Source organism: Myxocyprinus asiaticus, chromosome 18, assembly GCF_019703515.2.
Source record: "Myxocyprinus asiaticus isolate MX2 ecotype Aquarium Trade chromosome 18, UBuf_Myxa_2, whole genome shotgun sequence".
Lineage (NCBI taxonomy): Eukaryota > Metazoa > Chordata > Actinopteri > Cypriniformes > Catostomidae > Myxocyprinus > Myxocyprinus asiaticus.
The window spans coordinates 36,609,593-36,753,771 of NC_059361.1; positions in this window are offsets into that span (position 1 = coordinate 36,609,593).

Here is a 144,179-nt window from a genome sequence, read left to right on the forward strand (position 1 = left end):
AGTAAACACTCAACGCGTTAACTAATTCCACTGCTGTTGCAATGGCTGTACTTTAGAGCTCCATTAATGGAGAGTGTGATTGCAGCAAGCAGTGAGTCACTGCAAAAGTGTGTCTTATTTTTCCATCTTAATTTCAGCCTACAGAAAGACAGGCTAAATGAAGGGATGAGAAAAGCACTACAAACTGCATTTTTAATGATTTGTTTAATGTTGTTGATCTTGATTTTCAGTATGAATATGGACCTAGATAGCGGGGCCTCACGATCCTTCTGGCTTTTTGGGTTTTAAGCAGGAGGTGTCAAAAAAGTTACCACAGGGATAATTAGCTTGTGGCAGCTAAGCGTTCATAGCGATGCTGCTTTTTGATCCTTCGATATCGGCTCTTCCTCTCATTGTGAAGCAGAATTCACGAAGTGTTGGATTGTTCACCCACTAATAGGGAACGTGAGCTGGGATTAGACCGTCATGAGGCAGGTTAGTTTTACCCTACTGATGATGTGGTGTTGCAATAGTAATCCTGCTCAGTACGAGAGGAACCATAGGCTCAGACATTTGGTGCGTGTGCTTGGCTGAGGAGCCAGTGGTGCGAAGCTACCATCTGTGGGATTATGACTGAACACATTTAAGTCAGAATCCCCCCTAAATGTAAAGATACCGCAGCGCCGTAGGACTCCGATTGGCCTGGGATTGCCGGCCCGTGAGGGCCCGGTGAGGAGAGTCGTTCGAGACGGATGAGTGCCGCCCCTCTCCCATCACGCACCACACGTTTGTGGAGAACCTGTTGCTAAATGACTTGTATGTATACTGTATATATCTCGATTTAGGGTATGGTGTTGATTTAAATTATATATGTATATATTACATACAAATTAAACATATTTCTATTAAAATATGGATTGCTACAGAAAGGATGCATGAATCTGCAAATCTGAAGAAAATAAATGCAGCTTCAAACAGTCTTCTACATCCTCACCAGCCATATTTGCCACATGTGTGTAAAACATGAGTTTCATCAGCGAGATTCAACATTAGTATTCTCCAACCTGCCATTATCAAAATATATTAAACTTTCAGCTATTTTGGAATTCTTGAATGGCTGTGTACAAATATTGCTTTGTGTGCTCTGATTAAAATCTTTTATACATTTTCAGTTTAGAGTATTCTGCTCAGCAGTCGTTTAATTTTAAACTCTAAGACTAATTCCCCTGTCTGTGTCCCTAATGTCCTCAAAGCCACAGGTTGTGCTCTTTGCAATGACTACCTTCTTTTCCCACATTCTGCTTTGTCTTGCCTGTTGAAAAAGCAGCATTTTGATGGTTTATGAATACACTGATTTCATGCTGTGCATGTTAATGCTGTACATTGTCTCTCTTTCTCTGTCAAACACACACATATAAGGACACATTTAGAATTTTCCAGGGTATTTACAACTGAAAGCCTGCAGACTGCATTTGAGGCAAGTTATTGTCAATAACTTCAGCTCATCCCTCAGTTTGTAAATGAAAGGAAAATGCGTTTAAAGAAATCCGCTTACAATTGCAACCTGGTTTGTTATCGGTAAAGTTGTATAAATCTGTGGTTCTCAACTGGTTTTGCTCCAGGAACTTGTCTTTACATTGGTGGCGACCCAACACAGCACCACCATTTTTTATAAAAATGGGTAACACTTTACATTAATGTTTCCCTTGTTAAGGGTTTATAAAGATTTTTATTATTATTATTATTATTATTATTATTATTATGTTCCCCTTGTTACAAAGAGGTTAGTTAATGACTAATAATTAATTTACAAATGCAGTATAAATCATGCATAAAAAGGCAGACTTTTTTATGCAATACCTGCCAAATAGTAAATAATTTTACCTAACATGATATAAATGCTTAATAACACTTATTCAACATGAGTAACCTTTAAAAATGTACCTTAATGTAAAGTGAACAACATATGAAGTATTTATTAAGGAGTTGCCAACATTTGAAAATACAGTATCTACATAAAGGTTAGTAAAGTTTAGGTTTGAAGGTCATCAGGCTTTCTTATATGATATATATTTACTCGTACTAAGCTCACTGGTCATATCATGCCCTCCCTTATTCAGCTTCATTGGTTCCCTGTTCATCAACGGATACATTATAGAATTTTACCGCTCAGCTTCAAAGGTACTCATAATTTGGCCCCCTCATATCTTTCAGATGTTCTCCATTCATACACATTCTTTACGATCGTCCTCAGCTGCTTTATGTATTATTTCAGCGTTCAAACTCAGTTCTATGGGTGCTAGAGCTTTTAGCTGCTCTGCACCCAGACTCTAGAACTCTTGACACGTTACTTAATAAACTCTTGCAAACTCTTGCTACTTCACAGCCATCAGCTGGATTCCATTTCACTGTTCAAATCCCAGATCAAAACACATCTGTTAAAATAAATGTATGCTACAATACATACTGTATACAATTAACATTTACAGTGCAGTATATGTTCTTTTATAATATATCATTTTCTTTTGTGATTATTATTATTTATATTATTTAATTTATGGTTAAATTGTATGCTTTGTTGATTTGTGTGGATTTTAACTTGTTTATTGGTTAAATTATTGCTATTCACTTCTTGCTATGCTGTAAGGTAGTGGTTCCCAACTTTTGTCTGCCACGGCACACTTTTTATGACTAAAAAATTCTACGGCACACCACTGTCCCACATAGGCTAACCATCATCAGTATTTTTCCTTTTCAAGAACTTATCCATGTTTTCTGTCCGTCTTAGTAGCATGTTTACTTGTAATGTTTGAAATTCGGCAATGCAAAAAAAACACACACAAAAAAAAACAAGTCACATAGGTAGGCTTTGCTGTGTGAGGTCACAGGTGGCAAGAGCCCTAAATGGGTAATGAAAAAACAACAAATTTGCTTCTTTTCTAATTTGTAGATTAGTTCTTGCAATGCCACAACAATATACAGGGATGCAAACTATTTTTTTTTATTTTTTAAATAAGCTAAAAGCACCAATTCCAGCTATTTTAGTGATTCAAGTTTATTCAAGAGTACAATTGTACAGAATTAGCTGCAAAATAAAGAGTATTTTGGTGAGGCTTGTTTCTGTTTCACAAATTTGTTCAATTTTATTAACTGATTAGTTCAGTGACCCCTTCTGGAAATGTCACTAGTGGCGACAAATGAGTGTCTTATGTGCTATGAGTGAGTCATTGAATCATTTTGAGGCATTCATGACCGAAATCTACCAAGAGACTTTTATAGTGTTTAAGCATTAAAAGAACAAAGCAGATCTATAGTCTTCCTTCAGTCTGAGCATTATTTTTCATCCAAAAAGACAACAATAATAGTCTAATAATAGTGAGTTTCAATAACGTCCTTACCTTCTCCTTTATTAAAACTTGCATGGCTACAAATCTACTGACTTCAGTATAAGAATTTTAAACACAGAGAAAATCTATGGTATCATTTTCCTACAGCAGCATATTTAAACTGCTGAGCATGGCTTATATCAGAAAAGACCACAATAATAGACAAATAATAATAATTTTCAGTAATGTTCTTTTTTCATTGTAAAGTGCATTTCACATGAGTTGAGTCGAGGCTTCAACGCTCCGTTCAACGCCAGCGTCAAGCGCCGCATTGCCACGTAAAAAAGTGGGAGGTGTGCACAATAAATATTGAAAACATATATTTGGAAGAAAGAAAAAAAGCTTGCAGTTGCTTTGAAAGCAGAAAGTAATAAAAGGACTCGTTTATGTTTAGGTTTAAGCGTTTTCTTGGTGAATTTAAATTAATTCAATAACTGGGGCCTCTGATATTCGTAAACGATAAGGTAATATTTAATTAAAAGAAATTATGAGACATTCAATGTCTCTTCACAAATTTTGACAGTTTTTAAATATTTCTTGTTTCTTAGTACTCTCAAAGACATTATTGGTGAAGCAAAAACGTGTGTGTGAAAAACACTTTGGTGTAAAGTGCCGTCACTTCATAGATTTCAATGTATTCTGCAGCGCTGCTGCGAGTCATGTGAAAGACCCTTAACGCGTATAAATATCAGTCACATTTTCACATTAATCATTGCTCTTCACAATCACAAAAGTGACCGATTATGGTTTCAAAGCGGCAAATTTCTCTGAAAGGTGAAGAGTTTGGATCCCTGAAATTATTATTATTATTTTTTTCGTGCATTTATTTATTTTGTGGAATTTGATAATTTTCCACGGCACACCTGACAATCTTTCAGGCAAACTAATCTCAAGGAAAACATATTTTGCATCATGTCCATTCTTGGTATCTCACTTGCATATCAAGCAAGAGTAACCGGCTTTACTTTTTTAACTGCCCATGATATGAATTGAAAGATTCAACTTTCTTACTTCCATGTAACACAAAGAGAGATGTTATCAGTCCCTAACATTCTGCCTCACATTTCCTTTTTGCTCCATGGAAGAAATAAAGTTATTGATGTTTGGAACAACATGAGTGTTAAAAATTTTGAAAGTTTTGAAAATTATGACAGAAATTTAATTTTTTCCCATTTCAATAGCAAATGACTTGGAATTCTCCTTTAATATTGATATCCATTTGTATTGCTTATAGGATTATCAAAGTGCACATTGTTGTTGCATGCTGAGTTGCATTTCCCCCATTTTTACAATGCAACATTTAATTTTGTAACTCTTCTCCTTTCATTTCCTCTCTCTCTCTCTTTATTTTTTTCTTTTCTTTGGGTCATACTATGTGTATCTAAGCTAAACTGATTGCTTCCTGTTTTTGCAATAAGCTGTGGTGGCCTTTTTCACCTTGGTAATGAAATACAAGTGTGAGCGGGGTAACAGAATTAATCACGCTCCCAGCTCTCCTCTCTTCTTATCACACTTCCCATCTAAATGAATATTGGCCTTGGTTCAAATAGTCCTGAGAGTGTTTCATCTTGAGCATGAAATCAAATTGAATCAAAGTGGTGACAGAAGGACAGGTAATATTACCATGCTCATTTCTGCTCCTAGACACATTCACAACACAGTGGAGAGACATGGCTGGTCCTGTTCTCTGTCTGTTTCTTCTTTTTCTTGTCTTAAGAGATATAAAACACTTTCTATGGAGATTTTGCCAATTCTTTGCATGCACTGGCTACGTTGTTTTGGTGTTTGAGTCACTAAAGGAATAATGCACATCAAGCAACCTTAAAACATGCCTACATGCAAGGTGCAATTTCCGATCGTGCAGGTCGATTCTGAGTGCTAGGTTGTGGAGGATGCAACAGACTACAGTCTAGTCATTTCATTTGTTTAGTGCTTGTCACAAAACACAAGCAGCTTTACAGACTACAGAGATCCGGTACAGATACTCTGCCATGACTGTACAGCTTCACTTTTCCATTGTGATCCAGATGCTCACTTTAAAATGCTGAAAGTGCACTTGACTACTAGGGATTCTGGATATATGCCCGGTTATAACACTTTTCTCCATCATTTGATGGTTTACTGCTGCCATGATCAATAGAAAATGTACACAAACATCTCTTTTGAAATGAAATTCAGTTTGCCGTGAGACACTTTAACACAACGTTAATTGCGCTGGGCAAATAGAGCAGATTTTTGTGAATGAAGGGCAACCTTTACTTAGAAATTAGGCGTGGAGGTTGAAAGGGGATGACGATGACTTAATTTAAATACATATGGTGCAGCTCTATTTCAGCCTAGTTAAATGCCATACACAGAAATGGCACAACCTTTAGTGAATTAGTTGGTTCTTTTGTTCTGATCCCCTCTATAGTTCAATTTTATTTTTAATGGTTCTTTGCCACTGAAGCTTGTTATCTCTCCTCCATGGAAGAGATTTGGGTGAGAATTTGAAGGTGCTTTTAAGTGGACAAGCATGATTAAAAAGATGCATATCTTTCAGCCTGATTATGAGCTGAGATATGTTCAATTAAAACTGGAACAAATCATGTGGGACTCTTACGTTGTTCCGCTGAACATTAATTAGGCCAATTAACTGAGATAAATTGTAATTTAAAATGTAAGTGGTTGTTAGATGACACTGATTGGAGGTTCACACAGGACTCTATGGATATCAGTCAGTTCACCCTTTACACTAATAAATTATTTGAAATCTTGGTCTTCTTTTGATGCTATGGTTTCCTCTTTAAACACGTTTTTTAAATTTGCTTGGTTAAAATTTATGCTTCTTTCTTTTTAACCTGAAGGGTGTTTAAAATAGATGATGTAAAACCAGGCTATGAATTATTGGGGTTTTGTTGGAATCTGACCCCCCTAATTAAGAAACAGTTCACCAAAAAAGTTTAAAATAGTCTTTTTTTTTTTTTTTCTTTTTTTCTTCTGTGGAACACAAAAGGAGATCTTAGGCAGAATGTCTGCTACTGTTTTATATACAAGGAAGTAGATGCTGAAGCTCCAAAAAGCACAAAAAAAGCACCATTAAGAACCATGAAATTAGTCTTAAGCCCTGAATGTTTTATCATCTTGTAGTGATGTCAAAAGTACTAATGCTTTGGTATCAAACTGATACCAAATATGAATATAAATATTTAATAATAATAATAATAATAATAATAATAAATTATATATATATATATATATATATATATATATATATATATATATATATATATATACACACACACACATACATACACACACACACACACACACATACATACACCATAGCTAAATACATTTAAACTCAGTTTTTCACAATTCCTGACATTTAATCGTAGAAAACCTTTCCTGTCTTAGGTCAGTTAGGATCACTACTTTATTTTAAGAATGTGAAATGTCAGAATAATGGTAGAGAGAATGATTTATTTCAGCTTTTATTTCTTTCATCACATTCCCAGTGGGTCAGAATTGTACATACACTTTGTTAGTATTTGGTAGCATTGCCTTTATCTTGGGTCAAACGTTTTGAGTAGCCTTCCACAAGCATCTCACGATAAGTTGCTGCAATTTTGTCCCATTTCTCCAGACAGAACTGGTGTAACTGAGTAAGGTTTGTAGGCCTCCTTGCTCATACATGCTTTTTCAGTTCTGCCCACAAATTTTCTATTGGATTGAGGTCAGGGCTTTGTGATGGTCACTCCAATAACTTTAGAGGTATGCTTGGGGTCATTGTCCATTTGGAATACACATTTGCGACAGAGCTTTAACTTCCTCCAGACATAACAATGTTCATTATGGCCAAATAGTTCAATTCTTTTTTTTTCATTAGACCAAAGGAAATTTCTCCAAAAAGTAAGATCTTTGTCCCCATGTGCACTTGCAAACTGTAGTCTGGCGGTTTTGGAGTAGTGGCTTCTTCCTTGCTGAGCAGCCTTCCATGTTATGTCGATATAGGACTTGTTTTAATGTGGATATAGATACTTGTCTACCTGTTTCCTCCAGCATCTTCACAAGGTCCTTTGCTGTTGTTCTGGGATTGATTTGCACTTTTCTTACCAAACTACGTTCATCTATAGAAGACAGAATGCATCTCCTTCCCGAGTGGCATGATGGCTGCTTTGTCCCATGGTGTTTATACTTGCTTACTATTTTTTTGTACAGATGAACGTGGTACCTTCAGGCGTTTAGTAATTGCTCCCAAGGATGAACCAGACTTCTGAAGGTCCACAATTTTTTTTCTGAGGTCTTGGCTGAATTCTTTTGATTTTCTCATGATGTCAAGCAAAGAGGCACTGAGTTTAAAGGTGGGCTTTAAAATGCATCCACAGGTACACCTCCAATTCAGTGCACCTCCTATCAGAAGCTAATTGTCTAAAGTCTTGACATCATTTTCCGGAATTTTCCAAGCTGCTTCAAGGCACAGTTAACTTAGTGTATGTAAACTTCTGACCCACTGGAATTGTGATATAATTAATTAAAAGTGAAAAAATCTGTCTGTAAACAATTGTTGGAAAAATTACTTGTGTCATGCATAAAGTTGCCAAACTATAGTTTGCTTATATTAAATCTGTGGAGTGGTTAAAAAAAAAAAAAAAATAGTTTTAATGACTTCAACCTAAGTGTATTTAAACTTCTGACTTCAACTGTATATATCTATATTATATATATATATATCTATATATTATATATATATATATATATATATACACTTTATAAATAAGTGAATTATACTGGTCTTTCTACATAACACCAAATATAGAAGCAATTCAGTAAGCTACTTTCAAGTATGTGCAGGCATTCAAGAGTAGCGCTAGAGACTCATGATTGCGGCTGTGTGTGAAAGTTCAAAATGCCTGTCTTGGTGAGATATTGGAAACTGTGTTGAGCTGGTCCATCCAGATGTAGTAAGTACCAAATATTTAGATATATAGCACTAAAATAAAAAGTAATATGCTGTATACAGATGTGATCGAGGAATTTGTAAACTTTAAGTTACGAGCCAGGACATGTGCAAAACACTTTTATTAAAAAAACAATGCCATGAACCTTGCAAACTTTGCAAATCTAGCAACTATTTCTTCTCATAATCACTGATTTTAGCAACCTGGTCTCATAGTAAAAATGTTACAATAACTACATTTTTGAAAAATTACTTTTTTGTGCCTCGTTCTACGTATCACTGCAGTTTTCAGGTGAAATGTTCACTGGAGGTGCAACAACAGCAATGAGTTTTATTCACTTTTACTCAAATCCCGAGTAAAACAGCATATTAACAATTCATAAATACTTATTTTTCCACTCTGTTCCCCCCACAATATTTTATCAAAACAATTTTACTATAATGCATGATTTGAAAGACAATGCTTCTCTATCTGTCACTCACTCGACTTTGTGTCGATGTAGTGACACTAGGGGTCACTCTTGGGAGCCCGAGACACCTCTGGTCTTTGATAAAAGGCCAATGAAAATTGGCGAGTGGTATTTGCATGCCACTCCCCCGGAAATATGGGTATAAAAGGAGCTGGTATGCAACCACTCATTCGGATTTTCTCTTCGGAGCCGAACGGTCATGCTCACTGAGCTGAATTACCACGACTGTTCATTCACCTCTGCTGGATCTGACGGCGCATTTCAGCGGCTTCTCCACCCTCTGCACTGGTGCAATGCAGAGAACGCCCCTGGGCGCTTCGGCAGAAATAAAAGTATATTTATCTAAAAGAGCGGCACACACAGAGAGTCTTTTTAAAGATGCGTCTTTTTAAAGATGCTTTTCCGATTTTGTGTTATTCCTGGTTGCGCTCATTATCTCTCGCCTTCTGTCGGTCACGATCACTGTCTTTCGTGTCTGGGCACTGCTCACACGGAGACAGCATTCGTGGATGGTCATGTTCTCATTGCGAGGACATGTCCATGGCAATGATGCGGTCGCGGCTCGCCTCCGTAAGAAAGCAAGCCACCCCAGAGGCTCCCCGCCTCGGTCATTTTACCCACGGGTATAAGGCCAGCGCGGCTAGCACTGGGGGCGATTTGGGGACCCCAAGGGGGTACCTTGAAGACTCTCTACATGGTCGGAAAGACCATGTGATGTATTTTCCACTTAAGTATCCCCCCCTCTCTTTTGGCGAGGTGTGGTCTCCGCGGTGTCTTCCCCTTGGGAGGGACACCCCCCGACTAGACCTGGCAGCCCAATCGGATAATCCCCCTTATTTTTTAGGGAGTGGAAAAAAAGAAGGGGAAAAGAGGCCATGACTGGCTTAGCCTGTCTCTATCTTTTGGGTAGTCGACTTGTCCCCAAAGGGTTGTTCGACACTCATAACTATGTTGGGGGAGGTTATGTGTCGACCTGGTGTGCTGGCTATGAGGCACACAGTAGTCTGCCCACCACACACCGCCAGTTCACGTAACACAGTTCAGCCAATTGTGGCGTTTCGTATAGGGACCCTTAGTGTCACTACATCGACACAACGTCGTGTGAGTGACAGATAGGGAACGTCATGGTTACTTGTGTAACCTCCGTTTCCTGATGGAGGGAATGAGACATTGTGTCCCTCCTGCCACAACGCTGAACTACCCGCTGAAATGGCCGGACCTTATATCGGCTCCTCAGCATAAAACCTGAATGAGTGGTTGCATACCAGCTCCTTTTATACCTGTATGTCCGGGGGAGTGGCTTGCAAATACCACTCGCCAATTTTCATTGGCCTTTTATCAAAGACCAGCGGTGTCGGGCTCCCAAGAGTGACCCCTAGTGTCACTACATCGACACAACGTCTCGTTCCCTCCATCAGGGAATGGAGGTTACACAAGTAACCATGATGATTTTAACGCTTTCATTACATTAGCAACTACATGTACAAGCTTACTTAAGTGTGACTAGCTTGCATGGTGGCGCAACTGATAGCATGCCAGACTTTACGAAAAACAAAACCATAGCGAAAACAAAGTGTAAACAAAACAAGATACAAACAAAATGATTCAAACACAAAACAGACTATAAACAAAAAAAACAAAAACAAAAACAAAAAAAAGACCAAAACAAAACAGCAGCTAGGTGGCAAATACAGACCTTTTTATGCACCATGGGCGAAAGCTGATAGGCTAGAAGTCAACAATGACAGTTACTAGGGGAGGTAACCACCTACCCCACTTCATCAACCAACGAAAAGACACCAGAAAAACGTACTTCTTTTTTATTGTATTGCAATAACAGACAAGACTTTTCAAGAACAGATAAACAAAAAGATAAATTAAATTCAGCGATTAAACAAAAGTGACAAAATAGTTAACATTAAGCTACAGATAAAAATAGACATAAGAGAAAAGGGATATGGAGGGAGTAATTAACATAAATGAACAACAATAAATCATAACAAGTGTACAGAGACAGATAAATTATAGAGCTATGGGGTCATATTATATCAAAAGTTATAAAGACAGCGATATTCATTCACATATTCCAATGACTGCAGGTAACGCTGGCTGTTGCATATGGACTAATTCAATGTTTCTCCAGCATTTCATACTATCGTGTTTATTTACTAATGTAAAAGTGAGAGAAACGTGATTTCTTTGGGTTGGAAAAAAACTGAAAAGTAGCCTACACAAGTACAAAGTTGTGTGATTTGACCAGAGTGAAGAGGGGTGTTGAAGTTTTTGTGTTGTTCTGACACTGCAGCTCTGTGTTTCACAACATATTTTCCGGAGGAACAAATAAAATTATATAATGTGAATGGACTGTCAATATTTTTAATTCTAGTGTGTAATATAGGATTACAGGCTCACTAATGCCACATGTTCTATTGTTGTAACGTTTAGAAGGGAATCACAAGAGCAGGATCTAGGTGCGGCTTAAAAAGTTTAATAAAGAAACAAAGTGTGGTACAAATTAACATAGAAAACTCTGGAACACAGCAGAACTAAAAACTAGGGAATAAAACAAACAAAACATCCACGATGGGAACTCGGTACATATGAACGAGAGAGAAACACATAACAACTGACAATGACTAGGTAGAAATCAAGGCACTATATACACAGGGGTTAATGAGTGAATGAAACACAGGTGAGAACAATAGGGAACAGCTGGCAGTGATGAGGGCAGGGAATTATGGGAAGTGTAGTCTGGGGGAAACAGATGACGGGGCAAAACACAAGGCAAAACAAAAGTGAATCATGACAATTGTATTTTGGCAGGTAATACAATCATTTACTTCTAATAATTCAATATACAGACAAGCATACTTATCCATTTTGACATAGTCTTCTGATGTTTCTTACAATTGCAATTATGTGAAATTAAAGTAAGCTGGCCAATTTCAATAAATTACCTCAATAGTCTCTCAGTTTTACACATGTGGGGACATCTGGGACATGAAATGTACACAATTTGCAATATACTCAAAATTCTGTATGTAAATGGCTAAAAGCTGATTTCTTCGAACAAAATTAAAATTAAAAGTGTTTTTTTTTAAGAATGATGTCATCACGCAAACCATTTTATCAGTAAAAGGCCATTTTAATGGAAACAAGCATGAGACAGCAAATTTTGCTAACATTTATTTTACGCATTTCACCTTTGTCGATAACAGAACAGCACAAAAAGTAGATGGAAACTTAGTTAATGGCTGTTTGTATCTTTTGTGAAGTTTTGAATCCCTGCTTTGTCCTGAGCAGTGAAATTGCCACTGTTTCAAGAAATATCCTCCAGGTATTGCATGTTCTTGGGTTTCTCAGCATCTTCTGCACATTTGACTCCTTCCGAACAGTGGCTATGTGATGCTGAGATCCAGTTTTGGATACTTAGAACAACTGAAGTATCAAAACACAATTATTACAAAAGGCACATACATTCATTGATGCTCAAGAAGGAAACACACCATATTAAGAGCCAAGGGGATGTAAACTTTTGTACAGAATCATTTGTACAAATTCAGTTATTATTTTGTCTTTTTATTTTTATTTATTTATTTTTTTCCATTATTATTTTTAGTTAGTACTGCCCTTTCAGAAGCTGATGAACATCTTGCAGATTCTGCAACAGGGGTGCACTTAACTGTATGTGTGGAAATTAATTAATATGAGTTAATAATGACAAAATATTCATTTTTCAGTGAACTCATAAGCCCCCCCTTAAAGACACCAAGACAAAGAGTTTGGAGGCTACACATACTAACATACTAAGAAGTTTTAATTCTAAACATTAAGATTTGTTCTGTTGCTTTGTTTTAATTGGTATTTAAGCAATATCACACGAGCAAGAGTGCGATATGGCCCTACATCAGCACTGCTGTGATTTGGCCGCAGGCCGAGTGCCGTAGGTAATCACAGCAGTGCTGATTTAGGGCCATATAGCACGATTGCGAGTGTGATATTGCTTATATACAACAGTTCAATGAACAAGTACATTTTACAAAATTAGGAAAAACTGAGTACGGTCATAAAAACGCATTTGTGCAAGGAACTACTTTCTTACGCGACGGATCAGAATCTGCTGTTGCTGGTTCAAACCAAATGATGCGTCCAAGCCTCCATTAGTAATTCAAAAATTTCACTTCAGGAATAGTATCACGGCTTGTGATGTTTCTAACAAGTTATTGGATAAACAAGGATGGATGGATGGATGGATGTGTGTGTGTGTGTGTGTGTGTGTGTGAGGAGAGAGAGAGAGAGAGAGAGAGAGAGAGAGAGAGAGAGAGAGAGAGAGAGACGGAGTGTGTGATCACCTGTTGCCACTCGCAAGCAGAGATGCTGTCAGCTTTCTGAAGATCAGCTTTCTCAGCTGTAAAATAACCATCCAAGTGGGGGTATTCCTCTCTATTTCACGGTAGCTGGTGTGCTAGAGTCATTCACTATAGCAACCGCAATGTCCTCTGCCATTTTAAACAGTATGTATCCAATGTGGAACTCCAGTAAGAGGTAAGCGCCTTGAGTTCAATAAGTCTGTTGTGTCTCTCAGCTGTGATGAGCCGTACTGCTGAAGTTGTTCGTTTAAAGCCGTTTGAAGCTATTTCCTAGCTTTAGTAGTGTAGTAGCGATCACGGAGCACTGTTGTATGTAAACAGTGGCTGATGCGGATTCACTTCACGCCACCAACTGGCTCATATTACAGACAAAAATGATCTTTTGCCACCACCTGCTGGCTAACATATGTAATGTAAAAAAAAAAGACAAACAGTAGCTCTTAACACATCTGCACTGCTCTTACACTTTAGTTTGATATTATACTAAACACATTTTTATTTAATATTAACTTATATGAAGCAAGCTTTTTATACATTGAATTATACATTTAGTAATCGTGTTCATGTGCGCAGATATCCTTTAGGAAAGCACTGTGCAATAAGCATGCCAACAATTTGCCTTGAACACACAGTATTTTAACAGAATGCAAGACTAATTCCGGGACATTCTCTCATGTGACACCCCGTAAACAGTGCAAGGCCCGGTTCAGAACTCACAGGTCCAAGATTGGCCGCAGCCCACCGCCTTTCTTCAGTACGATGAAGTAAGGGCTGTGAAACCCTTTCTTCATCTCGGCTGGAGGGACAGGCTCTATTGCGCCCTTGCACAGAAGGGTCACGATCTCTGCACGCAAAGGTGTTGGCGTTCTCAGCCTTCACCGAATTGAAGTGGACGCCGCTGAACCAGGGCGGGCGCCTGGCGAACTGAATCATGTAGCCGAGTTGGATGGTCCTGGCCAACCACCGTTACGGGTTGGAAAGCGCTAGCCATGCATCCAAGCTCCGGGCGAGGGGCACTAAGGGGACGATCAAGTTTAACGTACCTGTGGGTGGGGCCTCGCGGCGGGAGGGAGTAGGGGATGCCACGTCGAGGAGCCTCGCTTCGTCTCGAACTCGTGGCTGTGCTGAGGGGATCCTCGAAGCACTTACCTTGCTCCATGTACCCGGCGTCGGGGGGTCGGCAACAGGGGAGGAGGGACTTTTTGAATGTCCTCGTAGTCCTTGTAGTTTTTTCTTTTTTTTCTCTTTTGCTTGTCCGCGTCCCTCATCTCGACCAGATTCAGCCACAGGTGGCATTCCTGTACCACGAGGGTGGACATCGCCTGCCCGAGTGCTCGTGCTGTGACTTTCGTCGGTCGGATGGCAAGGTCAGTCGCCGAGTGCAGCTCCTGCATCACATCAGGATCAAGACTACCCACGTGCAGTTCTTTAGTGCCTTGGCCTGGTGTACTTGCAGGAGGGCCATGGCATGCAGAGGGCAGAGGCGGCCTGACCAGCACTGCTGTAGGCTTTGTCCGTCAGAGACGATGTCGTCCTACATGCCTTGGAAGGGAGTGCCGGGCGATCCCGCCAGGTGGCTGTGCTTTGCACACCTTATCCACCTGAGGGACCTCCATATACCCGTGGGCCACCCCACCATCGAGGGTAGTTAGAGCGGACAAGCTGGGAGGTCGGTTTCCGGCATAAAAAGGTGCCCTCCATGACCTCGTCAGCTTGTCGTGCGCTTCCGGGAAGAAAGGGGGAGGGGTGTGCGGCTGTGAGCGGCGCCCTGAACCCAGGAACCAATCATCTAGCCGCGAGGGCTCAGGGGAGGGTGAAAGTTTCCACTCCAACCCGACACACGTGGCGGCCCGGGCAAGCATGGCGGTCATCTTGCCATCAGCCTCAGACTGGGTGGGCCAACCTGAAGGTGGCAGCCCAGTCGAGTCCTCAGCATCTGACATCGCCAATACACTCTGCAATGCAGCAATCGAGCACTCATCCCGCTCCGGAGCTCCGAAAGGGACACTAAGCTGGCCCTGGGGCGAGCTGGTCTCCTCTCGGAACTCGCCAGGGGCAAACGAGTGTGTTGGGGAATGGGAGGTCTGTGGGGATTTACCCGGTGGAGCCACGCCCACTGAAGCCCCCAAATCGCCTCCAGCACCAGCCGGGCCAGCCTCGTACCCGGAGGTAGAAGGCACGGCATGGGGGGTGGCTAGAGTGGCTTTCCCCCGGAAGAAGGAAAGCTGTGACCGCAATGTTGCCATGGTCATATTCTCGCAATGAGAACATGAACCATCCACGAATGCTGCCTCAGTGCGATTATGACCCAGACACGTGAGGCAGTGCATGTGGCCATCGGAAGCGGAGAGATAGCGATCGCATCCAGGAAAGGCATCTTGAAAAAGATGTTCACGTCAATGTGTTTGCTCTAATAGAGAAAATATACTCTTTGCAGGAATATAAAATCTCTTAGCGCTGTCGAAGCGCCCAGGGGCGTAATCTGCACAGATCTTTGCAGAAGGAGAGAAAAGCCACTGGAATGCGCCGTATATCCAACAGCAAACACTTCTTGGGAGGTGAATGGACCAGTAGTGGAAGACAGCTTGCTGACACACAACCGCTCGGCTCCGAAGAAAAAATCTGAATGAGTGGTTGCGAGCCAGCTCCTTTTATACCCGTATGTCCGGGGGAGTGGCATGCAAATTCCACTCGCCAGTTCTTATTGGACTTTTCTCAAAGATCTGAGGTGTTTTGGGCTCCCAAGGACGACCCCTAGTGTCACTACATCGACACAACGTCGAGTGAGTGACAGAAGGGGAACATGCCTTTTAGGAATCAGTCATTTGTGACACACTATACAGGTTTCCTTTAGCTAAACTGGTAGAGCATGGCACTAGCAACACTAAGGTCATGGTTTTGATTCGCAGGGAATGCATGGATTGTTAAAATGTATAGCTTCGTATAGTAAGTTGCTTCTGATAAAAGCATCCTGGATTTTACTTTCTTTAACTAAACAATACCTTGTAATTGGACACTTTTTACTTGCGGAATACATTTATAAATAATGGATGACTCACAATAAAGCATTTTTACCATAACATCAGTAACAGAGAATTTCTTTTTTTTTTCTTCTTCTTCTTTTTTTTTGTAAAGCAGCAAGGTGCATATATATATATATATATATATATATATATATATATATATATATATGTGCATCCGGAAAATATTCACAGCGCTTCACTTTTTCCACATTTTGTTATGTTACAGCCTTATTCCAAAATTAAATTAAATTTATTATTCATTATTTTCCTCAAAATTCTACAAACAATAGCCCATAATGACAACATGAAAGAAGTTTGTTTGAAATCTTTGCAAATTTATTAAAAATAAAAAAATGAAAAAAATCACATGTACATAAGTATTCACAGCCTTTGCTCAATACATTGTTGAAGCACCTTTGGCACCAATTACAGCCTCAAGTCTTTTTGAGTATGATGCTACAAGCTTGGCACACCTATTTTTGGGCAGTTTCTCCCATTCTTCTTTGCAGGACCTCTCAAGCTCCATCAAGTTGGATGGGGAGCGTCGGTGCACAGCCATTTCCAGATCTCTCCAGAGATGTTCAATCGGGTTCAAGTCTGGGCTCTGGCTGGGCCACTCAAGGACATTCACAGAGTTGTCCCGGAGCCACTCCTTTGTTAACTTGGCTGTGTGCTTAGGGTTGTTGTCCTGTTGGAAGATGAACCTTCGCCCCAGTCTGAGGTCCAGAGCGCTCTGGAGCAGGTTTTCATCAAGGATGTCTCTTCATCTTTCCCTTGATCCTGACTAGTCTCCCAGTTCCTGTCGCTGAAAAACATCCCCACAGCATGATGCTGCCACCACCATGCTTCACTGTAGGGATGATATTGGCCAGGTAATGAGCGGTGCCTGGTTTCCTCCAGACATGATGCTTGCCATTCAGGCCAAAGAGTTCAATCTTTGTTTCTCATGGTCTGAGAGTCCTTCAGGTGCCTTTTGGCAAACTCCAGGCAGGCTGTCATGTGCCTTTTACTGAGGAGTGGCTTCCGTCTGGCCACTCTACCATACAGGCCTGATTGGTGGAGTGCTGCAGAGATGGTTGTTCTTCTGGAAGGTACTCCTCTCTCCACAGAGAAACGCTGGAGCTCTGTCAGAGTGACCATCGGGTTCTTGGTCACCTCCGTGACTAAGGCCCTTCTCCCCCGATCGCTCAGTTTGGCCGGGCGGCCAGCTCTAGGAAGAGTCCTGGTGGTTCCAAACTTCTTCCATTTACAGATGATGGAGGCCACTGTGCTCATTGGGACCTTCAATGCTGCAGAAATTTTTCTGTACCCTTCCCCAGATCTGTGCCTCGATACAATCCTGTCTCGGAGGTCTACAGACAATTCCTTGGACTTCATGGCTTGGTTTGTGCTCTGACATGCACTGTTAACTGTGGGACCTTATATAGACAGGTGTGTGCCTTTCCAAATCATGTCCAATCAACTGAATTTACCACAGGTCAAGTTGTAGAAACATCTCAAGGATGATCAGTGGAAACAGGATGCACCTGAGCTCAATTTTGAGTGTCATGGCAAAGGCTGTGAATACATATGTACATGTGATTTTTTTTTGTTTGCTTTTTATTTTTAATAAATTTGCAAAGATTTCAAACAAACTTCTTTCATGTTGTCATTATGGGGTGTTGTTTGTAGAATTTTGAGGAAAATAATGAATTTAATCCATTTTGGAATAAGGCTGTAACATAACAAAATGTGGAAAAAGTGAAGTGCTGTGAATACTTTCCGGATGCACTGTATATATAATTGACTGATTGCACCTTTAACTTTTACATTGGTTATAAAGTGGTGACCCAGCACAGTAGTAAAAAAAGTTGTACAAAAATGTCTTTAAAATAAAACATTGACATTTATTATACCATGATTATAACTAGGAATTAGTAGGCAGTAAGTGCATAGCAGTAGAAATGTAATTTACCAGCCTAATACTGCAAAATTGTCAAAATTTCCAAATCCCTACTTGGAAAAGTGCAATAGAATGCCACTTGAAGATGGATTTCCATCTTTTAAACACATGCGGAAAACTCTGATTTCGCCAAGATGCAGTTGGATGAAGTCATGCAAACATGTCACCACCCAGATTTAAACAGTTAATGATAAACATTCACTTTTATTAAATAATATCCATCAAAGGGTCAAAGTTCTAATATTACATGATAATAAAACTTCTTTAGCTAATTTTTGCAGAGAAAGGTGTCTAAAATATCCCACATATGACACTGAATAGAATGCAGCATAACTTAAAGAAAACCATCAAACATGCAAAATCATTGGGCATGGTAAAATAAGTTTAGTATATTTGTGCAAGCACATGCTGAGCCTTAGGCGTAAGTGGGTTGGAAAAATTGTGTGTGCAAAGCATGGATGGGTTTGGGTCAAATGCAATGTAATTGTCAAGCTATAGCAACAAAAAAATAAGACTTTTTAAGAATTTGGTAGTGCAAATGGGCTTATTAGAAGACAATAGACATATAGATCATTTGTGTCTTACGATATTAAGTTGCTCAGTAATTTTGTCCTTCTTGAATATCAGGCATGCTCATTCTTGAAGGTCAATGTCATGCTCTTTATATAGGCACAGAGAAGGTGGTGCTCATGAGGACTAACTGGATGTAGGCACTGTTGAATTATAGATAATTTAAGTATAATTAATCATATTGACCTACTGATGCACAATATAATAGCTGGTGTTAATTGTAATTGTCAGGGACATATTGTAATTGTAAAGAGAATACATGTGGTTTTCAGACATCTTAATTAGGGGTTGCAATGAATAGTCAACTACTTAGTTAGATGGTTAGATTTGTCACTAGTCGTTGGATCTGTGCCAAGTATGCGTTGATCACATGATTTCAGTTGCGCTTGTTCCATATGGTGATAGCAGGAGGAAATTTCCAGATCACAAACTGCATCCTGTGTTTTTGCATACAAATATGCTTTCAAATACATGCAAATTATGGTTTAAATGAAAATCAATGTGATTTTATCTGTCAAAGTGATGAACATCATTTGGAATTATTCATCAATGTTTTTAAAATCTGAAAAATGGTAGAACAATTTAGGTTAACACAACCTCTAAGTCATTTACATGAGGTTAACAATCAACAGAGTCCACGGTTACCTTTCTGGGATGCGTTTCCCGTACAACTATGTAACACACTGCTTAACCACTATAGTATGTTTGTTCAATACCCCTGCAAAGATAAATCATGTTTTGCCATGTGCAGGGAGAATAAATGCTTTATTTAACAACCACATTTGCGATGTCATGGGACACTTGGAAGCACGACCCAAAAGACATGCCGCAGTTGCAGAACCTAGACAATACATTTGCACTGCTTAGGAGATGGATTAAGCCACTAGCAGAAAACATGCCACAGTTGCGGCACCTGGACAGTACATTTGCACTGCTTATGAGATAGACTGAACCAATAGCAGGAGCACCACGGTTGCGGTGAAGCATAGACAAAAAGCTTCATGATTGTGTTGCAGATGGCCCTTGCGAAAAGGCCGTGCATGGATGCACTTACCAGAGAAACACAGGGAAAATGACATGTGAAGTGTAATATGGAGTGGTGATCCAGAAGAAGGGGAAAAAATAAAATAATAATTATTAAATTACAGGCAATTACTACGATATACAGTATTATGAAAAGTAAACAATAGGCCAATGCATGTCAAAAATTAATGAAGTTAAGGAATGGAAAATGTCTTTAAATGTTTCTTATTATTTGAAATCTTCTTACTCTTAGAAATCTTAGACGACTGAATGGTCAAAGGACTGGTGAATGCCATAAGATAATGTAATTGTGAATAATGATGTGATATTAGACACTAAGGTTTCTGTTGAAGCCTGAATCAACCAAAAACACCTGTGCATAATCCATGACGTGTGAAGGTACAATCGATTGAATATCCGGTAAATGCTTTAAAATAAGTGTTAATCCATCACGGGTTTTATCTTAATAAGTAATGCAAATACTTATCAGCTACTAAATGTTACTGCCCCGAACACAAGCACATATATATCCAGGGTTGGGAGGGTTACTTTTGAAATGTATTCCACTACAGATTACAGATTACATGCTGTAAAATGTAATTTGTAACATATTCCGTTAGATTACTCAAGGTTAGTAATGTATTCTAAATACTTTGGATTACTTCTTCAGCACTGGTAATTTTTTTCATTTGTTTTGACTATAAAAACTCTGCCAGTACAGTAAGACAAAATACACATGTAAAAAATACATTCTCTGAAAAACCTAAATATCTTATGCAGTGTTGTTTCTAAAACAAGATAAATCAAATTGATCTTGTTTTAAGGATTTTTAGATATTTTTACAGAAAAACAATAAAAAAAAAATATTATCAAGAATACAATCTTTGCCCTAATATCAAAGGTCTTACTAGAAAAAAGAAATTATGATCCAACGTGAATTTTCTTGATAAAAACATATGATTGTGCCTGGTAACGTGCATGTAAAATGGCTAGAAATAGCATTTTAGCATAGCGTAAAGCTGACAATTTACAGAAGGTTTATTTCTATTACTTCTGCTCCAAACTTACTTCAAACTTACTTCTCTGTCTGCTCTTATGAATGTAACACATCATAAGAAAGTGTTTCACTGCTGTTCAAATGCACTTTGGATCGCATCATTTATATGTATAAATGTTTTCCATCTGAAAAGACGAAATATTAAATGAAACAAATGACAATAAAATGCAAAGTAATCTCTTCAGTAATCAAAATACTTTTTGAATGTAATTGTATTCAAATTACCAATTATTTAAATTGTAACTGTAGTGGAATACAGTTACTTATATTTTGTATTTTAAATACGTAATCCCTTTACATGTATTCCATTACTCCCCAACCCTGTATATATTGAACGGAGCAAAATGACCAAATTGCAAATGTAACTTAAATTATAATATAATGTTGTTAGCTAAAGCAGTGGAGCATTAACGATGAGTTTAAGTTGACCAGCAGATGCAGAAAATTTAACTATATGTGGAAACTTGAGTAAAGACACCTTGGAATTTCAAACGTTTGTGATAAAGCCCCATTGTTAGAAAGCTTCATGTCCTATCACTAATTAAAAGAATTAAAAGGTTACAGTAACCCATAATATTTCAAATATCTACACTGTAAGATGCCATAATGACTCTAATAAAACAGAACATGTAACATAACTGTAAATAGGAATTAGTACCTCTGTTAGAGCAGCAAATGCATTGTGCTGTTAATGAAATAGGAATGTAATGAGAAATGCCTACCACTAGGTGTCAGTGGGCCTACAGCTACGGATGATACTTCCTCTTTAAGAGAAACAGAGATGTAGACATAGAAGTCAAGAAAACACTTTGTGATTTAATGTGCGATAGGAGCACTGACAGAACGCGAGAAGCATCGTCTTAACTGATGTAATCTGACTCCATACATTGAAGTACTTATGCATGGTGACGTGCATGAATATTGGAGCCTGATTCCCCAATGGGAGAACACCCAGGGCTTGGTTACCCATGTGCGTGGTCACCCAATTGGTGGAACACACAATCACCCAACATGATCAGTGAGAACCAAGTACTGTAGTAAAATGAAATATTGCTACTTGAAAAGTGATATTTATGCAGTATAAGGTAAATGATGCACATATAATCGAGAAAATGTATAACAGAAAGCTTAGAACCCCATCGACCACCAGCTATTTGCATTGATGATTGTTCCTCCAAAGAAGAATAGATGGAGAACTTAATGTATTTCCTGATGGAGACCAGCTGCGCTGAGGAGCGTGAACATCACGGTGGGTAGACCATGATATATAATCCGACATGAATCGACTGTTGCTTGGAGAAGCGAGGCATAGCATGTGACCTGAAAACAACAGAACTAGGCAACAATGAGAAACACCTGAGCGGCCTTATAAAGCAGAGGCTGTGTTGTGATTTGATGAGATGCCTGATAGAATGAATCCCGATACCTTCCTGCCAGAACTACGCTTACATTTCCAGCGAATACATTTTCATGAGTTTGCATAACCACCTAGCCCCTGAAGTAGAAATGGTAAACATATTTTTTAGGGTAAACAAATTTGGCTTGCTGTCCAAAAGGTTCGAGCATGAGGGGCTTGAGCATGCGGCTCGGCTCGAGCTCTAAGTTCCCCCTCTTCAGGACTACTTAAAGTTAGTTAAGGTTAATAATCAAGGAGGAGTAGGGGTGGTGGAGGGATGCCGGAAGTGAGGTAAGCAGCTGCTTATAAATGTTTGCATTTTGATTGACAGGACTAGCTTGACAAGCTCTTCCCGAACCTTTGTTTTGAACTCCATTTATGTTATTTTCACATACTGTACAATATGAATATATGAGACTATTGTATGGATTAAGTAAGCTGCACACTGCTTTGACACTTGGACATGGACACCACTGTCCATCAGTCCATCATGTCCTGTGTCTTTAATGAGCCTGTACATCTGTTTCTTTATTCATCCTTCACTGACTGAAATAAACCCATTCATTTACAAATGGGCTCAATGGTGACGGTAAAACCACAGCACCCATGGCTTGTGAAATGTACCGAGTAGAATATACATCTAAATTTGGGAGCATCAGAGATCAGAGCAGACATTCACAGTTGGCCAGAAAGGTTTAATGAGGCAGTTAATGACAGCAGAGCCACTGATATTCCACAGTCAGTACCTACTGATTAGACTTATGATTTTGCCTTCCGAAAACGTGAAAGTCTCCCGGGGGGTTGAACCAAATGACTTTATGGCCTTTGAATACACGTAAAGCCCTTGTTAAGGCTTTTCAGCAGGGAAACAAACTGTTCATTTTTCAGAGTGGAGGGTAAAGAAAGGCTGAGGTAAGAGGGTCATTTTTGGTTAATTTCACAAAGTTTCCTAACAAGACATGATGTAAGATGTAAGATTTCAGCAACAAATGATATGGTGTCCATGGTTTACTAATCTATTTCGTACAAACCCGCCTTTAAACAGTCCTAGGCCAGAATAAGCTGCAATGTGTACCAGATCTTTTACCATGTAGTCAAAGGTCTGGCTAAGCGAAACTAGGGTTATTCAGGGTCTGCCAAACCAGAGAAAATTTTTCCCATCATATAGCATTTACTTGACCTGCTGCTTCTACCCCGATGCTGAATCACCATCAGAACTGCTTTTGTCAGAGCCCCTTACAATTACTAAATGTAAAAAATGATTGGAGGCTTTCAAAAATACAGTATATATGGGCTAAAGTAATACCATCATTTTGTAACAAGTCTGAATGTGCTTATTTGTTTATGCCTGAGGCCCAGTAGGCATACAGTCCTCTAACAGAAGTAGGAATTATTTAAAAGGTGAAATCTACAGGGTGCAATTTTATTTCTTCATCCAGTACCTTGCTTCTAAAGACATGGTAACGACTGCATGCTAAACAGCCTGCTAACATAATGCAATACCCACAATCAGACAGGCAAAGAAAAATTAAAGCAAAGTTGATTTATTTCTGCAGAACATAGAACAAGAGATTGAGAGTGAGTGAGAGAGAAAGAGAGAGAGAGAGAGAGAGAGAGAGAGAGAGAGAGAGAGAGAGCAGCAGCAACACACTACAGGAACAGTCATCAGCAGGCCCAGACGGAATTTGCTAGATTTTTTTTTTCCTCAGGATTTTCTGCACTGATTTTGGGGAAAATCTGTGGAATAGATTTTAATAATTCTAAGTTCAGTCATGAAACTCTGCATGGTGCAGACTGATAGTTCCTTTGACATGGGGAGCGGGTGGAGCCTCAGGAGGAATAGTCTCTGGGGGAGGGGGCGGAGCCACTGGAGGAATAGCCTCTGGGGGCGGAGCCGCTGGGGAAATAGTCTCTGGGGGCGAAGACACTGGGGAAATAGTCTCTGGGGGTGAAGACACTGGGGAAATAGTCTCTGGGGGCAGAGCCGCTGGGGAAATAGTCTCTGAGGGCGGAGCCGCTGGGAAAATAATCTCTGGGGGCGGAGCCGTGGAAGGCTCGAGGGGCCAAACCGTGGAAGGCGGAGCTGTGGGAGGCTCGAGACAAAGAGCCCTGGATGAATGGGAAATGACCTCCATGGCCGCGAACATGGGAAGGGACTCGGGAACAACCTCTGTGGTCGCGAACATGGGCAGAGACTCGGAAACAACCTCCGTGGCCGTGAACATGGGATGAGACTCGGGAACGACCTCCGTGGTCATGAACATGGGTTGAGACTCAGAAATTACCTCCGTGGTCGTGAACATGGGAGGAGACTCGGAAACGACCTCCATGGTCGTGAACATGGGAGGAGACTCGGGAATGACCTCTGTGGTCGTGGGCATGGGAGGAGACTTGGGAATGACCTCTGTGGTCGTGGGCATGGGAGGAGACTTGGAAACGACCTCCATGGTCGTGTACATGGGATGAGACTTCAGAAAGACCTCTGTGGTCGTGGGCATGGGAGGAGACTTGGAAACGACCTCCGTGGTCGTGAACATGGGATGAGACTTGGGAATGACCTCTGTGGTCGTGGGCATGGGAGGAGACTCAGAAATGACTTCCATGGTCGTGAACATGGGATGAGACTCGGGAACGACCTCCGTAGTCGTGGGCATGGACAGAGACTTGGAAACTACCTCCATGATCGCGTACATGGGAAGAGACTCGGGAACAACCTCTGTAGTCGTGGGCATGGGCAGAGACTCGGGAACGACCTCCGTAGTCGTGGGCATGGGCAGAGATTCGGGAATGACCTCTGTGGTCGTGTACATGAGACTTGGGAATCCTGTGTATCGAGATCTCAGCATTCCGCTCCATTCTGTTTTGCTCCATCTAGCTATTTTTGAAAGGATGAAAGAATGCTGTTGTAGCCCGGTACTGAAAGTCACCATGAACTTGGTTGACGCAAATTGTTGTCTGACAAATCGGATTGCAAGATAATGCAAAAAATTTATGTTGCTTCTTGTTCTGACTTAAACCCAGGAGATTATATTTGGTTTTATTGAAGGCTCTGCCTTCAATAGAACTTGAGATGGACAATCACAGATTAAAATTTTATTGCAGCATCTGGGGTGACCAATCAAATTTTAAGTGGTGGGGAGGGTCACTCCAAGCCACCCATCTGGACACGCCCCTGCTCTACTTAGTAGCTGAAAGCATACTAAACATAGCCAAAATGTTTACTTATATATTTATTTGTCTGTTCATCTGTCTATTTAAACATGTTCCTTGAACTTTTTGCAGTATTGGCAGGAGAGACAATTTAGGATTTCACCACCATTAAGGTACATTTAGGGCTACATGAATATTTGGGATCCACCCCATCCCAATATAATAATAATAATAATAATAATAATAATAATAATAAATAAAATATACATAAATAATAAGTTAACATTGTCATTATTCTCATTAATGACAATAATTGCTTATAAATTCATTATAAATTAATAATTCATTAATTATATCTAATTATATACATTAATTCTAAAACAAATATAAAAAAATAAAAGTCCAACATAATCTCATGACAACTCATACAAGATATTTGTATGAAATGGTGCAATTTTGATTCCCTTAGAAACCAACCAATGAACAAACAGCATTTTAGATTTGCTTTATTTTAAGGTAAGAAACATGGTGAACAAATATGTTTACTCATTCCGTAATTATTTATCCCTTGTCTTGTTCCAAACCCCAAAGTTTTTCTTTATTTTGTGGTATACAAAAATTATTTTCCTAATAAAATCATTGTTAGGTTAAGGGTTTGAGTAAAGAATTCAACTTTATGGTTAGATTTAGGTTTGGGTTAGGGGTTAAACTTAAGAAAAATGTAATAACAGGAACATTGGTTCCTTTATTTCGCTATCTGAGGAAAATTTGTCTGTATTTGTTTGAGCCAAATTTTTCTTCGTAAGACATGGTTCCTTAAGCCATCTTGTACTATTAATAGGACTTGTCATGAAACCGAGTTGCAAAGTTCCACTAGAGAAATTTCTGCAAGCACTGATTCCATGTGGGCCTGGTCATCAATGAAGTTCAAATGCTGTGATGGGCACCAGCATCTGAGTCACATGCTCGATCACCTCCCCTAACAACCAATTTTCATGTCAGCACCACTCCAAGAGTTGCAGTAATTGGCTGCAGGTCCCAGTGAGCCTTTAATGGTCGATCATTGCTGCAACAGCTGTCATTGACCCTGGCTAAACTATGATGACATTGATCTGTGAGGCGCCGAGTCAACAGGGGACATTGGTATGGTTGGAGAGGTGAGCCATCACACGCAATAATAACTGAAGTGAGCTGATTACAGATGGAGTCCGGGAGGTTACAAACTGCTGTGTTGTAGTGTATTTGCATCAGTGAGAGACTGCCCCCTCAATGTGGTGATCCAGCTGTTTCTGTAAGAGCACTGCTGTTCCAAAACACCCTCTACTTACTGTGAGATGCAGTCAGGAGAGCTCCAACCATCAGTCAATGCAACGGAGGGAGAGAGAGGTTACACCCCACTCCACATCCAACCGTGTATCTATATATCATGTGTAAAGGTTAAATGGTGAAATTTGCTAGTGTAATATTATAACACAATCTTTTTGAGTGTTTTAGTATACATAATTGGTCTTTGTGTGTGAGACTCAAGGTCACGATATTACAGTTTTAGCAAGCCTTTTGAGCATCCTTTGCCACATATTCTAATGCTAACAACTAAAGTAACAAGAAGTACCATAGTATTACTATGTATTTTTATGTATTTATTTTTAATATTCTTATTACATTTTCTTTTTTTCCTTTTCTATTTTTTATACAGTGGTTATATCATGTGATTTTTGGACATATACAATGACAGTACACTTTATTTTTTTGTTTATTTTTATTTTTATTTTTATTTTATTTTTTGCCATTGTATATTCTTTAATGTTCCTTTGAGTACCAATTAAATATCATGGTATGTGAATATGCTAATCATTCAGTACCATGATATACATTAATATGTGTAATGCTTTTGTAATTACATTGCTTTAAGATTTATTTAAAGAGCTCCATAAGCAGTGGCTATTTTGAATGATCTGGGACAGCATTCAGGGCACCAGGATCACTAACAGATCTTTAGGGATCCCATACTTCTAAAATTCCAATTTAACTCCTGTCCATTTGGGACATAATGAAGCTACACTGTAAAAAAAAAAAAAAAAAAAAAAAAAAAAAAAAAAAAATCATAATTTTAATGGTAAAAGACTGTAAAAATGCTAAAGTAAAACAATGTTAATTGGTTAATAGGTAGTTACCTTAAAATATACGGTAAAAAATTGAAATATATTTAAAGACACTACATGTAGTTTTATGGTAAAATGTTATAAAAATATATATATTTTTTTATGTACAAAATATGATTTTCTGTATAATTAACAGTAAAAATATATATTATGTTTAACAAGAGAGTCTATGTACTTTTTACGGTAAAGTATTGTCAAAATGATGGTAAAAAAAACAATAATCGGGCGTTCCCAGAATTCCTTGCGTGACCCAGTTCATTTCATTATATTTTATGGGAATAGTTATGTTTCTTCTTAATTTTAATATCAGTTATGTACATTGGGGTGTTCTGTGTTATATTTGATGTAGTTTAGTTAATGCTTATTACATTATTTAAATTTCACATGTGTTACCCTGATGATATAAAGTGTTTGTGTGAGTGACACTGAGCACTGTCTCTACATGTTTATTGGTCATTGCATCTGGAAGAGACTCTACTGATGAACTTCATGTCATCATGTGCCCTTCTGTAATTACTATGGTGATTAACAATACATTATAAAGTGAAAAGCGGATTTTTACAGATTGAGAAGTTTAATATATCAAGTTTATTATTTAATAATATAAACAATTGTAATGCACTGTAAAATATACAGGTATCAATATTACATCCCGTAAAGCCTGACAGTGGTTACCGTATTTTTTACAATGAATTTAACAGGATTTCTTTTTTTTTTTTTTCTTTTTTTTTTTGTCGAGTCAGTCTGGTAATACACACCCTTGTTTTTGGTATATTATATGGAGAGAACATGTCAAATACTGTGGATGAACTAATAAGAATATACAATACAAAGCTATGGCTGAAACATTTTACAGACAAATTCATTGTATAGTTACAACACATGATTAAAAATGTCCTTGCCATGAAAAATCACTTTGTTCTGTGGATAAAATCTGATCTTTAAGTCATATTATTCATTTAATTCTATCACATAGCTAAATTATTCAAATAATAAATAAATAAAATCACTTCCACAAAACAAACTGAAATTAGTTATACAGGCCTATAAAGACATATTGATTTTGTCAACACACATGACCATCTCATTAGTTTATACCAGTCCACCCTCAATACTTTTGAAGATGATATAATAATGATGAATGCAAACAATGGATGGTTATTTAATATAACACTAATGGCATTCACTTTACCCAAATTGTGTTATAATAATCATCCTGTTTCAATAGGTCCAATTTCAGACTATTTAAATTATGCATTGCATTCACAGATTGTAACAGATGGCTTGACATTACAAGTCCTGTTACTCAAGGAACCTTTGGGATACATAACCTTTGTATTTCAACCCAACCGATTCCCAAGCAATTTATTTTGAATATTTTAAATAAGCACAATCTCAAGCAAAACATTTGACTGTCCTTGAAAATAACTAATGGTGAATTTAGACAGAAGGTTTCAAACAATAAAACCAACATTTTGTAAGGATAAAGGCAAAGTAAAGTTCATCATTTAAATAGACTGCAGACGCTAATTGATTTCTAATCTAAAGTGTGACTTTTGTAAATTAAATTACACCATGGCATCAGAAGAATATATCTACAGTACAGGTTGAAGATAATTTGAGACAAAGACATACATGTGTGAGGACACATTTATTTTGATTCATCATACAACATTGCAGTCAGATCTTGAGACGCTTTCTGCCTCTGTGCCCTTGGGCAGCCTGCCATCAGAGAGCAAGAGATTTCCAACATTAAAGGAATATACTGGGTTAAATAAAAGTTAAGCTCATTCAACAACATTTGTGACATAATGTTGATTACAGCGTTTATAGTGATGCACTTACAATGGAAGTGAATAGAGCCAGTCCATAAACATTAAAATTAAACACTGTTTCAAAGGTATAGCAAGAACACATACACATTATACATGTTAATATGTCTCTAGTGTGATAAAATTTATATTCTATGATCTTAGTGTGATAAAATTGCTTGTGTTGCATTATCATGGTAATGAAGTTGCAATTGTGTATATAACTGTACACAGATAAATTAGTAAGCGATTTTAGCACACTAAAAATAATGTTAAGACATATAATGTATACATCTTGCGGCTATACTTTTGAAACAATGTGTATTTGAATGTTTATGGACTGGCCCCATTCACTTCCATTGTAAGTGCCTTACTGTAAACGTTATTTTTGCATTTTTATTTTTAATAAACAAGGGACGAGTGGAATATATTTGAACTGGTTATCAATATTATGCCGCAAATGCTGTACGATTTGAAATTAAATGACTGAAGTTCAATGTAGAACAGGTTATGTAACTCTTATGTGGCGTAAGCTGATAGGTTCTTTGAACTTGTTATCTGTTAGCCAACTGGCTAGCTCACATGTGACATGCTAAAGGATTATTTCACCCAAAAATGTAAATTTCTATGCCCAGCTTTATTTCTTTTAACAAAGTACTTGGAAATCAAACAGAAACAGAGGAGGCTACAGGCAGCCACAGTCACACTGTGTCCTAATCTGACGGCAAACGGCACACGATAAAAGGTATATTTTCTATTGTAATCAGAGTTTTTGTCCTAACCAGCAGTGTCGAGAGATGGTACATTCTATCGATTGCTTGTTTTCTAGTTTTGGCATTGCGTGTGTAACTCCATCCAATGTGAACTGGCACTGGTCTAAAAACTTAAAAAAAAAATAAAAAATAAGGCTGGGCATAGAAATGCATAAATTCTTCAACTACAAACTCTTCAGACATGTATAATAAGTTCTGTTCTCTGTTTTGTGTGCAGCTGTGTTGTGTTCTGTTGTTGCTATCACTGTGGAGGACCTGTTTTTAGATAAACAAAAGAGGTTTTTACTTGAACGCCCCATTGTTGTGACAGGTCTGTGTGAACTGTTGCTCTCATGCCCTATCATGAACGTGAACAGGAGATCAGCGGTCAGTGAACATTTTCACTAATTAATATATTTTTTTCGGTTTGTTTCTCACCAAACCATACTGTATGCTTTTATAATGGAATAATTTATTAGACTTAAAGCTTGAAGAGGTGGTCACCATAAACTGCCATTTTATGACATCACAGAGCACAATTTTATTTTTATTTTTTTCACAATTTCTCCCTATAAGAAAAATAATGAAAGTCAAATAGGGTTATAACAACACAGGGGTGAGTAAACAATGACTGAATTTTAATTTGTAATTTGTCAGGTGTAACCTGATTGGTCTTTTTACATGTAATCAGGTAGCCAACCAACTTGTCTCTCTCTCTATCTTTGACTAACATTTAAATAGCTCAGTTTTGCAGACCCAGTTTCACTGCAGTGCTCTGCAAGAGCTTTTCTATGAAACCCACTTCCACCCCAGCTTTATTTGTCTAAATCTGCTATATGGGGATTGTATGAATGTCTGTTTGTGCAGCAGCAGCATGTGCACATGCTTAAATCAGTATGATTGTGTATGTTCTAGCTGTACACTGTAAAATAAATCCTGTTGTTTTTACATAAAAAAAACTGGCAGCTGTGGTTGCCAGAATAATTATGTAAAAAATACAGTAAAAATGTAAACAACTTTAGAGAACAACCTGTACATTTTACAGTTTAAAACTGTGCATTGACCACGCTGGCATTATAAAAAAATAAAAAAATAAAAATAAATAAATAAATATATCTGTTACATTTACAGTAAAAAAAAATAAATAAAAAAATAAATAAAAAAAACTTGATACTTCTGAAACTGTAAAAATCTGCATTTTACTGTATAAGGTATTGTTAATCACCGTAAAAATTACAGACGAGCACATGATGACATGAAGTTGACCAACAGTGGTTCTTCAAGGAGCAATGACAAATAAACATGTAGAGACAGTGCTCAGCGTCACTCACACAAACACTAAACACTATCAGGGTAACACATGTGAAATTTAAATAATGCAGTAAAAAAAAATAAAAAAATAAACTACATCAAATATAACACAGAACACCCCAATATACGTAACTGATTTTAAAAATAAGAAGAAACATAACTATTCCCATAAAATATAATTAAATATGATGGGTCATGCAGGGAATTGTGGGAATGCCTGATTATTGTTTTTTTTTTACTATTATTTTAACAATAATTTACTGTAAAAAGTACATGTACTTTTTACCATTAATTATACAGGAAAATCATACTTTTTACCTCTAAAAATTTTATTTTTACAACATTTTAGAGTAAAAACTACTGTATTGTCTTTTAAAATATATATAAAAAATACTGTATATTTTACAGTTAATACTCATTAATCAATTAACTTTATTTTCTGTAGCATTTTTTACAGTCATTTACCGTTAAAATTACAAACATTTTTCACAGTGTAGCAAGTCTCGTGATTAATTTGCAGCTATGCATTTCCTATTAAAATGTCATACCAACATTAACATGCTAAATCTTTCTGTGAGTTGACATGACTGAACTTGTATTGAACTCGGAATATTCCTTTAATATAATATTTGTGTTACCACTGCTATTTGTATGTACATCCTTTAATAAATGTTTCTTGATGGCAAGGATACTAAAAAAGCTTTCTTGCCTTTGCAAATCAAGCAATTTTATGGCAATTTTCTTTTGGCATTATTGGAGGAAATTCTGACAGGAAATACAGTTTAGTGCTCTGAAAATGGAAGCTTGGACTAAAGAGGTTACCTTTTATTGTAATGGCTGTCAACGGGGCAACAGGGTCACTAGTATGCCTCACTTAAATTCATTATCCATAGTCTCATATAAAGAGAGTAATTATTAGAAGTCCTGCTCCTCCATCCTGTTAGCATATGAAGCAATTATAATGAACAACGGAATGTTAACAAGCTCATTAGTGGCCGACTATACAAATGCCTCATTTCCATATGGGGCCTTTAACGTGGTCTGAAAACAGACAGGGCTGGCAGGAAGTCACAGCCAACTGGAAGAGGTACTTTAGCCTTTGTGACATGCCCTCTCAAAAATTAAGCTGTTTAATTAAACCTTCTTCATTTAATACAAATGACTTCATTCCTGAGGGACACAGGCCCTACTCCCAGCAGTCCATTAATGTTGAACTACTGCAGGTCACTGTGTATATAAACTTGCCATTATGCACCTGTGACATCACTGGCGATCAGTCACCATATGCCTGTCTGCGGCACTCTTCCAATTCGTTAATTGTGAAGTTCAGCAGTGAGTCATCAAGATGAGATCTATCTTTGTAAATCCACATTTTACCACAGAAGAAACAAATGTTCTATTGATTTGAAATTACAATTTTCAGTGCAATGGCATGTTGTTTTGCTGCCTTTAACTTAATTCTACCTTATATAAAAGAGACCTTGTTTTTCTGTCAATGTCAAGGAAGCTGTGAATTGATGCTGACTATAAAAATTCCTCTGACAGCTAAATAAATAAACTAGATTTGGATTTCCTGAAGGAAGACAGCAAAAGATTAATGTTAGTGTAGGTAGGTTTTAGTCTTTGAATCTGTATAAATAAAATGTTGCATTAGAGCCACTTTTCTGCTGTCATTATCCTTAGCATATGTCTTGTTTTCTGTCGGCTGTACATAAGAATCAACACTATAGTCAATGTGCAATGTAAAGGTTAATGGTTAAATAAGAAAAGACCAAATTTAGTAGGCAAAGATTAAAATGATGTCATAAATGTTGGTTATATTTTGAAAATTTAACATTCTATCAATTTTTGAATGAATGCTGTACATTAAACATTTGAGTTTAATACTTAGAGTTAGGGGTTAAGAAAACTGCTATCCAGAATGTTTAAGGAATATAAATACAGCTCTGCCTCGCAAGCATTGTAATAAATAAATAAAATCAGCTTGTGCCTTGACTCTTCTCTACCTTGATGAGTTCATAACATATGCAAATTAGAGAGCTCTTGGTGCTGATTTGTAAAAACATTGTGTTGTTCGCCAGTTTCTGGTTGAAATGTCCACAGGGTGGCACCAAAAGCGAGTCATGTTTTTAGTTGTAAATGATAGCTAAAATGAAATGAAATTAAAAATGTAGTAAAATTTTAATTTTAAAGCAAAAATGCAACCTCAGAATCACACTAACATGATTACTTAATGGTTTCCACAGGACCTGAACCCGTGTCCTAAAGTGAATGTGATTACTTCTTGGTTTCCAGGGGACCAGAAGCTGTGTGTCAGAGATTGATGGCACGATGCTTTATCACTTGTGTTTTTAGATATATTTACTGGAAATCAAGGCAAAAATCATTAAGAATATGATTGATTTATTTTTATATGTTTTTTTTTATTTTATTTTTTTAATTAGCAGTATGCCTATACAAGTACCACCAATTACTTTAAGCAAACAATGGAAATGTGCAGTTTAGTTTAAAACGGCAGTGTACAGTGAGGTTTAGGATTAGAGGATGATATAACATCTCTGTGTGCTTTCCGAAGTGAGAAGCGTTTGGGATTTTCCAAAATGTGCGCTTGGTAAACGGACTGTAAAATCTCTCATGGGCAAACTCAATCTGAGCAACATGCACTGACACTGTAGCAAAGATCTTAATAATATAAGCCATGTGAGACACAGACTTTTCTCGTAGCACGGGAAGGATTTGTGTATAGCGCTGCAGAACCCGAAGTCAAACCAAGTATGCATCAGAAGTCTTGCATCAGATTCATTTGTAAATGCATCAGATATTATGGTGTGGACTGGAATTTTAAACACATTGGCTTTTAATGAGCTCAACACAGACTCTTTCATGGCAACAGCATTTATAATCCCCAACGAATTGAGTTGATATTCACTATTAACCTTCTTATTCAGATGGACAAACACATGCACACACAAGCCAGCGCATCAACACTTGTGCTGACATATCAATACATACAGTACAGCCATATTCAAGTGCATACACATATGTTTAGGTTTAGTTTAGTTTTATACACACTGGCTCATTTCAAAACTTAGTGAGCAATCTTGATGTCTACAGCCCATCAAGTTATTTTGTTGGGGAGCAGTTAAATAAAAGTTGCGGTGCTGCTAACTTAAAGGGGTCATGTCATGAGGAATCCAGTTTTCCCTTATATTTTGACATATATGAGGCCGTTCTATAAGAACATACTGTAAATTTCAGAACTCAAAACATAATCCCTAATGCAATAAAGCATTTATTGAAACCAAGCTGCAATAACGCATCGTTCTCTACTTCCGCGACTACCCAAAGTAACTTTGGGTACATTCATTCATGACCGCCTCTACTATTTAAAATCAATGCAACCTTGGCCCCGCCCACTGGTGCTTCAGTTCATAAACTGAGAGAGAAGGACAAACAAGGGCTACTGAGGCCTAACTATTCCTGAACACCAAAGGGTTCCCATCTGGACTATTTTAAATTATTTTTGTATTTAAACATGCACAGACAGATGTCTTTGACTGCTTGATACATATCTCGGGCCACTTTTAAAAGACGTGCTGTCAAGGTACAGCTCTGAAGAGGAGAGGCTATTCTCTGTCATTCAGCTGCTGCCTCTTGCTGTATAAGCACAAATACATCATGGATGTGCTATTTCGCTCATCTGCACTATTTTAAATTGTCGGTGTATGAAATCATGCACTGGATGGACATCTTTGACTGTTTAGATGCGTTTCCGGCAATATGCATTTCAGTGCAGGATGATACTGGAAACTGGATGTGGATGTGACTTCAGTGTATTTCAGCATGGATTGCATGTTTTATTTTGGCTCATATCAGTGTGGATTGCTTGTGAACCAGTCATAAAATGATTCAAGCTTTGCAAAGGAACAGTTATTGAAGGATGGGGTAGTTAAAAATACTTGGACCCAATGCAAAACAGCAAGTAAACTGTTCCATTCTTGATTATTTGAAATATCATGACTGTTTGATAGGTTATGGTGCTGACATCCTGTTTACACAGGGCGCGTCCGTTGATGCAATGAGACACAACGCAACGGCTTGTGGCTATATACACCAGGCGTGTCGACACAAACTTTCTAAACTATTTATTTGTGTTGTTGGCAGTAGTAGCGCCAGCGCGTGCAGCGCAAAATGAAATGGGACATGTGCTTACTGTCGGCGCGGTGCGCCGCAACAGACACTTCCATGGTAGACAGCATCATTGATAATAATGGGTTCTATTGCTTTTGATGTGACGCGACTCTCATGTCCAGTGTAAACAGTTGTGCTTGAGATGAACAGTTTAATATATTCAGATGCAGTGTGCTGGATGTGCGTTGTGTATGTGTAACGTCTGAACTTAGCTTTATAATTTTTTGGAGCTTGTTCATTCTCTTCAAATTGAGTTTCAAAAATGGCTGAATTTGTGGATGTAACACTTCTCAGTGGAAGGAGGAGGTGAGAAGCAGATTTCCTGGTTCAGGTAAGCGTTTTATTTTCCTCACTGCAACAACTACACTCTTTCAGGGCTTTCACGGTGTTCAATAATTCAGTCTAAAAAATAAACAAACTATTTCACAAAAATAAACTCTCAGCTTCACAACAGGGTCTCTGGTGCCCAGGCTCTCTCTCTCGTCTACCTGCGGTGTGGCTCTATTTATGCCACTCTCCCCGTGCTCACTGAAATTAGAGACAGGTGTTAGACATAATTTAACTCAGGTGTAAGCGCCCTTACCGCTTTCTCTCTCTCCGGAGAGATGTTTGACCACGCCCCCGCTGCCACAGTGGGGCTGCACTATGTTAGCCAATCAGAACAGTGCTTATGCCAAAACAAAGTGTTTCAGACAGAGGGCCAGAGACAGGGTGGAAAATGATCATAAATTACTAAATTATGAATGTTTGAATGCAAAAAACAAAACAAACAAAAAAAAAAAAAAAAAAAAAACGTTACTAACTTTATTAGTGGACCTCAGGGAAGATAATAAAACTATTAAAAATAAAATAAAAAAATAAATAAATAAAAGAGCATTTAATGACACCTTTTATTAGATTTTTCAGTAGTGTGACAGTAATTAAGCTATTTTCACAATGGTGTAGCTTTTCCAGTACAGAGTAACATTTTCCAAAAAGTAGTGCTATAGTGTCACAAAACATATACAGTATATTAGTCATATTGTATTGTGAAAGCAGCAATGGATTCGAGGGAGTAAACAAACATGCTCACCTAAACCGTCAAAACTTTCTCATGTTGCGCTGGGAAAACCAAATCAGCAGTGAATAAAAAAATAAAAAATGTCCTTAAGTTTAGCACTGGGAACTCTGATTCACTTAAGTGAGTTGGATTCTTTTGGACGATTCCTGTAAATGAACTAGTTCACAAAAATAGAACTTTGTATTAAAAGGACTTTTTTTTTTTTTTTGTGCCTTGTTTTTAAAGCAAAATATTTAATGTGTATTGCTGCTGTTTATCACTATATTTCATATCATTTATATAAAATAGGGTGGTTTCTAGTTTATTTATTTATTACCCTTACAAACTTAACCATAATATTCCCAGATAGCACATGTACATCTCCGAGATGTCCGTTTTCTATATTTTCATGTGGAAAGCATAATAATCTAATTAACATCTGCTAAACATCTTAAAAAGATCAGATGTACTAACATTCTAAATCATAAATCTTATTAAAAAAATTGCAAAATTTGTTTCTGGGTCAAAGTAACTCAAAATGATGTATTAGTCTTCGATGGATTTTTTTCACTGGAATCTCATAAGGCCACGTAATCATGCTGAATACAATTTGCAACAGCCTTTGCTTCGGTGGCTTACAATGCTGCCTACATAGACAGATCACTAGGTTTTGGAAAAGAGCCACTTCCTTAGTACAAACATGCACACAAACACACCCACACAGAAGCATAAAGAAAAGAGTTTGAAGCTATATCCTCGGTGACAGCTCTAATAAACGAACTGGGGATGCCAATAAAATGCAGGCAATCAGTGGAAACAACACTAGATGACAGTGGAATTGCACTTTCTTTCTGTGTGCTGAAGCAACTGACACCTCGACCTCGTAATCTCGCTCTGGGATCTGGAGGAAGTTGAGAGAAAGACCTCTGTTGCATTCATCTTATCCACACTGACTTAAGCTACATATATTGCAAACCTCTGGGAGTCAGAGCAGAATAAATAACAGGCACAAAAACAGCATTCCTCTTGTATGGCCACCAGATCTCAGCACAGCCAACCTAATGCAGTGGCCTGATTTTAGGACATTTCTGAACTGGACCTGTGGCACATTTATTGGGTCACTCAAACTGGCTACTGTCTGGAAAACATAATAAAAATAACATGAAGTGGTCATTTATCAGATTGCTTATCCAAAGCAATACTGTCCAAAGGTGATGGGTTTCAGTGTGCTCTTTGCTGGGATCGAACCAGTAACCTTCCAATTACATGCCCTGATCTTTATCTGCTGTGCAATATCGTGTTTATAAGTAAATGAGTCTTAATAGAGAATGGTTTCAATTCATCGACCTCTGGGTTAAGGGCCCAGCAAGCTTCCAATGTACCAAGCTGAAATCCAGATGGGATTCGAAGCCACAACCCCTTGCTTAAAACCCTATAAGAGGGAATTAATGAATAAATAAATAAATCTTAACCAACCAAACCAGATAATCGAAACCATAACCCTGTATAAGTGTGCCAACCAAAACACTAAAAGAGAGAAATTATAGATAAATAACCTAACCAACCAAAACCTCATATAACCTGATAAGAGATAAATTATCAATCAATAAATAAATAAACCTAACCGAACGAAACTGTATACATATAATTAAATACAATGTTTACAATATAATTAAATAAATAAATAAAACCCAACCAACCATATACCTGTAAGAGTGAAATTATAGATAAATAAACCAAACTGACCAAATTTGAAAATAAATAAATACATAAAACCTAACCAACCATAACCCTATTAGAGAGAAATTATGAATAAATAAACCTAACTGACTAAAAGTGAACTGAAATCTAACCAACAGAAACCAAAAAACCCTATGAGAGAAATGATGAATAAATAAATAAATAAAACCTAACTGACCAAAACCCTATAATCCAATAAAAATACACATAAAAATAATTAAATAAAAATAAGACTGTCAATTGATTAAAACAATACATAATTTCCAATGCATCTATTAACACATTTAGTGCCTTATTAAAGAAAACAAACAAAATAATATGTCTCGGGTCCTGCGACTCACCTGTACTACACCCATATTAAAATATATGTGCATAAAGACCGGTCAGAGGTAACTTTTTGCAGAAGTGCTCTTTACTCGTCTCATTTGCAGAAAAATACAGATTCAATATTACTCATAATGCATGAAAATGCACAGGGAATGCAAACACTAAGCTCAATGCAAACCTGCAATAATTTAATAAAAGCTTTAATAAAACTTTCCCCACACTTTATGGACTTACATAATATACATATTTATCTAAGATGTTCTTTCTGCTGGTCTTCTCATATTTGTGTACAAATGACTGTGTATTTTGATCATGGGTCATATTTCATATGTGGTTCGGTTGATAATAATTCCTGTAAATTTAGCCATACAACAACTGCAAAATTGGTCGATGATGAAGGTATTTGAGTCTTACTGACAGGACTATGTGGGCACATACAACAAAAAAGGTTAGGAGACACTGCATAAAAGGATGTGTAACCTTTGAGAATTAACCAAGAGATGCTGAGTATTCTGGATTATATCACTCTCTCACCTAATAAAAGGAGTTGAGATGCAGGGGATTTGTCTTCTTTTTTTTTCATTTTTTTTTTTTTTTTCCAATTAATCCTACAAATCCAAGCCAAAAAAATGCTGTTCTGGCTCTAAGCGGATTTAAATGTCAGATACCAAAATTAAATTACCTACCTGAATCAAAATGTTTAATCTCAGAACATGATGAATGTTGTATTGCTGCTTTGAAAATGTATTTTTCAGTTTTGGGTGGTAAATTTCCAATAGTATAGTGTTTTGTTTATGGAGAGACACAATAATTCAGTAAACTGAGAACTTGAAAATGTATCAATATATGTTGTGGTGAAATGTTTATACCCATCTATCTTCGGTTTCTTGTTGGAAAATATGTTGGCACCTGTGCAATACATCATCAGTTAGTCTTGGGGCCTACAGCTCATCAGGTCTGTCGAGACCACAATTGAATTCCAGTCCCAGTGCATATATTACACTGGAAGGAAGACAAGAGTGTGAGTGTGTGTGTGTGTATTTGTTACAGAATGAGAGGTTGAGAGAATGAGATGACACATGAGAAAACAGCATGTCATAAACTATACATTGCAAAAAATCGTTTTATTAATTCGTATTCAATAAATAATTGAATTCAAGGGCAAAGCAAGTTTATTTTTCTTATCCCATTAGCAAATAGTTTTTTTTTCTTGTTTAAAATAAACTGAATTTTGTCCGATTTCCCTGAGAACAAAAACTTTATATATTATGACATTTAGTTTACTTACATTCAATAACTGTATGTTCTTTGAAGGATGTTTAGATATTTTTACTGCAAACAAGACAAAACATTGCAGCACAGGGAGCAATATTGAAATGAAAATGTTTTGATACTTGCTGCACTATCATTGACTAGATTTTTAAACTTTCTTGAAAAAAATGTGAGTGGTGCTTGCCCGTGCAAAACGTGCTACCTCGATGGCTGATGTGGGTGGTTGCCAGGGCCTTGCAATGCAATTGCAAAGATGTTCTGAGTAGTTTCCGCACATTCTGGTTGTTATTGTGTTCTGCGTGGTTGTTAGGACGTTGTTAGGTGGTCGCTTACTGGTTCAAAACAAAAGAGCCCGACCTAAAGTCTCAATGAAATAAGTGTTCTTAGATATGGTTTGTGTCCCTCCATTACCCATCTGTTATGTTTAAAAATAATGACAACTGTGATGTTCGGGTCAAAAATGACCGGTATTGAGTAGGGTACAATGGGGCTAAAGGCCCCATGAGCTAAAAGGTTCCTTTGATTTAATTTTCTCCCAGAACACTAAATAGCAACAAAAATTACCACAGTACTGTCCTAAACACCTGTTTGTTACTATGTGCTGCAAAATTTTCCTGATCCATGGGACCTTTACGTGTGGTGTCTAAAGTTTGATTTTGAGGCAATTTGATAAATTATGTTATTTTTTTTTTTTTAATTAGCAAATTTATGTAGATAATGAAAATCCCTGAAATCAACACAATTATTTTAATACAAAATACTTATTTAACATTTTCAGTTTTGCTCAAGATCACAGTTATTAAAGTTTTTTTAATAACTGTCCATTAAGTGAAAAAAGTGAAAGGACAGTATTTGGAGTAAAAAGCCCCCATTGCAGGGGCTAAAGGCCTACATAAAACACATTGTTTTTCTGAAGTAGGGCGAATATATTTGCTATCAAAAATGTTCAAAGTGGACTCTATGAAGGTAAAACTGTGCCTAAATTATTTGCATGCACAGAGTAAGATTTTTGAAAGTGTAAATCAAATTGCAAGCATAAAAATAAATTGCATGCGCACAGAACATTTTGTAAAGGTATAAATCAAGTTGCAAGCTTAAGAAAAAAAATATAAGCAATACTGAAATGCTTTGCATACGTGTAATTAATGTGTTGTGAATCTGTAATTGCATAGTAACACAAAGTAAATTTGGTGTGTATTCTTCTGACTTCCTTTTTTTCGTGCTTACACTTTTGGCACTGTTTTTGCACCTAAACATGGCCAAAAACATTGCAAACCTGCAATCAGTGATATGCAAGCAAAGAAAGTGTGTCACGAACAGCAAAACGGATCGACGGCGCAGAGTCAGTCTGTATGTGTAAAATAAACTATTACAAACGTGTAAATAACTTGTGTTTGTGGCATAAATATTTCCGATATACACTGTTCCATCTTCCCTTTGTTGCATTCACACTTTTGGCATGAATTTCTCACTGAAAAGAGTTTTGCAAGCACGAGGGGGAAGGCGGGTCTTCCTGCTTCTAGTAACCAATCGAATGAGGTTTTCGTTGACCAGTTTACACTGACCTGATGGGTTTAATAGCGTGACAGACAGCTTCTTCTTCATAAGGCTCAATGTCGTTTCTCTGGGAAACTGAAATATTAATACATACATGTTCTTTTATTGCGAGTGTAAAGTTGAGCTGACACCATTGATATAAATATCAATCTGGTGTTCAAATGTTTCTTCTTGTTGCTGTTCATTAATTTAATTATATTTCAGTTACTTTCAATTATCATTGTCATGGCAAATGGATGGATGGATGGATGGAACTTGCTAATACCATAAAATGATATAAGCAAACTATCTATCTATCTGTTCACAGAGTTTCATTTTATGTGGCTTATTTTATTAACTTGTTTTCTAGCATGAGTTCTGTGATACCAGCTAATTCCATATATTCACCAAAATGCCTTGCCAATGAAAAATAATAGTAAATATAATTAAATCGTGTATGTATTAATATTTCAGTTCAATATTTAATAGAGGAGAGATATCCAGAGGAACGATGCTGAGCCTTATGAAGAAGAAGCTGTCTGTCACATTATTAAACCAATCAGGTCAGAGCAAACTGGTCAACGAAAACCTCATTTGATTGGTTACTAGAAGCAGGTAGACCCGCCTTCCCCCTAGTGCTTGCAAAACTCTTTTCAGTGAGAAATTCATGCCAAAAGTGTGAGTGCAACAAAGGGAAAACGGAACAGTGTATATCTGATTATTTCTGGAAAATATTTATGCCACAAACACAAGTTATTTACATGTTTGATTCTACACAGTCAATCCATTGTGCTGTTCATGACATCCTTTCTTTGCTTGCATATCGCTGATTGCAGGTTTGCAATGTTTTTGGCCATGTTTAGGTGCAAAAACAGTGCCAAAAGTGTAAGCATGAAAAAAAGGAAGTCAGAAGAATACACACCAAATTTACTTTGTTATTTTGGGTTAATACGAAATTACAGATTCACAACACATGAATTACACTTATGCAAAGCATTAAAGTATTGCTAATATTTTTTTCTTACACTTGCAGCTTGATTTTTACCTTTACAAAATGTTCTGTGTGCATGCAATTTATTTTTACGTTTGCAGTTTGATTTACATTTTCACAAATCTTACTGTACTCTGCGCATGCAAATCATTTAAGCACTATTTTACCTTCATAGGGCTCACATTGACTAATCCAGTCACAATGGAGATTAATTTGTTTATAGAATACATGAGATGTTATAAAATGCCAAATGTGTTTGAAATTAACAGGAAATTGTGCACCCTTTTCTGAAGTAGTTATTTAGAATAATTATTATCTTAAATTGTTACTTAAAAAAGCATCTTGCTAACTCAAAATTATTTGCATTAAGTGACAAATTCTGCATTCTAACTATTGCTTCTATATCTTCATGATATCACTATAACCCCCCTAGTGTAACGAATGAGGCTGGTATCCCTTCAGCCGACCGCAAGAGGAGCCCTCTCCCGAATACTGACACTGAATCGTTTCTTCTATGGTGACTTCCTGTTTGTATCACATAAATAGCCATGCCTTGCCATTGTGACCTTACAAAGTATTGCCAGTTTTACTGCCTTACCAAGCGTTTTTCTCATTGTCTGTTTCATTGCCTACTTGTTATAACCATTGTGCCTGCTTTACTGGATTACCGATTTTGGATTACTGTTTCGCTCTGTTGGCCTGGATGGACTGATTACCTGTTAACAACTACTTTGCCTGCTTCACGACTACATCTCTGCCTTGTGTTTTGGATTTGTATGCTGACTGTAAATAAACTTCCTGCATTTGGATTCTACATTTGCCTCCATGTCGAATCCCTCACACCTAGGGGCCTTTTACCCCAAGTATGTGGGCATTTACTCCAAGTATGTGGGCCTTTTATCCCAAGTGTGTGGGCCTTTTACCCCAAGTGTGGTGTAAAAGGCTCCCTCACCACCTTTTTTATAAAACCAAATTTTAATCAATACAACCTTCTGTTATTTCATTTCACACAAATTATGTTGCTCCATCAGTATCCAATATATATATATATATATATATATATATATATATACAGGTGCATCTCAATAAATTAGAATGTCATGGAAAAGTTCATTTATTTCAGTAATTCAACTCAAATTGTGAAACTTGTGTATTAAATAAATTCAATGCACACAGACAGAAGTAGTTTAAGTCTTTGGTTCTTTTAATTGTGATGATTTTGGCTCACATTTAACAAAAACCCACCAATTCACTATCTCAACAAATTAGAATACATCATAAGACCAATAAAAAAAACATTTTTAGTGAATTGTTGGCCTTCTGGAAAGTATGTTCATTTACTGTATATGTACTCAGTACTTGGTAGGGGCTCCTTTTGCTTTAATTACTGCCTCAATTTGGCATGGCATGGAGGTGATCAGTTTGTGGCACTGCTGAGGTGGTATGGAAGCCCAGGTTTCTTTGACAGTGGCCTTCAGCTCATCTGCATTTTTTGGTCTCTTGTTTCTCATTTTCCTCTTGACAATACCCCATAGATTCTGTATGGGGTTCAGGTCTGGTGAGTTTGCTGGCCAGTCAAGCACACCAACACCATTGGTGTCATTTAACCAACTTTTGGTGCTTTTGGCAGTGTGGGCAGGTGCCAAATCCTGCTGGAAAATGAAATCAGCATCTTTAAAAAGCTGGTCAGCAGAAGGAAGCATGAAGTGCTCCAAAATGTCTTGGTAAACGGGTGCAGTGACATTGGTTTTCAAAAAACACAATGGATTATCACCAGCAGATGACATTGCACCCCAAATCATCACAGACTGTGGAAACTTAACACTGGACTTCAAGCAACTTGGGCTATGAGCTTCTCCACCCTTCCTCCAGACTCTAGGACCTTGGTTTCCACATGAAATACAAAACTTGCTCTCATCTGAAAAGAGGACTTTGGACCACTGGGCAACAGTCCAGTTCTTCTTCTCCTTAGCCCAGGTAAGATGCCTCTGACGTTGTCTGTGGTTCAGGAGTGGCTTAACAAGAGGAATACGACAACTGTAGCCAAATTCCTTGACACGTCTGTGTGTGGTGGCTCTTGATGCCTTGACCCCAGCCTTCATTCCTTGTGAAGTTCACCCAAATTCTTGAATCGATTTTTCTTGACAATCCTCATAAGGCTGCGGTTCTCTCGGTTGGTTGTGCATCTTTTTCTTCCACACTTTTTCCTTCCACTCAACTTTCTGTTAACAGCACTCTGTGAACAGCTAGCTTCTTTGGCAATGAAAGTTTGTGGCTTTTTTTTAATTTTTATTTTTAATTTTTTTTTATCTTGATACATTTTGTGACCAGACAAAAAAAAAAAAAAAAAAATCCGTTAGGTGTGCCTTTAGCCCCGCAGTACCCTACAATAGATTTTCAAAAATTTACAACACACTCATCTATTAATCATGAACATGAAAACTGGCATAGGCTTACCTACATGTTTTCACACTGAATACATGCTAACATAGTAGCATTTTACCTGAAAAGAACACCACCTATTTTTGAGTTGTGGTACAATAGATGTACATTAAATCCTTAGCTTTACTGTAGGGATTTACAGTACTTAAAATAAATGATACTAAGATTACTTAATTTATTTATATATATAATTTGTTTGAAAAAAAAAGGGAAAAAAAATGGACCATGGTTTATATTCTGCTATATTAAAACTATTAGAATATTGCACACAAAAAAACATATTATTGTACAACAAATATTGTCAGCACTTTGACCCGAACATAAAAGGTGCAAATAAAAAGTTTGACATTTCATAAATATAAACAAGTATTTTTCTTTTTCTTTTTTTTTTTTTTTTTACATATTCATTTAGTCAATGTTGAGGAGAACCCAAAGGCATTTTGTCCAGATTTAAGATTAAGATTACTTTTTCACTGTTTTAAGTCTTAAATGAGTAAAAAATGTCCCAACATAACAGAAGGCTTTTTTGCCTGTTTTATAATCTGACAGGATAAAATTGTAAGTCCGATCGGTTTATAAACGTAGCACAAATGGTGCAGGATGAGTTATTTGCCAAAGTATAAGCAATATTAATAGTGATGCTTGCCTTAGAGATCACCACTAATTACAAAAACAAAAATGAAGCATAGCTTGATATATGTTTTCTGATATCCAAATAAGGATTTGTAATCTGGCAAGTTTTTTATTTTTTTTAATTTATTTTTTTATTATACCAACACTAGTAATTGATATCTAATTTATATATAAAAGAAGAAAGAGAAAATTTCCCCTTAAAGTTCTTTTACATCCACCTTCCTAATTAGCTGATGTTAACGGGTTGATTCAAAATTATATTAATAAAATGATGGATATGTTTCTTTTCTAGAGGGTGAATTTAAAACTATGCAAATTAAACTATGCAAATAATTTCCTCCTGCATATTTTCAGCCTTATCTCATTTAGCAAACACAGCTAATAGACTTGCAGCATAAATAACAATTGTTACTGCTAAGAAGGTTAAACAGCCCTCTGCCATAAATGCCTTACACTCATTCTGAGAGATAAAGTTTTTGAGACATTTGAATCTTTTATAGAGTAAGACAGCATGAAGCAAATGATGCTTAATTTTCTTTTAGTTTATTTATATTATTATTTTTTTATTATTATTAGTGGTACATGCTAAGGCAGGGGTGGGCAACTATTTTGGAAAATGGGCCACATCAGGCTTTAAGTAGTGCATAGGTGGCCACATTGTATTCTTTTTGAGATACATTGATTTGGTTTTTGTATCTTTTAAGCCCAGAAATAGTTGTGTACTCAATTTTCTGAAGTGTTTATGTGACTAATTGGACTATTCTGCAATTGCCTAAAGTACTGTATTGCTCTGCAAAGGTAGATACTTTTCTATCAGGCATTAAAAATCTGAAAAAAGGCTGAGCTTATTATAAATGATTTATTTTACCATCTCTACTTTCCTGTTAATTTATTATTCAATTTAACACTCTACATCAGGGGTCTGTTTTAATATATATATATATATATATATATATATATATATATATATATATATATATATATTATAGAATTTTTTATGTTTGTTGTAAAGTGGGCGAGTTTACTTATTTTATTCTCAAAACAAAACCCGTTTACACGCTAAAAGGGTCATGATGCAGGTCTCCTCAATGGTTTGACTTTCCATTGAGCACACAACTGAATAAAACAGGCTGCATGACTACGATAAATAATAACTGCAAGAGTTAGATTAACATACAAGTGTGAGGGGACTTCAACATTTCTAAATTGTCAAATAAAAAATACATATACATATTCGTCTCTCGCTTGCTTTTGCTCGCGTCAGTGATGCCGAGATCTACTTTTATATTTAATTTCATTACTGAGAAGGTTTACCTGCAAACTTAGTAGCACCAAACATCACAAGCAGCCTCAAGAATGGACACCGAGTGGCCGTATAACACAGAATATTGCACTAGAGGTCACTAGTTTGTTCAAAGGGAAAGTGAGAGCTAGAAAAAGTGCACTCGCGTGCACAAAATTTCACTAGTTGTCACCTAAGGAAGAATTAAGCTATGACCTTTGGTGATTCCATGACTCCAACCGTTTGATAAGTTCCCTCGAGTGTAGGCCTATTGTATTGAGAGCCATATGGCAGTACGGTTTTTCAGGTTCCCATTATGTGCTATATAGAGCTGGGGAACATAGGACCCTGGGAACTGGGGAATATAAGACCCTGGGAACTTAGGACCCTTTGTCGTGTTTATTATGTCATGTGTTCATTATGTGCCATATAAATCTGGGGAACATAGGAACCTGGGAACATAGGAATGACTCCAGTAAAGGCCACCTACTGTAGCAACCACCTAGAGCACACTAGCAACCATATAGCAACGCACTAACAACCAGTCATAACACCTTAGCAACTGCATAACAGTGACCTGGCAACCACCCAATTTTTAGGAAAATTGTAACATTTAGTTTGCATTTACTAGCCGCAAATTTGCCACTGATTATTTTCACATGCAAATGTGGAAAAAAAAAAAAAATCCGAGATTTGTGGCAAACTTGCGGCAAATTTCTCCAAAGGCTTGCTGCAAGTTCACCACCACCAGCGAAGAGCTGCAAACTTTTCTGAAAATTTGTGGCAAGTTTGCAGCTAGTTTGCCAGAACTCTAGATTTTTTTAAGGGCTGGCAACCACCAAGAACACCCATAGCATCTTGACGGCAGGTATTACATGCACAAACACCACCCACAATTTCTTCAGAAAATGTCAAAATGTAGTTTGCATTTAAGCTTCCATAATATTCAAAAGCAATATGCTCAAAATAATAATATCAGAATAATATCAAGAGACTTGGAGATAAGCTCTTTTTGAATTGTTCCAGAATGTAAAAAAAACTAACGTCCACCTAGCAACATCATAGCTACCGCATAGCAACTTCCTGGCAACAACCTCGAACATTCCTAGCATTGTGCGGCAACATTTGCAGGGACAAGCACCATTGACAATTTGTTCAGAAAATGTAAAAACATCCAGTGTGCATTTACGCTTCCAAAAACATACTATTCACATACCAGATGCTCAAAGCTACTGTATAATTGCATGTCTGTCGACCGCTGAAGTCTGTTTTTGACAAAGCCTGAAAAATCAGAAGGTACTGTACATACCTAATTATCACTGTGGACTTATCAATATTCCAAATATTCCACTTCACATACACGTGACATGGATTTTGTTTAATAGATAAACAGGCACACTGAAAACCAAGTGATATGTATTATCCTCTTTACTTGCTCCAGACCAAAGCCACGGTTGCCCCCTGCCTTTTTGCCAGACGGTGTTGCTGACCAGTATGATATGTTGATTGGTAAACATTCTGTCATCTGTTATGATGACCCTTAATCTGTTCTGGCTCCCCTGGCTGTGCGAGGACACACCTGAGACTGGGCTCTGCAAACCTGCTGATAAGAGTGTGTGAAATTGTGTCTGTTTGCATCACTAATAAAGCCCTTTCTGTGTAAAACACAGATGGGGAAAGAGAGCATCCGAGCGTGACTGTACAATGAGTCTGCTAATTACTACATTCCTGAGGGGGGTGGTGTGGTGTGATCAGCAAGAGCTGCTGTATTAGCAGTGTGGGGAACCAAACCAAAAGACACACTATATACTATGCACTCGACCATCTAGTGCATTGGTTCTACAACTGGGGGGCACATATAACATTTATAATTATTTATTTATTCTAGATTTTTTTTATTGTGAAAAGTGACCATATATATACTGTATTTAGGCAACGTATCATAAAATGTGTTTGGGAATATTACATTAACATTTAAAAAATGATTATAAGGATCTAAATATCCGTGATTACAGAAATTTAAATAATAACACATGTTGTTTGTTTGGTTGCCATGGACGTGGGCGGAACTGTCTTAACACGCTAGTTGACTGTTAATATCCCCTTTCCTATGATAGAGCCACGGAGGTTATCTAAGTAAATAAAATAATCTCTGACAGTGCTTCCCTGTCAGTGACAAAATGATGGAGAAAGGACCTCTTAACACTATTTTATGTACAAAGCAAGCACAGAAGGGACTTGTGATAGAAATCAAGTATTTTTCAGCCTTTGTAGGGTGCATTTTAATTACCACAGAAGGACACCATATCTAAACTATCACCAAAACACAGAATGAGACGTTTTTGTTTACAAGCGCTTTTCATGGTGAGTTTAAAGCGGCACATGATGCTGACGTTGCCGCTTTGAAGTGAATCATGAACACAGCTTCATGATTGCTTTAGAAAAGATAGCCACAGTCTACCAGCAAATTAATATTGTGGAGGATGACAGTTTAAGGATTTAATGCCCATTGCAATAAATATGCAGCCTATGTGGGAACTAGTACTTTCAATTAGTCAAACTCCCACTTAGACTTTGGGAAACATTTAATGTTACTTGAATTGGTGCTATTTTAGTGCATTGTCTTTATATTATGGAAGGCTTGGTTTGGAAAATGTTAATAAAGCATTATATTGCTACAAATAGTTTTGTTTTCTTTTCTAAGATGGAAAAAAATGAATTTTGACAAGAATAGAAGTATCGACTGACAGCACTGTGTGTGTGTGTGTATACAGGTGCATCTCAATAAATTAGAATGTTGTGTCATTTATTTCAGTAATTCAACTCAAATTGTGAAACTCGTGTATTAAATAAATTCAATGCACACAGACTGAAGTAGTTTAAGTCTTTGGTTCTTTTAACTGTGATGATTTTGGCTCACATTTAACAAAAACCCACCAATTCACTATCTCAAAAAATTAGAATACATCATAAGACCAATAAAAAAAAACATTTTTAGTGAATTGTTGGCCTTCTGGAAAGTATGTTCATTTACTGTATATGTACTCAATACTTGGTAGGGGCTCCTTTTGCTTTAATTACTGCCTCAATTCGGCGTGGCATGGAGGTGATCAGTTTGTGGCACTGCTGAGGTGGTATGGAAGCCCAGGTTTCTTTGACAGTGGCCTTCAGCTCATCTGAATTTTTTGGTCTCTTGTTTCTCATTTTCCTCTTGACAATACCCCATAGACTCTGTATGGGGTTCAGGTCTGGTGAGTTTGCTGGCCAGTCAAGCACACCAACACCATTGGTGTCATTTAACCAACTTTTGGTGCTTTTGGCAGTGTGGGCAGGTGCCAAATCCTGCTGGAAAATGAAATCAGCATCTTTAAAAAGCTGGTCAACAGAAGGAAGCATGAAGTGCTCCAAAATTTCTTGGTAAACGGGTGCAGTGACTTTGGTTTTCAAAAAACACAATGGACCAACACCAGCAGATGACATTGCACCCCAAATCATCACAGACTGTGGAAACTTAACACTGGACTTCAAGCAACTTGGGCTATGAGCTTCTCCACCCTTCCTCCAGACTCTAGGACCTTGGTTTCCAAATGAAATACAAAACTTGCTCTCATCTGAAAAGAGGACTTTGGACCACTGGGCAACAGTCCAGTTCTTCTTCTCCTTAGCCCAGGTAAGACGCCTCTGACGTTGTCTGTGGTTCAGGAGTGGCTTAACAAGTGGAATACGACAACTGTAGCCAAATTCCTTGACATGTCTATGTGTGGTGGCTCTTGATGCCTTGACCCCAGCCTCAGTCCATTCCTTGTGAAGTTCACCCAAATTCTTGAATCGATTTTGCTGGACAATCATAAGGCTGCGGTTCTCTCGGTTGGTTGTGCATCTTTTTCTTCCACACTTTTTCCTTCCACTCAACTTTCTGTTAACATGCTTGGATACAGCACTCTGTGAACAGCCAGCTTCTTTGGCAACGAATGTTTGTGGCTTACCCTCCTTGTGAAGGGTGTCAATGATTGTCTTCTGGACAACTATCAGATCAGCAGTCTTCCCCATGATAGTGTAGCCTAGTGAACCAAACTGAGAGACCATTTTGAAGGCTCAGGAAACCTTTGCAGGTGTTTTGAGTTGATTAGCTGATTGGCATGTCACCATATTCTAATTTTTTGAGATAGTGAATTGGTGGGTTTTTGTTAAATGTGAGCCAAAATCATCACAATTAAAAGAACCAAAGACTTAAACTACTTCAGTCTGTGTGCATTGAATTTATTTAATACACGAGTTTCACAATTTGAGTTGAATTACTGAAATAAATGTAATTCTTTTCCATGACATTCTAATTTATTGAGATGCACCTGTATATATATATTAGGACTGTCAATTGATAAAAAAACAACAAAAAAAAAAAACATGTAATTTCATAGTGTGCCGATTAATCGCAATTAATCGCAAATATAAATGTGTTGAGAAAGCCCCTCAAATAACAAACATATATTATGATGAAATAATTATAGTTATTTTGAAATAATACTAATATATATATATATATATATATATATATATATATATATATATATATAAATTCATATAATTTAGATGCATTACATTATTGTGGCAGAGGAGTTAAGCATTGATAAGGCAATACAAAAGTGGCTTTAGAATCCAATGTATTGTTTATTTGCATATTATTGAACATAGGCCAATCAATGGCCTACAATTCACTTCTCATCATAAATATACCATTTTTAGTTCGCTGTGTCAAGTTAAACATAGTTTAATACTTAGAAAAATATGTCTTAAGATCCCTAAATTCAGACTCTGTCAAGCTGTGTTTTCAATGCAAGAATGCATCTCCATGTTGTGCTGTCTGCTGAAGCGTTGGTTTGTTTTATGTATAAGCTGCACCAGCACTGTTGAAATTTGCGACACTGCCATAGACTTATTGGCGTTTGTTAGCATAAGTTTATCTTCAGTGATTAGATTTTTTGTTAAAGTTAGCAACACTTAGTACAAGACCGTATACCTAATTTTAATGAATGGTAGCTAGCTCAACTAGATAACATGGCTAGCTTGTATCTAGTAAGGTTGTTCCTTGGTTAATTCAGTCATTACACACATTGTTTGTTAGACAGTGCATCTGTAACAAGGCAGGCGAGGATGGAGGATTTAAATGCAGCTTTAATGTAAACAAAAGATGAACAAGGTAACTCAGAATAAAATGAAAACAAAACACAGGAAACCAGGTACAGAACATGACAATACATGTAAAGACTAACAAACTAACCAGGGGAAACAAGGGCTTAAATACACAAGGGAAAACAAGGAACACCTAGGGAAACAATCAGGGAACGAGGAACACCTGGGGAAACAATCAGGGAGAACCTATCATGAAATAAAACCACAAAAGGACTACAAAACTAACACAGGAAACAGGAACGGGGAACAAACAAGAATTTCAACATAAAAGTCTAGACAAAAACATGGAATACATGACAGCATCAGTGATGGGTGATAAGACCAGCAGCATAAATGTGGATGATCATATTAAAAAGAAAGTATAACTGCAGATAGATAATTACTTTACATATTTTTCTGTTGAAGAGCTGGTATGTGAAACCATGGGAGACTGACTTTGGTGACCTAGCAAGCCAGTTATCTACAAATGATCCAAAAATCAATAGGTATGTAATTGTCAGAAAAGGCTCTCTGTATCCTCCAAAATAATCATAGAGTTGAATCAACACCTCTAAACAACAAAAACTGAACATTATAACCTTCATGAAGGTAGGATTTATTGCAGGACTGTTAGACTGTATTAGTTTTAGCTCGGTGTACCTAATAAACTGGCAGCTGTATATATATACTTATAGGCTTCATAGAAATACCAAAATTGTATATTGTAAGAGTAATGGTGTGCAAATAGAACATAGACATACATACAATAACATTTATAAACACTCCCCCCACTCCTCAACACTACATGGTTCACTTGATACATCTGAAAATACCCACAAATTTAAGATGAGTGTTTGCACTTGAAGTCCATAGTCATTATTTAATTTCAGATTCAATGTACTGGACAGAAATCATGCCAATGTCAAATATGTATGGACTTAACTGTATGTGTGTACTCTCAAATTTGCAATCTCTACTTCATTAAAATCTTTGGGAAACATTGGCTTTCGATGTGTATTTAATCAATGTCCTTCAATGTATTAACCTTAACACAGTTTCATCTGTATTTACTACTCCCAGTTCTCTCCCACAGCAACAGCCTCGACCCGACTCGACTTAAGATCCTGTCTCCAAATGTGGTGATTTTGAATGTTTGCGATAAACTGAAAGATTAAGTGTTCCTTTATGGGTTGAGAAAATTCTCCTACTTCTTAAGCTAAATAAACTATTTAAACCCCCCCTTGGATTAGCTCGAAAATGCATTTTCACAAAGATGAAAACAGGGCTGTTTTTCTGAGATCAAAAAGTTGACTTTTTAGATATGTGGTTCTGACAGCACAGCGATGCTACAAACCTATGATGATAGGATATTATGCATTGCTGTAGATTAAACTACTGTTATGGGAATTTATGCTCATTCCACATGTCTTATAATTTTACAGTTTATTCTTCTGTGTTACTCATTGCTTTTAATGCTGTCCTCTGTTGAACTATGCTGTCCTCTATTTTAACTAATGTTCTGTGTGTGTGTGTGTTGAAGAAGATGTTTTGTTACTCTAGTGTGGGTTTTAAGATAACAGCAAGGTTAACAACTTGAGACAATTAACAGCCGAAACTCTCAGAGATGAAAGCAGGAGCAGCTGTATGGTGGAGTTTGCAAAGGTAACCAATTAACAGAAGGTTCTGGGTTCACTCACCAAGAGGAAGCTTTGGTATTCCAAGTGGTGACTGTGAAACATTTCTTGAAATAAATTAAACTTACAGAAAGACAGTCCTCTGCTTCTGAGTCTATTATTTCAGAATTTCCACAACAATTTTGCTGTCCTCTGGGTGGGCCTTCAGCTGATCCGACCAACGAACTGTGCACAGGCACAGGTTGAAGTCCCCTGTGGCTGAACATCCCCGGAAAAAGTGGGTGAGATGCGGCTCCCGGACAGCTGGGAATGGGGTTGGATCACCACACGGCCCAAAGAACAGATGTGGTTTACTAAGATCAACTCAAGCAGGACTTCTCTTTCTGGTCAGAGGAAACATCTTTTAAGACATTTGGGGTAAAGGGCAGTGATCTAAATAATTCAGGGAATTATTTTGGCAGACGGGTCACTAGGGCAGGTCAAGGGAGAATCAATCAAGTACTCCAGCCACTAGGGCCGGGACGCTACACTTGTTGTAAATTTTATAATTAGGACTGTTGCAGCGACACCGCTAGTTGGATGGTATGGGTTTGAACAAAAGCAAAAATGGGGATAATTTGATTGTAGATTAACCCAATTTGGGTTCTCCAAATTGTCAGTACACGATAACTAATTATGGCAATGGATGTTGTGATCAAATGCGAGTCTGGGTAGTGGAGTGTGGGTTTCCTAAAATATGGAGTTACAGTATGAGGCAACTCAAACAACTTAGAGAGAAGCTAGAAGGAAAGGAAAAAAGAAGAAGGGAGGAACATAACAATATGTCAAAAAGGAAACAAAAGAAGCATGTAATTTTTCAAGCAGACTGGAAAGCATATACAGACTGGCTGACAGAAGCAAATTTGAGGGAAAGGAAAATTCAGGAAGGGACAGGAAAAACTAACAAATTGTCTCAGTGTTTGAAATATTCACACGATCCTGATTTGAACTCAGTTCCCCAACGATGTCGCCCAGAGGAATACGGGTTACAGGAGGGGCAGCACAGTGGATCAATGTCACCATCTGCCCTAGTACTTCCAGCAGAACCCGAAAAGCAACCCTCTCCCTATAATGTAGTCCCCGGATCGCCTGTAACGATATGCCTACGTACTGTAGCAAACAAGGGGTGTCCAAATTGACAGTTGAACTCTCTCCCCGTGCAGCAACAGTCCAAATGTCGCAGATTCAGGTGGCAGCTGGAAATGGTGAGGTTCAGTATGTATTTTGACCATGGACTTTTGTTGATATCAAAGAAGTGGCACAGACATTGCATGATGTGGAGGAAGTTGGGGGAAGAGTATGTGCGACAGTTGAAAGAGTTAATCTCACAGTTTCGACCCCCCCACTGGAGAATACAGAGATTAATGGGTGTGCAAATGAAGCATAAATGGGGATGGGGATGGGTATTGTCATGATTCCCCAACCTGGATCTCACATATGATGAAGAACACGGCTCGGGGTATGCACATTCAGTGAACGACCTGATGAACGGCATCAGAAATTAATTCCAGAGGCGCATGGATCTCCGTAAAATATCAGCATGCAAACAAGGCCCAAATGAAAATATGTACGATTATCTCACTGAAATGCACACCGTTCATAGTGCTATTGAAAAGCCACCAGACACTAGCGTTATGTCACCTTGGGAACCATTTGCGCATTTTGTTGAGGGACTGAAAACTGATATCAGACCACATGTATGTGAACACTGTGTTGACTGTGATACTGGCAAACTGGCTGATGTTGAAAAATATGCAGTACATGCTGAGAAAGCTCTGAATGAGAAAACAATGAAAAAAGAAAAGAATATGGCAGCACACCTGCAAATGGCTCAGCTGAATGCCTTTGAAGCACATTTATCCCATGTAGGGAGGGGCAGAGAGAAAGTTAGGGGAAGAGGAGCATGAATGAGTGGCGGATTCAGAGGGTGCAGAACTCCAAACAATGGGAATGTTTCACATGCAGGTCCATGGAGCACTGGATGAGAGAATGCCCTAAGAAGAGTAAAGAGGGAGGTTGTTTCATTTGTGGTGCGCTTGAACATTGGGCAAAAAGAATGTCCTAAGAAAAAAGAATGTTCAAAACCAGCATTTAAGGGACCAGCAGAGCACAAAGAGGATTCTGATTGACTAGCTGGGGGACTGGGAATGGATCAGGTGACATCTGAAGGACAACAGCAACATACATCAACACGTGAGCAAAATCAAAACACACACATACGCATGACACACAGGGAACAAAATACATCATGTTTTCTGATAGGGCCTATAGGACAATGTCAAAGTTAACACTGACAGTAAGAAACACCCCAACAACATTTTTGGTAGATTCTGGTGCCACAGAGTCAGTAATAATGACAAATAATTTCAAACTAAGCCAAAATTAAGTGGCAGGTTTGTGCAAACTATTGGGGTTACAGGGAATGTAGCAAAGGAATATTATACCACACCTTTGTTTGTGACTGATAATTTCAAGGGCAATATCAAACACCCTTTCTTGCTGTCTGATTGCTGCCCAGTGAATTTGCTGGGCCATGATTTAATGTGTGCTTTGGGCATCAGTTTAATAGCAAGAGCTTGAGGGGTAGTTGTGGCCTGGAAGGGAACAGAGGGCCCACTGGAAAACATGATGATAAAATGTAACTTTAACACACTATTATATGCTTATGAATGGCAATTGATTGAAAGTGAAAAATGCACAGTTGGCAGTGAGGTTTTGGAACTGGCACACACACATATGAGGCAGGAAAGAACTGATTTTATAGAAGGTGATTATTTATAATGTACTGCATTTGTGTCAGAAGGACCAGATGAACAGTATGAGAAGGGTTGGTTTGAAAAACCTGTACAAAAGCATTGGCTGAAAACAGATTGGTTGTTTTGGAATGAAGATAAATGTGCAATTAGAGTGCAGCTGCCCAGTATCGCAGAAGAGACACAGTATCGGGTACTCAATGTCAGACCACACATTTCATTGGCAAATCGGTGAAAAGTAGAATGGGAAAATTTAGGTCCTTGGGTATAACAGTGCACATTCGCAGACGATTGGGTAATTATGCAAAATTGTGAAGTGTGGCATAGTGCTCAGATGCAGAGTTTTAGAATAGAGCGTTGACATATCATCAAGACCTCGAGGGGCGTTCAGATTGTTCAGGAAAATTGTGGACAGTGTTCCTCAGCATTCGTCACACTGAGGGAACTGCCCCCTGAACTGGCTGAAGTGCCAAATTATTTATGGACCCAAAGCAAATATGATGTAGGTCTGAAAAAGTATGTTGAACCAGTTGTGATCACTCCAAAATATTCATACAGACCATGTAAAGAGCAATATCCTCTGAAATTGGAAGCAAAGGAGGGTATTATCATAGTTTTTGAATCGTTGTTCAAACATCTCAAGTGCACACTCCAATTTTTCCAGTTAAAAATTTTGTGATGCTGGCCAGCCGACAGAATGGAGATTTGTAAAAGATTTGAAAGCAGTTAATGCAGCTATTCATGCTCGAGCTCCAAATTTTCCAAATCCACACACCATATTATCACAAGAGGCGGCAAACAGCAAATGGTTTTCTGTTGTATATTTATCTAATGCTTTCTTCAGCATTCCAGTTGATAAAGGCTCGCAATACTGGTTTGCATTCTCATTTGATGGAAAAACATACACATGGACCTGACTGGCTCAAGGGTACTGTGAAAGTACAGCAATATATAATGCAGCATTGAAAGAAACCCTTGAAAGCATCAAATTAAAAGGAGGAAGTGCACTTCTGCAATATATAGAATATTTCATGATTTGCTGTACTGTCTTAAACCCAGCTACCCTTCTTCCCACAGCAGATGACAGAGAACAACATGACTGTGTAGCTGCAATAACCGCTGTTTTTTTTTTTTTTCCTAGGCCAGAGCTGAGGACAGCAAAAGTGTCTGTTTGTAAATATGAGGAATACACCCAATCATCTGACCAGGGAAATCATTTTCACAGGGAAATTCTAGAGAGCTGCTCAACAGGAATTCACTAACCATTTATGTGTTACACTCCCTCACACTGACACACACACACACACACACACACACCACAAGCTGACCTATTTGATTTACATGGCAGAGCCATCTGAAGTACATCTGAAGAGAAGGCAGCTTGGAAACGGGCCCAGTGTGTGGGAATATGGTTTGGGCCAAATGGGAACCCATGCTTACCATGACATTTATTTCCATATTATGCAAAACTGACATAGGGTTAGACCATGTGTCAAAAGGAGGGATGCTAGCAGAAGAATAAACTGTAACATTTTAAGACATGTGGAATGAACATAAATTTCCATAACATTCTCTCATTTGAGCATGAAACACTCATTAAACAAAATAAATCACCAGAAATCATATTTATATTACTCTGAATGATATATAATCAATTGTAATTCCAAGTAATCAATTGTGATTTATGTTGATTTCTTTTGTTTAGTGAGCGTTTCATGCTCAAATGAGGGAGTGTTATGGGAATTTATGCTCATTCCACATATGTCTTTAAATTTTACAGTTTATTCTTCTGTGTTACTCATTGCTTTTAATGTTGTCCTCTGTTGAACTGTGCTGTCCTCTATTTGAACTATTGTTCTGTGTGTTTTGGAGATGTTTTTTTTTTTTTTTTAACTCTAGTGTGGGTGTTAAGATAACAGCAAAGTTAACAACTTGAGACAATTAACAGCCGAAACTCTCAGAGATGAAAGCAGGAGCAGCTGTGTGGTGGAGTTTGCGAAGGTTGGGGCTGTACTCCACAGATACTGATAAATAACCAATTAACAGAAGGTTCTCGGTTCACTCACCAAGAGGAAGCTTTGCATTCCAAATGGTGACTGTGAAACATTTCTTGCAAGAAATTAAACTTACAGAAAGACAGTCCACTGCTTCTGAGTCTAATATTTCAGAATTTCCATGACAACTACCCAACAGTACATAAAGTAGTTAAAATTAGCTCAACTTTAAACATCTACAGCAGTAAAATGCAACATACACATTAATGCAGCAGTAATATTCATTCAAAAACATCATATATAATAGTAAAATATTGACAGGGAACAATTTTCTGCAAAGTACTTTTACTTTTGGTACTTTAAGTAAATTTTGCTGACAATACTTACATACTTTTACCTAAGTAAGGTTTTGAATGCAGGACTTTTACTTGTAGTGTATTTTCACAGTGTGGTATTAGTACTTTAGTACTTCAGTACAAGATCTGAATACATATGGCAGTGGGGGCGTGGTCAAGCATGCGTCCGGAGAGAGAGAAAGCGGTAAGGGTGCTTGCACCTGAGCTAGATTATGTTTAACACCTGTTTCTAATTCCAGTGAGCATATAAGCAGCCACGCCACCAGCAGAGAGAGAGAGAGAGTGAGAGTGAGTGAGTGAGTGAGTGAGTGAGTGAGTGAGTGAGTGAGTGAGTGAGTGAGTGAGTGAGTGAGTGTGTGTGTGTGTGTGTGTGTGTGTGTGTGTGTGTGTGTGTGTGTGTGTGTGTGTGTGTGTGTGTGTATCTGGCACAAGGAAGGCCATGGTGCTCCCGAAGCTGTTACGTTTAATGTTATGCTGTGAAGCTGATGTGTTTAAGTTACTACTTGCCTGTGAAGCTAATGAGTTTAAGTCTACGTGCCTGTGAAGCTGACAAGTTTGTGAAGTTGTAAAGCATTGAAGTGGCCGATTAAAAGTCCTACCTGAGCCTGGAAAAACCTGCTTCCCTGTGTTCTCCTTCCCTTCTGTTTGTGAGCTGTGTTACATACATCTTCCACCACTCTTTGCTTCTGGCAGTGGAATGCCCTCACCCAAAAATTCAAGTAACTGTAGCATTACTTGTGGCGTGGAGTTTGAATGTTTTTACTATCATTGTATGGATAAGAATTAGACTCTGTGGTTCTTGCATGTATGTCTGGTGATGTTTTGAGCAGTCATCATCTAGTGAAGTTTATTGAGAGCTCATGGCCAGGTGTCCAGACCTCATTTTCTTCCAACTGTTGCAGTGAAAGAAAGAATGCAATGGCTATTTTTAACACTTTTTTGCCTCTCCTGACCTGCTTTCTGCCATCTTTCTCTCCCTGTAGGATGTCGAATGAGTTTCTATGAAGACTGCCCATTCAAGGAAAAAAATTATCTACACTCTGCATGGATATATTATATAATAAAATGTTTTGTTGACTGCAATTGGTTACCTTGTTTATTTTGCACTATTGACCAAACGTCTTTCTTGTGTTAAATTGAGCAGTTGCTTGCATTCATTGATATTCACTTGTTGTGCATGCTTATGTGAATGTCTTAACATAAGATAACATTAGGATGTGAGTAATTATGACTATAGAAGCACAAGAAAAATATGAATACATACATAATGTAAATGTATTCTACGTTATGGGACCAATACCTCTTCCCTCCAAAATTAAACACAGAAAAATGGATTAATGCTGTCTCTCCATCATTCACCAGAAAAAAAATGCTACTATAAATCTAGTTGTAGCGAAGACGCTGGGGCAGTAATGTTGAGATCCATATGCAGTTTAATAAAAGTATAAAATGTACAACAAAGTAGCAAATGAAAGGTTAAACAAAAAGCAGGCAAGGGTTTGGTACACAGGTAGACAGTACAAGAAAGGCAAACCAAGTAAATCAAAGAGACAGAGGGGTAATCCAGTAAACAGGCAATAGGTCCGAAAACACACAAGCAGGCTAGGAAATACGATGAACTGGCAGGAGTCAAAACACAGGGGAAACAGTAATGGTATATAATGCTCAGAACTGCAGAATAGGCAGAACAAGACTTAGCACTGAAAGCATGTAAACAGGGAACTTAAATAGACAGAGATAATGTGAAACAGGTGAGAATGAAATCTGATAATGTGAAATCAGTCTGAGCAGAGGGTTATTGGAAATGTAGTTCATGAAGGAAGAGTTATTACTCTGGAGATGGTGACCTCTGGTGGCATTCAGGAGAGATAGCAGGCACTTCCGGTGTCCCCCACCCCGGGAGCGGCTCCTGACACGAGGAGGTTGTCTGGGGGCTACCACGACCTCTGGGAGCGGGACAGTTAGAGAAATTGTAGTGGAATTCAGAGATGAGAGCAGGGTACAGAATGTCTTCTGAGTTCATCCAGGAATGCTCCTCAGGACCGTAGCCCTCCCAGTCAACCAAGTATTGGAGAGTCCGACCATGGCGTCAAGAGTCCAGGAGCTTGTGTACCCGAAAGGCCTCCTCTCCATCAATGTCTCTAGGAGGCGCTGCAGGTTTGAGCAAGGAAACATGAAAGGTGGGGGAAACGTGTTAATTAGCAGGGAGCTGAAGCTTGAAGGACACAGGATTGATTTGACGAAGGATTTTGAAAGGACCAACATAACTGGGACTTCATTTCTTGCACAGGAGCCGAAGACGAAGATCTCGGGTGGATAGCCAAACCCACTGCCCTGGAGAATAGTTGGGGCCAGGCTGCCGATGGAGATTGGCCTGCTCCCTCTGTCGGCGAATAGGATGTTGTAAGTGGATGTGAGCTTGATCCCAGATAGCCTCACTGCACTGCATCCAGTCGTCGACTGCAGGTACATCAGACGGCTCCCTGGACCAGAGAAAGAGTGGGGGTTGAAAACCTAGGATGCACTTGAAAGGAGTGGTTCCAGTGGCCGGTTTGAACAGGGAATTTTGAGCATATTCAGCCCAGGGAAGGAAACGGCTCCAGTCGTGCTGGTTCATTTGATAGTAAGCCCGGAGGAATTTACCTAGGTCCTGATTTAGGCATTCGGCTTGTCCATTTGATTGAGGGTGATATCCAGAGGTTAGACTCACATTGACGTTGAACAATTTGAAGAATGCAAACCAGACTCGGGAGGTGAATTGAGGACCACAGTCGGAGACAATCTCTTCTGGTAGGCCATAGAAGTGGAAAACATACTGGAACAGGTTCTCAGCACATTCCATAGACAAGGAGAGCTTGGGCAGAGGGATGAATCTACAGGCCTTAGAGAAGCGGTCCACCATGGTTAAGATGGTAGTGAAACCCTGAGAGTTGGGTAGATCTGTGACAAAATTCACAGCGATATGGGACCAAGGATGACAAGGGGCAGGCAGATGTTAAAGGAGACCAGACGGGAGCTGTTGAACAGACTTAGAGGTGGCACACACATTGCAGTTCTTAACATAGTCAGCGACCTCAGTTGCTAGGTTCTCCCACCAAAACCGGTTTTGAACTAACCTGCAAGTAGCTTGTGTGCCTGGATGTCTGGAGCAGGCCGAGTCATATACCCACTGAAGAACTCTGTTGTGTAAGGATCTGGGAACAAAGACCTTATCAGGAGAGCAGTCAGTGGGAGTGGGTTCTTGGTTCTGAGCTTGGGTGATGTCTGCCATAATGTCCCATTGTACAGGAGCGACAATGAGGGTTGGTGAAGTTATCGAAGTCACAGGGTTGCTGCAAGTAGTGGACCCATAAATGCGGGACAGGGCATCGGCTTTGGTATTCTTGGAGCCAGGTCGAAAGGTTATGGTGAAATCAAACCTGGAGAAGAATAGAGACCATCTAAAGACGAGGATTTAGATGCTTAGCAGACTGGATATATTCCAGGTTGCGATGATCCGTGATCACTAGGAAAGGATGACGAGCTCCCTCTAACCAATGTCTCCACTCCTCGAAAGCCACTTTCATGACCAACAGTTCACGGTTGCCGATGTCATAATTTCTTTCAGCAGCTGACAACTTGCGTGAGTAGAAGGCACAGGGATGGAGTTTGGCGGGAGATCCTTGTCATTGAGAGAGTACTGCACCAACTCCTGAATCAGAGGCATCCACTTCCAGCACAAAGGGTCGAGTGGGGTCTGGATGATGGAGAATGGGTGCAGTCGTAAAATATCATTTGAGGTCATTGAAGGCTTGATGAGCAGAAGGTGTCCATATTAGTTTCAGAGCTTTTCCTCGGAGCAAGAAGTTGAGTGGAGCAGCCACCGAGCTGAAATCTCGGATGAAACGTCTGTAGAAATTGGCAAAACCAAGGAAGTGCTGTAGTTCCTTGACAGACACAGGTAGTGGCCATTGCAGCACAGCTTGCACCTTAGAAGAGTCCAAGGTGACCCCCTCGGGTGAGATGACATACCCCAGGAGAGAGATGGTAGATTGGTGAAACTCACATTTCTCCATTTTGGCATACAGTTGATGTTGAACGAGGCGGTTGAGCACCACTCTGATGTGTTGAACATGTTCATCAAGGGAAGAAGGGGATATCAGAATGTCATCAATGTAGACAATAACCCATTTGCCAATAAGATCGTGAAAAATGTCATTTACATAGGCTTGAAAGACAGATGGACTGTTGGAAAGTCCGAAAGGCATCACCTGGTATTTGTAGTGGCCAGTGTGTGTAGAAAAGGTAGTCTTCCCCCTCCAAAATGCGGATTAAATTTTGGGCATTACGATGATCCAGTTTGAAGAAGATTTTGGCACAACGTAACTGCTCTAATGCTGCTGGTACCAGAGGGAGAGGATAGCGATATTTGATGGTGAACGTTTTCAGGCCTCGGTAGTCAATGCATGGATGAAGGCCCCCGTCCTTCTTTCCTATGAAGAAGAAACCAGTAGAAGAAGGAGAAGTGGATGGTCGAATAAACCCTCTTTCTAGGAACTCTGATATGTACTCCTCCATAGCTTTAGTTTCAGGTGCAGGTAAGGGGTATATTTGTCTGTGTGGAGGAGAGGTGCCCGGCAGAAGGTCAATGGTACAGTTACAGGAACAGTGAGGAGGAAGTTGCGTAGCCTTTGATTTGCTGAATGCCTCCTGGAGATCCGAATAATAATGTGGCAGGATTGACATCTTTTCAGTGAGGATAGTCGTGGTGCTTACAGCAGGGAGAGAGATGGGTTCAGGAAGGTTGAGGCAAGACTGGAAACAGGAAGCACTCCAACGAGTGATTTGTCCATCTCTCCATGAGATCTCAGGGTTGTGAAGTCTCAGCCATGGCAGGCCAAGAAAAATCGGGTTCTTAGGAGAGTGAGTGACTAGGAATTGAATCTCCTCATGATGAAGGAGTCCAACTTGAACACAAATGGGTCGGGTGATCTGTTGAATCTTGCCAGAGCCCAGAGGTCGTCTGTCTAGCACTGATACATGTAAAGGAGGGACACAGGGGACAAAGGACAGATTAAGATTCGTGGAGAGACCCAGGTCAATAAAGTTACCTGCAGCCCCAGAATCTAAAATGGCAGATACATGATGTTCATTATTTAACACATGCAAAGTAACAGAAACTTCAAACTGTTCGATATGAATTAGGTTTGAAAGTTCCAAACACAGTTCCAAACACACCGTTGCAGGGCAGGCAGCCATTAAATGTCCCGACTCTCCGCAGTAGATACATAATCTCTCCCGGAGATGGCGTCTTCGTTCTTCGGAGGAGAGAGAGAAGTAAGATCCACTTGCATGGGCTCATGATAACTGGTTGTAGTGATGTCAGAGTGAAGTGTCTGTAGAGGGCTGACTGGACGATGGGCTTTGATCAGGTTATCTAGGCGTATGGCTAATTTGATTAATTCATCCAGCGATCTTCCCTCATCACGACATGCTAGTTCAGCTTGAAGATCAGGATTTAACCCCTGACGGAACAACAGTTTCAAAGTGTCCTCTACCCACACAGTTTGCCCTGCTAGCGTATGAAAGGATAAAGAGAATTCAGCAGCAGCACTCTTCCCCTGTTTTAAACACAACAGAAGTTCACCCAGGTCCTTACCACCCTCAGAGTGTTCAAAAACATAAATGAGCTAAGAAGTGAGACAAAGAGTATTTTAAAATGTTCTCATGACTCCATACTGCAGTAGCCCAGTCTGGTGCCTTTCCTGACAGCAATGATACAATAAAAGAAACACGAGCTTCATCACTGGGATACATTTGAGGTAGCTGAGAGAGAAAAAGCTAACATTGCAAGAGAAATCCTTGACACTTACTATGTGATCTATCAAACTTCTCAGGAAGTGAGAGTCGAGGATTAACAACAGCTGTAGAGTGTGATGTGCTGCTGGCAGAGTTGCTAGTGGAAACCCCCAACGGAGATACGTGCGGTTTTGGCTGCATGGATTTAAAGAGTTCTTCCGTGATAGAGGTGAGCTTGCACAGCTGCTGATGGTGACTGATAAGCATTGCTGCTTTCGCTGTAACAAGCTCATGTTTACAAAACAATTTGGAAGGCTGCTGTATCTAGGTTAGGCGGAGTCTTCTGTAGCGAAGATGCCGGGGCAGTAATGTTAAGATCTATATGCAGTTTAATAAAAATATAAACAGTACAACAAAGTAGCAAATGAAAGGGTAAACAAAAAACAGGCAAGAGTTCGGTACACAGGTAGACAGTCCAAAAAAGGCAAGCCAAGTAAATCTGAGAGACAGAGGCGTAATCCATTAAACAGGCAATAGGTCCAAAAACACACAAGCAGGCTGGGAAATACTATGAACAGGCAGGAGTCAAAACACAGGGGAAACAGTAATAGTAAATAACGCTCAGAATTGCAGACTAGGCAGAACAAGATGTCGCACTGAAAGCGTGTAAACAGGGAACTTAAATAGACAGAGATAATGTGAAACAGGTGGGTGAGTAATCGGTCTGAGTGGAGGGTTATGGGAAATGTAGTTCGTGAAGGAAGGGTTAGTACTCTGGAGATGGCGACCTCTGGTGGCATTCAGGAGAGACAGCAGGTGCTGCCGGTGTAACAGTAGTCATCGTAGTAATCAATGCACATTATGTGTTAATATTTACAAAACATTGTTGCAAATATAGTCGCTGATGCTTTCTGTCCCGCTAAACCCATTCAAACATGTTGACAATGCAGATTTGTTTAGAACTATTGAGAGCTACTTGAACCATGTGACCATGTGGCGGTGAGTTCAAATAGTGTCACAACTCTTTTTCAACAACTTTTTTGTGGTTTCTCTTACTGCCTCCTGGAGAAAAAAAGTGGTACTTCAAGCTTGAATTGCTCAGGAATTTTCTTTATTACGGTCCAGGGACATGATTAATTGCATTAATATTTTTAACACGTTATTTTTTGTATAATTAATTGCACTGAATTAATGCGTTAAATCGACAGCCCTAATGTATATATACACTACTGGTCAAAAGTTTTGAAACTCTTACTCATTCTTTATTAGATTTTTTTTTTTTTTTTTTTTTTTTTTTCACATTGTAGAATAATAGTAAAGTCATCAAAACTATGGAATAATATAAATGGAACTATGGGAATTATGTTGTGACTAAACAAAATCCAAAATAAATCAAAACTGTGTTATATTTTAGCATCTTCATAGTAGTCACCCTTTGCCTAGAATTTGCAGACATGTACTCTTGACATTTTCTCAACCAGCTTCTTGAGGTATCACCCTGGGATGCTTTTTAAACAGTATTGAAGGAGTTCCCATCTATTTTGGGCACTTATTGGCTGCTTTTTTTATTATTTGGTCCAAGTCATCAACTTTATTTTTATAATGAAATAAATTAATATGGTGGCACAATTATATTTTTGTCTACAAAACTACAAACATTTAAGCATATGCCTTCAGATCAAAAGATTTTTAAGATCATGAGAAACATTTCAGTCAAGTGTTTCAAAACTTTTGACCAGTAGTGTGTATGTATATGTATATATATATATATATATATATATATATATATATATATATATATATATATATATATATACATATACATATATAATGTACAGATATCGGAAGAAAATTGGTACTTTAATTCACCAAAGTGGCATTCAACTGATCACAAAGTATAGTCAGGACAATAATGGTTTAAAAAACAGCACCATTACTATTTGAAAAAAGTAATTTTTGATCAAATCTAGACAGGCCCCATTTCCAGCAGCCATCACTCCAACACCTTATCCTTGAGTAATCATGCTAAATTGCTAATTTGGTACTAGAAAATCACTTGCCATTATATCAAACACAGTTGTAAGCTATTTGGTTCATTAAATGAAGCTTAACATTGTCTTTTTGTTTGTTTTTGAGTTGCCACAGTATGCAACAGACTGCCATGTCTTAAGGTCAATATTAGGTCAAAAATGGCAAAAAAGAAACAGCTTTCTCTAGAAACTCATCAGTCAATCACTGTTTTGAGGAATGAAGGCTATACAATGCTGAAATTGCCTAAAAACTGAAGATTTCATACAAACGTGTTCACTACAGTTTTCAAAGATAAAGGACATCTGGCTCTAACAAGGACAGAAAGAGATGTGGAAGGACAGATGTACAACTAAACAAGAGGATAAGTACATCAGAGACTCTAGTTTGAGAAATAGACACCTCACATGTCCTCAGCTGACAGCTTCATTGAATTCTACCCACTCAACACCAGCTTCATGTACAACATTAAAGAGAAGACTTAGGGGTGCAGGCCTTATGGGAAGAATTGCAAAGAAAAAGCCACTTTTGAAACAGAAAACATAAATAAAAGGCTAGAGTGGGCAAAGAAACAGACATTGGACAAAAGATAATTGGAAAAGAGTGTCATGGATCTTAACCTCACTGAGCTTTTGTGGGATCAGCTTGACTGTAAGGTGCGTGAGAAGTGCCAGACAAGACAGCCACATCTATGGCAAGTGCTACAGGAAGCGTGGGATGAAATGTCACCTGAGTATCTGGACAAACTGACAGCTAGAATGCCAAGGATCTGCAAAGTACCAATTTCTTTCCATAAGATCAAAATCTGTACATTATTCCAAACTTTTGGCCGCCAGTGTATATATCCATTAAGTTTAAAGATTTCACTTATTTCCATGACTTCTCTAAAATTAGGAATCACAGTTTTAAAGTTCCCTGATATTACCAGGTTTTATTTTATTTTAAAATCCCACCTGTTAGCTCTATTAACATTATTGTTGGTTTACTTTACTGAAGAGCATTGTACAGCGCTTTTCACAATCGTTTCAAAGCCTTAAATATATAACACCTCCAAATAACAGCTTTATTAAAAGTCATCCCTTAATGTCTTTATTTTACAGTACTTGCACTCTCTTGGCAATAAAAACATACAGTGTTCGTCATGCCAATAAATTATGTTAAAATTTAAAATTAAAAAAATAATTGAGTGTGAGAATAAGAGTGAGAATACATTTATTGGCCTGGAGATTTGCCTCTGAACATTGAATTAGGCTTTCCATGTTAAGGTGTATCAAAGCAAAATCAAAAACCATGGCTCTCATTTCTAAAGTAGTTTGACCTATGGATGGTCAGCAGTGAAGACAAACCCCAAAGGAAATCATTTGCTCGAAGCTCGTTTGCTGTCCTAATACATTCAACCTTTGTGCAGTCAATTACTTGGCTTTGTTCCGTCACCCTCAAATGATTTTCCTTTGCCTTGCTGCTTTGAGTATTAGTGACTCCTTTACAAAGAATTACTTAGTCACCTTGAGCATCTGGTAAGTAGCGCTCAAAGTAATTATCAAATGGGTCCATTTCATTTTTAATTGGCTCTCTTGGTTCAGTGCCCCAACTTTGGTACGCTTGTCAAAAGTACCCTTGTTCTCTTTGACCCTTCCTGTCAAAGTAGAGCTTGTCAGCTTCCTTGGAATTCCATTCACAGTCGATGAAAAAAAAAAGGGGGGGATTTGGCAAGAGAAAATAATTATTATTATTTTTTCTTCTTTTTTTTTTTTTTTTTTTTTGTTTCTGCTGGTGCTGGTTTTGACAGAGCCATTTTAGTAGACTTCACAAGTGACTATCAGCACATACTCAGCCAGATACTGTCGTGTGCGTGATCTCACCCCTCTCTGTGAGAAATTGTTATATTTCTCATGACAACATTTCTTTGGCACAATACATCTAAATAAAGTAACAAAATTTTCAGGGTTGTCTTCTGTTTTGTCATTGAAATGGTTGAACTTTCATTTGCAGTGTTGCTCTTCAGTATAGCTTGTCTTTCACCAGTTTAGCTAAAACCTGCAAAAATGTTGTGTCATACCTGTGCCAGATTAGTTTAATTTAAAAAATGAGACCCTAAAATTGTAATAGAAGGCCAATTCTTTAAATAAAATAAAAATGTTCCCTATCTGTCACTCACTCGATGTTGTGTCGATGTAGTGACACTAGGGGTCACACTTGGGAGCCCGAGACGCCTCTGGTCTTTGATAAAAGGCCAATGAAAATTGGCGAGTGGTATTTGCATGGCACTCCCCCGGACATATGGGTATAAAAGGAGCTGGTATGCAACCACTCATTCAGATTTTCTCTTTGGAGCCAAACGGTCATGCTCACTGAGCTGAATTTCTACTGTTCATTCACCTCTGCTGGATCTGATGGCGCATTTCAGCGGCTTCTCTCTCCTCTGCACTGGTGCACTGCAGAGAACGCCCCTGGGTGCTTTGGCAGAAAAAAAGAGAGTATATTTTCTGAAAGAGCTTTTTCCTCTAAAAGAGCGGCACACACGGAACGTCTTTTTAAAGACCAGTCTTTTTAAAGATGCCTTTCCGATTGTGTGTTATTCCTGGTTGCGGTCGTTATCTCTCAACTTCGGATGGTCATGATCGCTGTCATTCGTGTCTGGGTGTGACCCACACGGAGGCAGCATTTGTGGATGGTTCATGTTCACACTGCAAGAACATGACCATGGCAACGTTTCGGTCGCTAGGATGGCTTGCTTTCATATAAAAAGCAAGCCATCCTAGCGGCTCCCCACTTCGGTTCTTCTACCCACGGGTATGAGGCCAGCGCGGCTAGCACTGGGGGTGATTTGGGGACCCCAATGGGATCGCCTCCACCGGGTATCCCCCTGCAGACCTCCTATTCCCCAGCAAGCTCATCTACCGCAGTCGGGCTTCCGGATGAGTCTGCTGGCTCATCTCACGGCGAGTCTGTCCTCTTGTTCGGAGCCCGCGAAGATGATGAGCTCATGAGCACAGCATCGGAGAGCAAGCTTGTCCAGTCGGACGCAGAAGCCTCAGCTGGGCTCCCCCCTTCAGGGACGATTGCCCAGTCACAGGCTGATGCAGAAATGACGGACATGCATTCTCGGGCGGCCGTGAGCGTTGGATTAGAGTGGAACCCTCAAAGCAGCCATGCCCCGCTCCAGTGCCTTTCTTCCCGGAAGTGCATGAGGAGCTGACGAAATCATGGGAGGCACCTTTTACTGCCCGGCCCCGATTCCGCAGTTCCCCCGCCCTCACTACCCTCGGTGGTGGGGCGGCTAGAGGCTATATGGCGATTCCCCCAGTGGATAAGGCGCTCGCGGTGCACCTATGCCCGCAGAGCACCGCCAACTGGCGCAGACGCCCTAAGTTCCCATCCAAGCCCTGTAGGTTCACGTCGTCCCTGACGGCTAAAGCCTACAGCACTGCTGGACAAGCCGCCTCTGCCCTGCACGCCATGGCTCTCCTGCAGGTCCACCAAGCCAAGGCATTGAAAGAACTGCACGAGGGTAGTTCTGCACCAGATGTGATACAGAAACTGCGCTCGGCGATGACCTTGCTCTGTGGCACACAGCCGCCCCCGATATGGCAGTCTCCATGAGTTACAAGGACAGGCCTCTTCCTCCCCTGTCCCAGGCTGTTCCGGGGGTGGTCACAAGGAGCCAGGTAAGTGCTTCGATGTCCCTAGACTCAGCACGGCCACGACGTGGTGTGGCACCTCGAGCTCCACCCAGCCGCAAGGCCCCACCTGCCGGTACATCCGACGATGTTGTCCCCTTGATCCCCCTTGCGCGGAACTTGGATGCGTGGCTTGCGCTTTCCAATCCATCGTGATGGGTGATCCGGACCGTCCGACTCGGCTACGCGATTCAGTTCGCCAGGCGCCCACCCAGGTTCAGCGGTATCCACTTCACCTTGGTCAAGGACAAAAACGCTGCTACCTTGCGTGCAGATAACGCTAACCTCCTACGGAAGTGCGCGATAGAACCTGTCCCTCCGGCCGAGATGAAGGAGGGGTTTTATAGCCCCTACTTCATCATACCGAAAAAAGGCGGTGGGTTACGGCCAATCTTGGACCTGCAAGTACTGAACCGGGCCTTACACAGACTCCCATTCAAGATGCTGACGCAAAAACGCATTCTGGCGAGCGTCCGGCATCAAGATTGGTTCGCGGCGGTAGACCTGAAGGACGCCTACTTCCACGTCTCGATCCTTCCTCGACACAGACCCTTCCTGCGGTTTGCATCAGTACAAAGTCCTCCCTTTCGGCATATCCCTGTCTCCTCATGTCTTCACGAAGGTCACAGAGGCAGCCCTTGCCCCATTAAGGGAGGTGGGCATTCGCATTCTCAACTATCTCGATGACTGGCTAATCCTAGCTCACTCTCAGGACATGTTGTGTGCACACAGGGACTTGGTGCTCTCACACCTCAGCCGACTAGGGCTTCGGGTCAACCGGGGAAAGAGCAAGCTCCTCCCGGTTCAGAGCATCTCTTTTCTCGGATTGGAGCTGGTCTCAGTCTCTTTGACAGCGCGCCTTACGAATGAGCGTGCCCAGTCGGTGCTGGCCTGTTTGAAGGTGTTCAAACAGAAAACAGCAGTTCCACTGAAACTTTTTCAGAGTTTCCTGGAGCATATGGCATCCGCAGCAGTAGCCACCCTGCTCGGGTTGATGCATATGAGACCGCTTCAGCACTGGCTTCAGACTCGAGTCCTGAGATGGGCATGGCGCCACGGGACACATCAAGTGATCATCACGCCGGTCTGTCGCCATCTTTTCAGCCCTTGGACCAACCTCTCATTTCTATGGGCAGGTGTTCCCCTAGAACTGGCCTGTGGTTGGGCCTGCGACTGCATTGGCACATCAACTGCCTCGAGATGTTGGCAACTCTGCTCGCCCTGTGGAGGTTTCGGCCGTTGATCCAGGGCAAGCACGTGTTAGTTCGGACAGACAACATGGCAACGGTAGCATATGTCAACGGCCAATGCAGTCTGTGCTTTTGTTGTATGTCACAACTCACCCGCCGTCTCCTCCTTTGGAGTCAGCAGCACTTCAAGTCGCTGTGAGCCACTCACATCCCGGGCAACCTCAATACTACAGTGGATGTGCTGTCACGGCAGGTTACCCTCAGGGGATAGTGGAGACTCCACCCTCAGGTGGTCCAGCTGATTTGGAGTTGATTCGGACGGGCACAAGTGGACCTGTTCACCTCCCAAGAATCCTCCCACTGCCAGCTCTGGTACACCCTGACCGAGGCCCCCCTTGGCATAGACGCTCTGGCACACAGCTGGCCCCCTGGCCTGTGCAAACAGACCCTGTGCAAGGTCAGGGAGGACGAGGAGCAGGTCATCCTGGTAGCACCCTACTGGCCCACCCAGACGTGGTTCTCGGACCTCACGCTCCTTGCCTGTGGAAGGACCTTCTTTCCTGCGGTGGTAGACATGATCACTCAGGCTAGGGCCCCCTCTACGAGGTGCCTGTATGCCTTTAAGTGGTGTATGTTCGCTAAGTGGTGTTCTTCCCGACTGGAAGACCCCCAGAGATGTGCAGTCCGATCAGTGCTTTCCTTCCTGCAGGAGAGGTTGGAAGGGAGGCTGTCCCCTCACACCTTGAAGGTGTACGTGACACACCATGACACAGTCGATGGTAAGTCCTTAGGGAAGCACGACCTGATCATCAGGTTCCTAAGAGGCACCAGGAGGCTGAATCCCTCCAGACCGTGCCTCATTCCCTCATGGGACCTCTCTGTAGTTCTTCAGGGTCTACAGAGAGGCCCTTTGAGCCTTTGCAGTCAGCCGAGCTTAAGGCTCTCTCCTTGAAGACTGCCCTCCTGACTGCACTAACTTCAATCAAAAGGGTAGGAGACCTGCAAGCGTTCTCTGTCAGTGAAATGTGCCTGGAGTTCGGTCCGGGCTACTCTCCTGTGATCCTGAGACCCTGACCGGGCTATGTGCCCAAGATTCCCACGACACCTTTTAGGGACCAGGTGGTGAACCTGCAAGTGATGCCCCAGGAGGAGGCAGACTCAGCCCTGTCGTTGCTGTGTCCGGTGCACGCTTTACACATCTATTTGGATCACACGCAGAGCTTTAGGATCTCTGAGCAGCTCTTTGTCTGCTTTGGTGCACAGCGGAAAGGAAGTGCTGTCTCCAAGCAGAGGATCACCCGCTGGCTCATTGACGCCATAACTATGGCATATCACACCCAGGACATGCTGCCCCTGGTAGGGCTACGAGCCCATTCTACCAGGAGTGTAGCGGCCTCCTGGGCCCTGGCCAAGGGTGCTTCTCTAACAGACATTTTCAGAGCAGCAGCCTGGGCAACTCCCAACACCTTTGCAAGGTTCTACAACCTCCGGGTGGAACCAGTTTCGTCCCAGGTAGAGGAATGCAATACAAGCTGATAAGCCCGGGATAGCCGGCCGGGTGTATCGCTTGCACATAGCGCCTTCCACCTCCTTTTGAGCTGAAGTCATGCGCCATTAATTCCCAGTAGTGTTCACAAACTTTGTTCCCTGGTTGACTTCCTCTGAGCCCTGTGGCAGTCGAGTTTTCGGAGAGACTCGCTGCTGGCCCAGTACACGTGCTAATTAAGAGTCCCGTTGTGGGGTAGGTGCTCCGCATGTGGCGGTTCCCTGTAAGGCTAACCACATGCGATGTATATCTTCCACTTATTCATTTCCCTGTTGGCAAACTATGTCTTCCTTGGGCAGAGCCCCTCTGCCACAGTCTCCATGTTTGTAGTAACTCCTCCCCTGTTGGGTAGGATCTACCTTGAAGACTCTCCACATGGTCAGATGTGACATATCTTTTCACTTAAATATCCCCCCCCCTTTGGGTGAGGTGTGGTCTCCGCGGTGTCTTCCCCTTGGGAGGGACACCCCCGACTAGACCTGGCGGCCCAGTTGGATAATCCCCCTTCTTTTTTTAGGGAGTGGAAAAAAAGAAGGGGAAAAGAGTCCACAACTGGGTTAGACTGTCTCTATCTTTTTGGTAGTCAACTTGGCTGTTCAACACTCATAATTATGTTGGGGGAGGTTACATGTTGACCTGGTGTGCTGGCTACGAGGCACACAATGGTCTGCCCGCCACACACCGCCAGTTCATGTAACACAGTTCAGCCAGTTGTGGCGTTTCGTATAGGGACCCCTAGTGTCACTACATCGACACAACTTCGAGTGAGTGACAGATATGGAATGTCATGGTTACTTGTGTAACCTCCGTTCCCTGATGGAGGGCATGAGACATTTTGTCCCTCCTGCCACAACGCTGAACTACCCTCTGAAATGGCCGGACCTTGTCTCGGCTCCTCAGCATAAAACCTGAATGAGTGGTTGCATACCAGCTTTTTTTATACCCGTATGTCCATGTTTTTCATTGGCCTTTTATCAAAGACCAGAGGTGTCTCGGGCTCCCAAGTGTGACCCCCTAGTGTCACTACATCGACACAACTTCTCGTTCCCTCCATCAGGGAACGGAGGTTACACAAGTAACCATGACGTTTTCATCTACAGGGGTCATATAAAATACAGCCATATCATACTTTTATAATGTTTGCTGAACTTTCCCACATTTTACTCTAATTGTTACTGTAGTTTTCTTGTGTTTAGGAGTTATCTTTATCTCCGTATTACCTCATAGGTGATTCTGAACCCCAAATACTTGCCGTTAATGTGTAAATGTGTACAATCATTTGTTCAAATGCATTCATCTGACTGACATCAGAAAATTACAGGAGTTCAGAACAAGCTATTTTTGCAACTTAGTTTAAATAAATGACCTTTTTCACTGAGGAGAAAGTTTTAAAGTTATAATGAAAATTTGAACCTTCATTATCTGATCCATTTAAGAAGTCCTTGTGTGATTCTCTTTTATTCAGACCAAGGTAGTGTGTGCAAATGTTGGGCCTCATGTATTCAGATAGAAGACAAAGGCAGGCCTAACACAGTTGTAAAACCTAACTCAGGCCCCCACATACCAGGTCATAAATTTTACTGATAAAAACCGCGCCAAAATCAAACAAAGGGAGTCCAAAACAGACTACAAATCCTATGAAGCCTTGCTCACTAAAGGATCAAACTCTCAGCTCCTATTGGATGAGGCACATGACAGAACGCATCTCAACCATGACATCATCAGGAGTAGAAATACCTCTGAAATGCTTCCGGGATTTGCTTCCAGCAACTTGTAGCTGATCGCTGCTCTCAGGTGCAGCCTTGTGGCACAAAAAATAACGTCTGACTTGAAACTGTGGCCATACAATCTCCATCTCGCTGGACGAGTTGAGATTACTCTGTGTTCCACCGAACACTCTAACGGATCTGAAGGAGACCGCCAAGCAATCCGCATCTTCATCTTCATCCGTTTGCCTGCAGAAGTGAAGAGAAAAGATTTCTCTTCCCTCTTCAATCAAGTCAACGTCCCTAATTTCTCCGCCAGCCCGCCGAGAATCAGCAGCCGTACCACACGCCGACAGAGTGAGGAAACGGCCTCCCGTTATCACCCGAGCCTCGAGGAACTGAGTCTGAGTTAAAGGACGGATGAACACACATTCTGCAACCTCATGCGATTCAAGTAAGAGGTTTACGTCTAGGCAGAGATAGAATATTATAGTGTGTTATTCTTGTGTACCAAGGTTATTGCTTGTACAGTTTAAGGACCGCCATGTCCGCTCATTATTAATACTCAGGGTATTAATTATCACGAATTTGATTTGCTGTATTGTGGTCCAACCACATTGGACTGTTGTGCCTTTTCGCCATCGCGGGTGAGACCGGCAGTTTATCCATTAAAGAATCAAAGAACGCGGGACGGTTTACGAGCCGTCCACCGTGTCTCTGAGTGATAAACTAACAGCTGCTTTCTCTCCCACGATCATGAAATCAGCTTTGGGGCCGTCACTTTACTCTCTCTCTCTCTCTCTCTCTTGTACTAACCACACACACACACGCACACGCAAGCGCGCGATCCCTCACAAACATTCTCGGACACATTTTTGGCTAGTAGATAGCTTCGTGATAAGGCTCAGCTTTGTCCCTAAGCTATCGTACAAGCGGATACACGCAGTAACTGGTAGACGCCATTGACTAGTTTCTCTCCGCCCACATTTGTGGCCATATTCTCTGGCCAGAAGTCTCGCGTGACATACTCTCCATGGAAGTCACGTCCGCCATTTTGTGCGCGTCCCTCCTTACACACACACACACACACACACACACACACACACTTGCTCTCACACACACACACACCCTCATGTGTTATAGGATTTTTTTGATTTCCATATCTAATCATATCACTGTTTAGTTTGTAGTTGTAAGTCGGAAGTTTATTGACTACATTGCTGACAGGATGTCAGTGCTCGGATTCAAGCCTTCATTCATTGTTTTTTTTCCCCCGAAAATCAATATTCTTCGGATGTGGTTATTAGTCCCTGATTCCAGGGTGGTGCCCTGTCAATGTTAATCCTTATTAATATTCTATTGATTTTTGATAATTGATAATTATCTTTGACGATTGTTGATTTTGAAGGATCAATAAGCTAGTGTTGATTTTAATTAATGTATCATAGATGTTAATGATTGGTGATTATCTTTGATAATTGTTGATTTAAAAGATTAAAAAAGCTAACATTGATTCTCATCAATGTTTATTGATTTTAATAATTAATAATTATCTTTGATAATTATTAATTATTGCTAATAACCAAACCCGCTCCTAAACGTAGCGCACTACATTTACTGGAGCCCCATATGAGGTTTTAATGAGTTAGATTCAATTAATTAATTTAAATATTAATTAATAACTAAAGAAATAATTATTAATTATTTCTGATAGTAACACTGATCCAAACAACCAGTAAAGCCCTACACAGAGATATTTGAAAGTCATATTGCCTTGTTTCTGTGAGATGTTATTGGCTCGTAAAATAACAAATATTTGTTATGAGATTTATAAAAGATAATGGATTACTATGAATGTTTTGCATCAGGATTTGTATGTTGCAGCCTGTCAGAAGCTCCCAGTGGCTTCTGTTCATGTGGAGGTATATTTGATTGGAAGTCTGACAAGCGAGATCGGTACTTTGGGAAATGAATTCTATTCCTGAATAATCACATCTTTTAATATGTAAGCTGCTTCTGTGCTGTCATGGGCCCTTGCTTACAGGCCTCATTCCCCATCAGTACCATCAGGAATATAAAATATTAAATATTATAATAATAATAATAATAATAATAATACAATGCAACATAATGTAGGAAGATCACAAGTATTGTTGTTAGAATATGGTCGAAAAGTGATATAGGGATGATTCACTGCTATCCATTCCCTATCTCTGTAATATGCAATGAAATTTGATTAATTATGAAAAAGCTATTTTGGGCATAGCATGAAAATCATATTTATGAGAAATCTGATTTTTGATGTTACTCTTATGATCTGTCTGTAAACATATTCCAAGCAGCGGAGTAATGTTTTCAAAAACAAATACATTTGAAGTGGAAAGATGAATATTGGACATTTAATTCAAGTTGGCAAGTTAATTCAAGGCTATGACTGCAGTTATTTTAGAGGGCTCATATTACGATGATTCACAATTTCATTGATATTTTGAGATAAAAGTGTTCATTGTAGCTTCTTTAAAAACATAATGTAACAAGCTAATTCTATACTCATTTTGACTTACATCTGACCATCCTCTATTTTTTATTTTTTATTTTGTTTTAATTTTCATTTGCAACCATGATTTTGATACCATCTTGCCAAATGTAGCAACTCAAGGACTTATGTTTATTGCTGCCCAGACATTTTTAGGGCAGAAGAAGAAGACAAAGATGAAGATGAAGAAGAAGATAAAGAAGAAGAAGATGAAGAAGACAAAGACAAAAAAGAAGATGAAGAACAAAAAGAAGACGAAGAAGAAAAAGGAGACAAAGAAGACTTAAGAAGAAGACGAAGATGAAGAAGATGACCACGAAGAAGAACAAGAAGACAAAGAAAAAGGTGAAGACGATGAAGAAGATGAAGACGAAGAAGTAGACAAAGGAGACGAAGATGAAGATGAAGAAATAGAAGACAAATATAAAAGCTGTGTCCCAAACAGCACACTATACCCTATGCACTCACATAATATACTATGCACTCAGCCACGTAGTGTATGAATTTTCAAAGTGTAGTATCGTCCCAAATGGAACACTTACTGTTTTTTTTTTTTGTTTTTTGTTTTTTTTTACTACATGGAAGTGTTCGCCATTTAACAGCTGATGGAAGTGACGTTTCAAACCTAAGCATTGTGTTGCCGCTAGATTTAGCACGCTATCCACCCTCAGTTCATCACTTATATCTCAATACTATACATATTCTTACAGCATGGTATGATGGTAAAGCGTTTAACTCACCTTTGTAAGGTGCTGTTTTCATAGAAGTTTCGATAGTTGTTATATTCTCCATTATTTACAATTGTTTTGCCAGATCACCATCACTGCCGTTAACTTTGCCCCTTCCGCTATGTACGGCAAGCCACGAGCTCTGGGTGCACGAAGTGTCAAACATTCCACACTCCGTTTTGACGGTTGAAAAAGTGCATCATCTGGGTACTGGTAGTACTCGCACCACTTACACTTCAAAATGACATAAAATAGTGTAAAACCTAAAGTAGAAGACAAAGAAGAAGGAACAGAAGAAGATGAAGAAGAAGAAGAAGAAGAAGAAGAAGAAGAAGAAGAAGAAGAAGAAGAAGAAAGAAAATCAGTACAAAAACAATAGTTTATTTTTTACCAAATTCCCTCATCATTTAAGTCGGATTGTAACAGTTTGTGTTTTGTGAACCTATCACAATGTAATGCAGGCAGGATGGGGATATTTTGGACTTGACAACAATCCCATACAAAAGTGATGTTACTGCATTATAACAACACTTTTCATTTACATGCAAAAAGGGCATGCACAAAAAAAAATCTTACATTTTAGGCTTAAATTTTGGTCAGTTTGTAATCGTACGGTATCACTTCAGGAGACATGGATTAAACCACTCGAGTGGGTTACTTTTATGCTGCCTTTATGTCTTTTTTGGTGTTTGAAAGTTTTGGACCCCATTGTTTTCTATTGTATGGACAAAAACACCTCTGACATCCTTCAAAATATCTCAGTTTGTTTTCTGCAGAAGACAGAAAAATCATACGAGTTTGAGACAGCATTAGGGTGAGTAAATAATGACAGAATTATAATTTTTGTGTGAACTATCCCTTTAAATTCACATGTCAAATGTGAATGACTGAAGAGTATTCTTAAGGTGCTTAAGGTGAACACAGATTTGTAAGCACAAGCCATTTTTAATGCTTACAGTGGACAGAAAGAAAAGAGATCTGACTAAACAGGCTTTTACAAGATTATGCTCTGTTCCAACATGAATTATATAACCAAACATAGTTAGTGCTAAAGCACAGGAAGGTCAGATTAATAATGAATAATGCTGCTCTGGCATAAAAGAGGGAGTTGATTGATATCCTATTTAGGTAAAATGCAGTCATCTACAAAGTTTTCATAGTTTTAAAAATATCCAGACAAGCTTGATTAAGGCTATTTTAACCTTGCTGAACAGTGATCCCAAGTGCTAATAATGACAGAACAACAAACACAGCAGTGTTACATCTGCGAACACTGTTTTGCATTTCAACAAGCGTGCTAGTGCACCAAGCCCTTTTGATCTCTGTATATAATGAGGGATTAAGAGTAACAGATACATGCTGCCCTCTGCATGGATGAGGACGCCTCATTCAAGCTCTTGGAGACAGCAGAACAAATGGAATTATTTACTGGAGTAAAATATTTATCTGGGATCTCACTGTGTCCTCAGTGGTATGTCACATTGCGTTCAGCGCAAGGCCAAGGTGAGCTATTTAGAGAATATCAAAGACAAATTACACATTCTTAGTAGCAATGCTGTTGTCCTGTCATTTAATCATGCGTGTAATGCTGATCAATGCATTTAGCATTGGTAATGGCAATTAAGACCAAGTGCATCTTTACAAAAGCCACTATGGTAAAGCAAGTCTGGACATGCTGCAGCTAGATTATTTAAGAGTATGTTTTAGCCAATTTTCTTTGATTGCCTGTTAAAGGAATAGTTCACCCGAAAATAAAAGTTTTGTCATTATTTACTCACTAGAGATGGGCACGATTACTCGAGTACTAGGAAATGACAGCAATGATCGATCATGGAAACTATGATGGATAATGATCATGCGTGACATGAATTTTCACTAAATATGAAATTCAGTGATAACTATACACAAACGTGTCAAAGAAGGGGCCTTATTTATAATTTTGAAATGGATCATGTCATGATTTGTGGCGGTACCTTGCAGTCTTAATCATCATAGCAAACAGCTCCAACACAGTGCACCGTGACTTCCCTTACAAAAAATCTAAACAAGTGTAGGGAAATTTGGTAGTATAAATGTACATGGTATGGATTAAAGTGCCCGCGTACCTTCACCAATAATATGTAAGAATTGTATAATGGAATTAGCCACCACCATTATAAGAAGGATAAATGAAAAATGATCAGATTAGAAATCTGAAAAAAGGTTCTCCACCATTTAAAATGTAATACAACAGGCTTGTTGTATCCACTCACAATTTATATGTAAGCAATTAGCTTTATAAGGGAATTATGATTAATTCACTAATGAAAGAATTACGGTATACTTCTAATCACTCGGCAACACTGAGTTGATATGACACATCTTTCAAATCTTTAGAGTAATACTATTCTCATGGCTTATTAAAAATAATATAAAAAATATGTTTAGATATGGTTCGAGCTTCGGAATGCAGATCTTTTAAAAATAAAGTAACAAGATTATTTATCAAAATATACCACAGTCAAATTAGCTTTGAATACAAACAAGACTTTATTGCTAATCTAAAACATCAAACTAACTAAAACATATAGACAAACATAAACAACAGGTTGATAAGTGAGCTGTAACAGAAGGTGAATGGAAATTATCTGTACAGAGAAAATTGAACTTCATGGAGTCTATAGACAATGCCTTGAGAACCATTGATACTTCATTTAGTCTGACTCTATATGCAATTGGTTTATTCAAATTATAATAAAGAGACACCAGCACTTTCAGCGAAAGTTTGGAGATGTTCTTGCGTTTCCTTGCATTGCTTTGTTTCTTTGGCTCTTTGTAGAAAGTTCTGGTTGTTCCGTCAATGTTTTGGACCTCTGTTAAGATCGTAGATTGGAATGATGAGGCAGGTTCCCTGTCATGTGTGTGAGTCGTAGTGCAGAGAAGAGAAGAGCTTCCTCAGAACTTCACGTTCTGAACTTTCCTGGACTCTACGTTGTGTGGATCCTGGATGTAGAAGGGCTAAGAACCCAGAGGGAAGAGGGCAAGAGCATGAAGAGAGGAGAAGAGAGCCAAAAAAAGAAGAGAGTGTGTAAGCGGGAGTTCGTCCTTGGTAGGGAGGCTTTGTACTGTTGAGGTTGGCCACACCCCAAAGGTGTCTTGAGTATCAGAAGTGTTTTCTGCTGGGTCACTTGGTCACCTCTTTCCCTCCTTTTCAATTTTGATTTGCAATCCATTGTGTAAAGGCTTTTTAAAAATTCCCGCTCAAAAAAGTACATTCTAATCATACATTTTATATAATGAAATCGGTGCAAGAGACATGACATCTGTTAACATCAACAATCTCTATATAAACAGGCAAGCATTTCAATATTAAACATGCCATATTTCTTATGAAATTACAGTTATAATTCAGTTATAATGCATGATAAAACATCCTACTAATTAGTGTATTAGTTTTTAACACAAATAATACATTACACATAATGAAAAACATAATTGTCAGGGTTATTATCAGCTTAAACATTGAATGGGCATTCTAGGCACTTTGGCAGATTATGTGCAGGATAAAATTACAGTAAATTAAGATTTGTGATTGTGTCAAAGTTCCTGGATTAAGATGAGATGTCCTGAGATACACTTGTATACACTTGAAAAGTTCATTTGCACATTTGAAGATATGTGTGGAGCATTAGTTCCCTATCTGTCACTCACTTGATGTTGTGTCGATGTAGTGACACTAGGGGTCGCTCCCAAACACCTCTGATCTTTGAGAAAAGGCCAATGGGAATTGGCGAGTGGAATTTGCATGCCATTCCCCGGACATATGGGTATAAGAGGAGCTGGTTCGCAACCACTCATTAAGATTTTTTCTTCGTAGCCCAGCGGTGTTGAGCAGCGAGTTCCACTGCTGTTCCATTCACCTCACACACGAGAAGCGTATGCTGTTGGATATATGGCGCATTTCAGCGGCTTTCTCCCCCTTGTGCATGACTAGTGCAGAGTATGCCCCTGGGTGCTTCGACAGCTAAAAGAGTATATATTCTTACAAAAAAGAGTATATTTTCCTCTAAAAGTGTGCGCACTGATGGAGAGCATCTTGACTTTCCGTCTGTGTGTAGTTCCTGGATGCAGTCGCTATCTCTCCGCCTCTGACAGCCACGATTGCCGTCTCATGTGTCTGGGCCATATTCACATTGAGGCAGCTTTCATGGATGGTTCATGTTCTCACTGCGAGAACATGACCATGGCAATGTTGCAGTTGCGGCTTTCCGTCTACCAGGGGAAAGCCAGTCCAGATGCTCCCTGCCCCAGTCCTTCTACCTATGGGTTTGAGGCCGGGATGGTTAGCGCTGAGGGTGGACCCCAATGGGAGTGGTTCCGCTTGGTAATCCCCCACAGACCTCCCATTCCCCAGTATGCTCGTTTGCCCTGGTCGAGTTCTGGGATGAGAATGGCAGCTCACCTCAGGTTTCACGAGTTTAATGTCTTGTTCAGCACTCGAGAGCAGGATGAGCTCTCGATCGCAGCATCGGGCAGCCGCGAGTGTCAGGCTGGAGTGGAACCTTCCACCCTGCCCTGAGTCCTTGCGGCTTGATGACTGGTTCCTGGGTTCGGAGCACCACTCACGGCCATGTCCCGCCCCGGTTCCATTCTTCCCGGAGGTGCAAGAGGAACTCACAAAGTCGTGGCGGGCACCTTTTACTACCCAGACCCGACTTCTGGGTTCCTTTGCTCTCACTACCCTCGACGGTGGGGTGGCCAGGGGGTATACGGAGATTACTCAGGTGGGTAAGACGGTTGCGGTGCATTTGTGCTCGTAAAACATTGCCACCTGGCGGAATCGCCCGAGACTCCCATCCAGGGCCTGTAAGTTTACGTCGTCTCTGGCAGCCAAAGCTTATAGTGCCACTGAACAGGCCACCTCCACCCTGCATGCCATGGCCCTCCTGCAAGTACACAAGGCCAAGGCATTGAAAGAGCTGCACGTGGGTAGTCCTGACCCGGGAGTGATGTAGGAGCTGCGCTCGGCGACTGATCTCGCTCTCCGGGCGACGAAGGTCACGGCGCAGACTCTCGGGCAGGCGATGTCCACCTTGGTGGTCCAGGAGTGCCACCTATGGTTTAATCTGGTTGAGATGAAGGACACTGACAAGGTCCGCTTTCTCGATGCTCCTATCTCCCAGGTCAGCCTATTCTGCTTGAAGTATGCTGTGAGTAGCTTCAGTAGTTCTGGGCACTATGAACGCGGGCCCCCCACCTTCACGCACATGGCCACGGCACACACACACCCACGGCCAGGCAGTCATGACAAGCCACGAGGTCCTCTGGGTAGGACCTGCCACGAGGCTTCTTATATTATAACTATATATATACATATATAGTTATAATATAACAGGCTTGTTGTATCCGTTCTCAATTTACACTATATGGCCAAAAGTTTGTGGACACCATATGTGCTTGATGAACATTTGATTTCAAAACCTTAGGCATCAAATTCCCCCTTTGCTGTAATAACAGCTTCCACTGTTTTGGGAAGGCTTTCCACTATACTGTATGTAGTAACATGGCAGCAGGGATTTGCTCTCATTCAGACACAAGGCTATCAGTGAGCTCAGGAACTGATGACTTACAGTTGCTGTTCCAGTTCACCCCAAAAGTGATCAGTGGGGTTCAGGTCTGGGCTTTGTGCAGGCCAGACACAGTAAACCATTTCTTTATGGACCTCACTTTGTTCACAAATTTGGAAGCACACAAAGCCCAAGCCATTACATAAAGAAACATTAAGATATTTCTTTACTGGATTTAATGGAGTAACCAAATTCATTAATTAGAAGGGGGTGTCCACAAACTTTTGGCCATATAGTGTATATGTAAGGAATTAGCTTAATAAGGGAATTATGATTAATTCACTTATTGAAAGAATTACAGTATACGTCTAATCACTCGGCCACACTGAGTGTCAACTCTTTAGAGTAATACTATTCTCATGGCTTATTGAAAATAATATCACAAATATGTTTAGATATGGTTCGATCTTCGGAGCGCTAACACATCTGTTCGCTAAGTGGTGTTCTTCCCGACAGGAAGACCCCCAGAGTTGCGCAGTCGGAACAGTGATTTCCTTCCTGCAGGAAAGGTTGGAAGGGAGGCTGTCCCCTTCCACCTTGAAGATATACATTGCTGCCATAGCATCACACCATGACGCAGTTGACGGTAAGTCCTTAGGGAAGCACGACCTGATCATCAGGTTCCTCAGAGGCGCCAGGAGGCTGAATCCCTCCAGACCGCACCTCGTTCCCTCATGGGACCTCTCTGTAGTTCTTCAGGGTCTACAGAGAGCCCCCTTTGAGCCTTTTCAGTCAGCTGAGCTTAAGGCACTCTCCTTGAAGACTGCCCTCCTGACTGCACTCACTTCCATCAAGAGGGTAGGAGAACTGCAAGTGTTCTCTGTCAGCGAAACGTGCCTGGAGTTCGGTCCGGGCTACTCTCACGTGATCCTGAGACCCCGACCGGGCTATGTGCCCAAGGTTCCCATGACCCCTTTTAGGGACCAGGTGGTGAAACTGCAAGTGCTGCCCCAGGATGAGGCAGACCCAGCCCTGTCGTTGCTGTGTCCAGTGCGTGCTTTACACATCTATTTGGATCGCACGCAAAGCTTTAGTATCGCTAAGCAGCTCTTTGTTTGCTTTGGTGCACAGCAGAAAGGAAGCGCTGTCTCCAAGCAGAGGATCACCCACTGGCTCATTGATGCCATAACTATGGCATATCACGCGCAGGACATGCTGCCCCTGGTAGGGCTACGAGCCCATTCTACCAGGGGTGTAGCGGCCTCCTGGGCCCTGGCCAGGGGTGCCTCTCTAACAGATATTTGCAGAGCAGCAGGCTGGGCAACACCCAACACCTTTGCAAGGTTCTACAACCTCCGGGTGGAACCGGTTTCTTCCCAGGTAGTGGCACGCAATACAAGCAGATAAGCCCGGAATAGCCTAGCCAGCCCACCTCCTTTTGAGCTGAAGACGTGAGCCATTAATTCCCAGTAGTGTTCACAAACTTTGTTCCCTGGTTGACTTCCTCCGAGCCCTGTGGCAGTCGAGTTTTTGGAGAGACTCACTGCCAGCCCAGTACACGTGCTAACTAAGAGTCCTGTTCTGAGGTAGGTACTCCGCATGTGGCGGTTCCCTGTAAGGCTAACCCCATGCGATATATTTCTTCCACTAATTCGTTTCCCTGTTGGCAAACTGTGTCTTCCTTGGGCAGAGCCCCTCTGCCCCAGTCTCCATGTTTGTAGTAACTCCTCCCCTGTAGGTTAGGATTTACCTTGAAGACTCTCCACCATGTGATGTATTTTTCCACTTAAATATCCCCCCTCTCTTTGGGCGAGGTGTGGTCTCCGCGGTGTCCTCCCCTTGGGAGGGACACTCCCCGACTAGACCTGGCGGCCCAGTCGGATAATCCCCCTTCTTTTTTAGGGAGTGGAAAAAAAGAAGGGGATAAGAGGCCACGACTGGGTTAGCCTGTCTCTATCTTTTGGGTAGTCGACTTGTCCCCAAAGGGCCGTTCGACACTCATAACTATGTTGGAGGAGGTTACGTGTTGACCTGGTGTGCTGGCAACAAGGCACACAGTGGTCTGCCCATCACACACCGCCAGATCACGTGACACAGTTCAGCCAGTTGTGGCGTTTTGTATAGGGACCCCTAGTGTCACTACATTGACACAGCATCGAGTGAGTGACAGATAGGGAACGTCATGGTTACTTGCGTAACCTCCATTCCCTGATGGAGGGAACGAGAAGTTGGGTCCCACCTGCCACAATGCTGAACTACCCTCTGAAATGGCCAGACCTTGTCTTGGCTCCTCAGCGTAAAACCTGAATGAGTGGTTGCATACCAGCTCCTTTTATACCCGTATGTCCGGGGTAGTGGCATGCAAATACCAATCGCCAATTTTCATTGGCCTTTTATCAAAGACCAGAGGTGTTTGGGGCTCCCAAGAGTGACCCCTAGTGTCACTACATCGACCCAACGTCTCGTTCCCTCCATCAGGGAACGGAGGTTACGCAAGTAACCATGACATTTTTCATACAAACCGTGGATGGTGATTTCACTACCATGCTTTATAAAGGACAAATAAAGCATCATAAATGTAGTCCATATGACTTGGGTGCTATATTCCAAGTAGAGCATACCATATCTTCTGAAGCCATGTGATAGCCTTCTGTGAGGAACAGTACAAAATCTAAGCTGTTGTTCACTGATAAACTTTCTTCCCGCCCTTGCGGGCCAGGTTTGATGCCAAACACCATTGGTTCTAGCATGTCATGTAACTGTTCCTGATGCTGACTTTTGTTGAATGAAAAACAAAGCTTGGAGCATTCTGCCTTAGCCTAGTGAGACCTGAGTGTGACTGCTGTGTGCATTTTCCATTTACTATTTTGATTTGTAACTAGTAGCACCTAATAAACAAGCAAAAAAATAAACAAATAACAATTTCTAGAGCAAATAGTTTTCCTAAAAATTGATATCCACATTTGTGGACAGTGAGACTAAGTTTTGAAGTTTTACATAATATCAAGCTATAGAAACTCAGGTATTTTTTATCAAATTGTTTATAATGTTTCCAGGGGTGTTGGTTATTAATGTTTTTGAGAAGTTACAGACATTACATCAGAAATTAACATAATTAATTCCCGTTGATTCTCAATGTGAAAATACGCAGTGAATATAGGAATGCATTTACTAATGTTAATGAATAGAAGAGTGATAACAAAATAAAATATAACAACATTTATATTAAAATGAAGCAATATGACATTCAAAATAATGTTTTTTTTTTTGTTTGTTTGTTTTTTTTCAACTTTTGAGGGAATAATGTCCCAAAATCCACTTATGTGGAAATCATGTTTATCAGCGTGCTGACGTACAAAACATGTATGATTTTTTTTTAATATCGAGATATTTTTTTCTTTTCTTTTTCTTTTTTTAAAGTTTTAATATTCTGACCTGTGAAACAGATTTTATGTTTGAAAGGTGCTACAGAAAAACAAATTATTATTATTACTACTACTACTACTACTACTACTACTACTATATTTACATGTCAACAGCTTCCAAACCTGAGCTCCAAATCCCATCTCATGACAAGTCTTAACAATAGTTTAAGATGGTGAAATAATAAGAAATCGTAGCAGAGTTAGCTTGTACAAACACGTACAACTTTTACTTTCTATAGAGAAAAATAAACAAACCAATGAACAATGTTATGATTTTTACTAAGTTTAACTCCAAACCCAAACCAAAACCTAACTATAAATCAGATTTTGAAAGGAAAATCACCATTGTGTAACACAGAAGAAAGAAACATAAGGGTTTTGAATGAGACGAGGGAATTGTATAGCAGGTTATTGACATATATCAGTTATTTGTATTACATAAATAAATATGGAATGAGCAACCAAATTTTTTCACACACGTTTCCTTTCTTAAGATAAAATGTTTAATAGGAGGCTAGCGAAAATGTGATGTCTGTATTGTATTGATTTGAAATTCTGTTTGTTGATAGTGATGGGAAGTCCAATTCATTTCCACAACCGGTTCTTTCAGACAGTTTGTTTCCATGAACCGGTTCAAAAAATTATGCAGCGGTTCTTTTACGTCATCACGTAATGATGTCTGTAGTACGTAGTTCTAACATTCCGGAGTCATGCTTTTCACACTCAAACACTTAAATAAAGCCATATGTGAATACATATAGCTGATTATTACCTTTTGTAGGTTCTACTGGTTGTTTAGATCAGTGTTACTATCAGAAATAATTAATAATTATTTATTTAGTTATTAATTAATATTTAAATTAAATAATAGAATCTAACTCATTAAAGCCTCATACGGGGCTCCAGTAAATGTAGTGTGCTACGTTCAGGAGCGGGTTTGTTTATTAGCAATAATTAATAATTATCAAAGATAATTATCAATTATTAAAATCAATAGAACATAGATTTGAATCAATGTTAGCTCTTTTAATCCTTCACATCAACAATCAAAGATAACCATCAAATTCAATAGAATATTAATTATTATCAAATATAATTATTAATTATTAAAATCAATGGAACATTGATTAGAATTAACACTAGCTTATTGATCCTTCAAATTCAACAATCATCAAAGATAATTATCAATTATCAAAATCAAGAATATTAATAAGGATTAATATCGCCGGGGCACCACCCTGGAATCAGGGACTAATAACCAGACAGTATAACAGTCTCAATATTAGATCGTTCTCTTAAGAAAATCAACATTCAAATGGAAACAATGAAGACTTGAATCCGAGCACTGACATCCCCTGCCAGCATTTGACACAGGTGTATGCAAAACAAACCAAAACACTTCTCTTTGTAATATAACAAAGTTTATTTATGCAGTAATATCAATTAATAATCAATACAATGCAGTCAATAAACTTCCGATTTACAACTACAAACTAAACAGTGACATGATTAGATATAGTAACCAAAATAAGCCTATAACACATGAGAGGAAGGTAGGTGTGTGTGTGTGTGTGTGTGTGTGTGTGTGTGTGTGTGTGTGTGAATGAGGGTGTGTGTGTAAGATGTGACGCACACAAAATGGCGGACGTGACTCTCGTGGAGAGTACGTCACTCGAGATTTCCGGCCAGAGAATACGGCCACGAATGTGGGTGGAGAGAAGCCGGTTAATGGCGTCTGCCCGTTTACCGCGTGTCTCCGCTTGTACGATAACTTAGGGACAAAGCTGAGCTTTATCACGAAGTTATCTACTAGCCAAAAGTGTGTGCGAGAATGTTTGTGAGGGGTCGCGCCTGTGTGTGTGGTTAGTACAAGAGACAGAGAGAGAGAGAACAAAGTGGCGGCACCAAAGCCGGTTTCGCGATCATGGGAGAGAAAGCAGCTGTTAGTTTATCACTCAGAGACGCGGTGGACAGCTCGTAAACTGTCCCGCGGTCTATGGTTCTTTAATGGATAAACTCAGTGTGCCGGTCTCACCCGCGATTGTGGAAATTCACAACAGTCCGATGTGGTTGGACTACAACACAGCAGATCTCATTCGTGATAACAGTACATTACAGTAATACCTTGAGTATTATTAGCAGCAATGAGTGGACTCGGCGGTCCGTAAACTGTAAAAGCAATAACCTTGATACACAAGAATAACACACTATAATATTCTATCTCTGCCCAGACGTAAACCTCTTACTTGAATCGTATGAGGATGCAGGTAGAATGTGTGTTCATCCATCCTTTAACTCCAACTCGGTTCCTCGAGGCTCGGGTGATGACGGGAGGCAGTTTCCTCGCTCTGTCGGTGGGCGGTACTGCTGCTGATTCTTAGTGGACTGGCGGAGAAATCAGCGACGTCGACTTGATTGAAGAGGGAAGAGAAATCTTTTTCTCTTCACTTCTGCAGGCAAACGGATGAAGATGCGGATTGCTCGGCGGTCTCCTTCGGATCCATTAGAGTGTTCGGTGGAACACAGAGTAATCTCAACTCGTCCAGCAAGATGGAGATTGTATGGCCACAGTTTCAAGTTGGATGTTACTTCCTTGTGCCACGAGGCTACACCTGAGAGCAGCGATGAGCTGCGTCTACACATGGTGAGCAAAGTTGCTGGAAGCAATTCCTGGAAGGATCTCAGAGGTATTTCTACTCCTGATGACGTCATGGTTGAGGGGCGTTCTGTCATGTGCCTCATCCAATAGGAGTTGAGAATTCGATCCTTTAGTGAGCAAGGCTTCATGGGATTTGTAGTCTGTTTTGGACTCCCTTTGTTTGATTTTGGCGCAGTTTTTATCAGCAAGATGTATGACTTTGTGTGTGGGCCTCAGTTAGGTTTTACGACTGTGTTAGGCCTGCTTTTGTCTTCTATCTGAATACATGAGGCCCAACACTTTTATTCAATTAGTTTATTTTCATCAGTGTTTCATTATGTGATCTTGCTTGTTGAATACGACTTACAAATATTGATTACATCTTGGATATGTTTCCTATTTTAAAGTTTTGCACCTAAAGCACCCAATACAGACACTGATACACAAATGTGGATATGTTCTACATGTCTAAAGCATATAAAGAGAATAAACTAGACTTAATCAACTCACCTGAAACCATGATTCACCTTATAACAATTTAGAATATAATCTGCATGCACAATAAACAATAGTACAATTCATTTACATTTCTCGACTGAAAATGTTTGCATTTTTCAATTTAAATGTTATTTCATAAAAGTAGCCATAAGCATATTTCTAGTACGTTTTGTTTGTCATTAAAGAAACGAACAGTTTGCACCAGGTGCATGCATGCTCATATCAACAGTTCACACTTCGACAGTTCGTGGACTGGCTCATTCTGTTCTTTTTGAGTCGGACATGACCGAAGAGCTTACTTGATTCCCTCATTTCAAACAGGTTCTTTGGTTCAATAACCAGTCCAGCTCATTCATTTCAAACTCTGTGTTAGGCTACTAGTCATCTGCATTTAGTGTCATTTTAGTATGTTGTTGCTGATAGATATGTTAATGCAATTCAGATTTCTTGAAAATGTCCATCACAGTTCGCTACACAATTCATTAAGTCTAATTAAAACTAGAAAATGAATATGTTATTAATAATTTGTATTAGTAACATCATCGAGTAGAAATGCCTACTTAATTCTCGAGACCTTCATTTGAATATATTTTAAAAATATATTTAAAAAAAAAAAACAGAATGAATCTTCTGTTGGTTTTATAAATGTTTTATTTGGATACAATTAACGTCTCAACGCATTGCAAGTCCTTGGACATGACAGAAAAGTTGACTTTCGATTCTGCCTGTAGGTTTGATTCCTTCATTACGAACAGATTATTTAGTTCAATAGCCGGTTTAGTAACTCGTAAGAACCACCTACCTGTATTAGTAAAATCATCTAGTAAAAATGCCTACTTAAATCTCAAGACCATTATTTGCAAATATTTTTTCAATAATTCAAAAATAATACAGAAACAAACATCTGTAGGTTTATAAATATTTTATTCGGCTACTGCCTTGACATCTCAACACATAGCAAGTCCTCGGTAATTCTCTGCAAACTTTGACAGTCAGTGAGACCAGCCCATTCGGTTCTTTCTGAGTCGGACAGCTCGACGTGCTGCGTAGCAGTACATGTTTTTCAGCTGTGCATTTGCATCATCAACCCGGAACTAAAGTTCGATTCAGTTTGATGTTGTGTACCAGTTACTTGCTGAGAATCGGCTTAAAACAACGATTCGTTCAAGAATCGGATGTCACTATTTGTTGATTGGTTAGTCTCTATGGGAATAAAAGTCATGCCTTTTTCTCCAAGTCAAGTCGTACGATATCTTTTCACCATCTCATACAAATAAGCATACAAAGAGTTGTCCTGAGACTATGTTTGGAGCTCCAAAGCATCAGGCTTCACGCCATTCATAAAAAGCTAAAGATAGAATGCTCCTATGGGTGCTTTTCTGCATTCTTTTTTTCAGCACGATGCCTCTGGATGCTGACATGTTATCAGTATGTCTTCAGTGATAACGCTGTAAAACCAATCTGCATGCTTAAACCTAAAAGGTTTTGAGAAATTAGAGCTGTCAGCAATGTGTGTCACATAAACAAGATAACATGTAGTGATGTAACATATACTCTTAGACAAAAATAGCTGTCCTTATATGGTTACAGACAGCAGGGAAAAAAAATAATGCTAAATGCAAGTAATGAAATGCTAATTGCATTGGTAGCAGAGCAAAAATGATGGGCTCATCAACTTTTTAAAAGAGGGGAAAACACTTCACATACAATATCTTTTGTTGTTGACATCAAAGGCTGTGCGGCCAATCAACCTCTACAGTATTTTGGCAATAATTCCTCTGTCACTTGGTAAAAGTGAAATATTGGCTCAAAATAACCAATAAATAATCATAGTAAATAGCAATGTCTAAATTTAAGGTCATTGTTGTTAACATTAAACAATTAACAATTTTTGTATCATGTTGGGTGGCCACTTGATTACAAATGTAATATCTGGATCCTGTCTGTAGAGATCAACTAGAATTCACTAGTATGTGCTCCAATGGCTGCGTGGCTCAAATAATATCCTACATAGGATAAAGCTACATTAGCTGCACTGAAGCAACATGGAATATAAAAATGTGACAGTTACAGGATGCTGAGAGGCTTTTGCCATCTGCAAGCTGAGCCGTGAGCAAGATACGAAGGACTCTGTGCCAGTGTAAGCAGTCTGTAAATGTGCAATTAAATGGCAAATTGTTGTGTCTAGTAGCATGATGGTAGCCAAGGCATAATACAGATTCCGGAAGGGCAACAGGGGGCATGCTGATCACTTAGTCTTGCTCCTCCATTCTAGTGCTCTGTAGCAGTGAGGGTCTGAATCTATTTAGCCCTGCACATAGGCTTCTTGGCATGCTTTCTCCCTTGTGATCACAGTTGAGTTTCAGTCCAAAGGAAGTGCCTGCTGTTTGCCACATTACCTCCCACTGTGCGTCAAATTCAAATCAAAAAGTTAAAACCCAACCCACGTGAAGTTACTTATAATATTTCCCTGTGAATTGCCAATTGAAATGATGGGGATAATGTGGAGGTAGCCATTAACATGCCAGAATATAAATAGTAGGTGTCAAAGAAACCCAGGTTAGCATGATTGAATTTCTGATGTTGTTTTTTTAGGTCTGTATATGGTGACCATATATACTCCATTACTGTATAAAACAGAACCATAACCCATGAAAAACATTAATTATTTATAGAACAATTTATGGGATCATAAACTGTCATAACACAGTAGTACTCCCTAAAATGTAAGTTTTGTTATCACTTACCCTTATTTCAGCAGTCTTCCCCTCTAATGCGGCACTTAAATGTAATTTGCATATTTACAAGTGCCAAGCATTGCACCAAGTTTGATGCCAGTGTGCTGCCATTGCTGTGACTTCAAAACCAAATGTGTTAGGTATAAAAAGGACACTGGACATGATGATACCAGTTATTGTCTGTCTCTTTTACTTAGCCCAACAACAACGCAAGACAAAGCAATCAAACATCAAACACTGTCAGGCACAACACTATCTTGCCAAAACAACCAATCAACACTAATGCCACATTGCCTGTGAATATACCCCAAAATGTGGATAAAGTAACACTGTTAAAGTATGAATAACCTATAATATGTGTTAGTGGCTACTTTTAAAAGGTAAAACTGTGTTGTATTGTCATTTTTATTTACTGAAAATGCTAAACTTGACAAGACTGACAAGACAAACACAAACTACTCCTATCGGTACACAGTAATTGTCCGATACCCAAGACTAGGTACTTGGTACTTCATTATTGTGGTTTGGTTCACAACCCATTTTACTCCAATAATCTAAGTGAAATGGGATATTCAATAATATAGGGTGGGACTTGATTTGATCCATCTAGAACTGACTGGATTGCAAAAAGGGGACATTCCATACAGTAACGTGCATTAAGAAAATAAAAAGTAAATTTTGATATTTGATTTAATACATTGTTTGGTTATACTGTATTCCGTCTGCTCCCTTTGTTAATGCTACCTTCACACATTATTATCTGCATTTTTGTTGGATTTTTAAAATGTATGTTTTATGGTTGTATATCCATCTGCTATTTCCTATGGAGACTGCAACTTCAAATTTCCATTTGAGCTTCAAATGCGATAATCAAAATGAGTAGAATTCTCTTAAATGTTAAGACTGCTGAGGTCCTTTTGTACCTTATTTCACACAGGGTTCTTTTAAATGCCTCATTACCTTCTATCAAAAATTTATTAATTAGGCAAAGCTAATTTTAAATGAGTGAGAAAGTTTCTTCCATTGTCATGGAGAATGTTTCAGAATCTCATTTGCAAAGCTACAAAGAACATAGTCTCCAGAGCAGTATCGATGTTGTTTCAGTCAATACCAAAACATGAATCTCAGATTAATGCCGGCATCCAGAACAGTTTAATGGAACATCCTGTAAAGTCAGATGCTCTTTCTGAATATAAAAAAAGCCCCAAGGATGCACGTTTATTCCAGTAATAACATGATAAATAATAGAAAATCCTACTGACTTTTGGATTTTGAATAATTGAGTCATACTCATCTTACAGTGCGATGCCCTGAAACTGCGATGCTCTTAGACTGATGACAGAAGTCATTAAATTAATTAAAGTCATTAAAGGAATAGTTCAACCAAAAATGAAAATGATCTAATTATTTGCTCACCCTCATGCCATCCCAGATATGAATGACTTTCTTTCTTCTGCTGAACACAAACAACGATTTTTAGAAGAATATCTCAGGTCTGTAGGTTCATACAATGCAAGTGACCAAAATTTTGAAGCTCCAAAAAGCACATAAAGGCAGCATAAAATAATCCACATGACTCCAGTGTTTTAATCCATATTTTATATCGGTTTTGGGTGAGACCAGACCAAAATATAACTCCTTTTCATTGCACGTCTTGCCATTGCAGTCTCTAGGCATGATCATGATTTCATGCTCTATTACACTTCCTATAGCACCATCTAGCACTTTGCGCATATGTTACACACTAGGAAGTGTCAGCAGATAGCTTCTGAAGACATGGATTAAACCACTGGAGTCTTTTGGACTCTTTTTTTATGCTGCTTTTATGTGCCTTTTTGGGCTTCAACGTTTTGGCCACAATTCACTTGCATTTAATGGACCTACAGAGCTGAGATATTCTTTTAAAAATCTTAAATTGTGTTCGTCAGAACAAAGTCATACACATCTGGAATTCATAAGGTTGTGAAAATTATGAAAAAAATTTCATTTTTGGGTGAAAATTTAAAGGAAGCCCCCAAAAAGGAAAATTATGTCATCATCATGTCATTGCAAACCCACATGACATTCTTTCTTTAAAACCATAAAAGTAGCCCAAATTGTGCTCTAGATTTATTTGCATGCTGTTTATGTTAAGTTAGACCCATGGGGTAAAATGCCCTCCTCAGAATTTGGGCAAAAGACCCCCAATGGCATGTTGTTTCTGGTGTTATACATTTTTTACTTTTTTATTTAATAATTATTATAATTTATGGAGTTCTTGTTAAATAATTGCATGCATTAGATTTTAATTTCAAACATCTTCACTATTCATTCTTTATGATGACTTAGTTAAATTCAATCTGAATTCATAGTATTGCTCTTATAACATCCCTTCAGTTAAAAATATGGGCATATATTCATGCTGAATATGTATTATGTATTATAAAATACATAAATGGGAATATATAAATATGTACAGTATATATTCATAGGCCTGTGCAGTATACAATTCATAGAATAAATTTACAAGTCAGATGAATCACTTTGGCTGGGATTCTATTTGTCTGTCATTATTCAGTTATTTAATTAGAATATGCGTTTTAGTATTTTACTCTATATGACAAAAAATACATTATTACGACTTATTATCAGGGGTCATCTAACACCAGTAGTGGGGTGAAATGGCCCCTTTCCATAATACAAATTTTTGTGCTATGACAACTAAAGCAAATGTTTCAAAAATGTTTTTTCCATGATAAGATATAGGGTGATGCATCATCATCCTGTACATGTTAAACTTATATCTAAACATGTTACAATTTAAAAGTAAATGCAAATAGTTCTTTAGGCGGACTTTTTCACCCATCTTTCCCTGTAAAGCTGGAGTGTGTAATTTCTGCAACTCTAGCATCACCAAATCTGTTTTCAAACAGATTCCAGAAAACTCCCCCTGTCTTGTATTGGTTTACAATCAGATAGTCCTGCCCCAAACTCACCTTATTGGTTAGAGCCGATGTTGTTGTGACCAGCTGCAGGTGGACAGGTTGCTCAAACACACAGAGGCATGTTTTTATACTGTAGCACCACAGATAGTCACTCCTATTATTTATTTTCTAAAAGCAGAAGCTCTCAAATGTGACATCGTATTACATTTTCCATATTCGTTGCAGTGTTCAAAATTATACTGCATGCCCCTTTTAAGGGCAGGTCCATTCCTCTCATCAAGAGAGACGGATTCTGCTGTGTCTCTCTCTCTCCAGCTGAGCTTTCACTATCCTGTCTGCCAAAACCCTGGACTTTAACTCATCATTAGCAGGCTGATCACCTGGCGTCGCAGACGGAAGCATGACAGAAAGCTGAGGGCCAGTCGATGGCGTGTCCGGGACCGGCGAGCCCGTCTCTCTCTCCTCTCTGTGTTCTCCTCTCTCTCTATTCTCCCCCTCTCCTATCCCTCGGTCTCGCGTTCCAGTGAGGGGCGGCAGGAGTATTTGAGGAGAGGAGACAGCGGCACACGAGAGAGAGAGAGAGATGCATGAAGCTGTCTGGGTGTGTCTGCATGTCAGTGTGGTGTTGCTGAAAAGCAAACCTTTTGTGTACTGCTGAAAAGTGGCCTTATTGTGTGCGACTGAAAAGTGCAACAATAAATGTCTACGTGTTTTGTCAAGATGGCCCCAGCTTCCTCCTTTCCATAATTGTTACATATTCCTATATTTTTCTGCTACAAATGACAGTATTTAGCTCAGAAATCCACTTCTTATCCTTAAACTGTGTAAATTAGTGTTAAGAAAGTGCAAAACCCGGGTGGGTTTTAACACTACATAATAGAAAACATGGACATATGGCACATGTTTTTGGCAACATTCTGAGTAAACTCAAGAGACTGTTGTGCGTGAAAATCCCAGTGTATATACACCGTTCAGCCACAAAAAAACTGCCTGCCTAATATTGTGTAGGTACCCCTCATGCCGCCAAAACAGTGCCAACCCGCATAGCATTCTGAGATGCTATTTTTCTCACCACAATTGTACAGAGTGGTTATCTGAGTTACCGTAGACTTTGTCAGTTCCAACCAGTCTGGCCATTCTCTGTTGACCTCTCTCATCAACAAGGCATTTCCGTCCACAGTCCTGCTGCTCACTGGATGATTTTTGTTTATGCCGCCATTCTGAGTAAACTCTAGAGACTGTTGTGTGTGAAAATCCCAGGAGATCAGTTACAGAAATACTCAAAGCAGCCCTTAAACCACTGTATATGATATAAATTGTAACAATTTTGTTACAGCCATTCCTGTCTGGTCAGCCATGATATTTATAAATGTATTTAATTTTTTTATTAAACAAGATAACTTTCTTGATGATAGCTAATAGTGATCCAAAACCAAACTATAAACCAGACGTGACATTTGACAGTTTTACTTTATTTATTTCTTTATGTATTTATTTTTGTCCAGTAAATCCTATGCATTTTTACACAGACTTATAACTTCCACAGAGTAGGCATAGTACATTAGTGACACAATATTGATATCAATCCTGCAACAGATTTTTATTTTATTTTTTTACACAAAAATTATTTTACTCACCCCCATGTTGTTTCAAAACCACTTGACTTTCTTCCTTCTGTAGGGTGCAAAAGATGTTATGCAGATATCAGTCTCAGTCACCATTTAATGCACTTTTATTGCATTTTTTCCCCCCATACAATGAAAAGTAATTAGTGACCGAGACTGTCATTCTGTTTGTGTGTTCCACAGAAAGTAATAAGGGTTTGGAACATGATTATGAGTAAATGATGACAGAATTTTCATTATTGGGTGAACTACTAGTTGGCTAAACTGATCACCTTGTCACCCCTACTAGAATGAGACATATAGGCTGGGATTTCAGAAGCACCAAGTAGAACATCAGTAGCACTAAAGGACCCGATATATAAGTTCTTCTCGTTCTTCGCTCAGGGGAAAAAATATGTTCTAAAGAGCTGAGCAACGGTAAACTGTTTGAGAACATACAGACACCCGTCATACCGCTGTGGGAGGCATTTAGAAGTATATTTAAATATGAGGATGCTCAGTAAAACCTTAAAAATATGTTATTAATGACTTTATGCCTCATTCTATGAATAGAATTCACATTAAGGCAGTAAAAGAAGTTCTTTTAACCACTCGATTATGATATAAAATAACATACTGTATATGCAGAACAAAATTAGATTAAAAGGAAGAGTGTGGCAATCACAAATTACATGTTGTGTAATGGTAGTAAAGCAACAAGTGCACAGTGCTCTAACCAGATGATCAATTAATAGATAGGTCTATGAACAGTTCAATACTGATGCCCATTATTTTAATCGTGTTCTGTGCATCTGTTCAGTTTCTAGTCAAATAAACAAATCTTTAGACATAGTGAGAGCCCCTTAATATGATCCACATTGCATGCATTTACATTACATGCATTTCTTGCGTCACTTTAATCTCTTAGAAATAATCTCTGAGCATCAACAAATCTGAAACCCTGTTTTACCAAAGACATCATTATTTCTTTAATTAAATTCAGTAACAGCGCCTCGACAAGGTTACATACATGCAATTTCCATCTTTGTTAGTATTTATGCATTATTTTTATGTTGAAAAGACAAACTCCTGCACATACTGGCCAAAGTTTCAGCACCACAGGTCCCGACAGCTCCCGTAACAGCTCCAGTAATGACACACTGAAGTTCTAATTTATAATGAGCAATCTACGTGCTAGTTGAGAAGGATAAAGCTGCAGGCAGAGCTTCAATAAGGGGCGGGAGCTCCGAGCCACTAGCAAAGATATCGGGAGACCCTAACCTAACCCTTTCCCTAAACCTAACTGTGTGTGGAAGTGACACCCCCTTTTGGAGTTGTCGTAACCCCCTTTTGGAGTAACCCTACCCTCTTCTGGAGTAACGCCACACTCTTTTGGAGATTCCACCCCCATTTGGAGTTCTCCAGCCTGCCCGAGTAAGTATAGTGGCTGCAGGCTGGAGACCCCCAAATGGGAGCAGAATCTCCAAAAGAGGGTGGGGTTACTCCAAAATGGTTAAGGTTAGGGAGAGGGTTAGGTTAGGGGCTCCCTATATCTTCAATGGCGATTTGGAGCTCACGCCCCTTTTTGGAGCTATGCCTGCCACTATACCCTTCTTGACCTGCCGCTATAACTACTTGTGCTGGTTTGGGAAACATGCGTTACTCGTAAAATAACAAGTGATATAAGTTAATATAATCGTAAAAGCTTAAATTGCAAAGTTATCGGGAAAGCCAGCCATAGAATGGAAAAAAGAATGAATGAATGGAAATGCACAAAAAAAAATAAATAATTTTTCTGTCTGAGCGAGTCATAAGGGCATCTGTACTGTCATTGTGAGCTACTGTGTGTCCAGGCCATACAAAGTTTTCCAAATTAATTTATCTGCTCTTGGGCGTGTTATGGCCTGTTGCAGCAGTGACAGTAGGACAGAGATGTGGGAACGTTCTCCATCAGTCTTGCCTTATTCACCCACAGACCCAAATCCAACACATCTCAAAAATTTCACAGTTTTTCCTTCCATCTCTCGATCTTTCTTTTCTCTTTTTTTCATTCCCTAGTTTGGGGATGCCAAGGGCCCAGTGGCATGAGCCAGTTTATTTTTTAAACATCAAACAAATTAAACATTTCAATGAAAGAAATGTGAAAATCACAGCTCATCCAATTTTCTGAAACATTTGAATAGTAATTACATTAATATACTTCTTAACCTAAACCAAAACCCTAACCCTAATAGTACTGAGACCAAAACAGCTTTCTTGGCAATGAACATTCGCCTCATGGTGGCACTTGCCAGAATTTAGCACATTGGGTGGAAAAACATTCAGAACAATAATAACACCAATTTCCTGTGTAATCAGGTAGTATCAACAGGACAGATATCTTTATAATTTCCAAATCTTTTGGCTGGTTTTACAGTGCTGCTGTAAAGTATTATTTCTGAACTGTAAACTTTTTAAAGAGTTTGACAGACCAGAAGTCGCTGTGTATGAAGTCTCAAGATAACTAACTGTTTCCTTTGCTTTGTACAAAGAATGCGAAGAGTGAGAATTAAAGTTTGCAGCCTTCAACATTTTCAATGTGAAAGCTTTTGAAAGATGGAATAATCAACAGTGCCCTGTACTCCAAACTATTTCTGCTTTTTTAGGCCTGTGAAATCCACTTATAGAGTTGATCTTCATTTTATTTTAGTACCCCAGTGAACTCAAACACTGTGAAAGTTGTGCAGTGTCTCCTCCAGCTTAAACCCCTAAAGATCCCTGATATGAACAAAAGAAAACTGTGTACTCTCTAACTCAAGATGAGACTGCAATATTTAAGCAGTGGTATTTTAAGACAACCAGAGAGCATGCAGCGTTTAAGCATTCTTTAAGTATATTCTGCATAGCATACAGTGAGTGTCAGATGAAACTAAATCGCAAAAGACAAATCAGTCAGTCTATTTGAAAGAGATTTAAGCTATGAGCTCCTGTGGTGCTCAGTCACAGCAATGCCTTTAACCCCCCCACACACATTCACCAAAATCAAACTTACTTCTACTTCAGGACGTCCACACTACCACATATTAACAAGCTTAACCCTTGTGTGTCAATAAAAATAAAAAAATGCTAAAATGTACAAAAATGTCCATGTCAAAAAACTGCCATAAAAATATGATATATTAATATTATTTTCCACTTTCACTGACATAGATTTTTTAACCAACATCAGTCCTGATCATAACTACCAAATATTTATTCATTTTCAGAATTTTTACCCTTTAAATGCCAGTTTGTTTACAAAATGCCACTGTTGTTTTTTACACACACACACATACACAAAAATTTCTCAATACACACATACACAACACACTCTGACATCCATACCAACACACTCACACAATTTTAGCTGCATCATTTATTCAGTTGGCCTGCAGTGCTCTATAATACAACAAACAGAAAACAGGAAAAAAGCATGTATTTGCTCCATAGGCTAAACATGAGAAAAATGGTGCCATCTGGTGGAAAATATTTAAAATGTAAAATTTTAAGCCAGGGCTCAATCATATATATATATATATATATATATATATATATATATATATATATATATATATATATATATATATATATATATAATGAAAGCATAACATCATAGAATTCATGATTTTATGCTTTAATGGCACTGGGATCAAATACTGCCATTTTAATGGGTTTCACTGGGGACATTATTGTCCTTAAGGTCCTGAGTGTAACTATTTTGTTGACACAGTGTATTATAGATGTATTATAGGAATATAGGAATTCCCCCCAAAATACACACCTTTGGCAAAATTTACGCCATTGGCATTAACACGAAAAATGATCAAAAAAACAAAAATATAAAAGACAAAAATGTCCCTAAGCACAAGGGTTAAAAAAGCTATCAGCCCTCTAAATTTGTGCTGCTACTAAGCAACAGCGACATCACACAAATAAATCCATAATCCAAAAGTATTAATATGCAAGAATAAATACAGGAAGGCCCAAAATGAACACTTATGGAGTTGTTGGAGTTACTTGCCAGAATGGAGTTACTCAGATAATGCATGGTTGAAATTGCAATGTACGCAAAGGACAATATTCCGACCCATTTATTTATTTATTTTGATGTGATCAAATAAAAGTTATTAATATGGTCTACTGAATATAAAATGTTTGCGTGACTTTTACCAAGTTTTACTAAAAATTGCCATAAGAAGTTTGTCTAGGAAGCCAAATGTTTTCAGCCACAGTATATTCCAAGTCCTCTCAAGGCTTTCATGTGTAATCCATAAGACCAGTGCTTAAATCTATATCTTCAGAAGCTATATGATAAGTGTGGGTGAGAAACAGGTCAATTTTTAAATCCATTTTTACTATAAATTCTCCTCTCTGCCCAGTAGGTGGCGATATGCATGAAGAATGCAGATCACCAAAAACAAAAGAAGAAGCATGTGAAAGTGAAAGTGGAGGGTGATAGTAAAAAAGGACTTAAATTTTGATCTGTTTCTCACCAACATCTATTAAATAACTTCTGAACATATGGATTTAACCACTGGAGTCTTATGGATTATTTTTATGTTACCTTTATGTACTTTTTGGTTTATTGGAAATTTTAGTACCCATTCACTTGCATTGTGAGGACCTACAGAGCTGAAATATTCTTCTAAAAATATCTGTTTGTGTTCAGCAGAAGAAATAAAGTCATATACATCTGGGATGGCATGAGGGTGAGTAAATAATGAGAGAATGTTTGGTGAATTTGTGGGTGAACTATCCCTTTAAATCCCTTCTACACCTATAAGAAATAAGGGCTTTTGGTCTGAGGAAAGTGGCTTGGAGACTTGTTGAATCAAGCAATATTACAGCTCACCCCCACACAAAATGAACGCCTATCTTTTAACAGACTATACTGCAAACCTACAGTATAAAGCTCAAAATAAATCATGCAGGAAGGATTATTTGTCATCCCAAAAGGTATCTTCCAGCAGCCTTTATTTTTCAGTTATCTTTACCATTTATTTTCCTTTTCTTGCTTATGATTTAGTTTTACGGATTTGAGTTTTTAGGGGTGTCTGTAACTGTTTGTAACTGTTTAAACGTGAGTGCCATCACTGCCATTCATCTTTATTGCCAAATACCATCATGCTGTCAAATTTCAATTTCACACTTTAAAGTTGTCAATTATTAATCTCTAATGCATGACTAATTTTGTAATTTTCTTATGAATTACTGAGTAATAACTGAGTATCGTCTCAGTAATGAAGGGAGGATAATGCTCCGTGCGTTCAGATCTTTTGAACGAGTGTCTTGGAAAACTGTGGATGCTGGTACTTTATAGAGGAGAAACACTTTTAAAATTATTAACAGTTTGATCGAAGAATGATAGGATAGGATTATAATTTGGTTTTTAGATTTAGCAAATTATAGCAGTTTTTTTTTCATTGTTTTTGGGGGGGGGGTATGCAAGAGAAACTTACAGAACAGAGATTTTGTGTTCTTCCTTATATTCCGATTTCAAAAGCTTTGAGTTACTGAAATGAATTTAATTGTTTTTTTTTTTTTTTTATTTTATTTTTTTTGTGGCAAATGTATAGTAAAAAAAAAAAAAAGTTTTAAGAACTTAATTGTAAAATATACAGTGACAAATAAGTGAAATAACACTGTTTTGGTTTCAGTATTGTCAGAGTTATGTTTAGGGTTTAGATTAGGGTTTCCAATCAAATGTTTAATTTGTATAATGTTTGCTCATGAAGTGATGATGTGCGCATAACTGTAGTTCAAGCTCAAGCCACTGTGTCCAGTTTGGAAATTCGGAAAGAACAGATTTTAACAGACAAAAAAAAAATTGATCTCCTGTTGCAGATTTTTCCATTAGAACAGTCTGGACACAACACATTTTAAATGCAATTTTTAAAGTAAATTACATTTCTGTCAACTAAATTATCTCTTTGTTAAAAAAACAAAACAAAAACAAAAAAAAACTTGTCAATTTAGAAGCCTCATAAACTTAACACAATATGCCACGTAAATAAATTAAAGCAGTCATCAGAAATTTAGAAAATAAAAATATATTTAAACTATTTTAAGAATTAATTCAATTACAAAATGTATTGATAATAATAGTTCAATCTAATTAAAGTCTGTTTTACCCAGTATTTCTGTGTGCTAAATCTGTTGTAATCAATTGTGAATCCATTCGCCTACTTCGCATGAGGAACACTTTTTGATTACGCATGAAATTACATCATATCAAGAGTGACTGTGAGGTTGAATTTCAGTTAGCCAGTAGCAAGGCAGCTAACTAGGTTTTGAACAAAGTCTTCTTCTAAACATGCATTATTTAATCTATAAATAATGCATTGATGAAAGATTGGCTACAATGTTCTATGACAGGGATTCTCAACCACTGGGTCCCGACCCAAAAGTGGGTCACGGAACATTGTCTCCTGGGTCGCGAGATCATTTCTATCATGCGTACAAATGACCAAATAGATGGATAGAATTTTTTGTAAGGGCTGTTCTATCTAGCCACAAACTTGCACAAATTTAACGCTCATTATTTTCACATGCAAATTAGCTTTTGATTCACCACAAATATTTGCCAGATGTTTGGAGGTCTTCGCCGGTAGTGGTGAACCTCCGGCAAACCTTTGGCAACAATGGACAATTTGCCTCAAGTTTGCCTTGAACTCACGATTTTCATAAGGGTGTACATTTGCAATGTTTGGGGCAACAGTGACCTCTATTTTCAAATCGTGTTAATATCTCCAGGTAAGAGGCTGCATTTCTCTGACATTGATGGACTCAAGATGGCGCCGAGTATGGCTGCTGCGTTGCGAGCTCCGACACAACTTAGCAATGGTTTGTTTGTTTTGTTTACAATTCTTATGTTTCTTGTCTTGGATGTTGCCTGCCTTATTGTCTACGACAGACAAACACTTTTGGACATTGGCTCAGCGATCTCACACCGTAAACCGGACTTCACATTCCTCAATGCCGACCCGCTGTTTACAAACACGCAAGCGGAGCCCTTTGTCTGGGCAGCACGGCCGCGGAAACGCAGGAGGAAAAGGGGAAACAGAGCCGGCGTTCTCATCAGAGTAAGACGCCGCGCAAATCGACCCCCGCTACCCACTATTCTACTGGCAAATGTTCAGTCTCTGGATAACAAGCTCTGCGAGCTGAAAGCGCGGATCTCTTTCCAACGAGAGACGAGGGACTGCTGCGTTATCTGCCTTACGGAAACTTGGATGTCTGCGGAGATTCCAGACTCAGCCATTGAACCCGCGGGGTTTTCCATGCTCCGAGCGGACAGAGCGAAAGACCTCTCAGGTAAAACTAGAGGAGGTGGTGTATGTTTTATGATCAACAAATCCTGGTGCGATCAGAGGAACATACATTCTATCAAGTCTTTCTGTTCTCCTGATCTGGAATTTCTTATGCTTCTGTGTCGACCATTCTGGCTACCGAGGGAATTCACAGCGGTCATTATCACTGCTGTGTACATCCCCCCACAAGCCGACACAGACCGGGCACTCAAGGAACTGTATGGGAGTATAAGTGAGCAGGAAACCGCGCACCCTGAGGCCGCGTTCATTGTGACCGGGGACTTTAATAAAGCCAGTTTAAAATCAGTCGCACCAAAATATCACCAGCACATTAGTTTCAACACACGAGGGGACCGGGTTTTGGACCATTGCTACTCTCCGTTCCGGGATGGCTACAAATCCCTCCCCCGCCCACCATTTGGAAAATCGGACCACTCTTCCATTCTGCTTCTGCCCGCTTACAGGCAGAAACTGAAACAGGAAGCACCCACCCTCAGAACGATCCAGTGCTGGTCGGACCAATCAGACTCTACGCTACAAGACTGTTTTGATCGCACGGACTGGGAGATGTTCCGGTCCGCCTCTGATGACGACATCGAGCTTTACGCTGATAGCGTAATGTGCTTCATCAGAACGTGTGTAGAGGAAGTGATTCCGACCAGAACTGTGCGAATCTATCCGAATCAGAAGCCGTGGATCAACAGCGATGTTCGCGCAGCACTTAATGTGCGGACCTCCGCTTTTAATTCCGGGAACGCGGAGGAGCATAAACAAGCCAGTTATGCCCTCCGAAAAACTATCAAAACAGCAAAACGCCAGTACAGGAGTAAGATTGAGGGACAGTTTAACACCACCAACTCTAGAAGCATGTGGCAGGGAATTAACATCATCACGGACTTTAAAGGGAATAAAAACTCCGCCATGAACACCGCTGCCTCTCTCCCAGATGAGCTAAATACTTTTTATGCTCGCTTCGAGGGAAATAACACCGCCCTCGCGGAGAGAGCTCTCACGGCCGAAGCTACAGAGGTTAGTTCACTCTCCGTCTCTGTAGCGGATGTAACCCGATCATTCCGACGGGTGAATATCCGCAAAGCCGCGGGTCCAGACGGCATTCCGGGCCGCGTCATCAGAGCGTGCGCGAACCAGCTGGCTGGTGTTTTTACGGACATTTTCAACCTCTCCCTCTCTTTGTCTGTAGTCCCCACATGCTTTAAAACATCCACCATTGTGCCTGTTCCAAAACAATCGAAAATAACTTGTTTAAATGACTGGCGTCCTGTTGCTCTGACCCCCATCATCAGCAAATGTTTTGAGAGACTAATCAGAGATTACATCTGCTCTGTATTACCACTCAATCTTGACCCGCTGCAGTTTGCTTACCGTAACAACCGCTCCACTGATGATGCCATTGCATCTACAATACACACTGCTCTCTCCCACCTGGAAAAAAAGAACACTTATGTGAGAATGCTGTTTGTAGACTACAGCTCAGCATTCAACACCATAGTGCCCTCCAAGCTAGATGAGAAACTCCGGGCTCTGGGCTTAAACAGCTCGATGTGCAGCTGGATCCTGGACTTCCTGTCAAGCAGACGCCAGGTGGTTAGAATAGGCAGCAACATCTCCTCATCACTGACCCTCAACACTGGAGCCCCGCAGGGCTGTGTTCTCAGCCCACTACTGTATTCCCTGTACACACATGACTGTGTGGCAACACATAACTCCAATGCCATCATTAAGTTTGCTGATGACACGACGGTGGTAGGTCTGATCACTGACAATGATGAAACAGCCTACAGAGAGGAGGTGCACACTCTGACACACTGGTGTCAGGAGCACAACCTCTCCCTCAACGTCAGTAAGACAAAGGAGCTTGTGGTGGACTTCAGAAGAAAAGACAGAGAACACAGTCCCATCACCATCAATGGGGCACCAGTGGAGAGAGTCAGCAGCTTCAAGTTCCTGGGTGTCCACATCACAGAGGAACTCACATGGTCCGTCCACACTGAAGTCGTTGTGAAGAAGGCTCATCAGCGCCTTTTCTTCCTGAGACGGCTGAGGAAGTTTGGAATGAACCGCCACATCCTCACACGGTTCTACACCTGCACTGTGGAGAGCATCCTGACTGGCTGCATCTCCGCCTGGTACGGCAATAGCACTGCCCACAACCGCAAAGCACTGCAAAGGGTGGTGCGAACTGCCAAACACATCATCGGAGGTGAGCTTCCCTCCCTCCAGGAAATATATACAAGGCGGTGTGTGAAAAAAGCTCGGAGGATCATCAGAGACTCCAGCCACCCGAGCCATGGGCTGTTCTCACTGCTACCATCAGGTAGGCGGTATCGCAGCATCAGGACACGCACCAGCCGACTCCATGATAGCTTCTTCCCCCAAGCAATCAGACTTCTGAACTCTTGATCTCCCACGATCAAAATACATCATCCCTGCACTTTATTACTCTTTTATCTCACACCGGACTGTCATAAATTATATTACTGTCATTATATTATGTCTCTCTTAACAACTGACTATCAACCGACAGCCTGAATGTCAATACAGTACAATACTGTACATTCTATATATATACTTTTTTCATATATATTTTAATTTTTATTGAATAATGTGTATCTATATAGTATCTATATAGTAAAAAACAAAAAAAAAAAAAAAAAAAAAAAAAAAAAAAAACAAAAAACAAAAACAGCATATTGTATACTGTGCAATGTATGTTATTATTGTATATTGTTGAGTGTAATTGTGTATAACAGATGTTTAAATTGTGTTGTGTTAATTTGATGTTTTAAGTTGTGTAATTATGTATAACAGATGTTTAAATTGTGCTGTGTTAATTTGATGTTTTAAGTCGAGTTTAATTATGTATAACAGATGTTTAAATTGTGCTGTGTTAATTTGATGTTTTAAGTCGAGTTTAATTATGTATAACAGATGTTTAAATTGTGTTGTGTTAATTTTATGTTTATTGTAGATTGGCGTATGTCTCATCACTGTCACGACTGCTATGTTGATCGGAACTGCACCCAAGAATTTCACACACCATTGCACTTGTGTATATGGCTGTGTGACAATAAAGTGATTTGATTTGATTTGATTTGATTATTAGCTGTCCAATCACAATAATCTATCAATGCTACGAATCGTTCTTTTTGGACAAGATCTTTTTATGTAGCGTTGCATGCGCTAGCACCATGCATTACCATGCAAGTCTGAATGCAATTCAATCTCTGGACATCATCATTTCAGAGCAGTAGTCCCAAGTAGGGTTGCCACCCGTACTGTAAAATACGGGATCGTCCTGTATTTAAAGATAAAATGATGCATCCCATATCAAATCAATATGGGATGCGATTTGTCCTGCATTTAAGCTGGTCTATAGGTGTCACCACAAAATTGTTCAAGATTATTAATTTAACCTTGATACTTATTCGAAATTGTTGCTACGGTAGGTAAGGGTCTGTCTGAAATGTCCTTATTGTGCTAAAACATGCTTAAACTGTGGAGGGTGTGGTAAGGGACCATCTGAAAACTTCAGCCAGCAGCTGAAATATTGGGCTATAGATATTAGGCTGCTATATTATAACCATACAAACATAACTAGATTAATTAAATACCTATTAATTTATTCTGCCAAACACCCCCCAGTTGGTAGGTCATGGATGATTGGCATTAAACAAAAGTGGGTCGCAGTGGGCAAAAGGTTGAGAAACAGTTACACTGCTGGGATCAGGGAGGTAATATAGGTACTGTTTGGACACCTCTTTAAGCAATCCAGCTTAGTTCTTAATAACAAACATATCGACCCTGCATAGACACTGATGCTGTTTGAACAATTACCTTTCAAGAGGATCTATTTTCTTTTATGGTGTCTGTTCATTCACTTAGCTGTGCTCAGTACCCAGGCAAGCAGTCATTTTTGTTTTCCTTTTTCTGCACACAGACTACAAAATGAATCTGTTTGGATAAAGGGAATACACATGTCTACAATGTCTTTAAATAGCTTAAAAATGGTCTTTTGAAAGTCATTACAGTTACTCTTCAACACTGGCAATTGGATCCCACTGAATGTGGGTGTTTCATGCATTCAGGTACTGTTGAAATCCTCACCACATACAGTATCAACGCCATGTAATCTCACTGCAATTGCACTACTTTCCTATTCTGTGTTGCATGTAGCATCCACTCTACTACTGTTGAAGGGAATTTATCTGTCCTTTCTTCCTCTCTGCCCATTCATCATGTAAGACTTTGCTCTGTCCGCAAGAGCATCACCCCGGCTGTTGTCTCGGATGGTGACAGATACAGGTGGCTGACAACAGCCAGTGAGGGAGCTCTCAATGGCTCTCAAATCACCCCACTTGTCCGGGGTTCTGGCACGGATCTTGTGGGCTTATCGTCCATCCACAGAAGTGCTCTGTCATGCCTCTGATTGGGTTTCTTTGGTTTCTTTCTTTTTTGCTTTGCGACTGCACCTCCTGTTTCTTTCACTGTCAAGAAAACCCTTTGAGAAAACCACCAGTGACTCGCCATATAATTCTATTCAGTAATAAAAAAAGTAAAACAAATATAGCAAACACTGTTCAGGCATGTTGAAGCAATAAAACTTCACAGGGTTGTGGCTAAAACTAAATATATGGCTTTACTGCATTGTGAGTGTAAAGGTTGGATTAAACTACACAACTTTTAATTTCTGAACGATTCTAAAAAATACTAGATATGCTCATACTGACTTAAATGGCTACAGATAGAAACTGCCCATCACACACCAAACGACTGAGGATCACACACTGCCTGACTGTCAAGTCTAGCAAGTTCATTTCTCCAACGATGCATTTTACTATGGTGGTTAAGCAGTGAGTTACGTTGTTGTATGGGAAATGCACCCCTGAACATCCCGTTTTTTGCCTGAAATTAATACATACCATACGCTTGAGGTGGAGCCCTCACCCACAGCCCAGTCGGGAGGCAAAAATGTGGCAAAATGTCCCGTATTGAAGGGACCGTGTCCTGTATTGATGCCATAAAATTTTCAAGCATCTCATATTCACATGGCAAAAAGTTGGCAACACTACTTTGAGTGCTTGTTCGCCATTTCTATTTCTTGAGCTTTATGGCCCAGTGCACTCGATTTCCTTTGGTTGTGTGATGTCAGATTTGAGTCGGGGAACATCATACACTACATGATTTCCTCTATATTTGTGGACAGTCTGTTCAAAATTATAAACGTTTTAGAAATCAGAGTCAGTATAGTGTAGTCTAGGGCATAATCTTAGGATTTTGTGTATGCCCACCTGAAATAAGTAATGATACGTATGGCCGCCAGTACAATGAGTAGACTTTTGACCCGGAACTGTTTCAATCTAATAATGTAATGTCGCAGCACCGTTGAGCGAACTGTGTTTTATTTATTTATTTATTTTTAAAAGTTTAATTTATCTCTAAATGTGCATGGAGCAGCGGGAAGCGGGAGTGCAACTGATGGCACAAGCAAGATAGATAGTCCGACTAAGCTGATCCACCAATCAGAACGTTCATTTCAGAAGTGATTAGATATTTGCTAACTAATCATATTTTCCGTGTCAGTAAGGGGCAATACATGTCCAACGTCTAATGCTGATACACAATCATCCCTGGAGTATCCATAATTTGCACAGTAAATTTATTTCCCTGCTAAACATAAATATATATAAATACATTTAATTTTAACATACGCAATTAAACTTTGTGAAAATACTGCATGTTACTGCACCCGTGCTAGTTTTTGGTGCTCTTTGCAGATGCTGGACAACTGTGTCCCGTAATTATATAAAATGTTTTTTTTTTTTGTGTGTGTGCCTTTTATTGCTGTCGGGTGGTGCCTTTTTCTCGTGATATCAAATTATATTTCTAAGCAGGAAAACAATTTCACTATACACAGAAAAGCACATAATAGTACATGAATAAAAACAATAACCATTCATTATTACGTAGGCTATATATGGTAATACAAGATAACGTGTTAATGTGAACAATACTACACTCATATAAGCTATACAAAGCTTAACAGTTCATTGCGTATTATGTATGTATTAGTTTATTAATTAGAGTAATTTTCATAGTAGCCTAATGAAAGGAACATTAATAAGACCTATACATTTAAATACATATTTAACATCAAGTTAACATACCACGGTTCTTAGTTCTTTTGTACACCATGCCTGCATGAAACTTACCCTGATATAAATTTTGTAAATTCATGTGGGAATATAATGGGAACAGCCATTGTTTTTGTTTTTTTTTTAATGGAAAAAATATATTTTTTGCACATTTTACATATGTACTGTATATAAATGTAAATATATGAATTTTAAGACCGTGTGCACGTTTTTTTTTTTTTTTTTTTTTGGTGGTCCTTCATAAATTCACAGTATGCCCACCTCTTCTAGACACTACTACACCACTGGTCGGTACCCATAATGTACTAAGCGATGGCCTGTGAAATTGGTCCAACTGACTCCAACTGACCCAAAATCTGCACACTACAGCAGAACAGATACCATCAGGATGGCTGCCTCGGTGTGGAGCTCCTCAGTTCTTTTGTTGTTTTGTTTGTTTGTCCTGTGTTTAGTAATCTTTTTCCAGTCAGTTTTAACAGACGAACCGCTGAACACTCGACAGCATGTACCAGACAGTCTTTTCCTGGTTTTCAAACATTAAGACGTTTTGCTAGACATTTTAGTCGGAGGCGCAGCTCTGCTGTTCAAGAGACACAGGTGAGGGAGACAAGCTGGTGCGCTGGTCAAACTCCGTCGGCACGGATTTCGAACAGCGCTGCCGAGTATTCACTTAGCAAATCTCCACTCTGTTCCTAACAAAACGGATGAACTACATCTCCTCACCCGCACAAACAAGGACTTTTCAACCTCTGCTGCCTTGTGCTCCACAGAAACCTGGCTGAGTGAAGCCATTCCGGACAGCACGTTACATCTGCCGGGCTTCCAGCTGTTCAGAGTGGATCACATCGCGGAGTTAATGGGGAAAAGGAGAGGCGGTGGAACATGCTTTTATATCAATGAAAGTTGGTGTACAGATGTAACAATGTTAAAGAGGATGTGCTGTCCTAATTTGGAAGCGCTCTTTATTAACTGTAAGCCTTTCTACTCGCCGCGGGAGTTTTCCTCATTTATTCTGGTGAGTGTGTATATCGCACCAAACGTGTGTTTGAACACAGCACTGCAACAGCTGGCTGATCAAATCACAGACATGGAACAACACTACCCAGACTCAGTTATTATTATTCTTGGAGATTTTTACAAAGCAAATCTCACATGTGAACTGCCCAAATACAAACAGCACATTACATGCCCCACCAGAGACAGGAACATACTGGATCATTGCTACACAACAATAAAGGATGCATATAGCTCTGTCCCTTGAGCAGCTTTGGGACTTTCTGATCGCTGTCTGGTTCATCTTCTTCCAATCTACTGGCAGAAATTAAAATCAACAAAGCCAGTAGTAAGGACTGTAAAGAGATGGACCAATGAAGCAGAGCTGGAACTACAAGCCTGCTTCGATTGCACGGTGTAGGTTCTACTGGTTGTTTAGATCAGTGTTACTATCAGAAATAATTAATAATTATTTCTTTAGTTATTAATTAATATTTAAATTAAATAATAGAATCAAACTCATTAAGCCTAATACGGGGCACCAGTAAATGTAGTGTGCTACGTTCAGGAGAAGGTTTGGTTATTAGCAATAACAAATAATTATCAAAGATAATTATCAATTATTAAAATCAACGATTCTAAAATCAACAATCAAAGATAACCATCAAATTCAATAGAATATTAATTATTATCAAAGATAATCATTAATTGTTCAAATCAATGGGACAGTGATAACACTAGCTTATTGATACTTCAAATTCAACAATCATCAAAGATAAATAACAATAGAATATTAATAAGGATTAATATCGCCGGGGCACCACCCTGGAATCAGGGACTAATAACCAGACAGTATAACAGTCTCAATATTAGATTGTTCTCTTAAGAAAATCAACATTCAAAAGGAAACAATGAAGGCTTGAATCCGAGCACTGACATCCCCCGCCAGCATTTGACACAGGTGTATGCAAAACAAACCAAAACACTTCTCTTTGAAATAACAAAGTATATTTATGCAGTAATATCAGTTAATAATCAATACTTTGCAGTCAATAAACTTCCGACATACAACTACAAACTAAACAGTGACATGATTAGATATGGTAACCAAAATAAGCCTATAACACATGAGAGGAATGTGTGTGTGTGTGTGTGAATGGGTGTGTGACTGTAAGGAGTGACGCGCACAAAATGGCGGACGTGACTCTCGTGGAGAGTATGTCAAGAGGCTTGAATCCCTAGGGCTCTGGCATTGCCTTCGTGCCCTCGGGCAGGGCGCACACGTGTCTCCCATGCCAGTTGCGCGTGCCTTCTGATTTCTTGCATGGTGGGGTTGCCCGTTCTGCAGTGCATCGTTACGTCATATTGTACGCTCTCATTGAGGTTGTGAAGGAAAAGAGACTTGAAAGCTTGTTCCTCCTCCAAACCTGGTGCGTTACTTCATTGGAAGTTCGTTTTTCTCAGGCATCTGTAATATTCACATGGAGGTTCATGCCTCTACTTTGTGATGGCAAAAGCACCTATGGTAGCGGAGGCTTCGTCGGTATACAGCGAATACTCCTCACGTAGGGCTTTACACAGAGCTGAGTAGCAGTCTCAGGTACCAGTCGGTAACGTTTCCATGAACTCATGGACACTCCTTACCGTGGGCTTCCATATGAGCTTGAGTTTTTCCTGTGACGAAGCATAAGTCAAGTCACCCAGGCAGTGCTCAATTTCTCTGAGATAATTGTCGATGTTTGAATCTCAAAAGCGCTCTATGTCCCCTGCGAGGGACTGGAGTTGTCGGATGTGCAAGCCTTGGTGTCGGTATGACAACGGGTCATCCGAGTCATCCAAAACACCATAGTCGCTCAGATCGCTATAGCGATGAGGACGACTTCCTCCACTTCATTGTGGGGAAGGAGTCCAGTCGACGTGTGAGGGTGGACCCCGGGTTGTGTACAGCTCCCTGGCTAATGGGATCTTCGAGCCGCTTACACCACTCTGGGCTTGGAAATAATTTTCCCCCCTCCGTGGTGTGGAATCAGTCAGTTTGAAACATAAGGTGGCATGACTGAAAGCTGACTGAGGGGGGCAACTGTAAGGAGGGGCACCTGCATCCAACCAGTGGGCCACTGGAGGAGCTTGAAAGGTGTCTTGGAGGATGATGTCAGAGACTGTACCACTAGGGGCAGCTCGGCTCCTAGCATGTGTCCCTGGGTTTCTCAGGGGCACATTTCTATGTGTAGTGCTAAAGAGGGGACCCTCTTCAATGTCAGATGTTGTGCTGTGTGTTTCAGCAGCACTTACCTGATCTGACTCTAATCTTAGCTGGGCAGCTTGAAGCTGCCTGTGCATGGTTTTGTTTTCTTCCTGCATCCGGGCATTATCTTCCTGTGCCTGGACTTTCTCAGCTTGGGTGCACCTAACTTCTTGGTGCAGGCTGAGATTTTCCCTCTGCTCTGCTTGGTAGCTGCTCTGCAGCTGGGCGAGCTGGGCCTGGTGCTCTGCGGTTTGCAGTTGGGTTCTGCGGTGATGAAGGAGGAACATTTGGCCCACTAGGTCCGGGATTGTGCGCTTTGGCTTCCCGACCGGGTTGTTGACATAATCAACTAGTTCCTGTAATGCTTCATCACAACGACTAATATTGTAGCCGTTAAGGTTATCTCTCTCCTCTCCTCTATGGAGAGATGGAGGACAGCAGTGACCACATCTTGCAGTGCTGGGTTGTCGGACCTCTGTGGAGTTTCAGCTCCGGCCAAGTGGGGCGATTGGCGACTCATTTTAATGTGGCAGTAAAAATTATTGCGACACAGTGGCTCTGATAGCTTGTTGTGTGCAGTTTCTATAATGCTGACACGAATGCACAGGTGAGAGGCTTCGACCTGTGGCTTATGGGCTACTGTTATGTAATGTGCAAATTTCACTGCGTTCTCTCTTTGGTGGATGTTAATAAGGTGACTTGGCACCTCTCTGTAACATCTAGGTGAAAGCGTTAGGAGTTAAATAACAACAACAGCAGGCTTTGAGCAGACTATCGTAAACTTACCAACCCCTAATTCACTCTTAAGAGCACTTTCACACCACACTGACTTATGCTTGGCAAGTTGGGAGAAGTCAATTGTCAAACAGAACCAAACTTTGAAGTAATGATTCAAGTTCCTTTGGATTCCTATGCATACACACTGTGACAAACTGGCACATAGGATGCCTGACACGGGGCACCAATTATTATGTAGGTTCTACTGGTTGTTTAGATCAGTGTTACTATCAAAAATAATTAATAATTATTTCTTTAGTTATTAATTCATATTTAAATTAAATAATAGAATCAAACTCATTAAGCATCATACGGGGCACCAGTAAATGTAGTGCGCTACGTTCAGGAGAGGGTTTGGTTTTTAGCAATAATTAATAATTATCAAAGATAATTATAAATTATTAAAATCAATAGAACATTGATTTGAATCAATGTTAGCTCTTTTAATCCTTCACATCAACAAAGATATTCAATGGAACAAAGATTAGAATTAACACTAGCTTATTGATCCTTCAAATTCAACAATCATCAAAGATAATTATCAATTATCAAAATCAATAGAATATTAATTAGGATTAATATCACCGGGGCACCGCCCTGGAATCAGGGACTAATAACCAGACAGTATAACAATCTCAATATTAGATTGTTCTCTTAAGAAAATTGACATTCAAAAGGAAACAACGAAGGCTTGAATCTGAGGACTGACATGCCCTGCCAGCATTTGACACAGGTGTATGAAAAACAAACCAAAACACTTCTCTTTGAAATAACAAAGTTTATTTATGCAGTAATATCAATTAATAATCATTACAATGCAGTCAATAAACTTCCAACTTCCAACTACAAACTAAACAGTGACATGATTAGATATGGTAACCAAAATAAGCCTATAACACATGAGAGGAAGGTGTGTGTGTGTGTGTGTGTGTGTGTGTGTGTGTGTGTGTGAGGAGTGACACACACAAAATGGCAGACGTGAATCTCGTGGAGAGTATGTCACGTGAGATTTCTGGCCAGAGAATATGGCCGTGAATGTGGGAGGAGAGAAGCCAGTTAATGGCGTCTGCCCGTTTACCGTGTGTCTCCGCTTGTACGATAACTTAAGGACAAAGCTGAGCTTTATCACAAAGTTATTTACTAGCCAAAAGTGTGTGCGAGAATGTTTGTGAGGGGTCGCGTGTGTGTGTGGTTAGTACGAGAGAGAGAGAGAGAGAGAGAGAGAGAATAAAGTGGCGGCACCAAAGCCGGTTTCACGATCGTGGGAGAGAAAGCAGCTCTTAGTTTATCACTCAGAGACGCGGTGGACGGCTCGTAAACCGTCCCGCGGTCTTTGGTTCTTATAGATAAACTCAGTGTGCCGGTCTCAACCGCGGAAATACACAACAGTCCAATGTGGTTGGACTACAACACAGCAGAACTCATTCGTGATAACAGTACATTACAGTAATACCTTGAGTATTATTTTTAAACTGTACAAGCATTAACCTTGATGCACAAGAATACATTGTGGACTTTAGAAGAAACACCCCAACACTCACAGGACCTGAAGTGGGAGACCCACATTGACTCCATTGTGAATAAGGCCCAGCAGAGGTTGTACTTCTTTCGCCAGCTGAGGAAATTCAACCTGCCACCGTCGCTGCTGATGCAGTTTTACTCAGCAGTCGTTGAGTCTGTCCTCTGCACTTCAATAACTGTCTGGTTTGGTTCAGTTATGAAATCAGATATCAGAAGACTACAAAGGACAGTTCGGACTGCTGGGAGGATTATTGGTTGCCCCCTGCCCCCCACCTTCAAGAACTATACACTTCCAGAGTGAGGAAAAAGGCTGGAAAAATCATTCTGGACCCCACTCACCTTGCCCACTACCTTTTTGAACTGTTGCCTTCTGGCCGACGCTTCAAAGCTCTGAGTACCAGAACCGTCAGGCACAGGAACAGTTTTTTTCCCTCAAGCTATCCATCTCATGAACAGATAAATTGCCCCATTGAGCAATAACTATGTGCAATACACAGTTTAGTCTTTCTTATATTTATCCAACACATCCAACATCTTCTGCCATTTCATTCCTCTGAAAAAAAAAAAACAACATTTGCACTGTACATAACAGATTTGTATTTGCACTGTACATAACAGATTGTATTAGATTTGCACTACCCATGTGTATGTGTGTATGTGTGTGTCTGTACGTATGTGTATAATTAGTTTTATTTTTTATTATTATCTGTGTCTTGCTGCTGTTTTTGTATTGTTTTTGTTTTGTTGTACACTGGAAGCTCCTGTCACCAAGACAAATTCCTTGTATGTGTAAGCATACTTGGCAATAAAGATGATTCTGATTCTGATTCTGAATAGCATCAAAAAGCACAGGGCTAAAATCAGTGTTAAACTCCTGTAGTGTAATGCAGCCTTAAGTATCCATCGGACTAAAAGTACACATACTGTGATTTTTGCTAAGGGTTGGACAGGGGTGAGGCTAGAAATCTCCAAATGAGTGGACCTTGGTAAAACAGGGTGGACCTCTATTCTGTGCCTAACTTCATTGTGAATATAATGAAGCGTGCCCCTTTCCTCAGCCTTTGATTCAATATTCGCTCATTTACCTAATACTTAGTTGCATAATTACATGTACAGTAAGAATTGTTATTTTTAACAATTATTATGTTTATTATTAAAAATTTACCTTAATAGGTCATATTGATGCAATTGTAATGGGGTTGTCTCTGCGTTGTGTTGAATAAAGCATTCGACTGACACCATCTCATGTCTTTAGTGGATTTTCTTCTGTTTAAACACATTGAAAAGTGGTGGTCTGTCCTGATAATCTTGCTCACACATGTTGTATAATGAGAATGAACATTAAATCAAAGATTACTACGCATAAACATTGTAGCTTGAGAAGAGAGCATACAATACACTTTTATACATCACAAAACAAAATACTTGTTGATGTTAACCCCCCCCCCCAAAAAAAATACGATTGTAACGAACTGGCCATGGAGACGGTATTAGGATCCATGTGCAGGAAGTTTATTAAAAGAGACACAAGCAAACAATCCAAAATAGCAGGCAGAGAGACATAGTCATAAAACATGCAGATAAATCCAATAAACCAAACAGACAGTCCAACCAGGCAAACAAAACAAAGGGTAATCCAAAAAGCAGTAAATCCAGAAAAACAGGCAATGGTCATAACATGAATCAAGAAACAATGGCAATGGAAAAACACTTGGTAAGGCAGGGTAAACTGGCAATACTTCGCAATGAACAATGGAACTGCATGGCTATATATACACATGTGGTAAACAGGAAATGAGCAGTGAAGAAATGGGTGAAGATCAGTATTTGGGAGAGGGCTCCCTCTGGTGGTTGGTATGATGGGTAACAACCTCAGATGTTACAGAACCCCACCCTCTACGAACAACTCCTGGTGTTCTTCTGCTGGGACATCCCCTTGGTTGTGGTGCTGGATGATTAGGATGGGCTTGGTGGAACTCTTGGATCAGGGACGGGTCCAGTATGTCCTTGGTGGCTACCCACGATCTCTCCTCTGGTCCGTAGCCTTCCCAGTCCACCAAGTATTGCATCTGGCTCCCTCATCGCCTTGAGTCTATGATCTCTGACCATATAAGCTGGTGCTCCATCAACCTCCAATGGAGGAGGAGGCTCGGGATTCGTGATTCCAGGGCCAGATGCCGGGTGGACTGGTTTCAGCAAGGACACATGGAATGAAGGAGAGATGTGGTAGTTAGCAGGAAGCTCTAATCGGTAAGTAACTGGGTTTATTTGATGGATAATTCTGAATGGACCCACATACCTTGGACTGAGCTTACTGCAGGATAGCCGCAGCTTGAGGTCCCTTGTGGATAACCAGACCCTCTGTCTAGGCTGATAGTTGAGGTGAGGGCGCCTCCGCCGGTCAGCCTGAAAGCGTTGCACTCGGACTGCTTGCTGTAGCCGGACATATGCACTGTCCCACACCCTCTCGCTCTGCCTAATCCAATCATCCACCACTGGCACTGTAGATGGTTCTCCTGACCAAGGGAACATCAGGGGTTGGTAGCCCAGCACACATTGGAAGGGGGTTAGCCCCGTAGAGGTATGAGTGAGGGAATTCTGTGCGTATTCAGCCCAAGGCAAGAAGTCGCTCCACTTCTCCTGTTCAAGGCTACAGTAGCCCCGAAGATATCTGCCAATCTCCTGTTTTAAATGTTCCACCTGTCCGTTGGCTTGGGGGGGATAGCCTGAGGTGAGACTCATATTGATGTCCAGTTGCTTTTAGAATGCCTGCCAAACTCGGGACATGAACCTCGATCGGACACGATGTCTTCTTGTAATCCATAGACTCTGGAATCTTGGTGGAACAGAGCATTAGCAGTTTCCTTAGCCATGGGTTAAAGCTTGAGAGGGACAAGTCTACATGATTTTGAAAATCAGTCGATAATTACCAGTATGGTGGTGTATCTGTTGGAGTTGGCATGTCGGTGATGAAATCAATTGGCATGTGGGACCATGGTCTTTGGGGTATTGGCAGTGGTTGGAGTAATCCTGTGAGCAGTTCCCTGGGGGTCTTGGATTGTGCACACACTTGACAAGACGTCACATAATTAGTAACATCATGAATTACAGATGGCCACCAGAAGGAATTATGTACCAGAGTGAATGTTCTTTGGATACCAGGGTGTCCTGTGCTCAATGAAGTGTGGACCCATTGGATAGTTCTCAGACGTAGAGCTTGTGGTACAAAGTGCTTGGTTGGGGGCAGTCAGGTGGTGATGGTTCATGCTGTTGTGCTCGTTGTATTTCTTCCATGATATCCCATCTAATCGGTGCAATGACAGATGGTAGTATGATTGATCCAGGATGAGATTGGATGTGGGGTGGATCATGCCTGCATGAAAGTGCATCTACTTTGCTATTCTTGCTGCCAGGGTGGTAAGTGACAGTAAAATTGAACCTGGTGAAGAACAATGACCATCAGGCTTGACGTGGATTCAGTCTCTTGGCTGCCTTGATGTATTCAAGGTTCTTGTGATCAGTAATAACTTGGAACAGGTGGACTGCCCCCTCTAACCAGTGAGGCCACTCTTCGAGTGCTGCCTTCATGGAAAGTAATTCCTTGTTCCCCACATCATAGTTTTGTTCAGCAGAATTGAACTTTCTGGAGAAAAATGCACAAGGGTAAAGCTTGACTTGAGGGAGATGAAGGCTTGGTATGTGGCATCGTTCCATGGCAACTTTTTGGGTTTTCCCTTGAGCAATGACATGAGTGGTGCTGCAATTATACCGTAGTTTCTGATGAAGCGGTGATAGAAATTGGCAAAGCCCAGAAACCACTGTAGTTCTTTGATTGTGGAAGGTTGAGGCCATTCGGTAACTGCTGTGATTTTAGAGACATCTATTTCTACACCTTGGTGGCTGATATTGAAACCTAGGAACATGGTATGGGAGATATGAAACTCACATTTTTATGCCTTGACAAATAGCTGGTGTTCCTGGAGACGTGATAGGACTGTCCTAACATGCTGGATATGTTGTTCCTTGTTTTGAGAGTAGATGAGGATGTCGTCAATGTAGGCCACCACACACTGATTCAGTAGGTCTCTGAAAATCTCATTGACAAAAGACTGGAAAACAGAGGGGGCATAGCAAGTCCATATGGCATGACCAGATATTCATAGTGCCCCCTGGTGGTGATGAATGCAGTTTTCCACTCATCTCCTTCTCTGATTCTGATGAGGTTATAAGCACTTTAGTATAAATCTTAGCCTCACGGAGTTGTTCAAGGGCTGAGGGGATAAGTGGAAGTGGGTAACAGCATTTCAAGGTGACAGAGTTCAGGCCTCAATAGTCAATACATGGACGTAGACCTCCATCCTTTTTCTTCACAAAGAAAAAACTTGCAGCTGCTGGAGAGACGGATGTAACCGGAGGCAAGGGATTCCTCAATGTAAGTTTCCATAGCTAGGGTCTCGGGGCATGACAATAGATAAGTCTTGCTTCTCGGTGGAGCTGTATTAGACAGAAGTTCAATGGTGCAGTCCCATGGACGGTGAGGAGGAAGTTGAGTAGCTTTGACTTTACTAAAAGCTTCACTGATTCTGCATACTCCTTGGGAATCATGGTTACTGTTTGGAATTCAGGGCTTTCAATGCTGGTGGTAAGACAAGGCATAGAGATAGCAACATGGAGACAATGTTCATGACAGAAACCTGACCATTGCGTGAGCTCACCCTAGTTCCAGGATATAGAAGGGTTGTGGATGGCCAGCCAAGGATGACCCAGGATAAGAGCGTGATAGGTGAGTTTGACATATAGTGAATCCAATCTTAATGGTTATGGGAACAGTCTGTTGGGTTATACCAGTACCAATGGGAGCATTGTCAACTGTGGTGATATTAATTGTTGGAATGCATCGAATGGTGGGTATATTGAGTTCTTGTATGATCTCTTGATTTATGAGATTCACAGCAGCCCCAGAATCCATTAAAGCTGTAAAATATTTTATATGATCACCAATGGAGATCTCTACAGGCAACAAAAAACTGTTAAGGATAGATGATACAAAGTTCGTGGTACTCACTTTCAGCCTTGATTCTTCGGAACTTGATTTTTTTGTGTGGGCATGCAGCATTGAGATGACCTGATTCACCACAGTAATAGCAAAGTTTTTCGTTACGTCGACATTGGTGTTCCTCCATAGAAACGCGGGCGTAAACAACTTACATAGGTTCGGGTGATTCAGTGGATGCCTGTGCCTGTACTGAGACTGTAGACTTAGAAGCAGAGTGAAAGTGGGGCCATGGGGCATTACGAAGCAGGTTATCCATCTTGATAGCCATGTTAATGAATTCTGAAAGAGTAGAACCCTCACCCTTGAATGTCAGTTCCGCCTTGAGTTCTTGGTGAAGCCCCTCGCCGAAAACAGTTTTCAGAGCGACATCGTTCCACCCACTTTGAGCTGCTAGCATCCTGAAAAGAATTGCGTAGTCTGCTGCAGATCGATGGCCCTGGCTAAATGAAGCAGCTGAACAGATATATCTCGACCACCCGCTGGATACTCGAAGACTTTGTGGATCTGTTGAACGAAGTAGTTAAACGAGGTCTGAATTTGAGGATCTTTGTCCCAAACAGCGGCGGCCCAATCGAGTGCTTTACCAGTAAGCAGAGACATCATAAAGGTACATTTCTTGCCGTCTTGATGAAATGATTCAGGTTGGTTAGAGAAATAGACTTTACACTGTAGTAAAAAACCCGGCATTTCTCAGCAGAACCATCAAACTTGTCAGGAAGAGCAAAGCTTACCAGTTTAGCATGGGGAACTGGCAGTAAGTGAATGTAGTGAGTCAAACATTCATTGGCGGCTCGTAGGTTGTTCAGCTGGTCTTGATAACCCTTTAAAACCTCGCACTGGTGTGCAAATGCAGCCTGGAGCTGTGAGACTTCCGCTGGATCCATGGTAGGTGAAGTATTCTGTAACGAACTGGCCATGGAGACGGTGTTAGGATCCATGTGCAGGAAGTTTATTAAAAGAGACACAAGCAAACAATCCAAAACAGCAGGCAGAGAGACAGAGTCATAAAACAGGCAAATAAATCTAATAAACCAAATAGACAGTCCAATCAGACAAACAAAACAAAGGGTAATCTAAAAAGCAGTAAATCCAGAAAAACAGGCAATGGTCATAACATGAATCAAGAAACAATGGCAATGGAAAAACACTCAGTAAGGCAGGGTAAATTGGCAATACTTCGCAATGAACAATGGAACTGCATGGCTATATATACACATGTGGTAAACAGGAAATGAGCAGTGAAGAAATGGGTGAAGATCAGTATTTGGGAGAGGGCTATAATGAGCAATCTGCATGCTGGTTTGGGAAACAGGCATTACTCCATCGTAAAATAACGTCAGTTAAGATGATCGTAAAAGCTTAAGTTGCAACATTATCAGGAAACCCAGCGTTGGTCATTTCCCCAAAGATTGCATCTTTAAAATCTGACAATTCTTCTTTAGCTTACATTCTGGGCTTCGTGGAGCTGCTGCAATGTCGCAAAATATTTCTTTTGATTAGTAGTTTATGTAAAATAAGAGGTCTGGTGAAAAACACGAGTAAATCAGATGTTCTATTTAACAGCTGTCCTATAGAGTTGGGGAATGTTACATTCAAATGGAGGCTAAAGAGTAGACAAGCACAGAAGAGAAACTTCTTGTTCAAGAACCATTTCTGAGGTTGTAGCTACTGAATTATGACACATATGACAATTAATCTGTCGTCCCAATGTCCTTGCATCCTGAGATGTTCTGAGATCATATTCAGCATTCTCATAGACGACACTATTTCTGCAAATTGTTCCCAGATTACGAACAGGGAAGAAATAGTGAAAATTTGTCATATGCGCGTGAGCGCCAACATGCCAATAAACCTCTAAACACACAGCGAATCAGAGACGCGCATCGACGGCTTCTCTTTCGTCTGTTTTCCAAAATATGATCAAGTGTGCTTCTTCAAACAAGCATATTTGTGTCTAACAGCATTTCTTGTCATTTGTCACTCCGAGAAGTCTTAAAGGTCACCTGCCACACAGTTGCGGGTAGATGACAAGCAAAATTACCCGCTAATTTTATACCCTGCCATGTCATCTACAGAAACATCTACCACACTCCCACGTAAAATAATAATAATAATAATAAATTAAGTGAGACAAAGCGTGGATACATTATCTTGGTGCTAATCGCAGTAAGCAGATCTGTTTACAGGCATGACTATAGAGTGCTGCGCAGTGCAGAGAAAATGAGTGACTCTGAAGAAGCGTGCTGCAACCCATTTCAGTTCACCATAATTATATCAAACTTTTTATTTGAAATAAAAATACATTTTTCTAACTATATTTATAACAGGAATATGATGAATATCTTGCATGTGAGCTATTTTGTGGGCAACAAAAAGCAGTTTCTTTTTATTTGCAAACTGTTCTTATATTCCTGCAGTTTTGATTTGGTGGACCAGCCATCAGTCTGGGTGGACTAGTGCCACTAGGCCCTTATGTAGCCTCACGCCTGGGGTTGGGATTAGGGGTAAGGATAAGTTTGGACTATGTGTTTTTAAAAACTGTGTGTTATTTCTGCACCCCTACCACCACTACCAAATGGAATTGCAAAAATAAACAAGCAGATAGTCCTGCCAGCAAACTCAAGCCATTGGTTGAGTCAGTGATGCTGTGTGTTTACAGTTTTTGTAATGTCTTACTTAAAGTTGTCTCTGCATATAAAGCTGGGGGGATAGGGATATAAAGCTGGAAAGTATTTTTACATCGAAAAATTGCACACTTCAGCTTTAACAGGAAACTTGTTCCAGGACAAAAGAGGCGGATCCAAAAATGTGTCCTGTTAGACCCCTTTTTACAGCTGGTAGGTAGCTGTGCAATATGTAAACCTCACTCCCCTGGCCTCAAGAGGCGCACTAGCGACTGACGCTAGAGGTTGTATCATTTAGCCTCCTCGTTAGCGCACCTGCCTCCCATGCTGAAGACGCCGGTTCGAGTTCCATTCAGAGCGGGTCGAGTAGGCAGGTTACATAGGCAGCATTTTGAGGCATTATATGTGTACTTCAAATGTGAAGGTTTTTTTTAAAAAAAAGTAGTCTTCTTTAAGATATCTGCTGGCCAAATTCTAAGGCATTCTCGCATCTATCATTATCGGAGAAGGTAATCCATTGCAACAAGCTCAGTGAACAAATCCATCCAAGATGTTTATAAAAAAATGTATTATCACTTACTGTATATTTCATTAAATATCAAAAAGTATTGATAAAAGTTGCAATTTGATATATTTTTCATTATTACTTCTATGTGCTATACATTCTATGCTTTTTATAGTATTGCGCAGTATTAGCTTAGCAACATCTTAACGCAAAACTGTATTGAATTCTATTGTGGGCTTCGCGTGAGGAGTGCTATATGTATGACGCACAAGTTGCTGCCTGTGTAGAGTGTTCTCTTTTTGCATCAATCAGCACTGTTTTTCAATATTTTTAATATGCAAACATGGCTTAAAAGGAACGTCTTTGATCATTGCGATGCGTCTCGCTATTTTTTTTAGCCCATGCAGGGGAGTCACATTTTTAAGATGCTGTGTCTTATCAAACAATCTTTTAAAAACACGTTTCGAAACCTGCATTCTTTGCCATTTGTTGCACTGTGTCTTGCTTTTTTTGCAAGAATGCATTTGGTGTGAAAGGCTAAACAGCAGAAGACAGCTGCCTATGTAGACGATAGAGAGCTTATGTTTATGACATCTTATAAAGAGTTTATGACTTAGTGTTTTACAATTCAGTCAAAAACAGAACAAGGAAATCTATTCTGTTATATTTATTATGTTTTACACCAGACTAGATTTTCAAGGCCTGGGAAAAACATTTATTTTATTTTATCTGCAACTACAGTACGTCTCTTTTCTCCAGGGTCCAAGACAAACAGATATGAACAACAGCCCAGATATTTGAGAGATATCTGCTTGCCAAACTAAAGAAGAGATATTTGGAATTATATTAATGCAGTTACCATATACCTGATACATCAACCTGATTTTAGAGATTTATATTCTTGTCAAAGTGATTTGAAGGCTCAGATACAATGTCAACAAGTTTGAAAGGAAAGACAGGATTCTTTAGAGGCTAAGAATTGACAGCCCCACTGTCAAACCATGGCATAAATCTAGTTACAGCTGCTAATCTGCACCACACTAAACATCCTTGGGTGATTTCAGATGGATTAATTTTGCTGCTGGTGCTTGGAGAGAGAAAAAATGTATTCTTTTACCAGCAAGCTCGCAGTGATGTCATCGGAGAAGAAGGTAGAGAACAATCATTCCAGCTTGTTGACATGCTGGTGTTGTCTCTTCTAAATTAGCACAGAGCATCTTCTCCTCTTGCAGTTTTGTTTACAAATCCATATTTGAGCACAACAATGACAACATGGGACTGGCATTACACACAATAACAAAATGACACTGTTTAAACTATGAACAAGGGAGTGTGGGATACCCTGCGGTCACTTACTTCACACAGAAAAGGTTATTGAACAGAAAATAAAACACCCTTTCGGTTGCAGGAAAACAAGGGACATGCAGACTATTGAATAACACCTCGTACAGAGACCATAGGACTGATGCATCAGGAGAAAAAAATAGACCAGTGCGAGGATTGGCTTCACACTGGGCAAAAATGATCAGTTTCCATTTAAAATCAGCAGAAAGAGACATTATTTTACTAGTTCACCCAATAATGAAAATGTTCCAGACCAAAAATTTACAGTAGGTCGTTGTTCACTGCTAATCCTCCTCTCTGCTATAGCTCTCAAATCTCATTTCCCTTATGAAAATCAAGAGTTCATGGCAAATTTTCCGCAAACTTGCTGCAAATTCGCCACTGATAATTTTCGCAAACATTTTACGGCGAATCAAATGCTAATTTGCATGTGAAAATAATGAGCAGCAAATTTGCAGCAAGTTTGCGGCTAGTTTGGATATTTTTTAAGGGTTCCGTTCACCAGTGGTGATTGCTTTGAGACTAAACAGGAAGCATGGCTTCCCCTAATATTTCATAAGAAATATGGCAATGACAAATTTCATATACTGTATGTACAATGTTATATATTACTTTTTGTGCATTTCAATATTTTAGCACATAAAAGTGTAAAATTTCCCACATTACTATTACACTGTCCATTCAAGAAATGTAATCAGTGTTTTTTCAACATTAAAATATATCCATAGAAGTCAGTGGACGCATGGCCCATAGATACATTGAAGCTGTGCTTCAACGAGTTCTATGCCAGATACCTGTAGCATTCAAGTAAAGGTGCAAAAAATGTATGTTCATTGGACGAAAGGCTCCAAAAACGTCATTTTGTGTACCGGATGCTGTTCTGAGGTTAATTTTTGCAATGGATCTGCATTTTAATGTTTATTGGACATTAGGCTTTCAATGTAGTTTTGTCCCACCTGGGAGCCCAGCTTCTCTTTATGATGATTAGTCGAGCACTTAAATGGACGGCACTTTGCAACAAATGGGCAATAATTGAAACTGTGATATACATGATTAATTAATACGATTGATAATGTATTAAATGTTAAAGCACCACTGTGGAGTGTGGTGTTCAGCGGCTCGAAGATGCTCATGCAGTTATTCGCAGTCTGACTTAACACATTTATTTCAGCTTTCATAATCAGATATTTTGTCTATTGACATGTTTAATGGGTGGAAAAACAGTTTTTAGCTTAGTTAATTATTTTCAGCTAATGTCATTTGGTGTCACTGTCATAAAACCTGACGTGATACATCTAAAAGGGCCATTGTGGATTGAACAAAAACGATAATGAGATTTGTGTGATGAGAAGATTACCAAAAAATAATGCCCTGAATTTTGGTATGTTCCACACACAAAGCTATCATATGGCTTTAGAAGACTATGTAGTGTTTGAGTCAAATGGACTACTTTTTTAGTACGTTTCTTAACATGTTAAAATGAAAGTACATTTTTGGGTGAACTATTACATTTATGTAGTCTTATTGGAGAAATGGTGTATATCAACAAGAGAAACCACTTTATTTCTTTTGGCCTGTGGCATAAGAATGTGAACAATCCAAAAGTTTGTCTTCTTGGCTCCAAAATCAGGCCACCAGAGGTCATGGTATTAAATTTACCCTAAGAAGCAGATACAGTCGACTTTGTTTTAAAGCAGAAGACCCATACACAAGCTTTGTTGAAATAATCTATAAAAAAATAAAAAAATAATAATAAGATAAAATAAGAAACTGAAATATAATATATTCAATAAGCTTTTGGTTTATATTTTAAACTGGGCCAAACCACTTAAACCAGTGGGATAGAGAAGATAAAGTGTATTATAAAATATAGACAGAAAAACAAAAGCAGTTCCGATGTAGCCAATAGCAGCCACATGGTGCAGAGGTTCACTAAGTTCCCCCTAAGGTCGGAACAGAACAACAATCTGATCTTTGGCTGCCAAACTAAATCTGAATGTTCTGGGTGCCTGCAAAATCTCCATTAATGCTAGTGTACACCATGATTGCATGTGGTCATTATAATGAACACATTCAGTTGGAACATTCCAGCTGACAAAATTATACCTTGTACACCAAATTGCTATTAATTATTAATTCATTCTTCAATTATGTCTGAAATGCATTTTCTGTTATTCAAATAACATTCCTTTAGATATTAAAAATGTGGTTTCGCCTCTCAGAAATGGACATCTTACTACATGTTGGTTTTTAGCACCATTATCTTATTTAATCTATTAAGGAAAACACCATGAGTGTAGTATGTGTAAACTTTGCTAGAAAATATTTCGCATTTTACATTTTATGAGTAATTCTTATTGGAATTGCTAAAGTAAGTCTTAGTATAGTTACAGGTTCTGTGTTTCATAGCATACAATCATTTTGAACTTTTTATCATTGAGTAGCTAATGCGATTAGTAATGCCACAGCACTTAACATTGGGTGAAGCAATTAAAACAGTCTGTGGATTTCTCATCTCCGTCGTTCTGGTCGTGTCCAGGTCAAGATGTGAATCAACTAAAATGTGCACATTAACATGGTTTCGTGCTCTGAATGTAACAGTGCAGACACCAACACTTAATTGCACCACTTCAGCTCTCCAATAAACCCCTGCATTGTTTAGTAATAAATATAGGACAACACAGCTCATTTGATGTTTATTGTATGATATATTCATATATTGTGTAATATGAATATCAAAAGTAAAAATAAAAGGCAATAATAAAATAGTATAATTAAACAAAATCTTTCTGCTGTCTCAGTAGAACTGAGTACTGACAAGTGCTGTCTGACTGCCATCTAAAATCAATCATAAATAACACAAAGTTAAGCCTAATGAAAATGTTGCTTCCCTGTCAAAGTCAGATAGCATCAATTCAGCACTGTTGTATTATTATGATTATATCTAATAATCGTGCAGAGAAGACAATGCCAATAATTAATTTCAGAATTTTACTTGAATAATTACTTGACAACTTGAAGTTAGAACAGTTCATCCAAAAATTATAATTCTCTCAACATTTACTCAACCTCATGCAATCTCAAACATGTCATATGGACTTCTATGATGCCTTTATGAAGCCTGAAAGTTTTGGATGCCATTGACCAACCCGGTATGGACAAAACCACCTAATATATTCTTCAAAATTTTGTTTTGTGTTCTGCAGAAGACAGAAAGTCATACGAGTTATAAAATAAAACTATAAATCTCCACTTTCACTTTTACATCTGAAAGTCACATGTGGTGCCTGTTTAGTTTCACTTCCACATCTGAAAGCAAAAGTGGAGATTTAGAGCAAAAAAGGACTTTCATTTTGATCTATTTCTCACCCACACCAACCATATCACTTCTGAAGACATGGATTTAACTACTGGAGTTGTATGGATTACTTTTATGTTGCCTTTATGTTATTTTTGGAGCTACAAAGCTATGAACACCATTCACTTGCATTGTATGGACCTACAGAGCGGAGACATTCTTCTAAAAACCTTTGTTCATGTTCAGCAGAAGAAAGAATGTCATACACATCTGAGATGGCATGAGAGTGAGTAAATGATGAGAGAGTTTTCATTTTTGGGTGAACTATGATATCCCTTTAAGTCTAATGAATGCATTTAACCAAACGTTACTGCCACACAGGCTGCGTGCAGTCATGCAGACAATTTATATTTAGTTTATGTTAGATTTGTTTATAAAGATTTATATTTAGTTTATATTTTGCAATTTGAGGTTTAGGTTCTGTTCTGTGTATATATATTATCATTTGGATGTAAATGTGATCCTCCTCATGTAAATTACATTTCATGATAAATATGTTTTCAATTGTTATCAAAGAACCACTTCTGATAACTTCTGTAGAATTGATGGTTATTAAATGAGTTGATCAGAGTATGTAAAAGACATTACAAAATTATGCAATTATTGATAAGGTTCTTTTTTTTTTTTTTTTTTTTTTATACATTCCTTGTGTATTAGGTCGTGTGTTCAGATTTCAAGAGCATAGACAAGAGCATAATTTGGCCCCTCTCTGCACACTCTGGCCCCTCTGTGGCCCCACCTTTAAAAAAATCTAGATCCGCCCCTGGTTGCATAGTCGACAAGTCGACTATAGCTAATGTAGTCGACACTGTCAGCCTGAGGTCGACTAGTTACTTTCCAAGTGATTTACAAATCACGTCTGTAGGAAATACAGTGGGTGGCGGATTTCTGAAAAGTATGATGGCAAGGGAAGACTCATTCATATTAATGTGGAAAGTTCTACCTGATTGGTAAGAGAAACTATAACCCAACCCCTAAACCTAACCCTAACCAATCACATAGTGCTTTCCTGATAAATATTACTGAATTGTCATATCAGTTATCGCTTTACTCTATACTCTATATAAATTATTCTTTCCTTGCATCATACGTTTCGGAAACTTGCCAAAGGCTCTGCACTGAAAATGTGAAGTGGCTTAAATGTTCTTTGGTAAAGATAACACAGATGGTACAGCATCTCCAATTTATGCAAAGTGGACTTCAAATATAACAGAAAAACTAGTGCTATGCAAAGTCATTTAAAAGGCCCAGTAGCACTGATTAGTGAGTTTCAACATGATCAGCACTTTGTGTGTGGACATCTGACCTGGTTGCTGTTTGCTACTTCAAGAACGCGATTCTGCGATGTTTATTCCATCTGATATGTTCACACACAAAACAACACTCAGAACGCTTTAAATGTCATTAAACTAGCTAAAACCCATTACACTGTAGTGAACTTAGATTTTTCTATTGTATACTGTGAAATTCAGGCCTAGTCTCATTTATGCAAGCCCAGTCTCATAAATATATTTTTTTTATTTATTTTTTTTTACATTAAAACACAATCAAATATCTAAATTATACCCATGGATTAAAAACAGAAATGACAGTCCCTCTCCCTCGCCAACACACACAAACACATTAACATTAATTTATTTAATATCCTCTTCTGAAAGGTCAAGTATTGGTGGGAAATAGCTTCCCTTAAATTATCAGGAAGCATAATGAGACAAAATTGTTTACGGATTCAGGAGCACATTTTATTGCAAATGACTGTTTAGCTGCGAATGGAAATTTATTGCACTCTGTTACTATTTTATTCCTCTGTGCAGGTCTAAGGCCTTTCCTGTGATCAAGACCCCATTAAATGCTAGATCTCCATTTTCTGCCAAAACTGCTCCTTGCATTCACTGAACATCGCCATTATTAGTTTGAACCACTGTTACATAACTGGGATAAGGTACCTAAGAGGAAGACAGAGTGATAACACAACAACACAGAGTGAAGGTGACAAAGAAAGAGAGTGGTCACTTATATATAAGTTACATGGAGGATTCGTTCCAGAAGAATTCAACTTGGGCTTTTCCGTATGAGCTCTCAAACAATCCAGGATTCTTGGTGGAACAAACGCTGTACTTAACCCTTTCCTCAGCATTCACAGAGGGCACACTGTGAGTTTTTGGTATGCTCTACCTTCTCTTCCCAATTAGGGGTAGGGAGGTGTTGTGTTTAAGACCAGAAGGTAACAAGCCATGGCTCCAACCCTTCAGAAAAAACCAGCAATCACCAGCATATGCTGTGTTTTAGATGCTGGTCCCCAGCATGGGATGTTGGTGTGCTAGCATTCCCACCAGGCTTTTTACCTAGCTTAAGCACCAAGACTCCCTTGGTCATCCAGCTCCCTCAAAAAGACCATGACGGTGTTTTCTAAGATGGTCTTTTGAGCAGAGTATTCTAAAACAAGGGGTTCAGGATTGTGGTTGAACTCTATGGCATTGATCAGAAAAGGGTATGAATGACTAATAATCCTCATTTTGTCATCATGCATTCTTTTATGTCCATATACTGTATTTGCACTACTTATTGTGGATGCTCCTGTGTATTCTTTAGAACTTCTTTTCCAGAAAATAATCTTTATGGAAAAGTGTATTAACCATTTAACCATATCGATTAAAAACGGTATTGTCACAAACAGAAAATGAAACAAATGTGCTCAATTGTCTGTTCTCATTTTATATTTTGTCATTTATTGTATCACTGAAATTAAGCGGAGGTCAGATTCTCTTTCAAGAGACTGTTCTAATGATGTAAACAGTATGTTACACAACCAAAGAAAAAAAGCAATAAATAAAGTGATCCAGCACAATGTCATTCAAGTGTTCTCTCTTTACGATTTGGTATAACATTCAAGTTAGGTAGATAATCCAAGATTTTTAGTTGATGATTAATCATAAAATCATATCTTTAGCTTTAAATATATTAAATATTATATTTAATCTGCAACACATTGAAAAGAGATCACGATTAGAAAAGAGAAAAGTTTGATTTGCATTAACTACACTTTATACGCGCATCATTATATCAAAACATCAGTGGCTCTCCACACAAAACACTCTGCGACAGATCTTCAACAAAACACTGTTTCTTCTCCAATAAGGTAGGACTCATTGTAGGGTATCGTAAATGAAATGCAATGAAGAATGATGAGTGAATGATTGTAAAACTGAAATAAGGAACGTGCAGGTCATGATAACTGTAACATGTGATTGACAAGGTGGTGTACGGTGACAGGATACACGTAACAATGCCACTGAAGTGTCTTATGTTTCAAGGTGTGATTTAATGACGTGATAGTATGTCCTAATACTTGCACATTTCTTTGAAACACACTAAAAGTAGACACTTTCCATCACAAAAACAGTGCATACTTTAAGGGCATATGGGACAAAGCATTGGTGTTTCTTCAACTCCGGGACTTTGGACATCTAGAAATTAAAGTCTTGTTGAAACATTTTTCAAATGCTTACTATTTTAGTTTAAGAAAATGACAGTGATGGAAATTAGATTTTTAATGATTTTGAAATAAAATGGCTGACTCCTTGGTCTTGCTAAGTCCAGTTCCCTATCTGTCACTCACTCGACATTGGTGTCGATGTAGTGACACTAGGGGTCACTCTTGGGAGCCCGAGAGACCTCTGGTCTTTGATAAAAGGCCAATGAAAATTGGCGAGTGGTATTTGCATGCCACTCCCCCGAACATACGGGTATAAAAGGAGCTGGTATGCAACAACTCATTCAGATTTTCTCTTCGGAGCCGAACGGTCATGCTCACTGAGCTGAATACTACTGTTCATTCACCTCTGCTGGATCTGACGGCGCATTTCAGCGGCTTCTCCCTCCTCTGCACTGGTGCACTGCAGAGAACGCCCCTGGGCGCTTCGGCAGAAAAACTAGAGAGTATATTTTCTGAAAGAGCATTTTTCCCCTCTAAAAGAGTATATATTTCTCTAAAAGAGCGCACACACAGAACGTCTTTTTAAAGACGCGTCTTTTTAAAGATGCTTTTCTGATTGTGTGTTATTCCTGGTTGTGCTCGTTATCTCTCGCCTTCTAACGGTCACGATCACTGTCTTTCGTGTCTGGGCACTGCTCATGCGGAGACAGCGTTCGTGGATGGTCACGTTCTCATTGTGAGAATATGTCCATGGCAACGTTGCGGTCGCGGCCCGCCTTCGTAAGAAAGCGAGCCACCCCAGAGGCTCCCGCCTCGGTCCTTTTACCCACGGGTTTGAGGCCAGCGCGGCTAGCACTGGGGGCAATTTGGGGACCCCAGTGGGACAGCCTCCGCCGGGTATCCCCCCGCGGACCTCCCATTCCCTAGCACGCTCGTCTGCCCCAATCAGGCTTCCGGGTGAGTCCGCCGGCTCGTCTCACGGTGAGTTCGACCTCTTATTCGGAGCCCGCGAAAGTGATGAGCTCTCGAGCGCAGCATCGGAGAGCGGGCTCGTCCAGTCGGAAGCCTCGGCTGGGCTCCTCCCTTCGGGGTCGATCGCCCAGTCACAGGCTGACGTGGAGATGACGACATGCTTTCCCGGACAGCCGCGAGCGTCGGTTAGAGTGGATTTCACCGCTCTTCCCTGAACCCTCGCGCCGCTCAAAGCCACGTCCCGCCCCGTTCCTTTCTTCCCGGAAGAGCATGAAGAGCTGACAAGGTCACGTGAGGCACTTTTTACTGGTCGGTCCCGATCTTTTCAGCTTTCCCGCTCTCACTACCCTCGATGGTGGGGCGGCCAAGGGTTATTCGGCAATCCCCAGGTGGATAAAGGCGCTCGCGGTGCACCTATGCCCGCAGAGCGCCGCCACCTGGCGCGGGTGCCCAAAGCCCCCATCCAAGGCCTGTAGGTTTACGTCGTCTCTGACGGCCAAGGCCTACAGTGCCGCTGGACAAGCTGCCTCCGCCCTGCACGCCATGGCTCTCCTGCAAGTCCGCCAATGCGCTAAAGGAACTGCACGAGGGTAGTTCCGCACCAGGATTGATGCAGGAACTGCGCTCATTGACTGACCTCGCTCTCCGAGCGACAGAGGTCATGGCGCGGTCTCTCGGGTGGACGATGGCCACACTAGTGGTCCAGGAGAGCCACCTTTGGCTCAACCTGGCCGAGATGGGAGAGGCCGACAAGACATGATTCCTTGCTACCCCCATTTCCCAGGCAGGCCTATTTGGCGACACCGTCGAGGACTTTGCCCAGCAGTTCTCGATGGTAGAGCAGTAGATGGATGCTGGCCGGCATATCCTGCCCCGGCACGGCTCAAGATCCCGCACCCCATCTACTCATCGCCAAGGGCGTCCCCCTGCGGTGACTGCACCGGCTCCACCGCAGCCCACCCCTTCGGCCTGGCCCCGGCATGGAGCCCACCACAGGAAGCAGACGCCACCCGTCTCACGGCCGCCCAGAACCCGTGAAAGGCTTCAAAGCGCCCTTGAGACGGGTGACCCAGGGACAATGAAACCCGCTGCTCTGGAGCTGGTAAGCAGATCTTCATCTTTTTGTTACCTTTTGCATTTAATTGCACTGCATGCCCAAGTGGCTGCAGTACTCATGAGCTCAGCAAGAGTGGTTTCCTTGTTCCCTGGGTCATGTATCCGGTGTGTACGGCTGGCATCACAACCACCGTCCACCACTCCATTTTGCAGGTTGGCGCTCCAGCGGCGGTCTCCCGCCCTGAGCGCCCAGCTGTGGCACAAATCCGCCCCCGATGTGACAGTCTCCAGTCAGATCGGTGCCTTCCTTCCTGCAAGAGAGGTTGGAAGGGAGGCTGTCCCCTTCCACCTTGAAGGTGTACGTTGCTGCCATACCAGCACACCACAACGCAGTCGACGGTAAGTCCTTAGGGAAGCATGATCTGATCATCAGGTTCCTAAGAGGCACCAGGAGGCTGAATCCCTCCAGGCCACACCTCGTTCCCTCATCGGACCTCTGTAGTTTTTCAGGGTCTACAGAGAGCCCCCTTTGAGCTTTGCTGTCAGCCGAGCGTAAGGCACTCTCCTTGAAGACTGCCCTCCTGACTGCGCTCACTTCCATCTAGAGGGTAGGTGACCTGCAAGTGTTCTCTCTCAGTGAAACGTGCCTGGAGTTCGGTCCGGGCTATTCTCACATGATCCTGAGACCCCGACCGGGCTATGTGCCCAAGGTTCCCACCACTCCTTTTAGGGACCAGGTGGTGAACCTGCAAGTGCTGGCCCAGGAGGAGGCAGACCCAGCCCTGTCGTTGCTGTGTCCGGTGCGTGCTTTACGCATCTATTTGGATCGCACACAGAGCCTTAGAGTCTCTGAGCAGCTCTTTGTCTGCTTTGGTGCACAGCGGAAAGGAAGCACTGTCTCCAAGCAGAGGATCGCCCACTAGCTCATTGACGCCATAACTATGGCATATCTTGCTCAAAACATGCCGCCCCTGGTAGGGCTACGAGCCCATTCTACCCGTGGTGTAGCGGCTTCTTGGGCCCTGGCCAGAGGTGCCTCTCTAACAGACATTTGCAGAGCAGCAGGCTGGGTAACACCCAACACCTTTGCAAGGTTCTACAACCTCCCGGTGGGATCGGTTTCGTCCCAGGTAGTGGCACGCAACACAAGCGGATAAGCCCGGGATAGCCGGCCGGGTGTATCGCTTGCACATAGCGCCTTCCACCTCCTTTTGAGCTGAAGACGTGCGCTGTTAATTCCCAGTAGTGTTCACAAAAGTTGTTCCCTGGTTGACTTCCTCCGAGCCCTGTGGCAGTCGAGTTTTCGGAGAGACTCGCTGCCGGCCCAGTACACGCGCTAACTAAGAACCCGGTTCTGGGGTAGGTGCTCCGCATGTGGCGGTTCCCTGTAAGGCTAACCCCATGCGATCTATATCTTCCGCTAATTCATTTCCCTGTTGGCAAACTGCGTCTTCCTTGGGCAGAGCTCCTCTGCCTCAGTCTCCATGTTGTAGTAACTCCTCCCCCATTGGGCAGGATCTACCTTGAAGGCTCTCCACATGGTTGGAAAGACCATGTGATGTATTCTCCCACTTAAATATCCCCCCCTCTCTTGGGGTGAGGTGTGGTCTCCGCTGTGTCCTCCCCTTGGGAGGGACACCCCCCGACTAGACCTGGCGGCCCAGTCGGATAATCCCCCTTCTTTTTTAGGGAGTGGAAAAAGAGAAGGGGAAAGAGGCCACGACTGGGTTAAGCCTGTCTCTATCTCTGGGTAGTCGACTTGTCCCCAAAAAGGGCCGTTCGACACTCATAATTGTGTTGGGGGAGGTTATGTGTCGACCTGGTGTGCTGGCTATGAGGCACACATACAAGTCTGCCCACCACACACTGCCAGTTCACGTAACACAGTTCAGCCTTGTGGCGTTTTTTATAGGGACCCCTAGTGTCACTACATCGACACCAACGTCGAGTGAGTGACAGATAGGGAACGTCATGGTTACTGGTGTAACCTCCGTTCCCTGATGGAGGGAACGAGACGTTGGTCCCTCCTGCCACAACGCTGAACTACCCGCTGAAATGGCCGGACCTTATATCGGCTCCTCAGCGTTAAACCTGAATGAGTGGTTGCATACCAGCTCCTTTTATACCCGTATGTTCGGGGGAGTGGCATGCAAATACCACTTGCCAATTTTCATTGGCCTTTTATCAAAGACCAGAGGTGTCTCGGGCTCCCAAGAGTGACCCCTAGTGTCACTACATCGACACCAACGTCTCGTTCCCTCCATCAGGGAACGGAGGTTACACCAGTAACCATGACATTTCATAGCTAACATTTATTGTATCCTAAATACACACACTTAAATAATATTTTCACACAGCTTAATTGGAAACAACGCGCAATAAAAATATTCTTCTCATGTGATATCACTTGTCTCATATTTCATCACAAGCATGCGCTTCACTTGCACTTTTGTTGATTTGGTTAAAAAGTACACTAACTTTTAAAAAAACCTTTATTATGGGCAAAATTGTTTGGTGTGGTGGAAATGATGCCACAACTGTGGGACAGAAATAATTTTCATACAATAATCATAAAAAAAATTTATGTTTATTTTACTTTTTGTTTAGATTATCATAGCTTTAAACATGTCATATATTTTATTATTATTATTTTTACAATGTTTTTCCATAATTTACTATCAGTCTCCACTTTCACTTTCATACTCTTCTTCTTTTGTTTTTGACGATTCACATCCTTAGTGCATGTCGCCGCCTACTGGGCAGGGAGGAGAACTTATAGTAAAAAAACGACTTAAATATTGATCTGTTTCTCGCCCACACCTATTATATCACTTCTGAAGACATGGATTTAACCACTGGTGTCTTATGGATAACTTTTATGCTGCCTTTATATGCTTTTTGGAACTTCGAATTTTTGGTACCCAAAGCAGAGATACTCTCCTAAAAATCTTGGTTTGTGTTCAGCAGAAGAAAGAAGGTCATACACACTGGGATGGCATGAGGGTGAGTAAATGATGAGAGAATTTTCATTTTTGGGTGAAGTCAAGCAGGCAGAGTTATTGGCCAATACAATAATCTCAAAATGGGAAAATATTGTACAATTTATTGGCCTGTCTAAAATATCTATCACTAGTCCATGACTTCCATCTACATGACTGCAACACCACCACCATCTCTGCGGAGCCCTACAATCTGTCCTAGCTTATTTTCCAAGTCAAACTTGAAGTTAAATGATGCCTACTGCCAGGGGATAAACTATCTAACAACATGAAGTTGACTTTGAACCAAATAGCCATTTTATCATCTGTTGGAGTGAATGAATAACACTTATTGAGAAGGAAAAGAGAAGCAGAGATTCCAGCCCGTCTATGCTGTGATCTGTCATCAGAACTCTTAAAGATCTCTGTCAGTCAAAACTGCAATGAGAGAGAGGCCATTCCTCTTTCACAAGTCTTTTGACATCACCAATCTGATGGGCCAATTAGAGGGGCCGTGTAGTTTGAGGTGACACTGATGGGCTCAGGGTCTTCCGTTAACCTCCCAGCTACTCGATGAGAGACACAATCTTATAGTTGGGAAATGTCACTCAATCAGAGTGACATAATGCCAGATGATGGAAGTATTTTACCTTCTCATTCCAGCTGTAAAACCACAAAGCATAGAGAAGCTCAGAAGAGAGTTTTGAAGATCTATAACTAAGCACTGTTTCTCACTTCTCACTTCATGTGAGTAAAATAAAAACTGACTAAAGGGGAGAGCACTAAGCCTGCCAAAGTTCACCAAGCGCTAACTCTGGCATATATATGTTCATTTTCAAAAAACATTCTCAGGTAGCCTACGAATCCGTGAGTGTCTATGCAATGCACATCTGTTACACAGATGATTGAATTTGCTTGAGATTCATGTATGCGATATAGAAAATATGAGCATGATAAACATGCATGCAGTTCACAAATAACTTTCAATGCTTCTAACACAATTCCCCCAATGTTAAAAGCATTCTGATGAGGTCTATATTACGGTATATAGATTATGTAGAGCTATGTGCTTGAACCTTTGCCTAAGGTGTTAAATCAAACAGTGGGAAAGTCAGTATCTTGAACTTCAGTTGCTCTCTAAAGTTTCTAAATGAACTCCATCATCTCTGGAATGTAAATCAGCTGTTTTCATTGACATAAATTCCTTGGTTATATTTACTTAATCTGCAGTTCTTTCAACATGATAAGATATTTGATTGCTACTCAAGTGTGAGGCCACAGTTCAGACATCTTCGCAATGATTTTAGATGATGCTTTGAAAGCAACAATTTATTTTAATGCTGTTTACACCAGAATGGTCAATGATATCAACAGATTAGAAACTGTACACTCCAAAAATAAAGTCATTAACCTTACTTTTTATGATTTTATGATTTTACATGATTTTAAATAATTTTACAAGCAATTTAATTTACTATAATAGTTTTAACTCAACTTTATTAGGTTTGTCAAACTAAATTTACTAATGTTTATTCATTTAATTTTCTTATGTTGGTCCAACTTAATTTATTTGGTTAATCATTAGTATACAGGTGCATCTCAATAAATTAGAATGTTGTGGAAAAGTTCATTTATTTCAGTAATTCAACTCAAATTGTGAAACTCGTGTATTAAATAAATTCAATGCACACAGACTGAAGTAGTTTAAGTCTTTGGTTCTTTTAATTGTGATGATTTTGGCTCACATTTAACAAAAACCCACCAATTGACTATCTCAAAAAATTAGAATATGGTGACATGCCAATCAGCTAATCAACTCAAAACACCTGCAAAGGTTTCCTGAGCCTTCAAAATGGTCTCTCAGTTTGGTTCACTAGGCTACACAATCATGGGGAAGACTGCTGATCTGACAGTTGTCCAGAAGACAATCATTGACACCCTTCACAAGGAGGGTAAGCCACAAATATTCATTGCCAAAGAAGCTGGCTGTTCACAGAGTGCTGTATCCAAGCATGTTAACGGAACGTTGAGTGGAAGGAAAAAGTGTGGAAGAAAAAGATGCACAACCAACTGAGAGAACCGCAGCCTTATGAGGATTGTCAAGCAAAATCGATTCAAGAATTTGGGTGAACTTCACAAGGAATGGACTGAGGCTGGGGTCAAGGCATCAAGAACCACCACACACAGACGTGTCAAGGAATTTGGCTACAGTTGTCGTATTCCTCTTGTTAAGCCACTCCTGAACCACAGACAACATCAGAGTCGTCTTACCTGGGCTAAGGAGAAGAAGAACTGGACTGTTGCCCAGTGGTCCAAAGTCCTCTTTTCAGATGATAGTAAGTTTTGTATTTCATTTGGAAACCAAAGTCCTAGAGTCTGGAGGAAGGGTGGAGAAGCTCATAGCCCAAGTTGCTTGAAGTCCAGTGTTAAGTTTCCACAGTCTGTGATGATTTGGGGTGCAATGTCATCTGCTGGTGTTGGTCCATTGTGTTTTTTGAAAACCAAAGTCACTGCACCCGTTTACCAATAAATTGTGGAGCACTTCATGCTTCCTTCTGCTGACCAGCTTTTTAAAGATGCTGATTTCATTTTCCAGCAGGATTTGGCACCTGCCCACACTGCCAAAAGCACCAAAAGTTGGTTAAATGACCATGGTGTTGGTGTGCTTGACTGGCCAGCAAACTCGCCAGACCTGAACCCCATAGAGAATCTATGGGGTATTGTCAAGAGGAGAATGAGAAACAAGAGACCAAAAAATGCAGATGAGCTGAAGGCCACTGTCAAAGAAACCTGGGCTTCCATACCACCTCAGCAGTGCCACAAACTGATCACCTCCATGCCACGCCGAATTGAGGCAGTAATTAAAGCAAAAGGAGCCCCTACCAAGTATTGAGTACATATACAGTAAATGAACATACTTTCCAGAAGGCCAACAATTCACTAAAAATGTTTTTTTTTATTGGTCTTATGATGTATTCTAATTTTTTGAGATAGTGAATTGGTGGGTTTTTGTTAAATGTGAGCCAAAATCATCACAATTAAAAGAACCAAAGACTTAAACTACTTCAGTCTGTGTGCATTGAATTTATTTAATACACGAGTTTCACAATTTGAGTTGAATTATTGAAATAAATGAACTTTTCCACGACATTCTAATTTATTGAGATGCACCTGTATGCCATGTGAGCAAGTGTAAGGACTGCAGAACTGTTGCACTGACAATTTGACAGCAACTGCGTATAGAGGTATGCAGCACTTGAATCAAACATCACTTAAAGTGAAAGTCCGTCTTCAAACTAAGCACAAGCGCCATTCTTCACCACAATGGTAACCCTTAAAACTCCAGACACTCTTTTTAAATACCAGTGTAACAGAACATTAAAAATTAACCAATCTCCTCCTATTTTCATCTTGCTCAAAAATGCATAAAATAACACTTGATTTCAACATTTATTCACCCCATCCAGTCCCATGCAAAATAACCTCTGCCTAGTTTCATCAATGCTACAAAAAAAGTATTAATGTAGTCCAAACTTAAATGGATTAAGTAAACTTTAATTTTACAAATTTAATTGGATAGAACACAATGGAATCAAGTTGTGACAAAGCGTTCTAGAACTGTTTTGCTTTGAGTGATGTCTAAATCAATAAAGATGAACAAATATTTTTTTGGCAGGTGCATGAGAAGGTGCTCTATCCCAAACCTTACCACCACTCAAAGAATCAGTGACAGGAATTCTTCCTGATTGACCAGATTTAGAATTTTCACACTTGATAAACTGGATTAGACTGACAGGTAGTGAAGGAACAATGGACCAATAGACATTGCGCAAAATTACAGGGTCAAGTGGATGTCTGACCCCCCAAAATAAAGGGTTTACCCCTCCCCCTCCAAAAAAATGTCCAAAGAAAAAGGTGGGAAAGGGCTTTTAGGATGGATGCATGGAGCCCCCCATCTGAACCCCTAAGATAGTTGATGTTTGGCTAACTGTGCTTAAGCCGATTTGTGTTGTGTGAAAATTTAGGATCTGTATATGAAATCTAGGGCTCTATTTTCGTGAGTGCGCAAAGCGCAACATCTTATCCAATTGTCGTGAGAGTGCTAATTATAAGTGTATTTTTCATACCAGCGCAAAGTGTGAGTGGGGGTGGGTGGGAGTGTTTGTGGTATCTGTAGGTGTATCAATGATCAACATACAGGTACAAAACAGTACAACATATTGAAGGGGTTGTACTTCTATTCCTCACAGCCTTGTTTTCATTCTTATTAAATTAATTATACTGTCTGCTCTGTCCAAGGTACATTTTTGCAAGAACTGAACTACTCCAACTTCCCTTTCAGAACTAAAATTAATTAAATTAAATAAATTTAATTAGTTAATTAAACCCGGAAATGAATAAGAACAATTGGTTCCATTTGCCTTCTGAAGTCAAAATTCCCTCTTAAATAAGAACAGTATTATATCATTCTGCATACAGGCCAGGTTTTAGGTTTTCTATTATGAATGATGTTACTGAATAAAGTGAGAAAATTGAAACATCCTATCTCTCTACCCTTGCCCTTACCCCTGCCTGTTGCCCTAGTCACAGATGGTGCCCTAGTCAGCAATGTTTCGCCATGTCGATTCATGTGACACGCTCCCTCATCCATTCATTTTTCCTTTTCACTGACATTTAGAAAACGGGTCCATAGGCCACAGCTCTGGTCACAGTGAGACATTGAAAAGCAAATTAGTCTGAATGAGCAGACCTTTGTTCATCCGGGTGCTCTCAGCCTGGTGCCGCAGATGTATTGTGCATTTATTGATTGTTAAAGAAACTGAGGTAGTCAACGTGTAGGTCAGAAACAGGTGCTTGAGTAGAGAGCCCTGAAAGAAGACTTTGAAGACAAGCAGCTCTGGTTATTTTATTTTATTTTATTTTTTTTTAAGAGTGAATTTCTAATGTTATCCTGTATTATTTAATATTAGTATTAAAGGTGAAGTAATGTAGTTTTTTCTTTCTTTTTTTCTATGTTAAAATACTTTCTTATATCCCAGCTTAATATGCAGAGTCAACTTTAAGAAAGCAATTCAGCTGGATTCGCCAGAAAGTGTAAACACTTTTGCTCTTTTGTGCTATCACACAGCAAAAATGTCATGTTTTCTTAATCAGTTTTTGTCTTGTTTTCCAATAAAAATATCTATCCATCCTTAACCTAATGAGGCAAAATTCCTTAAAACATTAAGACGTGACAAGCATAACGCTAACTTATTTATCTAACTAAATAATTAACACAATTTTAATTAATTAACAGGATTGAGTGATGTCTGTGCTTACAACAATAATTTTAATGATAATTGCATGTGTTTATTAGGGTTGTCAATGTGACACTTTGCACAGCATTTTACTGTGTAGATGCTAGAAATGTCCTGCCCCTTACTGAAACAGAAAGTATCATTGGTTAGCAAATATCCCATCTCGGCTGAAACTAATGTTCTGATTGGTTGCTCAGATGAGTCAGACTGTCTATCTTGCCCATGCCTTGAGTTCAGCGCTCCAGCTCCTGCTGCTCCATGCACGTTTAGAGACAATCTCTGTACACTATTAAAATGTTTAAAAAAAAAATCACAATTCACTTAATGGTGCAGCAGAATCGTGTCAGAAAATGTATGGGTCAAAAGCCTACTCGTTATTCTAGCGGCCATAGAGTATGTATCATCACTCATTTTAGGTGAGCATATTCAAAATCCATAGAAAGATAGGTGGGCATATGGTGTATTCTTGCGTATGTGCTAGACAAGTGGTTCCCAACCTGGTGTCACATCCACACCGGGTCCACTCCACACTCCGCTCTCTCTCCCTGAAGTACTAATCGATCACACCTAATCCAGCACTCAATCACATTCCCTACATAAATACTTACCCCACCACTCCATCGAGGTCTAGTCTCTGAAAGGGACCTTCAGACTCACCTGCTTGTCGGAATCCCTATGTGAAGCTGTATTCGTACCCTCAAATCACTCATCCTCCATTTCCCAAGGTTTCATCTTCTTCCTTTATCGTTCTGGAGTGGCGATCTTTTAGCATTCTCCCTGGGAACACGAACTCTGTCATTCTAAGCTGTTACCAATCCCTTTATCACTGTTGACTTACCTGAAAAGTATCATCTTCAATAAAGCTCCTGCGATTGGGTTCAACCTGTCATCTGTGTCTGTGTTGTGTCGTGAGAGAAGACTAGACCACAACCACGAGCCCAGCGGGAAAACCTTTTAGGAGCATGGAGATGATGGGTGCATTTATGGAGTTGTTCAGACAAGATCTTCCTCTTCAGGAATACTCAACAAAGTTTGGTCAACTTGCTGCTACAACCACAATAGCTGACTCCTACCTCAGATCCATTTTTGGTATGGGACTGAACTTCCACCAGAGTACAGCTCTTCCAGGTGGGGAACATATCTTTTCTGGAATATGTGCGAGCCACGCTGGTGATCCATTACCCCTCACCGTTACTGACACGCTGGACAGAG